Raw genomic sequence first — 144,179 nt, forward strand, 5'->3', positions numbered from 1 at the left:
TTGTTATTTCAATAAACAGATAAGAGCAATTAATTTGTGATTTATTGTATATCTGCATAGACTTTTTCTGTTTTGTTTGGATAGGGAGAAATCAATGGCCCGAGACAAGTTACTTGTGTGTGTTAACATATGTGTACTGACACTGACAAAACACTTTTATAATTGTGATTGTGACAGGTCCAGCGATTTGGATCATGCGCAGCAGCTACATTCGTCGTGGGGAAGAGAGGGCCAGAGAGACCATGGGGGCCAATCTTGGCCTAGCGGCCAAGGTTCACTGGTTTGGCTGGGGTGGACTTCGATGGCACGGACTCCTTCCTTTCTTCAACCGGTCCCTTAGAGGAAGAGCAGCCCCAGATGTCCTGCTGATTCACTGCGGCAGGAACGACTTGGGATGCAGGAAGAGCATCGATCTCGTCGCAGCGATGAAGCAGGATCTGTAACATTTCCATCTGCGTTTCCCTCAGATCAGTGGTTCTCAACCGGTGGGGCCCGCCCCCCTGGGGGGGCGCGGACACTCTCCTGGGGGGGCGCGAGTAGGCTACAGGATGGGAGGAAAAAAAAATCACGTAATGTAATGTAACTACACGTCGCTCGGTCGTGGCTGGGTAGCGTTGCATTTCCTCCCCGACTCATTTCCTGGTTCTCCTTCTCCATAAACAACATGAACTCAAGGAGATAATTAACTTTTCCTGCTCCAGATTTCCCACCGTGGTCAGAAAGAACAGAGGAGACACTTTATGACTCTAGAGTCGGTACTCGCTCTAAAGCTAAACGCCGTCACTCTCTCACTTCTCCCTCTACCACACATTCCCCACACACACACACATGCCGGCTCACGCACACACCAGTGCACAAGTATAAACATCAGGCCACTTACGTAGGCTACGGAGAAAGCTCTGTGTGGAGCCTCCGCACAACTGTAAAACAAGTCATCCTCCTGGCGACTTTTTTTGTCAAAAGTGACTAGCGACAAATCTAGCGACTTTTACTGGTGTTATTGGAGACTTTTGTGGTGTTTGGAGACTCGAAAACACGTATCACTCTGCAGTTATGTGCTCAAGCAGCGGGTGCTGCCGTGAGCCCCTCCCCTGTCCAAAAGCCCTCACAGCCGGTCAGTCTCTCAGTAGCCTCGCGCAGCAGTCCCAGCCTGCAGAGAGGAGACACACACCACTCCGTCCAGGCTGCACACACGCACACATCGTTACATCATAGCCTCAACTTATTAAAAACACAACTAATCCACATCCAAATTATTTCAAAACCAAACAAAATGGAGAGATTTCTAGTGAGGACCAACAAGGCAACCGACGCACCACCAGCTGCAAAAAAGCTTTGAAGGTACACTGAAGCATACCTGGCTCAGGTCTCACATTAACATCGCCTACCTGCAAGCTTCTGTAAAAAATGCAGATAATATGCCTACTGTTACGCCTAGTAATAATAACAGTAATAAAGCATGAATTCATATCAGAGGTCTGGTGCCAATTCCCAATTATAGCAATAGCCTAGTAATGATAATAGGCCTACTACTACTCATAATAATAATAATAATAATAATAATAATAATGCCTGCAAGCTCACATTAGAAGTCTGGTGCTACTGCCAATTATAACAATACCTACCGCTACTGATGACAATAATAACAATAATAATAATAATAATAATAATAATAATAATAATAATAGTGTGGGCCTAAAAATAATATGGGGATATTTTCAGTATTTTCAGTTTAACCTTAAAACTTCATGTAATTTGTTGCTAGCATTTGAGTAACAGCGAACAAAAATATGTTACTGACAGGTTTTTCTCAAGCAAGCTGAACATATGTAAAGTTGCCCCGTTGATGCGGGCTCTAAGCAAAGCAAGTGTGAGCGATACACAGAAAGTGCTGTAAACATTATTAGAACAGGAAGATGTACACTAAAAACACCATACTATTGGTGATGGAAAAGTATTAATTTGTTCATCCTCCTTCTCACAAGAGCCCCTGTTACTTTCTCAGTTTCTCGCCTTGCCAAATGATGAAGGCGTATCTTGCAGTACATGGAGGCTGCCATCTTTACCAAGGTGTGAACATGATTGTCCTCAACACTGGTCTCAAACATGTGGTTGTGCAACTCTGAAAAAAGATTCTTGTCAGCACAATCACTTAGAACCTGAATTACAATGGCAGCTATCACTCCTTTTCCTTGAGGAAGCTTTCCTCCACTGGTCTTCAGAAGTCTTTGAAAGCACCTTTCTGAGGCTTTACACACCTCCACAATGCTTGTTGATGGATTCTGTAAGCCTCCCCTGTTCTTCAAGGCAATGAAAGCATGCATGCTGGAATCAGAACTCAGTGCAAGAGAACAGGGCATGCACAAGATTTTCTCCTTCATCTTTTTCACCACAAATCCAGCAATGTAATGGATAGCGGCATCCTTGAACTCGGATATTGATTCGACACAAGGTAAGATGCTGTAGTCATGGTCAGAATCCAGAGGGAGTGCTGGTGTGACATCAAATCAACGAGAAGTTGGACCAACTGTCACTGCCAACATGTTGGTGCCATCTCTAATGAGACAGTTCCCTGTTCCATTTTTCACTTGATGTCTCACTAGGAGGCGTTTGTACGCAGCTTTGAACTGTCGGGCAGTTGGATTGTTGTTGTAGCCTCCGCGTGCCCTAACTGCTGAAAAGAACAGCTCAAGATGATCTTGACTGAGTTTGTAAGTGAGGAGATACTTACAAGGTGCATCCTGTGCTTCAACCAGCTCTTTAAAGATGTTGGAAATGCTTCTGGAGCTGGCAACAAATCCAATGGGACCCGTTTTCCTAGGCCCTGCATAAAGATGTCTCCCAGAGCTATCTCTGAGCTGCAGAAGGACATTTTCAGCTCTCTCCAACAGACTCAGCATGTGAAGTTTATTACAACTTCTCAAAGGAGCTTTGGAACCCTTTGCCACAGGGTTCCTGCTATTGAGAACATCAAAAGCTAAATCGATTGTTCTCATAAATTCGACGGTTTCCTCCGAACCATGAAACTGAGGCAAGTGAAGCTCCTTGTTGCAGAATTCAAGGGCATCTGCAACGCTGCTGCTGAAAACTTGAGCAGCAAGATTTACCTTCATCTTCTGATTTCTCCACTGAATATGTGCCATCTTCAGCTTATTACCCAGCCGCAAGCCCTCAGTCTCCTGAAGTTTGTTGAGGTCTTCTAGGTATTGCCACCTAATCTTTTTGCCACTGTCTGTCTGGAAAACACGTCCATCAGCAAAAGCGTTCCTCAAGAGTTTCATCATGTGACACACGTCAAAAACAACATGCACGGCCTGCATTGGATTTGCAGGGTGAGGAAAAGATGGCCTCATGTTTCCAACTGTAATATTGGCTCCAAGAGCCTGCATCATGGTGAAGTGACAAGACGGTCCATCACATGTCAGGGAAACAACACACACTCCAATGTCATGCAGCTTGTGAAGACACTGTGTGACAATATTTGCTCTCTCTTGTCCGCTTATCCCGTCAAGGAGAAAGTAAGCCACAGGGATTTTCCAAGATCCATTAACAGCTACAACCATAAGGACCAATGCATCCTTGGCTACTGGCAAAGAGTCATAAACTTTGTCACATCCTACATCAACATACCCATGGAATTTCCCTTCAGCATATTCAACATGCTTTCTGATGGCCATCTCATCCATCATAAGAGCACAAACAGTCTCCTTACCATCTTTCCTTCCTTCCTCCACATGGGATTAGAGGGCAGCGAATGATGCCTCTGTAAAGCCTGGGTCTGCAGGAATGCTGCTGTACCATGAACGGATTGTTTGAGGATGAGGCAGAACACAATCAATCTGTCACAAACAAACTGATAAGCTTTTGCAGAGTAGAAATGGACAGTCATGGCAAAAGATCTCAAATCATCAGAGATTCTAGCAGATTTACTCTTGCCCTTTGCCCTGGTGAGAATTTCTTTTGCAACTCCGCTAAAGGAAGCCTCCAGCATATCACCACAGCTGGTGGAAACAAGCAGCTTCTCTTTCAGATCAGTGAGAACTGAGGAAAGAGACTTCACTTTCTGTTTCAGTCTTCTGACTCTCTGACCTTGAAGCTTAATTTTTTTCTTACAAGAATGCAAGTGACTTTGAACAAATGACACCTTCCTCTTTAGAGGACTGGGGGAGTTGCTCAGTGTGTATGCACCATGATCTGTAGAATGGCTATGGCTGCAGCTGGCTACACTCATCTGGACTGTCTGTGGTTCACTGCGAGTGCAACTGACGTAATCATGGTCATGACTGATGTTCCTGCGTTTATGAGCTTGTGTGTCAGAGTCAGTCTTACTAACTGTTGTGTTCTTACTGACTCTGGTGTGCCTCACCTTGGCCTTCACATGGAAATGTGGGTAGAAGATGGTTGGCACTGCATCTGGTTTAAGGGTAACTCGTGCCTGACAAGAAATGAAACAGTCCTGTTTGAAGTGAAGGGAGAAGAGGCGAGAATACTTGTTTGGTGTCCAGCTCTTTCTCTTGACATTGTATATCCACTGCTGCAACCTTCCTTTGTCTTTGAAGGGGAAGCTGAAAAGAAAAAAAAGCATATCACAAGAAAATGAATCCTCAAAGTCAATACAAACTATATCAATGGTTCTCAACCTCAGACTACCAACTGCCTAGTGTGAACAGCAACAGTTTGTATGTGTTGAATGTGTAGTGGTGTGTGCAGTAAGCTTTGCACCCTGTTGGTTCTTGAACGCACCTCAACTAGATCAAATTAGCTCCACCCAGGCCAAACCCCCTCATTAGCTGAGCTTATATAAAGAACCTGTATCATCATGGCTGCCTCTTGGCTTTGTCTCTGGCTGTTGGTTGCTACATGGGACCATCTCTGTGACTTTTAGGTATGTAATTGTGTTAAGTCTGTTTTATGCTTTCAATGTGTTTTTAAATACTTAGTTGTATATTTTGCAGCAGTCTGCTACCTGCCTGACTGTTGGGCCTGGAAGGGATTCCAAGCTCCCCTGCCTGGAGTGGTGTGATGAACTCTCCCTTAGCCTACTGAGTACATATGAGTGAAGGTATGAGTAACTTAAAGCATAGGAGTCTGGTATGATTACTACCTGAGCTAAATGTTCACACACTGCTTTTAAACTTGTCATTAATGTAATCTTCTGTCTGAATTGTAGGTTGTCAGCTGCTGTTTTGCCTTAGTTTAGTTGTTTCTTGTATTTCAATCATTTTAGTACATCTTTGTTAGTACCCCAGGACACTCCCTGTTTTTGTTTGTATTTTAGGTTATCAACTGGTTTATTGTTTTCTTGATTTTGTTAAATTGTTATTTTGCTTTCCAGTGGAGCTAGTAGCCAGCGTGTGGTGGAGGCTAGGCACGTTAGTGTGGTTCCCTTCACAGATTGTAGTGATAACAGCACGGTGACACGATTTGTGGTGACACGATTTGTGGTGACACGATTTGCAGTGACTCGATTGCAGTGGGCACATGCGGTGGGTAAGTTGGTGCACCCCTGGAACACACCCTTAGTAGACTGTCTCTCCACAGCTGGCCTCTGCCCACTTCCCCCCCCCTTTCCTTTGATAATTTAATCCATAACTGGGAGTGTATCGGTTTTAAAAGAATTAACGTGATTGCTAAATATATATTGTAATAAAACCTTTTCTACATTTTCTATGGCAATTTGAGTCAAACATCTCATTTCTAACATCCTCTTTACAGGTACTTCCAGTCATAAATTATCCATTAATAAATGAATATTTCTTTTGTAACCACGTCTCTGTCTTACTTCAGTTAGTGAACCTGTGTAGCCTTTTGTACAACTGGGGAGCTTGTTGAAATGGAAATAAACATTTCTTGGGGTGGAAGTCCCCAGGTGGCGTTGTCTGTTGTTTTGGTGTTGTTGGTGCACGTCACACATTCTCTAAATGGAATATTAAACAATATAAGTATAGGTATAAACAATATAAGTATATGTACACAGTATGTATTAAACAGTCCTTCCAGAAAAGAGTTTTTTTTGTGATTGTTGCGGGCAAAAATCCTTGATTATGCGGCACGTTTTCTTAAAAAATGCGATGGAATATGCGGGATATTTATGCAATTTTATGCAATGAAATTGCGGGAACTTGCAAAAACTGCAGTTTCATCATTGCTTCATCGTGGGGTTTGCAGGTTTTCAATGATGTTCACGTTGCGTAATTATGTCACTTCATAACGTTCCCATGGCAACAGGGGAAAATGGCTATGGCTAACTGTGATCAATGCAACCATTCTTGCTTTCACTGAAAACTGCAAATAAAACTGCCCACTGCTGTGCTGGCATCAGGGCTGCTATGAACCACGATTCTTCAAAAATATTGCAGCTCTAGAGATGGTGCTCTTTATTCTATCTAGGACACACAGTCTGTACCATAATCTCCTGTGATGCTAACCAGAGGATACATATGCCTTTGTTGTTCTTGCAGGTTTTAAAATTGACAGCTCTTGGATACAAGCCAATCCTTTTTCTTGGTCATCAAGACCACAAGAGCCAGCTAAGTGGTGACATTATACATTTTCTTGAGCCAACAAGACTAGACAAGACAAGAGAGGTCAAGACATCATAGGAAAGATGAGCAAGCTCTATGAACATCTACTGAGAAGTAAGTTGTCCTTTGCTTAAGATAAAAAATGGTGCTATGACAAGATACAGTATACTTTTTCTCCCAAAGACAGTGACATTCAACCATATACTATTATCAACATACATTAAATGTATTAAAGGTTCCATTCAAGCCAATGCATACAATTGATTCAATTCCAGCCAATACAGAGTGGAGGATATGGAATGGATCAACCAGTATTTTCTGTGCTACTCTAGGTTTAGATTTCTCATATATCGAGATATGTTCTGTGCTGAGAGGTTACCATACCATGTCTATATCTCATATCATACCTGATTAGGCTCTCCATGACTGCCTTTGTAAGACAGTTTTATGAGTTTCTTTTCAAACTCAGACATGTTGAGCCTTCTGATAAGATGCAACAGTGAAGAAAGTGATTTGAAAGAGGTGCATTGCATTTACTGTGCAATGAAAAAATGGTATAAACACTAAAGCTAACATAATGTTGATTGTGGTGTATTATCTAGCTCAAACTGACAGCAGAAACACATTGCACACTGTAGCCGCTAAGCGCTGGGAAGTGGAGCTATTTTCAATTTGGCACCCATTATTATCCAATGTTATCCAATCTGTCCGGCCACACCAGCTGCGATCAGGCATAGTGCGGCCGCACCAGCCTGCATGTTGCAGCGTTCGTTTTGGCTTCTCTATTTCTTCCACAATCTGCGAGTGAATGTGTCAAATCAGGCAGGTATTCATATACAGGAAGGCAACAGTGCAGCTGGATACATTACAAAAATAAAACTAATTCCAAAGCAATCAGGCATACGGAGAGAGAGACAGATGGGACTGACAGACAGGAACACACACACACACACACTCATGGAGAGAGAGAGAGACGAGAAGAGAAGGATCGCTTTGTGACCGACACGTAGAAATGCGCGCGTCTGGTATGAACAGCCAGGCTCGCAATCAGGCACGAATCTACACTTCATGGCTATTCACAGCAATTTCGAGTGCAGTGTGTTTCTGCTGTTAGTCTAAATTCATTCATGTTGGGGAAAAACTAAATGAGAATAATATGTAATATATTAATTGGTAACCCTTGAACAACCTAAATAAGTTAAGATATGCTGCTACGTAAGCTGCTAAAAATACTTTCAGTATTTAATATGTATATTGTGTTTACTAATATTCTACCCAGTTTAATTAATTAACATTTAACATTTGCAGAATTATTTACTCCTAAAGACGTCAAGGGCTCCGCAACTGCACCCATCCCAGTTGTGCCAGAGGAGTCAGCAGAACCAGACCCAGTTGTGCCAGAGGAGGAGTCAGCAGGACCAGACGTAGATGTAGAATATGTTCTACATACCATGTCACCTTCTCAGCTTCCTCCTCTCTCCCTTGCCTCCTTTCAGCCTCCAGCTCTCTCTTCTGCCTTCATTCAGCCTCCAGCTCTCTCTTCTGCCTCCTTTCAGCCTCCAGCTCTCTCTTCTGCCTCCTTTCAGCCTCCTCTCTCTTCTGCCTCCTTTCAGCCTCCTCTCTCTTCTGCCTCAGCCTCTCACTCGCCCTTCTACCTGAGGTCAACCTCTCACACTCCCTTCTGCCTCATCTCAGCCTCTCACTCGCCATTCTACCTCATCCCAGCCTCCCACTCGCCCTTTTCCCTTACCTCAGCCTTCTCCCCACACCTCTGTCAATATCCATCTCCCTTTTTGCAGCCAGGAGCAGGTGCCACAAGACCCCAACAAGCTATTAAACTTAAAATGAAAGGTTAGATTTTAGCTATAGTAAATACATTAATATAAAACTGTTAATGTGCAAAAATATGAGGTGACCTGAGTCTGACTTGTTATCAGGGGTTAAAGTGTGATTTGGCAAGTGGGGTAACCTTAACATCAAGTTCAGTTTGGAAAAAAAAACAGTTTTATTGATTAGTAACTTAAAACATAATTTTATATGCCAATGTATGCCTACTACACTTTTGCTATCTGGGTAGGAGCACTGACCTAAAACTAATCAAGTCTAATAGAACCCTCATATATTGCTTTATTTTATTTGTCATTTTTCAGAATGCAGAAAACACCGTCTATAAAAAATATTCTTGTACGAACGCATCGTTGACAGAAGACTTGTTAATGCAAGTACTTTTCCCATTGTTACTTCTGCTCTTTATGCCTTTGTGCAGTCAATAGCAACATCAGGAGGCATTTTGTCTCTACCTCCACCCATCTGCATATAAAGGAAGCCACAATATCACAAATACAGCCGCTAACGTTATTTGGAGCAAGAGTCTGCGCAGATCAGAGTTGAGCTGTAGTACCAAGGTCTCGCCAATATACCTGACCAACTCAATCACTAGCAAACCTCAGCTGTTATAAGGCGAAATCCCCTTTCTATAGTATTCAAAATGGCAGACACCATCTTTGTGAGAAATGCACTGCACAAATAAAACTGACATTTCAATTCACCCTTATTAAAAACCTATCTGATGTACCATGAATTGGGAGTTATTAAAGTGTATATGATATACTGGAGCTCAACAGTGAGGGTCTGGAAGTAAATATCTCATGTGTATTCTGCATTGGGATTTTGATTGTGAGTCTTCTGATAAAATCAATAGCTCATTTAAACAACGTGCACAGGAAATGAAAGAGTACGTGTGCTTTGGTTTTGATCATGGTCACTAGAAATTCCCTGCATTGACCAAGTAAGTAGATGTAGGTATGGGAATCCTAGGCCTTATCTTGAAAGCAAGCTGGCACACAGTATGTAAATGCATCACATGCAGAGCATGGTCAGTACACAGCAGGTTGGTGGGAATGAGCATCTGTAGGCACAGGGCCTCTGGATCAGGTGGTACGACTGTAGTAATTCCATATGCAACCCAGTCTCACGGCAGTTCGTGAAATACGTACGTAATTAATCTATTGATTTTGTGTACACAGACACGTTTATCTCATTTTTTTATGATATCAGCACGTTTTTCAAACTAATGTATTTCAATTAAGAGAAGCTGTATACAGCTTTGCTATTGGTATTTTTAGTCCAACAACTGCTGTTTTAATCAACATTTATTCACCAGATCTTATCATGGTTTATATGTATTTCTTTTAATGTTATTACATTATTATTACCCACCACCCTCTGCAGTCTCGAGGAAAACAAAGAACAAAAAAAACAAATAAACAAAAACAGAAATCACACCTTGCCTAGTCGCTCTCCTCTAAGTCTTGTGATGCTGAGGTCATTAGGGACTGATACTTGTGCTGCTGCGTTTTTCCATAGGTCTATAGTCGATGATTTGGCTTTGTTAATCCTTGCTGTAGAGAGCTCAAGCATAACTATGTCCAGAAAATAACCACTGTTTTATACAAAGCGAGTGGGGGGTGAGCCAGTGCTGAGCTATCATTTTCTTGGTCGCAGTTGATCCGGCTAGCCAAATTTTCTTCTGTCTCCCAAGTAGGTGTAATTTAGAGTCATCATTAGGTAACAAAACAATCGGGTCAGTAGGAATTCGACATCCTATCACATCCAATATTATTGATGTTGTTTTATTCCAAAACCTGTTCACACTCCCAGACCATGTGCAGGAAAGTTCCAGTTTGTTCAGGTTGGCAGAATGCGCAATAGGGAGTAGGAAAGACTATAGAGACATATCTCTTCTGAGGAGTCCAATATGTCCTATGGCATATGTTGAAGTGGATCTGCTGATGATTTGGGCTCTTGGAACAGTGGGAAATGTCCCAAACTGTCTCCCAATTAATTACGTTCCCCTCTGGGCTCAGCTCTCACTCCCATTTCTTTATTATTGGGAGTTCTCCTACGGATACTTGCATCAGTTTAGCATAAATCCTGGACACCTAGTCCTCTCACAGGAGAATCAACAAGCCATTTAATGATTGGGTGCATCTCAAGACTGTTCCCCCATGGTACTCCATAACATTCTATGGCTGATCTTAAGCGAAGATAAAGGAAGAACAACCTAGGGACCTCAAAGCTAGCTCTCAGGTCTTCAAAACTTAATATACCTTCATCATTGAATAGCTGGTCTAGCGTATAAATACCTCTGTCACTCCACTGGTTATAAACAAAAGGTTTGTTACCAGACATTAAGTGTATGTTGCGCCAAACTGGGGTGTTCAAATACCACTTATTGGTGTAATGTAGTTGCTCCTCCACCTGTTTAAAGTTGGTCAATGTGTTGGTGATAATAGGGCCATAGGCTAGCATACACTTTTTTGGACACACACCTGTAAAGGCAAGGTCTTGCAGTCTTAGATTTCCAGTGAGGTTTTGCCCCATTTCTCTCCATGGGACTGTAGATAAGGGATCCAGCCACACTCTGAGGGCCCGTAGCTGAAAGGCTCTGTCGTACACTTTAAGGTTGGGGAGGGCTAAGCCTCCCATGTTTGTGGTATGTTGCAGGGTAGAGTATTTTAGCCTAGGTTGTTTATTATTCCAAACATACTGCCGAATTACAGTATCAAGTTTCTTCCAGAAATGTATTGGTGGGAGTAAGGGGATCATTGTACTTAAGAAATTCACACGAGGAACTATGTTCATTTTAACAACAGCAATCCTGGACCGTAGCGATGCCGGCAGGGCAGACCAATTGGCCAGATCCCTTTGTGTCAGGGGATGCGGGGGATGGGAAGACAACTACACACAGGTGAATCACATTAGGGCGGAGACAGGAAACAGCGGGAAACAAACAAAGGCAGGAAGACAAGTGAAGTGAATAAAGACAAAACAGTAAATGTCAAAATAAAACAGGAAGTCCAAGAAACAAACAGAAAACACAATAAGAGTGGAACTGGACGTGACAGCACCCCCCCCCCCCGCGGTCAGCTAAGCGTGGGGTTCAGGACTGCGAACCGCAAGTGAATGTGGAAACCCTCAGGCAGCCGAACAGGACGGCGAAGGCGAAAACCCTCGGGCGGTCGAACAGGACCACGAGGATTCTCAGGCGGCCAAACAGGACGTCAAGTACTCTTAGGAGGACGTCTGCAACGGCGAAACCCTTCTGGCGGCCATCGACAAAGATGAAACCCCTCTGAAGGCTGGCGGCGAAGGCAGAATCCTTCTGGAGGCCGGTGGCGAAGGCGAAATCCACAGCACAGACTCTGTGCCACTGGACAGCACAGGCTCTGGTCCGTCTGGGCTGAAGAGAGGTTGAAGCGGGGAATGGCATCGGAACCCATCTCGACCACGTCCTCTCTTGTGGTCTCCCCGGTTCACAGGAAATATAGCCAGACGGGTCCGCTGAGGTTCTGGAAGCCTGCACGTTGCGGACTCGGGGCTGCTGCACACCACGGGCTTGGGACCACTGGAAAACGAGGACTCAGGACTGGAGAGAGGTTGACGCTGGACATGGCATCAGGAGCTATGTTGACCCTTACTCCGTCTATGGCCTCCACGAGTTCCAGGGACTATAGCCAGGCGAGTCCCTTCAAAAGACTGCTTGTTGTAGCGGGTGCCCGCAGAACAGGTAGCAGTGGAGCCAACAGACAGGAGTTCAGGGGAACTGTTAGTAGCTGTACTGGACCCTTCTCTTCCAGCTAGAAGGCTGGCTGCTTTGGCCTCCTCAGTCTTTCTAGCACACATAACAGCATATTGGAATAAAGTCACAAATATCTCTGGCTCACCTCCAGGTTGAGAAATGACACGACTCAGAACTGCAGGCAAAGGGGCAGGCTGGGCGACGAAAAAAGAACCTGTAGCCAAAATGCTAGATCTATACTGGAGTTGGCTGAGTCCATCTTGGCCAGATTGTACTGTCAGGGTACAATAAGCGGACTCAAATGCACGACTCAGGACTCAAGATAACAGGTAAGTGCAATTTATTGTTCAAGGAACAATAAGGCAGAGGTACAAAAAGCGGCAGGCAAAAATCGTCGTCAGGATACAGGCACACGGTCAAGGAAACACTGGGAAAAACAAACACTAGGAAACGCTGGAGAGTGAGACACACGAGGAGTAACAACAATCTGGCAGGGAACAAGTGAAACAAGGGGGGTATATATATACACGGGGATGGGAAGACAACTACACACAGGTGAATCACATTAGGGTGGAGACAGGGAACAGAGAGGGGCCACTCGGGACAGGGAACAGAGAGGGGCCACTTGGGACGGGGAACAGAGAGGGGCCACTCGGGACGGAGAACAGAGAGGCCTCGGCAACAGGGAACCATGGGCACTTGGGAACAGGGAAAGCGGGGGACACTAGAAGGCGCGGGGACACTAGAAAGCTCGGAGATACTGGGAAGTGCTGTAACACTGGGCAGCTCGGGGACGCTGGGCAGCACGGGCTCTAGGGGATTGACAGGCTTGGAATATGGAAGGCCGAACTCTCTGGCAGTGGCCTGCCAGCGAACCTCCATGAGGTATTTGGTATTTGTATTCAAACCTCACCACTGCTGGGTCCATGCTGGTCAGATTGTTCTGTCACACTGGCAGGGAATAATAGGACCCAAACGCAGAGAGAAGGCACACAGGCAGGCAGAAGGCTTGAGCTCGAGGATTTATTCAACAAAAAACGGCAGCACAGAGACTGGAAAACTACAGGGGAAAAAAAAGAACATAGGACCCTTTTTTTGAAAAAGGGTCCTATGTTCCCCAGTCTCATACAAAGAGGACATAGGACCCAGGGAACATAGGACCCGGGGAACATAGACACGCTCCCAATTCAGGTCTCCTTTTTAGCAAATCATTTAGCTCTGCTCGATTTGTGACTAAAAGAGTATGGTAGATTTAGAAAAGCACGTCTTTAGAGACTGCTCTAATGATTTACAACGTTCTTCCAACCCCACAATCCTTGACTCTCTCTTCAAATTTACCGCAAAGGAAGATGTGAAATCTCTAATAAATCCTTTAGTGGCTTGCCAGATGTACGCCGGGTCCGAAGCTGAGTCAGTATTGAGTGATATAAACTCTGCCAGTTTGGCTCTAAACTCTGTATCAAAATCTGTGTTTTGGAGAAGGGAATTATTAAATTGCCACCTTCTAGATCTTTCTCCTAACATATCACAATGGAATGTGGTTATCAGCGCATTGTGATCAGACAGGATTGCTGGTTCTATTGCTATCGTGTGGAACATTGCCTTAAGTTCACTGGAGCACAAAAAATAATCAATGCGGGAGTGGGTGAGGTGACGTGTGGGAAAAAAAGGTGTAATCCTTGCTAGTAGGATTGTGTTACGTGGCCGCATCAAACGCAGCTCGTACAAAAACTCCAGCTCAAAACTGCCCCTCCTGTCTAAAGTCACAGGTTAACTGAAACAGGTCTAATGCTTTCCTATGTTAAACATGAACAATGATGTTACAACAAAATAAAAACCTTAAAACTAAGTCCCAACCATTTATTAAGTTCTGAAATGTATGTATGAAAAACAAATCAGCCATGTAGGAGTAGTAGACTCCCAAGCTCATATACATTATAGTTTCGACCAGCGTAGTAACGCTCTGAAATAGGCTGTGTGGGAAACAAACCATGCAAGAGTAGTAAATATAGATTATAAGATAAGTGTTTATCATGTTCATTCAGTCTAATCAAATATTTCTCCCCAGCTTTACTCCCAAACTCACCCACCATGTTCCAACCAGCTACCACTTTCTGGAGTATGCTATTTAAAGTGAGCAGTTCATGTCCATCATGTTTTCAGCCTCATCAAACAACACAGTCTCACCCCTAATCGTCACATACTCCCGTTTGGTCATTTCCCCAAGACGTACATAAGCCGACGTTTAGGGTACCCCCTCTTCATCGCTTGACACCGTAGAGGAGCATGATTTTAATGCAAGTCCCTCATCTTTGGATTTTGACGGAATGGGGTTAGCCATCCAGCGGTTTGCCTGCGCTGGAAAGTATGATTTCAGGAATTGATTTTGTGCTACAAATGTGTATTTTACAGTAGCGTGCGGTGCATAGCCTGTTAATGATTGGTGCGGTGACCATACATTTTCGTGGGGCAGAAACCCTTGTCTGAATCGCCACGACTTTTTTTTTTAAATATATAATTTTGGGCTGCATTAAAATGACATAATTACAGGAGTTACAGACTGCATATTTTGCTGTAGGCTTAAAACATGCCTTAATTTAGGTGGGATATTTTTATAATTGTTGATGGTATTTCCATTTACAATGGCTAATAGTGAGCCTACTATTTTGGCTTTTATTTTTTTTAACTTTTTTTTTTTTTTACGTTCTCATCCATTTCAACCAGCGACGCATAGCAACTGTTGCTATGGGGAAACAACACCAGGACTCTGTCCTAGAATTCTGTATTCTGTTTGGTCCAATTTTCTTACTTATCTTATATGTTTTGTGTAGTTGGGTTAACGTTAGAGCAAGGATAAAAAATATTAAGACTGTAATTTTTCATTATGATTGATATTTTAGCGCAATTTTATGCAACTGTGTGCGACAATCCCAGAAAACCATTTCCCAGTGCGATTCCATGGTAAGTACAACGGTCAAATGTACAAGAGAAATGAATAAGCATTTACATGTCCAAAATGATGAAGTTATGGCCAACAAAAACATGTTGTCGTATTTGTTGATAACCACACTGTAAGAGCTGTATTAGAAAGATAATGACATAATACAACTGTTTGTAGAATCAAAATGAAATGCAAAGTAGCTAGCCGGAGCCTCTGCTAGCTAGCAGAGGCTAATAAAAAAGGCGCTAGATTAGCTAGCTAACTTGGAGCTCCTGGTTTATTGATATTGATTTGGACATGTACTTTTGGCATTGGCAGATATTTGTGACAAGTTACATATATGTATAACATGTTTGCACCTCATTTCTGCGCCAGCTCAACATTAACTTTTTGAAGTGGTTGCCAACTGGGCAACCAGGCATGTGGCTTTTGGTTGCCACATTAGCAGCTAAGCTAAATGGTTGCCATCCTATGTATCCTATGTATGTATGAATATATATATATATATATATATATATATATATATATATATATATATATATATGGGGTGCCGAATGTAAAAGTTCGGTTACAATTTTTTAGCTGATGAATTTTCAACATTTAGCTCACTTTCCTCACATTTAGCGCATTTTCCTCACATTTGAGACAGAAATTATATATATATATTTAAATGTTAAATCTAAATATTATATCTAAATCTAAATGTTAAATCTAAATCTAAATCTTAAATATATATCTAAATGTTAAATGTTAAATCTAAATGTTATATCTAAATCTAAATGTTAAATGTTAAATCTAAATATTATATCTAAATCTAAATCTTAAATATATATCTAAATGTGTCGCCAAGTGTAAAGCTAAATATTTAGAAAATATTCAAATCCCCAAGGAAACCACGCCCACTGCAGTGGGCTGCACCGCAAGTTTCAGTCAACACCAGTAGCTAAATACTGACTACAGTGGAGCTGTTCGACTAATGTTACTGGATTAAAACACTTTTCGGTGAGTATTTTGTATTATTGACTTATATCACAGAAATGTCTTAATATTTGTGTGTACTATAATGCCGTTGTTTTGTTTGACTCATATCTCCTTGTGTGTTTAACGTTAGTTTGACTCATCCTTCACAAGCAATCTAGCTAGCTCACACACTGCAGCCGACATGTCATCTGAACAGGTCTCGCAGCACTGTAACTAGCTAAGTTAGCTAGGTTTCGCAATGCGAGACTGAACAGCAGTAGACCTGTCACACTATAGCCACATGTAGCTAAGTAGTTTTTAATACTTTGGTTACATTACCGTATTTTATTAACCTGAATTATGTTGCTATATTAGCTTGCGAAGGAGCTATCCGTTGCTAACGCTAATTTATCTTAAAAAGCAGAAACGTTAGCTAACTACTGCCAAGATATGATTTCACTAGAGACCAGAGAGGTGTTGTAAGACTCATCAAGTGTTGTCATGTGTTGACACTGTCTTACAATGAAACCATATCTTGGCAGTAATATTAGTTAGCTACTCCTTTTTGACATAAATTAGCTAGCTAACGTTAGCGTTAGCAACAGATAGCTACTTTGCAAGCCAATAAAATATAGCCTTGGCAAACAGAATTAAGGTTAATAAAACACGATAACTATGTAACCAGTATTACAAACTTCTTACAAGTGGCTGGATGGTGACATTTTAGTTTTGTTCAGATGAATATGTTGGATGCATAGCTGGACTTTATCCATGCTGGGCTAATGTTAGATTGCTTGGGAAGGATTACGTTGGTCACACACGGAGATATCAATTCAAACAACGGTATTGTGATTAACACAACTATTAAGGCATGTCTGTAATATCGGTCGGTCAATAATATAAAATACTGTAGATCAGTGCTTTCCAACCCTTCTGGTCTGAGTTTCCCCCCACAGCCCTGTCATATAAACTCACATTCCCCGCCCTATCAATTCCCAATGTGTTCACACTATTTATCATATTAAAGTGAATATTCTTACATTTTCATGCAATTGAACTGTAAACATTTAGGTTGGTTTGGTCAGAAATTCTACTAACTAGAGTCTAGTTAGTAGAATTTCTGACCAAACCAACATAAAAGGTGTACTTGAAGTGTGGTTAACGTTTCAAAAGTCATCCATTACTTTTAACTTTTAACACACTTTTAGCTATTTTTTTCTACCATTGATTACTTCGCTATATGTTTTAACATATGTGTTGAGCTGTTTTAGCTGATATATTGTTTTAAATCAATCATAATTCAATTATTATTTTGATTACTTAAGCTGCTCCACAATCTTTCCAAGTACCCACTGGCTACAGCAGAGATACCCCTTGCTGGGGCATCATGGCAGGTGTTGTGTCAAAGACTGTTTCCCTGTAGATGTGTTTCCTGCTACTTGCGATCTAATTGGAGACAAACAGCCAATCAGAATTGACCTTTTGTGCAGCGCAATTTGAAGCCACTGCAGTGGGCGTGGTTTCCTTGGGGATTTGAAAATTTTCTAAATATTTAGCTTTACACTTGGCGACACATTTAGATATAACATTTAGATTTAACATTTAACATTTAGATATATATTTAAGATTGGGGAGCTTCATGTAGACAGCTAATGTTAATGCAGCTGTTAGAATCCGCATCAACTCCATATATTAACATCTGTATTCTTATTAACGGGACATTTGCAAGAAAAAGGTTGCTTATAAACCACTAAAAACGTTGTGATACTACTAGTTGTAGTAACAGTAGCACCATGTGGTTTGGTTATCAATGCTGTTAGCATCGTGGCTAACACTATGTTACTCAAGAAGCCTGGTTCAACCTGGCCTCCCTGTTTTATTTTTTATTTTCGATGAATTGACCATTCAATGTCGAGCTCTGTCAAACCTGGCCTCAATCTGATTTGCCGAAATGTTTTACATTTTCTCTTAGGGATGCTAGGAAAAGCTGTCTTCCTTTGAGCGTTCGGTAGCATTTTACTAACCATTAGACAGGACTGCACCACGCACGCAGTGACAGAGGGGCGCTGTTTAGCTCCACTAGCTATAGAAGAACATTTTATTGGAATATTTTGGTAAGGGAAATGGCAAAATCAGTAAAACACACAACTGTGGTAATCATGAATTTAGTTTTTAATTTGAAATTATGTTTTATATTTTTATGGGTAGGCCAGGCCCCCTAGAGAAACCTTAGAGCAGGTCCAGGATACTACAATTGACTTAATATTAACTTTTATATATTTTCTGTCTCTCTGACGCATGTATGCAAACAAACACCTGGAATATACATGCTTGAATATGAACACAATTGTGAAAACTTTTATTGAGTACTTTCTGTGGGTACCATGTTTGTTGACGGACAGAAGACATAGCAGCCATGCTGTGTGCTATGCCTGCCTGTATGTTGGAAGTTGGCACATCTTGTCAGGATGAGATTTTAGACAGTTGCAATCGCTTTAAAAACCACACCATACATCCCTATTAAATTGCTTTTCCTGCACACATCACACATGACGCTCAAGTGATGACTGTACATCACATGCAAGTTGCTCTGATAAACAGTTTGCCAAAAAGCTCCCCATACACAATATGAAAAGATCAGTTCATTTTATGCAGGCGTGCTTCTGTTGTGAAAAAAAATCTTGAAAATGCATCAGTGTATGTACATAAATAGGCAATATTCCAGACTACACTTATCTTAAAATACTTGTGTAACCGATGGCAGGGGACTAGGGATAGGGTTGAACTAGGAATCAAGTAGTACCTAGTATATACACCAAGTAAACTGCCCTCTGTTTCTGATTTAAACTCAAGATTCTTGTGCCGGCGGCAAGTCATCGTTCAAAGTCAGTGTGGAGTGGACGCCATCTCCATTACTGTCACAACATCTGATTAATTATTTTCAAACAAAATCGAGCACTGACAGTTGCAATTTAAGAAATCCTCATGAATGAATATTTCTGTGTATTAATTTTACAATATGTCTTTAAACACATGGTTAACACTTGTTGAAAGCATTAAAAACAATTTTTTTTGCCAGATTGGGTCTTTAAATAGTAGATGGACTGCCATACATGTAGTAATGTAGTAACATAATGTATTGGAAATGTGTTAATTACTTTGTTTCATTTCAGGTCCAAAAACTTTCTGCCTTGGGCTAAATGCCCATATTGTTCTTCAGTCAGAGGCACAAGGGCACAGGCAAGTTGGTGGCAAACGTGGTCACGCATCTGCCACCTACACAAACCAACACACGTTTATTAACCAGCATGAAGAAGGCCTACAACTTCATTATCAAACTAAGATAAGTTTTATGTAGAGTTCATTAGAGTGTTTGTCGTTGATTTTTCTGACGATGTGTACAGAATTGATATTTTTGTTAACTTCACAACAGATGTGCCCCAGCCCCAGCCCCAGCCCCAACAAGACCAGCACCTCCCCCAAGACCAGCCCTATCCCCAAGACCAGCACCTCCCCCAAGACCAGCCCTATCCACGAGACCACCCCCTCCCCCAAGACTAGCCCTATCCCCAAGACCAGCCCCTCCTCCAAGACCAGCCCTATGCCCAAGACCAGCCCCTCCCCCAAGACCAGCCCTATGCCCAAGACCAGCCCCTCCCCCAAGACCACCTCTATCCCCAAGACCAGCCCTATCCCCAAGACCAGCACCTCCCCCAAGACCAGCCCAATCCCAAAGACCAGCACCTTCCCCAAAACCAGCCCATCCCCCAAGACCAGCATCTTCTCCTAGACCAGCCCATCCCGCAAGACCAGCCCACCCCCCCAGACCAGCAACCTATTACTCTAAAACCTATTCCCGATTCCCCCAGACTCACCTCATGCTCAGCTGCATATGGAGCCTCTGCCACCCAGGAAAAGACAAAGTAAGTAATCTTGCCTTGCACCCCATCTGTAAATTTGGCCCATGTTTTTTTGTAATCAGTGCACAATATAAAACAAGTTACACCAGAATATTCTGAATATATCATTCTTAACCGTTTCCCCTTGCATCCAGCGAAAGGCAGAGAAGCCCCACCCTCCACCCTTGCCAAAAAGAAGAAAACAAAAAGTAAGTAGACATTCTTTGCACCCCATGTGTATATCACCAGCCATGTGCTGGGTGTAAGGGTGTTTTCACATGTAGCATGTAGTATTATAATCCTTTTGTCATTTTAGGTGTGACATTGTACGATCTGTACAGGGACAGCAGATGTAAAATAGCCTTTTGGCTAATTCTGGCACATTTTACATTTTCATATGTATTATTAGTGTGCATTGTCCCTGTTAAATAAACCTGAAATAAATAAGTAAATAAATAAGCCCCCTTTAATTAAACCAAACTCAGGGTGTATTCACACTTGGTCTCTTTCAGTCCTCAAAGTGAACTAAGGACAGTGACTCAGCATTTTTTGGGCATATGTGAACACCCCAAGCGAACTCAGACCCATTTGAAGTGAACCAAACTTTTTTTGTTGCCTTTGTCATTTAAGGTTGCAAATGCAGTCAACAGACAATGTATGAGAAAATATTGGAGAGACGGATGAATGGGGTAAGATGTAGAACTATATATTTCATTAGGCTGTCTGATAATCTCTTGACTCATGCCTGGCTCATCTTTCAATCCACATGTGACAAAAAAGTAACACTGAGCAGTAGTTATCAACCTTTTTCAAGTATCAACCCTCTCACAAGCAGTGTTGGGCAAGTTACTTCCAAAATGTAATACATTATAGATTACTAGTTGCTGTCATTTGAGAGTAATTAGTTATATTACAACATTACAGTCTCTGAATTGTAATGCTTTACACTACTTTTGCATTTCTTTTGAGTTCTTTCACCAAAATAACAGCAGAAGTTTGACTTGGCAGGTAGCTGAATTTCACCACTGGATCAATAAAGTCTCCTCTTTTTCCATTTGAATATATCATAGATTATTCATAATATTTTGTATAATTAATATGAATATGCAAAGTAACTTAAGCTATAAAAGTAGAGAAGTAAAACGTACAATAGGCAAGTAGGAGAAAATAAAAATATCAATTAAAAGCACCTTACAGTTGTATTGAAGTACGGCATAGTTACTTTCAACGGCTGATAAAATGCAATGATATTTACGTATAGCAAGCCTAAACTTTAATTCCCAACATGTTTCTATCTGTCAGCAACGTACCGTCACCTGTTGGGACACAGATGTTGTGTACCGTCTCTGCTTCTGGCTCTGACCACGGGAACAGTGATGGAACAGCTCGCTTCAACGCAGCGTAATAACTCCTGAAAATAATGTCCATCTCGCAAATGTATCTGTCTCTGCCGTCATCTCAACCACCGAATACAGCAACAGGAAATACTCGCAGGCTTTTATTTGCATGTGAAGAAATGTTTGGCGGTGTTGGTGAATTCTTAAAAAAACAAAACAACAATAAACGTTGAAAAGAAGCGTTGAAATGCGTTGCAACTCGCGTTACTGAGATTGTAACGGGTATAATATTACCGAGATGTAACTAGTAATGCGTTACATTACTGTGATACAGCAAAATGTAATACATTACGGTAATTGCGTTACTTTTGTAACGCATTACTCCCAACACTGCTCACAAGTGCTACATACTGTAAATCATAAACAAAAACAACAATGCAAATGGAATGCCACAACAGATTCTTATTTTGTATTGAGCTTACAAAAAATGCATTAGTACTCTTGTCAACTAAATGATGTTTCAAGTAAGAACACCAATGTAGAGAGCTAAGTACAAACATCATTATTTGAATGGTAAAATCAATACAGTAACTTCACTAAACTGATTAAGTGTGTGTGTGTGTGTGTGTGTGTGTGTGTGTGTGTGTGTGTGTGTGTGTGTGTGTGTGTGTGTGTGTGTTTCTGCAGGGGAAGGCAGCAGAGGTCAAAGTGCACTGGCTGCCTTGCTCTTCCTGGTAAGTGATGGCTTATTCTGTATATGTATCCATTCATTCATTCATTCATTTGTTTATTGATTGATTCATTCATTCATTCATTAATAGTATTGCCATACATATTTATATTGTTATTTAATCCATAGCTACACACACAGTCTTAGCGTTTTAAAGCTTGGTCCCTTTCAGCCTTCAAAGTTTGAGCAGTGACTGAGAATTTTTTGGGGCATAAGGAACACTCTAAGCATACTCAGACCCCTTTTAAAGTGAACTGAACTGAGACCATGTGAGAACATGTGCACAAGTAGTCATCTGGCTCAAGTTTGTTCAAATGACATTTGAAGCTAATACATTCTAACCTGTTTGCCCTATACATTTGCTAATTTTATTTTGTTTATTTGGGTTATTTTATATGGTGTTTGCCAAACAGCAGTTATTTTGTTCAAAGTGAAAACTACTGTTCCCATAATGAAACAAATGTAGTCCTCTTAAAATGGCCTGTGAAGTGGACTGAAGCAAAAACAACTCGTTTCTTTGTGTTCACATTATGAGTTCACTTAAAGAGGACTCAGATCACTTTCTAGTCCACTTCAGCTCTGATGGGATCTTAAGCCCAATTCACATGACCCCTCTGTGCCCGACCTAGAGGCCTCTAACCACATAATTTCTGCACCCCTCCCGTTGTGGTCAATATTTGCATAGCGACACGGTTAAGCCGATGCAGAACTTCGAAAGGTTGACTGTGGGGATGTGTCGAAGCGACTGAGTGGCCAGATCTCTGCTGCATTATGTCTTCACTTGGAACAAAATGACTGCTGTTTGACAAATGCCATATAAAATAAACCAAAAAAAAATATCCAAAAGAAAAAGGGCAAACCTTTATCAACTTCAGATGACATATCTTCAAACTTGAGCTTGAAGACTAGTTGTGAGCTGTAGGCTGTACTGTATATGCTGACTTGTGGACTATTTACAGTGGCAGAGTCTGGGAGGACAGCAAATTTGCCTGATGACCTTTTTTTGTTTGTTTTGTTTATTTGTTCTACTATTTGTTTTGTATATTTGTTCAGAATTAAATTCACTATTGTTACATTTTATGATTTGTCTGCCAATCATTGACTACACTGTGTCATGACTTTGTGCTGTATTTGATGGGAAAAGTGAGATAGCGGAAAGTTGCATGTAGTGACAGAACAAGTACCAAAGTGTCATCATACTAACTGATCATGAAAATTTTAGTCAGTATTTGTGGTAATTTTGGAGCACAGTAAATGGGCTCCTATCCCTGGTGACAGATGCCTCCCGCATCAGGATGTATTACTGAAAGACTGCATCCTTTTTGACCTCTGACCGCTTAATAGCACTCCACAGTTTGTTTTTGTTCATGGTTGTCTGTTCAGAACACTTATGAGAGTTCTTAAGACATTTTCAAACATTCCCAATGAAGAGAAGAGGCACATTTATCAATTTTCAACAATGGTACATGGGTAATGATTTTTCAGGTCAGGAAAGAACTATATGACAAAAAATATGGAAGTGAATTAAATCACACAGCATTTGATGTGCTACTCAGAAAGGCCATTTTTTCATATACTTTGCCTCATACAAAGACAGATTGGTGTCAAATTTCATTTAACATAATTTTTTTCATCCTCTGTGTCAACATACAGTATGTGCATGACATAATATGATCAGACTTCAGAGATCAAAACTGGAGACATGACCCTAAGAAATTGGTAAAGCCAGGAACATTTCCTGCTTGGCTATCAATATAATTAGTCTAATGTTTTCTTGTGATAAAACCATGGATAGAGGTAGTTTTCCTATGTTTTCCCTGACAATAGAGAATGTGCCAGGACACTGAGGACATCGATCTGGTCACCCTGGAATGACTTAACAGGTGGCGGTTTACTAAGGCTTATGACAGTGGAGGGAAATCTAAGGCCTGGTTGTGCAAGGTGGGCCACATGTGGCCTGTTGTGCTGTTTAATCCTGCCAATGTCTTCATGATCAAAGGCCTCAGGTCTGATTTGTCAGGAAAGTGTTGCATTATTCATGAAATTACATGTCATTTAGCTGACGCTTTTATCCAAAGCGACTTACAATTGCTATATTTGTCAGAGGTTGCACGGCTCTGGAACAACTATGAGTTAAGTGCCTTGCTCAGGACACATTGGTTGATGTATCTCAGTGGGAATCAAACTCACATCTCCTACACCAAAGGTATATGTCCTATCTACTGCGTAAATGATGAAAACAATCCATCAGCTCTGCTCATAGGAGCTGATGGGCCTATAGAGGCACCTTGGTGTTCATATGGACAACACCTTTGGCTGGAAGGCCTGTGTTGAAAGTGTGTGTTATTATTTAGAGCAGACACTCAGGGTGAATCAGAGGGTTTATGTTATACAAGGCTGCATTACAGAGCATTTTAATATGGCATTAAACATGGTCAGCATGGCAATATCAAACAATCTCATTACAGCTTGCTTGTCAGGGGACTGTCATGAAGGTTGTGTAGATCAGTGTTTCTCAAATGGGGGTACATGTACCCCTAGGGGTACTTTGGAGTACTGCAGGGGGTATGTGAATTTTTTTCAAAAATGATAATTCAAAAATATGTCATGCATAATTCCTAAAATAATTATACTATAATAATGAATTAATTAAGTGATGGATTCTAAATATTGGAAATGTAGCATTTAAATGTTTTTGTTTAAAAAATGTTGAATCTATCACTGCCAGTGCTGTATTGTACCTCTTCATATAGACTTTTTTTTTCTACCAAAAATGTTTTGCGCTGGTCAGGGGGTACTTGGCTTAAAAAAGCAATTCAAAGGCGGAATAATATTGAAAAAAGTTTGAGAAACACTGGTGTAGAGGAATAGAAACCAGTCTCTCCAGGGAGGCACATAGAATATGATCTGATCTATCTTTATTCTCCATGCCAAGTATGAGCTCCTTTCCTCTGGCAGAATAAATAGGTTACCCCAATGTAAAGTAAATATTTCTAAATGATAGCCCTAATTTGGACTTACCTCAATTAAAACTTTAAATAATGTTGCTTGAGGCTGGTTGTGCAATAGCTTCACGATATAATACAAATGGTTGTGAGAGGATACAAAGAAGATAAGATAAATAGAACAACAGACACTTAAATTAAATTAAAAAGAAAAAGATTATACAAGCCAACAGGGGTAAATGTTGGGACGACAGTTCAGAATGTGTAGAGGAGCTAAGTAGCCTGTAAGACAGTCAAATGGATAGTGGATACTAGACAATAGACAAAGTGATGTGATGGTTGGGGCAGGGAGAGAATCATGCCGAAAGTCCATTTCTCCCCTACCCTTTTGTGTGACATTTAGTTGCTGGTTTGACCTGGGGACAAATGACCTCCTCAATGTTGAGCATGACAGAAGACTGCTACTGCAAATTATCCTTGGTTTGATAAATGATTTGTGTAGTGGGTGGCGGTCATTGCAAACATCCTGTTCAGTGTCCTTTCCTCTGCAGTTGATGTGATGCACTCCAGCTCTGTGCCAAACACAGCTTTTCTTACCAGCCTGTCCCAGTGGCCCTCTTATTAATGCTGCCTCCCCAGCACACAACAGCATAAAAAAGGACTCTAGCCATGACAATACTGTTTAATCTTGCTCAGAGTCACTACTGGTATGGTATTACTCAGAATCATTGTCAAAGTTAATTTCTGTTTCAGTCAGAACTGTGGCGCAGTGGTGAAAAAAAACAGTAAAATCTCCCTTTATTGCATTTTCACTAGGTATTGCGGTTTTGGACCTGGACCTGGTCTAATGAGGTCTATGTGTGAAAAAAACAGTAAAATCTCCCTTTATTGCATTTTCACAAATAGAATAAAGCTTTCACAAATCTCAAACTGTGTTTTTAACACTCCTTAGACTCTTTGGGATGATGTAGTCCAGATTTGACAAGTCTATGTATTGCGGTTTTGGATCTAGTCATGGTCTAATGTGGTCTATGTGTGAAAAAAACAGTAGAATCTCCCTTTATTGCATTTTCACAAATAGAATAAAGCTTTCACAAATCTCAAACTGTGTTTTTAAGACTCCTTAGACTCTCTGGGATGATGTAGTTCAGATTTGACAAGTCTAAGTATTGTGGTTTTGGATCTAGTCCTGGTCTAATGTGTTCTATGTGTGAAAAAAACAGTAAAATCTCCCTTTATTGCATTTTCACAAATAGAATAAAGCTTTCACAAATCTGAAACTCTGTTTTTAACACTCCTTAGACTCTCTGGGATATTGTAGTCCAGATGTGACAAGTCTAGGTATTGCGGTTTTGGACCTGGACCTGGTCTAATGAGGTCTATGTGTGAAAAAAACAGTAAAATCTCCCTTTATTGCATTTTCACAAATAGAATAAAGCTTTCACAAATCTCAAACTGTGTTTTTAACACTCCTTAGACTCTCTGGGATGATGTAGTCCAGATTTGACAAGTCTATGTATTGCAGTTTTGGATCTAGTCCTGGTCTAATGTGGTCTATGTGTGAAAAAAACAGTAAAATCTCCCTTTATTGCATTTTCACAAATAGAATAAAGCTTTCACAAATCTGAAACTCTGTTTTTAACACTCCTTAGACTCTCTGGGATAATGTAGTCCAGATTTGACAGGTCTAGGTATTGCGGTTTTGGACCTGGACCTGGTCTAATGAGGTCTATGTGTGAAAAAAACAGTAAAATCTCCCTTTATTGCATTTTCACAAATAGAATAAAGCTTTCACAAATCTGAAACTCTGTTTTTAACACTCCTTAGACTCTCTGGGATAATGTAGTCCAGATTTGACAAGTCTATGTATTGCGGTTTTGGATCTAGTCCTGGTCTAATGAGGTCTATGTGTGAAAAAAACAGTAAAATCTCCCTTTATTGCATTTTCACAAATAGAATAAAGCTTTCACAAATCTCAAACTGTGTTTTTAACACTCCTTAGACTCTCTGGGATAATGTAGTCCAGATTTGACAGGTCTAGGTATTGCGGTTTTGGACCTGGACCTGGTCTAATGAGGTCTACGTGTGAAAAAAAACAGTAAAATCTCCCTTTATTGCATTTTCACAAATAGAATAAAGCTTTCACAAATCTCAAACTGTGTTTTAGACATAATTAATAATTTACCTTAATGACTAACATTCATTCAATAGGTTCAAAAAACGGGGGATCAGTCTCTTAGCAATGTAAATCGGACAGTTTTATTTTCCCCTTAAATTTCACCTTAACTGCCAAATCGGAAGCTGCGAATCGGAAGCCAACTTCAGCGTCGTAGCGACAAAGAGGGGGTACCCTAAACGTCGGCTTATGCACGTCTTGGGGAAATGACCAAACGGCAGTATGTGACGATTAGGGGTGAGACTGTGTTGCATCAAACATTCCTTTAAAGTCAGGTTGTTAAACTTACATGCAGTGTCCTCGAATCAAACTTGCACATTGTTCCAGATACGCTAATCCACAGTCGTGTGATCCGCCCGCTCAGGCTCACCACCGGACAAGAGGTCCCCACCAGAGTCGGCCGATTTTGCCGGGGCTTCAGCCCCGAATGTTTTGAGTGTAGCCCCGAATGTATTTTGAAAAGTTGACTGACAAATACGAAACCAGACAATAGCATGTAAACGTGCCTGATCGCCTGGCCATTCATACCTGACGCTTATTTCTCTGTGCCTGTCACAAAGCGATCCCTCCCCTCTCTGCTGCTCTCTTTCTCTCTATCTCTCTCTTTCTCTCTCTCTGATAGAAAGAGACAGGATGAGTGGGGAAAACTGTGGTAATTGTAGTCTATATGTGGCTGTGTGTGTGTGTGTGTGTGTGTGTGTGTGTGTGTGTGTGTGTGTGTGTGTGTGTGCGTGCGTGCGTGCATGCGTGCGTGCATGTGTGTCTCTGTCCATCTGTCAGTCTCTCCGTGTGCCTGATCGTGTGTCTCGCTGTGAGAAGTCAAGACTATGAACCTACAGTGAGACCTCGCCCGCTCAGCACGGGTAGGAGAGACTAGGCCAGAAGACCGCCGCTACGGTAGGCTACCGACTCGAAGATCCAGATAAGCAAAGCCCATGACGTGTTGTCGCCATAGCGACTACAAGCAACGGTGATTAGACTGTGTTGAAAGTGCAACATTTTTTAAGCTGAAGCCAAGAAGCGCTCTACCCTTAGTCTACATTCAAGTTAAAGTGGTGTGAGAAGTGGTTCAACTTGGAAATTGCAACTATTGACCCTTTGCACGTGACGTCACGCTCCACTCGCGTGAATTATGAATGCCATGACGGACGGCGGAAGAGCTATGCTGTAGATGGACGGCAAGCTAAACTCGTACGTTTTCGTTCGTGTTCTCACAATCACAATCTGCAGAGTAATCCTCACCAACACAAGCATGTGTATGTATTGCCTTTCTGTTTTAAATGAGTGATACATAAAATTATCCTCAACCAGCTAGCTAGCTGCCGTGCTAACCAGCTGTCCTGCTAACAGGTCCAACCCGATGATGACCCACATAACTAGCTAACATCGGTTATTCACTGACCTAGCTACATATCCAAAAAAGAAAGCAGTTACCTTAATCATTTAACTTAACACACATACAAAAAATATTGGTTAAATTAAAGATGACATTGCACGGAAACTAGCTTCAAAAATGAGTTAAATGCGGGTCTGCGGAGCTCCTACTCCAGCTAGCTGACGAGCTAGCTGCAGCTAGCTTTGGACTGCTCACTAGCTGCTGCCCATCGTGTCGTAATATCCACCCGTCAAATCTAAACATAGGCTGACAGCGAATATAATCACAAATAAGAAGATGGCTAGATGTTACAATTATGTGTGGTTACTACTGATCATAGACACTCGGTGATTTACTGCATAGATTAACGTGTGATAGATAATTAATGACTGCACTTCCCAGAGCTGGGATGTGTTCAGGCATCCATTAGCTAGGAAGTTGCATTGGCACACCCAGTGAACAATGGTATGTGGGTAGCCACGACCGACCATGTCCTCTAAAAACATGGGCTACGTGTTATATAAATCTTTACTTAAGTAAAGAATAGATGTTAACAAAATAAACGCTAGATTGATGTCTTATCTTTGCCATTATGAGGTACTTCCCCCCACCGTTAGCGTAGCATCGCGTACCTGTAACCCAGCCAGCTACAAAGAACTGGTAAGCATCCAGACTTTTAAAAGCTTTGAGATCAGAACCAGTATATGGGGATACCCCATTTACCACATAGTGGTACAGATCATGTGGACTGAAGTCGGGTAGACTCAGATTTAACGAGGTCCGTGAAAACAGAGGGAGGAAGAAGTAAGGGTCGGTATCCAATCCTGCTATCTCCAACTTCTCCAAATACTGCTCTTTGTGAGCACCTACCAGATGCCCTACCTCGACCGATAACGGCACAACAACTTGTTGTTCAATAGAAGAAGCCATATAAAGCCATAAATACAGTTTATTTAGTGTTATGTATTTCAAACTGATTGAAACTATGAAACTTTCCGCTCGTCCACTACTGTTTAGCCTGTGCTTCTGCCGTCCGTCATGGCGCCGTCACGTGGTCGTGTGACGTGTTTGCAAAGGGTCAATAAGGACTCAGCTCTAATGTGCTGGTGTTTCTGGTTGTTACATGCTACAAGGTGTAAAGGGGAATCTAACTCCATAAGGGAATGAAAAGGACAACATAAGGTTAAGTACTCCTCCACGACTCCTCCAAATCACAGAGAACATAGATGGGATGAGTTATATTTTGAATGTGCACAAAGTTTTGAACATGAGCAGAAATCTTGCTCAAACACATCTGAAATATTACAGTCCAGGGCTTTATTAATTCATTAAAATTGTGACGGCCACTCCCAATCTGCCTACCTGTCATGTTCTGCTCCTTTGTTTGCAGGTACTGGGAGTGGGCGGGTAGGTGGAGCTGGGAGGGTCGTCTGTACCTGGCCATCTGGGCGTGGCTTACAGAATGCATAAAAGACTGCCCTCCTGGGAGTCTCACTCTCTCTCAGCTGGTCCTACTGCATCCATCCACCATTTTGTTCTTTGTTTGGTTTGTTGCACCTTACAACACACATCACACCATTCACTCATCCACACATGGCAAACACGACTGATGTCTTCTACATTTACGCACCCCACTATTGCATTTATGTTGAGTTAATTTGTGTTATTAGTCTATTTAGTTAAATAAACTACTTTTTGACTAATTTATCTGTGTGTGACCTCCCTTTTGTTGACGGCCATGAGCCAGACGGTAACAAAATTAATTAATGTATAATTGTCATGTGCACATTTAAGGAGGTTACTTCCCCAACAAAAGACGGAAAAGAGGAGGGAAGAGTAAATTATAGGCTACATGTGTGCTGACTCAGATATAATTAGAAAAGTCGATCCAAAGGAGAATAAATAGTTGAAAGCAATACAGAATGCCTGAGAGGTGACAGTGAGCCCTCACCCATGGATATTATCTCCAAGGTAATCCAAAAAAATTGTTGATGTCCCGACTGTGCCCCCTGCTCCGGTGGATGGAGTGTGGGCAGGCATCTCCCAGTCCCAGCAATCAGTGTCGGTTCCTGTGGCTGGGGATTATTTGCAGATGCTCAGAAAGGCATGGAGCACCCCTATTGGGGCCCCTCAATCCAATGCAGGCTGCCAGAGATTGGCTAAAGTACAATATGCTCCCGACACTGGTATGGGGGATATGCCTCCCGTTGAACGGGAAATGGTGGCTTTGACGTCTCTGGGTCCGGAGCGTGTGACGGCTACTCCACACTGTCCGGTTAAAGAGTGTGATAAGACTGACCGTCTGGTGTGTCGGACCTACAATGCAGCCACACGAGGGCTCGTTCTGGTAACGCGCTTACCATTTTGTTGGTGGCCCTTAGGAAGACTGCCAATCCCGATGACAGGGCAACAAGGGATTCTGCCCTTGTTACCTATTCTCAGCTAACGAGAGACATTGGGTCTACTATGTTGTCGGCCATGATGTCACGGCAGCAGGTTTGGTTAGCGCAAACGTCTCTGTCGGAGAATATCCGGAAAGAGCTTGTGAATATGCCGATTGTTCCGGGTCACCCTTAGGGGTATGGGGGTAGCCACCGGAACTCATCCCCAGCTATGCCTGGACAGTTGGGTGAGAAAAGTTTCAGACCCGTGGGTACTGGCTACGGTATCAAGCGGGTACAGACTTCAGTTTCAGCGCCGTCCCCCTCCTTTCTTGCGGGTCCGCACGACCATCATCAGGGACCTGGTCCAGGCTCAGTTTTTAACAGACGAGATTTTGATCGTTCTGCAGAAGAATGCGATCATGAAAGTCGATCCCAGCGAACAGCTCGCTGGCTTTTATTCCACGTATTTCCTCGTTCCAAAGAAGGATGGTGGGTTGCACCCCATCTTGGACCAAAGGCGGTTAAACACCTTCATGAAGGTTCTGCCTTTCAAAATGCTGAACATAAATCAGGTCTTGGACTCCGTAGAAAGAGGAGAGTGGTTCACCTCCATAGATCTGAAGGAAGCGTACTTTCACATGCCCATCTGCCCAGACAAGCATACCAGTTCAAGGTCCTGCCATGGTTTCACATCTGAACATGACTGCTTGCTCCATTGACCACAACTAGCTTCGGGTCCGCTTCGTCCCACATTCTCTGTCGGCGTCTTGCCGGGCCAGCCCCGCTCTTCCTTGTTGTTGTAGTTCAGGTTTTAAAAGGTGTATTTACAAAAGTAGTGTTGTGGCACTACTTTGTCTTTTCTGTCAGAAACTGTCACGATTGTGGGTTTCTGTTGTAGTTTTTTCCTGTTTTATTGTGTTTATTTGTTGTTTCCTTGTTGTTTCACATCTCATGTTTTTTGTCATCTCAAAGCAACTTAAGCCAATTAAGACATATGTCTTGATTGACAGGCAAAAACTTTGTGATGAAAAGTGATAAGCAGGGTAAAATAATATATATTATCAATTTAATTTTTATTTTTTCATTTATACATCTCAGCTCATGAAATCTTTAACAATAGAGGAGCAGCACATTTCCACCCCAGCTGATGCCCCCACCCCCTGGAATATAGGGCTAGTCAGCCCTGGCTCTGTCTATGAGACAGCTGGTGACTGTTCTCTGATTTCCAGCCCTAACCACGTGCATGTCAAACTCTTAAAATGGGATGGGCCGTGATTTATTTGAGCCTTCACAGCAAAGCACGCTGTCTGGTGTGCGCGGGTATACATTCATGACGGAAGACTGGAACATTTTAATGAATTTAACAGGCTACTGATTTTCATTTGGACTAACCAGACAGTACCAGAGACGACTACAAGATTCAGAAGATACAGACAAGAACAGGTAGGCTAACCTGTCAGATAAACCTTGACCTACAGATGTATAATAATAATAATAATAATAATAATAATAATAATAATAATAACAATAATAATAATAATACCGGTATTATTATAATAATAATAATAATAATAATAATAATAATAATGTACTTTCTCTCCTTGGGGAATTTATTCTTTTGATTCTGTTGTTATTTTTCATAATTAACAAACACAATCATGAATCATTAATGTAGGCTATGTATATGAAAGATGAACACATTATTATCAACTTTAGCTTCTGATTACTGAAACCAATTTTAACTGTGGGCATATCACTTGTATCATTTAATTTCATAAAACTCTGCCTAACAGTAGCAGCTGAAGTAGGCTTTTACTGTATGAAAAATCAAACGATTAACAACTATACCAGACAAAATCTTTGGTAGAATAGGTTTTACATGCAAGACATTTAATGGAACATTTTATAAGGTGGTAATGCTACTTCTACTGAAGAGAAAGATTTGAATACTTCCACTATTTTGTTTAATCAGTGTTGCACTAACGATTATTTATCTGTTGATTATTTTTCAGATTAATTGATTTGTTAAATCTTAAATCTTTGAAATAACAGAAAGTAGCAAAATGACCATCACGTTTTCCAGAGCCCAATGGGACTTCTTTAGATGTCTTGTTTTCTCTAAACAAAATGCAGACATTCAGCTTACTGTGATAGAAAAAAACTGAAAAAAATCTGCAGTGGGGAACAGCAAGTTGGACACGTGCGTGCACTCAGTAATTACCACGCTCTTTTGCTTGCGATTTACTTTTTTTTATCCAAAACAAAAGATTAAATGTTTTAACCTGTGGCTCACTAAAGTCTTGCCTATCTACACAGTCTGGCCTGTGGCCCAACAAGCAGTCATTTTCATCTGTGCAGGTCTCGGGACTACAATGAATATTCAGTCTGCTATCAACAAAGAGGTCTTCATCCCTTGTGATGAGCGGATGTTGGTTGCAGTGGAGGTGCGGAGGAGGAAAAGGAAGAGGTTGTCCTTCCTGCCTACTGGAGCCAAAGGAGACTACACCACATTCATCTGTGTTTCAGGTTAAATCTGACTTTAAGACTTTATTTATTTAGTGAAAATTAGCTAAGCATTCATAGTCTGTAAATTATGTCTGTGATTTACAGACATATAGCACTTAAATGGAAGGAGGTCCTCATATTAACAGAGGCTCTGAATTCCCAGTTATTCATTTAATCTTGTAAGAGACCGTTCGGTATTTATGGAATGGACCACCGGAGGAAAATAGGGGAGGGTCATGTCTTTTTATTCTTTGTTGAGGGGAGGGTCACCCAACATTTTTTTAGTCTAGGAGGGGGTGTCACACAACTTTTGTATTCATGAAACAGCAAAATTTCAAAGTGGCTCGTTTGGTGCATATTTTTCCATGTAGCTCTCAGTCTCGGCCCCCGCTACCAGATGGGTCTGACCCATGAGTTTGCTGGGGGGCAGAGGGAGCATTGCTCCCCTGGTGGCTGAAACAGGTAATTGCATTGTTTAAAAAATGATTGGAATAATTATGTTTGGAATGACCAGACATTTTATAAATATTTTAAATAACACAAAACAACTAAATGGTGGTAGGTAATACATCTGATTTCATATACTGCTTTAGTAAAAAAAAAATATTACCTGGCTGACGATGGGAGCAGCAGGACGCAAAAAAAGAAAATTACTGTTGCACTATGTCTGGACATCTTGCCGTGCCAACATTGCAATAAAGGTTTCCTAAATGCCATGTATATACATTTGATGTCAGCTTACTAATTGATTGCGGGTTTTGTGTAGATTTGGACTTTTATACGTTTATTCCACTTTGTTTAAATGGCGAAGTTCACCTCGTTCACCTGTTTGGAGCTGGCTGGTGAATGTGACACGTGTAGGCCTTGCTGGATACACCGTATCATTTACCTTTTTGTGGATCTACTGATCGCTGTGGATTACTTTTTTTTCGTGTCATTGGATTACGGCAAAATACGGATCTTTTTTCTCAACGTGTCTTAACGTTTTATGATGTGACTGCGCTTCGTTTCTGCGTTTGGAGAGGCATCTCAACAGACTGTAGGTCGAACACTGATTGTTCACTGTTACATTTTAGTTGACCACCATCTGTCTATTGCGTTCCAAGACAGCCGTGCCGCGATTGGATTTCATAAGGACGAATTGTTAAATTGTTACAATGTAATTTAAAATCTGCTTTAAAAGTAAACATATGTTTTGGATAATGTTTTGGATAATGTTCAGCTTCGGCACCTTTACCTATATAGCTAAAATATACAATGACTGAGGAAGCCTAGTGACGAGTCCATAGCAACCAGTTTGTGTGTTGAATTAATTACCCAGTGTGCTTTGCTGAATGGTCTCAATGTGTTATTGTTTTATTTCAGGTGAATACTAGTTTACTAGAGCAGTAACTTAGTATTTGAAGTAATGCAGTAATGCAGGAAGTGTGCATTTAGTTTCCATGCTTATTGTGTTTCCACAACAATGTTACTGAGTAAATCTACTGAAATGGCCACCACACCATAACAGAGGAGTGTGATGTATAAGATGAGAATGCAGAGGTTAAATCACATATGGCTGTAAAAAATAAAGGGCATCTGCACATCTTTGCCAAGTGCTAACCAGTACAGAAGACATCCATAAATTGATGAAGAGGGTCATGCCTCTTTTCACAATCATTTTGGAGGGTCATAGAATTTTTTTTACTGGCGAATGTAGGGTCAAGTCTAATTTTACTAAAGATCCCAAAACTCTTCCGGTGGCACTTTATATAAATAATGAACAGTCCCTAAGAAAGAGTTTTTTTTGTCAGCTGACCAGCTGGAGGTTCTTTTAATGCCTGATTCAGTGCAGTGACTGCATGTCATTCATTAGAGAGCTGCTTAACATTTAAAGTGTGGACAACAGCTTACAGTAGATGTGCCTTCCATACTGACAGCAGCTAAGCACACTACTGGCTCTGCTTCTAACACTAAATCACATTTTTTTTAAATGGCAATGTCATACTTCTCAGCACAAATCTCTTCACACAAATCTTGTGATTAAGTCAAGTAAGTTTCATTAGTGTGAATCGTCTAGCATCATTGATTATCTCTGGGCATTTTTCATATAGAGCAGGTTACACCATACTCTTCATTATTATTATTCTAGTTCTTATAATATTCACTCAATGAGCAACCCTACCTGCCCTACAAGAAAAAGTTTGATTAATAAACATGAACGCTAGTTTACAGCGTTGTATTATGTTTTGCACGGCCGCTAGCATCCTGCATTGCTCCTGACTAGCTTACCCGTCTCATCGTCTTCATTTGGCGTTCAAGAGTGCTGGTTTTAATGAAAACGTTGCTCAGTCTTCAGTGGCCATGTCACTTTCTAGAGCTTCTCGCTGTTTCAGCGCTGCCTTTCCGCTTTCTGTTATCCATTTTAATAGCTTCTTTTTGCTCGCGTGTCGCATCATAGACTGTATTAACAACTGTATTAACAGTCTATGGGTACGTATCACTGACCATGGGCGTAAATCTCATCTAACAGTAGGGGGGGGACAATAAACATAAACTTTCTGAAGAGCAATTTTTGAAGGGGACACAAGTAATACAGCCACAATTATACTTGTAGAGGACATGTGTACACAGAGAAAAGCCTTAATACTATCATTAGTGTAGCATGAAGACTGTACCATTATCCTTCTTTTCAGTGTTTCTCTTGATTCAATGAAAAAGCTGACTAAATTGACCAAAAATATTCTTCTTTAAAACCATTTATTTATTTTTAAGTTGTTTACAATCAAGCCACAAAAAATCCTTAAAACATAATGACTTAGTTTGAAAAAGTGTCCCCATATAAAAGAAATACAATGCTTTTGTACACTTGTTAAAATAGCTGATCATAATGTAAACTAGTGAGCCACTGGTAAAGCTCATCTGCAAACCCTGACAGCCACACACCTCCAAAAATACTGACTAAGCTCAACACACTTACCTGAGACTCTATACCTGACTGTCCCTGGTTTCCGTGTTCCTCAGTTCTTTCTTTCCTTTGCCTGTGACATAGTGACGTTATTATTTCCATAAGCACCCTTTCTTATAAAGATGTTACCAAATTGACTTGATATGAGGACTTATTGTACTTACTTGGCGTTTTGATGTACTGAAAAAGGATCTTATGTCTGTTTTTCTTTTCTCTGTCATTTTATCTGGGCAACAACAACACAAATCTTTAACGTCAGATGTCTAAGTTAGGTTCATACCACGCGGTCATATTATAATTATAAAATGATCTTGCGTCCTCCACATAAATATTAGGTTTCGTCTGGGACAGATGATATATATTTAACTGCAGCAAACCCACTGATCAGCCACTTAACATCATATTGAGCAAAACACAACTGTAGATCTTCAATATTAACCCTAATATCAGTTCACACACATAACGTTAGGCTATGGCAGTCATCATCATGACAATCATGACATTTTCTGAATCGTGCACCCCTACTGGTAATAGTGATGCTGTAGTTTGTAGTCTGGTGATGACGCAGCACATGGATAATGACCCCTCCCTTTCCTAACGCCAACACTCCCGTTTTTCCCAGGTTTCTCTCGTTTTTTAGCCCTATCTCCCGGACACCTCCCGTTTTGTTATTTCTCCCGGGAAACTCACGTAATTTGCATGGCCCCAACTCCTTTATAAATAATCGGACCAATATGCTTGCCTAATGTTGACCAGTTGCCAGATCTTGTATGAAACGCATCCTATTCACTCAATCCACACACCATATACAATTTTCAACCCGTTTGTCACTTCAACCTGGCAACCTATAACCCAGTTGATCAGTTGATCTCTGTGCAAGCTTCGCAGAAAGTTCAGACCCGAAAGCAAGCCGATAAAAATGGCAGGTGAAGGCGGTGTTCCCGCAAAGAAATCGGAATATAGCTGTAAATTTCAACAGTGTTGGGCACAGCAATTTGCATGCATCTTACCTAGTCACATAGACAACCTCCACGCTTTTTGTAAGGTGTGTCGCATTGATTTTAATGTAGCGCACGGCGGGAAAAATGACATTACCCAGCACATTAAAACACAGCGGCACCATTACGCAGAAGAGGCACATAAGGGCACACAGACGATTTCATCCTTCTTCACGAAAGGACAGACAGAGGCTGAAAAAGTGATGCAAGCTGAACTCAAGATGGCAGTTGGATAGCACAGAAAAATGTTCCTTTTGCGTTTTTTGATGACTTCACTGTGAGTGTAGCAGGCATGTTCCCTGATATTAATAAATGAAGTTATGTTTGCATTTTGCAATGTAAAATGGACCCGGCGACTGTGGATTAGCGTATCTGGAACACTGTGCAAGTTTAACTCAAGGACACTGCATGTAAGTTTGGCAACCTAGCTTTAAAGGAATGTTTAATTAGGCTGAAAACATGATGGACACGGACTGCTCACTGTACATAGCCTACTGCAGAAACTAATGGTATGTGAGTTTGGGAGTCAGGCTGTGGAGAAATATTTGACTGGACTGAAAGAACATGATAAACTCTTATTTTATAATCTATATTTACTACTCTTACATGGTTTGTTTCCCATACAGCCTATTTCAGAGCTTAATAGCTGGTTGAAACATAATATATGAGCTTGGGAGCCGAGTTATAAGGAGCATTTGGTTAGACTGCATCTTATAATGTTTAATACTCCTACATGGCTGGTTTGTTTTTCACACAGTTTATTTCAGAACTTAATAGATGGATGGGACTTAGTTTTAAGTTTTTTTTGTAACATTGTTCATGTTTAATATAGGAAAGTATTAGACCTGTTTCAGTTAACCTGTGACTTTAGACAGGAGGGGCAGCTTTGAGATGGAGTTTTTGTGCGATCTGCGTTTGATGCGGCCACATATCTTTCAGAGAGGGAAGGGGGTCTGCGGTCTCGGAGGGCTAGGGGATTTGTTTTATTTTTTATGTTTTCACCACACTTTGCTTAGCTCTAACACCTCACCCTTTGCTACAAATGTATCAGTGAATTCCGGTAGGGTACTCGAGACATGTATAAGTGTAAATTTTGAAGATGGCTGAACTTTCAGTTCTTTCAGTTAACATCAGGGGGCTGGACCGATCAAACAAGCAAAATTCCTGGACTATTTAAGAAGGAAGAACATATAGGCTACATATGATGAAAGCTTTTTCCCGCACTTAACCAATGATTTGCTTTCTCTCAATGACTATTCACTAATTATAGAGGGAGACATGAATGCGGTACTAGATCTAAATCAGGATAGATCAGGGGTCAACCACATGAAAGCCCAAAAACACATATCGGACATGTTTAGTCAGTTGTGGAATCCCACCATCTTACAGATATATGGAGGATGCACAATCTAGCTAGCAAGGATTACACCTTCTTTTCCACATTCCACTGTGATATGTTAGGAGAAAGATCTAGAAGGTGGTAATTTAATAATTCCCTTCTCCAAAACACAGATTTTGATACAGAGTTTAGAGTCAAGCTGGCGGAGTTTATATAAATCAATACTGACTCAGTTTCGGACCCAGCCTACATTTGGCAAGCCACTAAAGGATTTATTAGAGATTTCATATCTTCCTTTGCGGTCAATTTGAAGAAAAAGAGAGAGGCAAGAATTGCGGAGTTGGAAAAACGTTGTAAATCGTTAGAGCAGTCTCTAAAGACGTGTTTTTCTAAATCTACACATACTCTTTTATTCACAAATTGAGCAGAGCTAAATGATTTGCTAAGAAGGAGAGCTGAATTCATAATGCACAGAGTGAGGCAAAATTAATATTTTAATGGTTGCAAACCAAGCAAATTGCTGGCTCTGAAATTAAAACAAAATGAGTCCAGAGCTGCTATCAACAGCATTCGCACGGACCGAGGTATCTCAACGAATCCTAAAGATATCAGCGCCACTTTCCAATCCTTTTATTCAAAGTTGTATGAATCCTGCAATCCAGATCCGACACAGTGCCAAAAGTTCCTGAAAGAGCTAAACCTGCCTCTTCTTGACCCAGAGGAGGCAGAAGAGGAACTTAAATCAGCGTTAAAAGCAGCTAAGAAAGGGAATTCCATCAGAACTTTTACTACAGTACTTTGACATACTAGGACCTATCATTTTACAAACTTTAATCTCGGCCATAGAGAGGGGCACCTTTCATCAACAAACCAACACTGCACTAATTCCCGTCATTCACAAAAAGGGCAAAGATCCTACAGAGACATTGACATGGTAAGTACTTTATATGCGAATCCCACGGCCATAGTCGAAACCAATGGCCTGCATTCACAGCCATTCCCCATCGCACGAGGCTCGAGACAGGGATGCCAGCTCTCTCCCATGCTATTTGCGATCTCTCTTGAACCGTTAGCCCAAGCCATAAGGCAACATAAAATATGTAATGTCCAGATTAAATCCAATGACAACTCAATATCGTTATTTGCAGATGATATTTTGCTATACATCTCTGACCTTGAGGACTCTGTTCCAAAAATTCGTAAGATCTTTAACGAATTTGGCTCAATCTCAATCCCTTTATAAATCCATTTTGGTCTACCCGACTTTTCTCCCTGATCATAAAATATTTGTTTGAGCCTCAAGAAGTTTGCAGCAGCCTTATTGTATGTTATCTCATTATATAGTGTTCTAAGAAGTAGTAACTGTTTAGAGATTTCATTTTCATTTTGTCCATCCTGCAAGCTTTTGTTTTCAAGCACTTTGATTTTGGATTCCAGATCTCTAATTATTTCCTGTGCTTCTTTTGTTTTCCTGCTTGTGCAGCTTATAATTTGACCTCTAATAAATGACTTAAAGGCTTCCCATCTAATTGTAGCGTTGTCTGGTATTAAGTCCAGGCCAAGCTCCCTGGCAAGTCTGGCGTCCATCAAAGCACCAGAATCCACCAACCCCACCTGGGAATGAAGAGCAGAGGGAGAAGATAGGGTTATTCAGGCACGGGGTGAGAGGGACAAGAGTCAGCATAGGTTTGGCTCACCAATACCATAAGGTGACCAGATTTGTGACATTTTCAGCTCAGAAGCGTAAATACCTCCAAAATAGGTAATGTTTTTATCTTTGTAAACTTAAAACAGGGACACTGCCCCAGGGGCGTCACTAGACCTAGAGCTGCACTGGGGCACAATGGCACAGCACATGGGCATGCTCCCCAGTAAGAAAATTTTGTCTATTTTAACGTTTAAATGCACCAATCTGGTGCACTTTGAAAACAAATTCAGTCAAACAGCAGGGGGGTTCTATTTGTGGAGTAGTTTTGGAGACATGCCTCTTTGTAATTATGATGATAACATAAATTAAAAAAAAAAAAAATTATGGCAAAAGATTATGCATATGCCTATTTTTGAAAAGTAAGTGATGTAGTACAACCAGCAGAACACTAATTATGTGTGAGGTAAGTTTAGAGACACAACTCTATTTAATTATTAAAATATTAAATGTTTTTGGCAAAAAATATGAATATGCTTAATTTTTTAAAGTAGGTGCTGTAGTACAACTAGCAGGAGACAAGTTATAATTGAGGTAAGTTTGGAGACACTACCTTATTTAATCATTAAATTAATAAATATTTTTGTTGTATCTCTTTCGGTGTTGTAGTTTGTAGACGGTCCCTAAGCACTCATCTTACTCCCGTCTCACCGCCGGCTGCTCGTACAGACCAATGTTATTTCTCCAGGTTGGAGGACGGCTCGTTTTGATGAAAATTAGTTTGTAGCTTGTTGTTTACCTCACTGCGGTAGGAAAGATGTGTCTTTTGTGATTTAATAACATTTCGCTGTAGAGTAATTGATCCCGGAAGTTCAAATCTGTGAATATCTTTCTAACTTTACCAAAGTTGAGCTCTGAGCAGCGCAGTTTTGAGCCTGCGCGTGTAGGGTGTTGTCAATGTTTTATTTCTTTCATTACAATTTCGGATCTATCAGTCACAGTGAAAACCGGGGACATTTCCTGGGACAGCTCCAGCCGGGAACAGGTCACCGAAACGGGGACGTCTGGTCACCCTACAATACCCTCCTGTTCATTGGTTCATTTTACAGGTCAATTTATTTATATAGCACATTTTAAACAACTAAGGTGGACCAAAGTGCTTAACAAGGTAAAATACAACAATAACACAATAATTGAAATACAGAGTATATCACAAAGAATAATATAATAAAAGAAATAGAAATAAATAACAAATAAAATAAACAAATAATAAAAGAATAAAGGGTAATATTATCTTTCCTTTACTCGAAAGAACGACCAAAGAAACAGTGATTTGAAGTGTTTGAGAGTCCGGTTCTAATATGAAGTGGTAAGCTGTTACACAAGTTAGGGGCGGCTAGAGCAAAGGCTCGATCACCTCTGGTTATGAGCCTGGTTTTTGGCACATCCAAAAAGATTGGCTGATCTCAACACTCTGGCTGGAGTGTGAGCATGAAGGAGCTTGGGCAGGTAGCCTTACCTGCCCAAGCTCCTTGTGATGCGGTGTCTTGTGATGCTCACAGACAACGCTGTCAGCTGGAAGTCTCTCAATAGAATCATGGACAAGTTTATTTCCTGAAATATGGCTCGTTTTCCATTTGAACACATTGTCATCAATATTAACAAGGTTTAAAATGACCCATTTTTTTTGACCCATTTTGCGCACCACCCGGAGAAAAAAGTGAGAGAAAGAAAAAGGAGAGGTCGCAGTTCGGACGACGACTACCCGGTTGAGATTGTGTGTGTGTGTGTGTGTGTGTGTGTGTGTGTGTGTGTGTGTGTGTGTGTGTGTGTGTGTGTGGGTAGCAGAGCTACCAAGACTTAAGTTGTCTCCGTCCGTGTTTTAAACAGACACACCTGGGGCGAAGTTGGAAACCAGAATCAGCTTTAAATACAGTCCTAATCTAGTCCTCACTAACACGGGCCCAATTATAGTAACTACATGAAAACTTCACTGTTGTTGCATGAAATGTCGTTTGTGTTTAGCCTACATCATCAGTTTCTATCATGTGAAATAAGAGGATAAGCCAGCCTGGTGACCAAGCTGCAGACAGATGCTCCTCAACAGTGTGCTCCCCAGCAGTCAGCTCCCCCTGCTGTTCATAAGGTGCCTCTGCACCCCTTTCGTTTCAGACCCTCCCACCAACCTTTGGGCCACGCCTCCTCATTTAGATTGACATGTGTCAAGTCCAAATGAAAAGCCAATGTTAAATGTAAATTCAAAAGCCAAATATTAAATCCAAATGAAAATCCAATGTTAAATTGAAATCGAAAAGCCAAATATTAAATCCAAATTAAAAGCCAATGTTAAATTTAAATTCCAAAGCCAAATATTAAATCCAAATGGAAAAGCCAAATGGAAAAATAAAAAAAAAATAATAATATTTTTATTTTGATCTCGCTTAGTTTTCTCTTTGGACTTTCAATTTCTCTTTGGACTTTCAATTTGAATTATGAATAAATATTTCCTCCATAGTAAAATCACTATACATTATTTATCCTAACTTATCGAACTTAGAAGCTAATTACAGATAATTTTGTCTTGTCTATACTGCTAAATACCGTACAGTACACAAATAAAAATACAAAGCAGCAAGTCAGGAATCATCAGTTTCCTTCCTAACTCACGTATAACCAGTGAAGGCTGGTATAAACGGTGCTAAACCTCCCTACCTTATACAATAAAGATGAGAAAATTATTGTTTTTAGAACAGGTTGTTTTAAATTTAGGTGGAACCTAGAGCAGCAACAGCATCAAATAGTCACAAGGAAAACACAGGATTTATCTAAATGGAGTTATTTTTTAATATTGTCGTAATGGTACAGACAATAGACAACATTATGGTGAAGTCGTCTAAAAAGATGGGACACTGCTTGGGGGGTCTATTAACTATTATATATAACAAGCACATGGAGTTGGTTAAACTTAAGATTTCTTAGTATGGCATTTCCAGTGTTTTCTGTGCCGCTATTATGTAAAGTGGTTGTTCCATTTTAAAAGGCTTTCAATAGGGATATCATATTTTGTATTTTGTATGATCTATTTACCTAGTGACGAACACACGGCCACATCAGCTCCTCATTACAAAGGTGAAGCGGTTTGGTGGCTCCTCTACCTTTACCAGAAGGTCCCAGTGGACAGTGGACCAGCTCCGACAGGTCAACGGCATCAACCCCAACAAGGTCAGAAGCATTTGGACATTTAGTTCTCACCAGTAGTGGTCTATAATCACATCTCTACCTAGAAAAGTGCACTCAGTAGAGTGCAGATCTACGGCAGCTGTCTCGCTCTCCCCTCCAAAACAAAAAAAGAGTTGAATCTCACTCAATTTTCCCTCCCGGTAGAGCTCTGCGCGGGACTGTTTTTTCATAATCTAGCACATGCCAAACACGCCTGGCAGAGCACAACAGAGTTCATCAGTACTCACTCAGGCTTATATCCCTGATTGCTTTCAGTGATATCATTGACAGTACAGGTGGTGAGTTGTACTGCAGCATGACAAAACAAAAACTCAAATAAGAAATAGGAATAAGAAGAAATTAATAAGAAATTCAGATGATGTTCTGTAAGAAGTTGATGAGGGAAACGTTGCTAAAAATCAGGAAGACTTGAACACCTGCTCTTTGGTGGATTGTGTGTTTGCCGTAATTACTGGAGATGCTTGGACAGATTCAGAAACATGGTGCATTTGGTCGGTAATTAGAGCCGCATTTTTTTCCTTACGGAAATTATACGGAATTCTGCTGATACAGTCTGTATCAGCAGAATTCCGTATAATTTCCGTATAATAGCAGGACTGTGGCCACCTGTACAGTCCTGCTATGAGATGGTTCTCATAGCAGGACTGTGCAGGTGGCCAGGCAGTTCAACTTCAGCAGCAACTTAATTTGTTGACTTCATCCTTCACAGTTTATTTTTTTGACCACCCTCTCCCTACGGCTCCACATAGCCTCAGCAATTGCCTTTTGGTATGCAATTGAAGCACTTGCTAGTTACTAGCACTTGCTGCTCCTATTAAGAGGATTGAGAAAAATACATCCATAGTAGAAGTTAGCAATCAATGATGGTATAATTAGTCAATAAAATAGTTTTTTCAAAAATTGTGAAGCACCACAACCACAAGAGGTCCTTGAGCATACAGTCATGTGCACAAGAAATATTTGGCTGATGGGTTCAGTAGTATGCTAGATTAGCTGTGGATTGACAGATACACAAACACGTTCGGTTGTACATACTGTACATCCGAACGCATGATCTCCTTTTATGCCTATGCCTGATAGTAATAAGAAGTTATATATGTGTCCATTTGTTTGCCGACTTTGTTCTACTGCCTGTATCCTGCTCTTCTAGGACAGCCCAGAGTTCAACCTGGTGTTTGACAATGCTGTGGACCTATGGTTGGCCAGCTCATCAGCAGAGAAGTGTATCTTTGTTCAAATCCTGTACCACGCCTGCCAGATCTACTGGGAGGGGAAAGCAGGGAGTCTTGGAAAAGTGAGCCACCAGCGGAGAGTGAGTCAGGGTGATCACCATGAGGTCGCAGCTGGTCCCGGTGATTGCTCACCAGGCTCTACTTCCAGAGCGCTGCAGGCCCGACAGAAGAGCTACATTCCTGCCAGACAGACAGAGTTCATCAACTGCCAATCCAAACTCACAGGAGGTAAGGTCACATCATCATTGAGGTTTATATTATTATATAATTTAGTTTATACGTGAATGACGCCAGTTGTAATGTGTTTTCTTGTTCTTTTAGACGCCTGCACCATGAATCTGATCATCTACCGCTGCAAAGCCTTCTTGAATCGCATGCAGAATATTATGGTTGCAAAGCAAAGGCGATCACAAGTTCAAGGTAAGGCAGTGATTAAATGGGTGCTTAAAGGTGCATTAAATGATTCTGCACAAATATTGTTGATATTTGAACTCAACTGAAACTCAAAGAGAACTAGGTGACCATAATGAGATATTTAATGAATTGTAGTGTTATCCAATAGGATTAACATCACTTACTATACCTTTTTTATATTAATGAACGTCCATTACATTCAAACCATTGCCAAATGGAAAGCTAATTAAGACTATCAGCTCCACACAACTCTCTCTGTATTTCTCAGTATGGCGAGAAATTATCTATGAGTGAAGATAATTACCTCTTCTGAAGAGTCCATCATGTTTTTTTAATCTTCCGTGTCCTCCTTGGCTACTAGCAACTGCGTGGAAGAGGGGTGGGCGATCACGGAAGGCTTGTGTCATGTGGACACGCTGACAGTTTTGTTGTCATTACTTAGAATTCCTCATGGGGGAGACAGAAACTACGCACTGTGGCTTTAAGTCATGCATTTATGTGTCATATAAGTTTATTATATATGGTCAGTACTACTAAGCCTAGAAAAACTGTTGTGTAATTAATAAAAAATATAATCTTCTGTGGCTAATCTTCTGTGGCTGTGAAGAAGCCGTTTCAAATCTGAGAAAATAACTCTAACGCTATGTCATAGTGATCTATCTACTCGTACAGAGAAATCTGCTGGCATGGCGGTGGCTAATAGAGCAGTCGCTAGCATAGCAACTGATGTTAGCGCGATCCCTAATGTGGAGGACTTAATCGCTCAGGTCTTGGAAAAGCAACAACGTATGCTTGAATCAGTGATCTACAATGCAGTGAAGAGAGTGTTAGCGGAAATGAATTCCTCGCCACAGCACATCAGGGCAGATCCTGAGATGCAGGAAATTACAGTACGTGATCCGGAGCAACCTGACTGCGTCATATTCACGATCCAGCAGCTTCGGGAGCTTGAAGGGACACAACGAGCTATATGCTGAAGGCAACTCAGACTCGCTTGTCTGCCCGGCCGCCCTGGGAGCGACCCACGGAGGGAGAGAGTTCACCTTTTTCACGTTTTCTGTCCGGAGTTGGATATGGAGGACGCCGCGACCATACACACGAGTCGCTCCGCCTGTTGCAGACAACGGAGCCGGAGGATGGCGGTGGGACTTCGCGTTCGGTGCCGGGCCGAGGCTGGCGAACCCAGCAGCTGTGAACTAACTAGCTTTGAAGGAACATTTAACCAGACTGTGAGAAATGATGAATGCTGGCTTATCAGTTTATAGTCTATGTTTTGTGGACACTTAACCAGACTGAAAGTACATGACAAATACTGGCTGGTCAGTTTACAGTCTATGTTTGTTAACACTTAGTGACTGAAAGAACATGAGGGCTGCTGTCCGTTCAGCTTATAGTCTGTTTGTTACTTCAACTAGATTGGTGTGTTTGTCACATAGCTTATTTCAGAAATTGATTTTCGCATAGCCTATTTCAGAACTTAATAGCTGGTTGAGTTCTAAGGTTTTTGTAACATTGTTCATGTTTAACATAAGAGTTCACTAGACCTGTTTCAATTAACCTGTGACCTAAGACAGGAGGTGCAGTTTTGAGCTGGAGCTGTAAATTTTGAAGATGGCTGAGCTTTCAATCCTTTCAGTTAACATCAGGGGGCTAAACGGGCCAATCAAACGAGCTAAATTCCTGGACTATTTAAGAAGGAAAAACATAGACGTGGCGCTTATACAAGAGTCACATTTATGTAAAAGAGATGTAAATCATCTACAAAATAAATACTTCACGGTTGCTGCCTGATCTAGTGACGACACCAAAACCAAGGGCTCCATTGTGTTACTGTCGCGGATAAGGAGTAGGAAAATAGCCTTTGTTTCAGTATATGCACCGTCTACATATGATGAAAGTTTTTTTCCGCGCCTAACCAATGAATTGCTCTCTCTCAGTGAATATTCACTAATTATAGGGGGAGGCATGACTGCGGTACTAGATCTAAATCAGGATAGATCAGGGGTCAACCACATGAAAGCCCAAAAACACATATCGGACATGTTTAAATCAGTTGTGGAATCCCACCATCTTACAGATAAATGGAGGATGCACAATCCTACTAGCAAGGATTACACCTTCTTTTCCACACATTTCACATCCTCCTTCACGGTCAACTTGAAGAGGAAAAGAGAGGCAAGGATTGCGGAGTTGGAAGAACGCTGTAAATCGTTAGAGCAGTCTCTTAAGACTTGTTTTTCTAAATCTATACATACTTTTCTAGTCACAAGTCGAACAGAGCTGAATGATCTGCTAAGGAGAGCTGAGTTCATAATGCACAGAGTGAGGCAATATTACTATTTTAATGGCTGTAAACCAAGCAAATTGCTTGCTCTGAAATTAAAACAAAGCAAATCCAGAGCTACTATCAACAGCATCCGCACAGACCGAGGTATATCAAGAAATCCTAAGAATATCAGCACCACTTTTCAATCCTTCTACTCAAAGTTGTATGAGTCCTCCTGCAACCCAGATCTGACACAGTGCCAGAAGTTCCTAAAAGAACTAAACCTGCCTCTTCTTGACCCAGAGGAGGCAGAAGAACTGGGTCAACCTTTCTTAAGTGCAATGATCCCTTTACCCCCACCGATACATTTCTGGAAGAAACTTGATACCCTAATTTGGCAGTATATTTGGAATAATAAACAACCTAGGCTAAAATACTTTAGCCTGCAACGTACCACAAACACGGAGGCTTGGCCCTCCCCAACCTTGTGTATCACAGAGCCTTTCAGCTACGGGCCCTCAGAGTGTGGATGGACCCCTCATCTACAGTCCCATGGAGAGAAATAGAGCAAAACCTCACCAGAAGTCTAAGACTACAAGACCTTGCCTTTGCAGGTGTGTGTCCAAAAAAGTGTATGCTAGCTTATGGCCCTATTATCACCAACACATTGACCAACTTTAAACAGGTGGAGCAGCAACTACGCTACACCAATAAGTGGCATTTGAACACCCCAATTTGGCACAATACACACTTAATGTCTGGTAACAAACCCTTTGCTTGTAAGCAGTGGAGCGACAGAGGTATTTATACTTTAGACCAGCTATTCAATGAGAAAGGTATGTTGAGTTTTGAAGTCCTGAGAGCTAGTTTTGAGGTCCCAAGGACATCCTTCTTATTCCTTCGCTTAAGATTGGCCCTAAAATGTTATGGAGTGCCATGGGGAAACAATCTTGATGCGCACCCAGTCATTAAATGATTTGTTGATTTTCCTGTGAGAGGATTAGTGTTCAAGATCTATGCGAAACTGATGCAAGTATCCATTGGAGAACTCCCGATAGCAAGGAAATGGGAGCGAGAGCTGAGCCCTGAGGGGAACACAATTAATTAATTAGAAATTAATTATATAATAAGAAAATAATTAATAGAAAGTTTGGGACATTTTTCACTGTTCCAAGAACCCAAATCACCAGTATATTCACTTCAACATATGTCATAGGACATATTGGACTCCTCAGAAGAGATATGTCTCTAAAGTCATTCCCACTCCCTATTGCACGTTCTGTCAACCTGAACAAATTGGAACTTTCCTGCACATGGTTTGGGAGTGTGAACAGGTGCAAGAGTCTGCAATAAAACAACTCAATAATATCTGATGTGATAGGATGTCGTATTCCTACTGACCCGATTGTTTTGTTACTTAATGACGACTCTAAATTACACCTGCTTGGGAGACAGAAGGAAAGTAGCTTTTTATAAAACAGTGGTTGGTGTATTTTCTGGACAGAGTTATGCTCAAGCTCTCTACAGCAAGGATTAACAAAGCCAAATCATCGACTATCGACCTATGGAAAAACACAGCAGCACAAATATAAGACCTAATGACCTCAGCGCCATAAGAAATAGAGGAGAGTGACTAGGCAAGGTGTGATTTCCGTTTGTTTATTTGTTTTTTTTTTTTTTCTCGAGACCGCAGAGGGTGGGGGGTGGGAGAGGGTTTTTGCTCTTCTTCAATTTGTGTTCATCTGTTCTGTATTTTCAGTGATAAAAAAAAGAAATTGATCTTAAAAGAAAAAAAAAATGTATCTGGTTGATGGTGTGGTCCTTGCTAGCGAAACAAATAAATTAAAAACCAATACAATAATTGTACCAGTCTTTCCGCTGGTAACGTTCTGTTGTGGGGGCTGCCACGGCGAAAAACATCAAAGAACAGTAGTTACTGGATGTAACTCTATGAGTTAGAGGAAATGAGATGGCACCTGGAAGCAGGCGAGAGATCTTACCCATATTATTATAGTTCATAAAAATGCAGTGCAGTGACGATACAGACATTTTATACATGAGACCTATGAAACACTGAGGACCTGCCTATGCGCATTCAACCCGCTATGGTCCTGTTCACATGAGTCAGCCGGCACTCTGGGAGTTTAGAATCCAGTTTGCAGTGTTCATACACTTAACTGATACTAGAAAATGTTACAGTAACAATCGTTTTCATGATCAAAGAAACCTTTAGTATCATACACGTCACTCCATGGCACACTTCCTCTCTTGTCTATGAGCTCGCTCTCTCTTTATCAGTCTGTTACTGTTGTTGAAAACAGTTGAAGGAGCATTCTCAGAGATAGGCCTGTTTTTATTTAGTAGTCTAGTTATTATATATTTAATATTATTTTTCATTTACATGTGTTGCAGCTGTATATTTTCAAACAGGGAAGAAAACCCCTCTCCTTATTTTGATCACAGTCTGTTTTAATGAAAGTGCTTGTGATATCTCACTTTGGCTTTGACTTACAACTGAACAGTACATACACTGAGCCCACTTTGCACCGAAAAATACCAAGATATGATTTTTGGTCCATATCGCCTAGGCCTTAGCTGCCCCAACAACACTTCAGTCTCATCTTGAAAAGACCTGTGTTTTTGCCGGACTGTCTGACAACCGCCACATTGTGTGTGAATGCAGCTTTACTCAGCTCTGATGTGTTCTGTCAGACGCATAAAGAGAAAAAACGCTGCTGTAATGCATCTCCCATCCATTAAAAAATCTGCAAAGAAGATGTTTGGTGGTGTAAACAACAAACACTTTTCTTCAGTAAACTGCTTCCTTTTCTCAGGGACATTTAGAATGTTTCCAGTGTATTCTAAGTTTCAAAATAACTGACTTTCTGTCAGGTTTCTTCATTACCATCACCGTATATCACCATGACTCCTCAGGTCCTATCATCCAGGGCTTGTGTCTCTCTGGGTCATTTTCCCTTCTGTCTTTTTGTCTATTGTCCTCACTGTGCTACACCTCTCAGTTGCAGCAGAATGGAGTCTGTGTGATGTGGCAGTCAGATAAGAGCGGACTTTGTTTATTTCGGGGAGGTTGATACAATAGCCGGTCTTTAGAAAGCCTGTGGCTCTGAGACTGACAGGGAGCACGGTGCACCATTGAACCCGCTGACAGCGGCAGTGTAATGGGTGAGAGACGTGCCAAGCTGCAGCAAGGCACCAAAAACAGCCTCTGAGATTTACGGGAGTAAAGGAGGCGAGGGCAATACACTACCAAGATGGTTTTCTTTCAGGGTTTGGCTCTTTGCACCCAGGGGCTGGGTCAGCTAATTTGACAACTGTATACAGCTAACCAAGCTACAGTTAGTGGTAACAACAAGTAATGTTATCCTAAAGCTATCTTTTTAAAACTCATTAAATCACCTCGGTACTGCATTCACTGTCGTCGAACTGGCCATATAACTTTTATGACATCTTAATGACAAGCCCAAATGGTTCCATTTTTTTTACAAAACAGTGGTTGGTGTATTTTCTGGACATAGTTATGCTCGAGCTCTCTACAGCAAGGATTAACAAAGCCAAATCATCGACTATCGACCTATGGAAAAACACAGCAGCACAAATATCAGACCTAATGACCTCAGCGCCACAAGAAATAGAGGAGAGTGACTAGGCAAGGTGTGATTTCCGTTTGTTTATGTGTTTTTGTTTTTTTTCCTCGAGACCGCAGAGGGTGGGGGGTGGAAGAGGGTTTGTTCTTGTTCAATTTGTGTTCATCTGTTCTGTAAAAATTGATCTTAAAAAAAAAAAAAAAAAAAAAAAAATGTATCTGGTTGATGGTGTGGTCCTTGCTAATGAAACAAATAAATTAAAAACCAATACCATAATTGTACCAGTCTTTCTGCTGGTAACGTTCTGTTGTGGCGGCTGCCACGGCGAAAAACATCAAAGAACAGTAGTTACTGGATGTAACTCTATGAGTAAGAGGAAATAAGATGGCCTGGACACAGGCGAGAGATGACAAGCCCAAATGGTTCCATTTTTCTTTTATTCTGTATTTTTTATTGGCAACCAGAAATTCTCCAAAGCACAGCTGAAAATACTTTGTTACATGCCTGTTTTTCCACTTATCTACCACATCGGGGGAAGATAATACAAAACAAAGTGTTATACATAAGTTCAAATCATGTCCATCAGTTCATTAATAACATGAACATTTTATCAAGAAGAACCTTACTTATAATTTAAAATGAATTAAGACCACATCAGTCAAATAAAACATAAACCTTCAAGTACATATATATCAATATTCACCCCTTGGTTATTCTCAGCAGACATCAATTTCTGCTCCCAAACCTAAATCTCAAAACACAACTGGGAGGAATTGTAGTATTGTGCATGCATGTCTCATGTAAAGTCCTGTCTTAGGGACCTTATAAAGTCTACCCACCTTGACCATATTCTGGCGAACTTACCCTGATGTATTCTTAGGGAATATGTTAATTGTACCATTGTATAGATTTGATGAAGAATGTCTATCCAGTCCTCAATTACTGGGGCTTGGGGCTTTAACTTTTACAATTTTTTGTTTTTTTATATGCAGCCAGCAGGATTATTATAAGAGTTCTATCTTTGGGGTGTATCTGTTGGGGGATATTACACAGGTAGAGAACGTCAAATCTAAAAGAGATAGTAGTTCTGAATATCTCCTCTAAATTTTGATGGATATTCTTCCAATAAGTCATCAAAACAGGGCGTGCCCAGAATATGTGATAGTGACCTGCACTGCTAGTCTGGCATTGTCTCCAACAGTCCAAGTTACCAGTCCTGTGTCGCTTATGCAAAGGGGTGATAAAGAAATTCACTTTAACTGGTATTTTTGAGTAATATCTCTAGCGGATTCATGATTGAAAGCCAGAACTTGTGTCTTCAACACATTACGTTTATAACCAGACAATGAACCATAATCCTCCAGACAGGTAAAATGCAGATGCTTTGCCTCCAACTTCCCAATATTTTTGTTTATGTAAGTTTCTTTTGTATTTCCTGCATATTTCATTAACCCTTGTGTTGACAACACAAGGGTTAATCTCTTTCTTGATTGTTTTGATTTGTTGCGCAATATTCAAATCCATATTATTTTTATGTTCTTTTTGAAACTGCTTTAATTCTAACTAGTTTCCTTAATTGTTCCTGTTTTAGTTTTTCAAATGGGCTGTGCGTGCAATAATGTTGCCCCTCATAACTGCCTTGAATGCATCCCATAGCATGGGAGGGGCCACCCCCCCTGTATCATTTAGCTCCACATACATTTGAATTTCCTTTTCTAATGCTTCCTTGATTTGAGCCTCTATGTTTGTCTCGATTTTTGATTCAGATTGACAGTAAGATAAATAGGGCTGTGATCTGAGATATCAATATTTCCTATATCAGATAATTCTATGTAAATCTGTACTATACATTCGGAAGTAGTCTATCTGTGTATAAACAGAGTGGGGATGAGAAAAGTGAGTATAGTCATGGTCAGTGGATAGAGCTCCCTCCAGAAATCAATAATTCCCACTTCCTGCATCATAGTCTTTATTTTTTTACTTGTCCTAGATTGTCTAGTGGTCATGACGAACTCGATTGAGTTTGTCATGTCACTACCACATATTAGAATTCCTTCTGAGGCCATAATGTCTAAACATTTTTTTCAAAAAACCCCATTCACTGTTTGGGGTTGCATATACAGTATATTAAGTAGAGTAATCATGGTACCTTCCATGTTCCCTTTTATTAAAACGTACCTCCCTTCACCATCCTTTTCTTCCAGAATATGTTCATATGTGAGGGCATTACTTAGTAAAATTGCAACCCTGACCTTGCTAGTTTTATATGCTCAGTTTCACTCGGGTGGGTTTCCTCAATCCTCAAGCAATATGTGTTTTTTCATTCTTCAACTTAGACAGTATCTTGCCCCTTTTTATCAGATTATGCACCCCGTTCACTTTGAATGAAGTGATTTTTTTACCTTGCATATTACCTGGATTTCATATGGATGTTATGTTATGTAATAACATAACATCCATATCACAACTATATCACATCAGATATAGTTTGTATGACCTTTTCCCAGGCAGTGGCAAAATGTGCCTTTTTCAAGACCACATTTAATACATAAATCAGGATTATTATTGCCAAACCGATCTAACAGAGAGGGAGTTATGTACAGCAGGGAAAATAAGTATTGAACGCGTCAACATTTTTCTCAGTAAAGATATTTATGATGGGGCTATCGGCATGAAATTTTCCACACATACAAAGAAATCTTGAAGGTTCCGGGGGCATCCCCTATAAACTCTGATCTTCAGTTCTTTCCAGAGGTTTTCAATTGGATTAAAGTCGGATAATTGACTGGGCCATTCTAACAGCTTGATTTTCTTTCTCTGAAACCAACTGAGAGTTTCCTTGGCTGTATGTTTGGGATCATTGTCTTGCTGAAATGTCCACCCTCGTTTCATCTTCAGCATCCTGGTGGATGGCAGCAGATTCTTATCAAGAATGTCACGGTACATTTCTCCATTCATCCTTCCTTCAATTATATGATGTCTGCCAGTGCCAGATGCTGAAAAACAGCCCCACATCATGTTGCTCCCACCTCCAAACTTCACTGTTGGTATTGTGTTTTTAGGGTGATGTGCAGTGCCATTTCTCCTCCAAACAGCTCTTTGCTTTTACCCATCATGAAATGCTTCTTGAGTGACCCTTGGTAATGAGAAACCTTTTTATAGGCCATCAATTAGGACTAATCCAGCTGATATTAATTTGCACTAATAGGGGGCAGGATTGCTTCCTAAATACTGACAGATTTCAGCTGGTTTATTGGCTTCCCATGCTTTTTTACACCCCTTTTTCTTCATGTGTTCAATATTTATTCCCATTATCATTCCACTTTATTACACCTAACTTTTGTCATGGACATAAATGTTTTGATATCTTTGTATGTGTGGATTACTTGGGTTGTTACTGACTGGTGAAAATTTCATGCCGATAGCCCCATCAGAAATATCTTTACTGAGAAAAATGTTGTCAATACTTATTTTCCCAGCTGTAGTACGCATGATCCATTTAAATTGTAATAGTTTATAAACTTAGCACAAAAAGTAAGGGAATTTGTGTTTGGTAGATTATTTCTCTGAGGTAACAATGCTTTTTGGCAATAAATCATATACTGTTGGAAAGCCTGTTTAGTTCCCTTTCAAATGGTGCCCCATTTGTAAGGAACAAGGGTTGTGCCCATGAAAAATTTGCCAAATCTTCTCTGCCAATGCCAAACAGCTTATTCTGCCATTGACTCGTTTGGTGTTTGGTGGATTGGATGATTCCGCCTACGGCAGTTGGATCATAGGGTCAAAGTGTGGAGAAGACGTGGAGAACCCTATGCTGATTGCTGCACCGATAGAGTAACACTTTTGGTGGAGGCAGTGTGATGGTGTGGGGCAGCATCTCCCTCACTGGAAAAACGAGGCTTGTCATCATTGGAGGCAATCTCAATGAAGAGAGATATAGAGATGAGATTCTGCAACCAGTGGCAATCCCATATCTCCACAGTCTGGGACCGAACTCTATCCTCCAAGATGACAATGCTCGCCCCCACAGGGCAGGATTTATCATAGACTACCTCTAGAATGTGGGAGTGGAGAGGATGGAATGGCCTGCCAGCAGTCCTGACCTCAACCCCATTGAACACTTGTGGGATCAGCTTGGGCATGCTGTTCGTGCCAGAGTGACCAACATAACCACTTGCGACAAATGCTGGTTGAAGAATGGGATGCCATCCCACAGCAGTGTGTGACCAGGCTGGTGACCAGCATGAGGAGGAGGTGCCAGGCTGTTGTGGCTGTGTATGGTTCTTCCACACGCTACTGAGGCTCCTGTTTGTGAAATGAATAAATTGTTAAATTGCCAATATGTCTTGTTTCTTCAAACTTCAATCATCCAATCCACCAAACACCAAACAAGTCAATGGCAGAATAAGCTGTTTGGCACTGGCAGAGAAGATTTGGCAAATTTTTCATGGGCGCAACCCACTGTTGGGTATTGGTAGGGTACAGATTTAATTATTGGCAAATTATCAAAGATGTTTATCAATATTAATAAAGTTATGAATATGCGTATTAATAACTTCACCAAATTGACAAACAATCAAAACGGGGCACCACCCTGGAAGTCAGGGACTAATAATCAAACTGTGAAATGGTCTCATTAGGTGGTGTTCCCTTTAAAATACAGAGCTTGGTTAATCTATCTGGTATTCTTTAAAGGAACAAAAGAAAGGGTGAATGCAAGCAACGACCTGTTTAACCAGCTGGTTATTACAATAAGTACACAAATAATCACAGACAACTGCTATTTAAAATATAGTAGAATTTATTAACTTCAAAATTATCAATGGCCAATCAATAATCCTTTGATCAATTAAAACCAATATACCTTTTTTAAACTACATCAAAACAAAGCAAAAACAAACCAGCATGTGCTGTGATCTGGGTGTGTGTGTGTGTGTGTGTTTGTGTGTGTGTGTGTGTGTGTGTGTGTGTGTGTGTGTGTGTGTGTGTGTGTGTGTGTGTGTGTGTGTGTGAGAGAGAGAGAGTGCAAGGAGACGCAACCCGGGGGTTGCTCGGTCACGCCCAGATTAGCCGTTAGCTCACTGAAGCTAGGCTATGTGTTAGCTGCACAAAACCTATTTAGCCTCAAGAGGGCGGTAGTGGGCTGCATTGCAACGCCACGTGACAAAGCTAGTCAGTTAGCTCTCAAACTAACGTGTTGCTGACAAAGAGGGACACACTAGATACTTCGCTATGTGCTAGCTGTGTAGCTATTCAACGTACGTGCCTCGCTGTTGGCCAGCTGTTCACTTGGGCGTGTGTGTGTGTGTGTGTGTGTGTGTATGTGTGTGTGTGTGTGTGTGTGTGAGAAAGAGGAAAGAAAGCCCCTTAGTGAAAGAAAGACACTTTGAAAAACCTGATTATCTCACTCAGTACAATAACTAAAACTCCGTGAAAGGGGAGTTAGCAGGTATTAATTACAGTCTAACAAGCTAGCTGCAATATTCAACACAACATATCAACATTGCACTGTGATCAGAGTGCATTCACAGAAAATAGATTGGACTCGACGGTTTGATCAAATTAATAAACAGACTTGCACCAGTAGTACATTATTAATCGCAAATCACATTAAGGGCAAACAAGTGGCAGCATTAGCCTTTACACATTAATAAAACACACTATTCCTCTGCCCAGAAAACCTTCTTACTGTGTGTTCAGTCCGTTCGTGTCTGTCCATAGCTTTCCACGTTAAAACAGAACGGCCCGTGTCGCTCGTCAGCGGCAACGGAGAAACTTTCTGGTCCCCAGGGCAGTGGGGAACAAGCCAGAGCCAACTTTGAAGAAACATCGTGTCCAATTTTCTTCTAGAGAACGTCGTTGTTCTCTCTGCAGCGTTGAAACACGACGTGTGTTTCCAGGATCCCCTTAATTAAATCCACTTTGTTCAGAAATGGAAGTTTTTAGCACTTGTGTGCTTCCTTCAGCAGCGTGAGCCACCAGCGGAAGACGTTAGTTTCTGTGTGTCAGAGGGTTTTATAGTTTAAGGCCCCATGCTGCATTTGAGGAACCTCTGAACCAATGGGAAGAATCAAAGTTCCAGGAAGGTGCGAACCTTATCTGCAGGACCCTACCTGAAGCCATTTTGCACTCTTCTCCTCCTGGTAGTTTGGTGAAGAGAGAATGAGGCCAATTGTTACCACAGAGAAATAATCTACCAAACACAAATTTCCTTACTTTTTGTGCTAAGTTTATATGGTGTTAATAGTTTGGGTTTGTGCATCTTGGCAAACTCTCTTTCATTCATCCAAGTCTATAAACCAAGCTGATTTTCTTTTCTCTGAAGATTCTTTAGATTAATTTACAATAATCTTGTATAATAAGGAGCTCTGGCCGCGTCTTTGAAGATTATTCAGTATAGCCTTTTCGAGGCTAGACAGAGAAATGTTATAGGGGGGTTGTTAAAGTGCTGTTAAAATATAACTCCTGATTTGTAGGTATTTGAAGAAATGTTTGATGAGATATAAATTCTTGTTAAATCATCAAAGCTATAAAGTAGATCATTCTCATTATACATATTCATAACTTTGCTTATCCCTCTTCCCAGCTAGAATTGTTTTGTTCCACAACGTTCTGAGAATGTTATCATGCATTGTTCTCGTAATGTTTTTAGCGGAAAGTTTTTCTTTTGGTTACCAGAATGTTTTTTTTAAAGGTACAAAAATATTCTATAAAAACATTCAAAAAATGTTTGGTGATATCCTTCTTAAAATGGTTATGCCCTAACCAGAGATGGGAGATTTTTTTGTGGCGACTTTTTACTTTTACTCCTTACATTTTAACATGAATATCTGTACTTTCTACTCCTTACATTTTACAAAATTGGCTCGTTACTTTAGTTTTGTACAAGAGGTCGTCATGTCGGAGAATAGCACAGACACGCGCCTCACCGCGAGCGGGCGCGCGCGACACACGGAGCAAAAAGAAAAAGAGACTAGCTGTCCGGAGGATAATCAGTTGAGATCGTGTGTGTGCGTCCTTAAGAACTGTAAGTCGTATAACTTATGTTGTCAGTTCATTTAAGCCTGTTGTTGTATTGGTCTATAGTTCTTGCAAATTTAAAGTAAGTTAGCTAGTGATTTTGTTGTTTGTGTTCTTCACCTGTTACCTAGGTTGCGTTGCTTGATCTTAATAAAGCATCAAAAGAGAGAAGTTGTCTCCGTCCGTGTTTTAACAGACACACCTGGGGCGAAGTTGGAAACCAGAATCAGCTTTAAACACAGTCCAAATTTAGTCCTTACTAACAAGTTTCAAATAATTTCACTGGAGTTACCGTTATTTTCGCGTCATCAATACCACATTCAATCTAATTGGATGGGAATATACTGTACGTTGCACTTGACACACCACTACAAGACACCTCGACAGATTCGGCGGCATTCTGCATTCATTCGCGGCAAATCATTGCGGCTTGATGGTGGTAACGTTAGCACATATAGTATGGATGGCGACATGATTGAAAATGAAGAAATCGGCAGACAAGCAGCAAGAAATCCTTGGCCTTATCTAAGAGAGATGTTTGAGATAGTAGACATCAAGAATGACTCCTGGCCAATGTGCTGCGCAACTCTTAAGTATGGGGAATTTCTTAATTAATGTCTGTTTAGTAATTCATATTTTATCCTTTATTTTCCAGAAGCCATATTTGAGCACACACACATACATGTAGATTCCTTTAAATGTTAAGGGGAAGATTAAAAAAAGAGAAACTGGATCTGTGAATTCTCACAGAATCACAACTGAATTCATAAATAGCTACTCAGTCAGAATCTTATTAACCTGGAGTCCCAGTCTCACAATAATCATATATGTGATGTTTTAGGCATATTGGCAGACATCCATTTAAAATGTAGGCAATGGCATATAAAGAGCCTTTTTTCCATGTCCACTGAAGTTTCTCAGCTTGCACTCTAGTAACATTTGTGTGCTCCAGGTAGCTTTGCATAAAAAATGGTTGTCATTCGCAAAGCTACTTTTACTTTTATACTTTAAGTAAATTTCCAAGCCTGTACTTTGTTACTTTTACTTGAGTAAATAAGTTAAATCAGTACTTCTACTTTTACCAGAGTATTTTTTAATACAAGTATCTGTACTTCTACTTGAGTACGGGAAGTGAGTACTTTTGCCATCTCTGGCCCTAACATTCTTTAAAGCTCTGTCCCAATTCAGGGCCACAGCCTTCGAAGTCTACCTCGGCCACAGCCTTCGAAAGCCCACGAAGGCCAAACCGAGCAGTCTCCGAAATAAGATGGTCTAGTCTAGGGAGGTTATGCCTTACCCTTGCGTCACGAAGTGCCGCTCCTGCTGTCTAGCAACCTTGACACCTGCAGCTGTGTTTTGATTGATTGATTGATTGATTGATTTGATTTGACCATTTTGATTGTTTGTCAATTTTGTAAAGTTAATACCCATATTCATAACTTTATTAATATTGATAAAACATATTTGATAATTTGCCAATAATTGAATCTGTACCATACCAATTCCCAACAAATGGTGCCCCGTGTGAGCGTTGAATACCAGCTTTATTGCAATATTTATGCATAATAATCTATATTTTTTAATTTTAAATTTTTTGAAAATTATTTTTTCTGCAACCTGCCAAAAACACTTGATCTTGAAATCCCTGACTAACACCCTGACTTTTGACAGTAACAACTATTACTCACCTGAGGTGTGCGACCTCTGTGACATCCTGACAGGATTAGGTTGTTGGTAATTAGCAGTCAACACTTAAATCTAAAGAACCACAGGTTAAAAGCCTTTCACCTGCTCCTTGCATTAACTTTTTCACAGTTAGTTTTCCTTTGTCACCACAAAGGAATTTAGCCCTGGTAGCAATCTGTTTACTAAAGAGGTAAAATTTGTTGCTTTGATTACCAGAGGCTGGAAGTGAAAGCTTCCAATGAGCCAACCGACACAGTAGAATGTGGTCGCTTGTCTCATCCTAGACTCCGTAGAGGATAGAAATAACCTTGATGGTTATGAAGCTAGTACCTGCGATGAGATGCTCCAGGAACTATTAGCTTACATTGCACATCCGTCTTGGATGCTAAAAGCTTCCATTCAACGCGTGCTTGGTCAATTAGTGCTCATCTATCAGAGCAGAGCCCATCGGCAACACGCTGTCCTCCAAGCACAGCTTGCACAGCTGCAGAACAACTATGAAGCTGAGCAGCGCAAAACATCGTGGAAAATTATCAAAGATGTTTTATCAATATTAATAAAGTTATGAATATGTGCATTCGTAACTCAAGACAAACAATCAAATTATCAATGGCCAATCAATAATTCTTAAATCAGGAAAACCCATATACCTTTTTACAAACTACAACCAAAACAAATCAAGCATATGGTGAAACGTCTCTGTGTCTCTGGGCCTGTGAGAGTGTGTGTGTGTGTCACCCACAAAGAGGAGTCAGCAGGGTAGCAATTACAGTTTTAACCAAGCTACAGTTTCAAACACATCATCAATGAGTATCGTGATCAAAATACATTCACAGTAAAACAGATTGCACTCGGCGGTTCAATCAGATTAATAAATCAAGGCGCACCAGTAGCGCTTATTAACCCAAATCACTTAATGTCATAACACGATTGCAGCATTAGCAGTTATTACATTAATAAAAACACATACATTTCTCTGCCCAGAAAAGCTCAAGCCTCCTTACTGTGTGCAGTCCGTTAAGTTTGTCCAGCGGATTTTCCATGTAGAACAGAAACGGGTTAACCACTTGGCCAGGGGTTAACGAAACAACTCCACCCGGGCAGGTTGTGTGGAACGGTTCAGAGTCGACTCGGGAGGGAAAAGCGGTCCGTGTTGTCTGATTTCCTTCTAGAGAAAAGCGTGGTTCTTTCTTCTGCAGATTTGAAACACTGGTCGCATGTTTCCATAGGGTCCAAGAGGTTCGCCAGAACACCGAAATAAATCCACTTTTCTTGGGAAATGGAGCTATTTCAAAGCAAACGTTCACTTGTGTGTCAACCTGTAGCGACCGAAGTCACAGGGCTAACGGTATAGATCCATTTGACCGACACGACTGAAGCGTGGTGTCGCGACGTCATACATCCATGGTTGATGCTCCAGGCAAAACTTGATCGATTAAACATTAGTGATCCATATAATGCTCCCGGAGTTATTTTTACGACCTTAACAAGTGAAACGGAAAGCTTTCCCGACCTTCAATATCCAGATATTTACAACTATCTAATCAACTTTCCTTCGTCCTACTCTGGATAGTTTTTGAAAGCCTACAAAAGCCTGGAGGGATATAAATGCACGCAATCAGCTGGATTCGTGATGAATATTCAGTTTTGGAGTCTACCGGCTAAAAATTGCTTTGTCGTCACTGGAAGGGTAAGTTAAATTGTAACGTTAATGCAGTCAGTGTTATAACTTGTATAGCTAGCTAGCGTTAGCTAGTCTGTAACGTTCGCCAACGGTTAGCTACTAACGTTGGCTGACGTACATTAGCTATATCAGTGCACTTTTCATCACAAAAATGCCATTACATCTTTATTACAAGTAATTCATTCCCAGAGACTGAATGATCCTCAGTTGAAGCCATGGGTGGTTGTCAGGAATTATGGGGTTGTGTTAGGAGCCCACTGTAATTGCACAGCTGGACTGGGTGAGTGCTGCTCCCATGTCAGCTGTGTTGTTCAGGGTATGGCAGCATAACCAGGAAAGAGAAGAACATATAGCTGTAACATACCACCAACTTTCCCACCGCTCACCCATACAGAGCAGGCCCAACTTTACAACAACCTCTCCAAAAGCTGTACATAAGAGGGACAGATCATAAAGCCAGCAGTCCTCTCTGTTGTAACAGACTATGCAGCATCATATGTGCCAAAAGCTGTCCTGCTAGATCTATCAGAACCCCTCACAAATCTTTATGACAAGCAGACAAGGGAGGAAAATCTAGTAGAGTTACAAGACCGAGCAGAAGCATTGTTTGAACACATAACTGTGACAAAAGAACAGGTACATAATTTTATAAGAGTTACATTGTAATAAATGAAGCTTAGAGATCATAGTCAAATATAAACGGAAACATGTACTGTATGTGTATGTTGTCAGACTAAAATGATACATTTGCACACTTAATAATGTAATTATGAAACCATTTCAATCATATTTTCAGAGTGATATCGTAGAGGAGACTCGAGCACAGTCTAAGTCCAAAACCTGGTTTGATCAGAGAAGTGGTAGAATAACAGCATCTACCTTCAGAGCAGCCACAAAGACAGATGTCAAAAAGCCCTCAGTGTCCCTGATAAGACATATATGCTATCCAAAGTCTCATAACTTCACCACTGAGGCTACCAGGTATTTGAGTGTAGAAGATAAGAAGATAAGTTTAGCAGTTGTCTCATGTATGAGTTCACTAATCCTTAAATTTAAACCATGAATTCCACTTTGCCTAATAACATTTATCATTTAATAGCATTTGGTCTCTGATATTGTTAATATTAATGCATACTAGGCATTAGAGTTCTAATCTAAACTATCTTAACTGTTTGTATTTATTTTCCAGATGGGGATGTAAGCATGAGAACATGGCAAGAAGATACTATGAAACGCAGCATTGCTTCTCACACTCAGATGTCCTGGTGGAAACTGCTGGATTCAGGATTTCACCCTCACATCCATTTATCAGAACCTCACCTGATGGATATGTTTCCTGCAGCTGCTGTGGTTCAGATGTAATAGAGATAAAGTGCTCATTTTGTGCCAAAGACCTCTCTGTAAATGAGGCATGTGTCACTGGTGTTCAATAAACTGGTGAAATTCTTTGTTTTTTGCAGACTTTTGCCTTGAAAAAGATGATCAAGGAAGCATCAAGCTGAAGAGGGACCATGCATTTTATTATCAAGTACAAATGCAGTTGTTTGTTACTGAAAAACCTTATTGTGATTGTATACTTTAGACTGAAAGGGAAACTATACCTTCACCTTTTGTGGAACGTGTGACACCAGATGTGCCATTTTTTGAGAAAGAGTTGGCATGTGCTAGAGAATTTTTTAAGAAACGTATAATTCCAGAGCTAATTGCCAAGTATTTTTCTGCTCCAAAACCAGCAGCAATATTTCAAAATCGAGGTCAACAGTGGTGCTACTGCCGTGAGCCAGAAGTAGGGAACATGTTGGTCTGTGTGTCAGGTTTTTGTTCAGTCAAAAGTTTCACCAAACTTGCCTTCGCATTAAAAGAATTCCTAAACAGTGGATATGTCCTAGCTGCAGAAAAGTGATCAATTCACAAAAAAAAAAGAATTAGTCGTGAGAGAATTAGAAAAGGAGTTGGCCCACAATCTTTATTTAGATAAAATAGACAAGACAAGTGGGACAAGACTAAACATTGTACATTTGGTGACATGACAGGGAACTGTAACAGCAGAAGAAAAATCAAGGGGTGATATGATAAAAAAAAAAAAAATGCTATTAAATAAATATAACTACTGTAATACTTATTTGTTGTCATTATTGCCTAATAGTAATAAGCGCCCTAGAACAATGAATCCTCCTTGGTTTAGGCATTTTACATTCCTTCTAGTTTTGTCTTTCACAAACACTGCACCAACAGTCGACAGTATTACGCTATACGCATACACAGCAAGTTACACATCAGCATTTCATCAAAAGAAAATGGTCACAAGACATTTTAATAAAGTAGGGTTGTTGAACTTAATTTTACATCTGTCTAAATGACATTAATTTTGGGATTACTGAAAGGGTACAACAGATTCAGAGACATTTGTAAGAGCACAACATATTTCAACTATTTTGCCTAGGTATGTTACATCATTATCTCTATCAATGTCAGTAAAACCTATTGAGATAGTGCTTTGCAAACCAGTGTATTTTTTGACGGAGAACTCCAATGACTCGTTCAATGTGTATCCAAAGAGATGCTAAGCTTCTGGTGCTCTCCAAGTCAACAGGATCTAACTGTTTCTCACCACGAGTGAATGCTGGAATCTTTAACTCAGCTTGGTGAATATGGACGGACTCTCTGATATAGAAACATCTGTCTGCCAAAACTAGATCCCCTGGGAGCAAATGGGTTAAAAAATTACTTTGCTCTGTGATGAACTTATCACTTGTGCGGCCTCCCCATCCATTGGAAATGAAAGAAATTGAGCCTTGCGGGCAGATGGCAATTAAATATTTCATTGTATGGTGAGACTTGTATGTTGAGTAACACTGAGCACTGGCTAGTAAGTTACTTGGTTTCTCCATAAATATTTCGAAACAATCAATAATGCAAAAGTCTTTTCAAAGTTAATGTTCCTAAATGCATATGGAAGAGATTTTCTTAATGATTCCCTTTCAGGCCATAGAATTAGACTTGGCACCAATCTGCAATACATTATGTCAATACAGTGTTTGAAAAGCTTTGAAACAGTGGTCGAATCAACGCCAAAATAATAAGCCAAAAATCAAAAGAAAAATTCATTCTCATCTTAATTAAAGCCAGCATGTATGGCTGAAATAGTGTTAGGGTGGACTTAGATTCAGTCCCTCCAGGATTACGCAGCCTTTTTGAGATTGTTGTGGCCCAAAATGCCTGATTTTGCGGGAGCTTTTGTAAAAGATTGCGAAAAAAAGTTGCGATGTCTTTTGTATATTTGTTGCAATGAAGTTGCGGGAGACAGTGAAAGTTGCAAAAAAAGTTGTAATTTTTTTTGTATAGTTCTTTAAAAAATAAAAAGGAAACTTGTTTCGGGGAGAATAAAACTACTCTGGGCTGAGTTTTCCTAGTAACCTCAGGATGCTACAAATGTTGGTATAATATGAAAATGGCTGGTGGATTTAAGACAAAAATTATAATTTATTGAATTAATCAAATTTGAACATATGTGTCAGTGGCTTGTTGATCTTTACATTGTTAGTTAATTTCCTAACCTGGCCTGGGACACACATTCATACGGTTCGATAAAGTACTTATTGGACTAGCATAAAGAGTATAATTGCACTTACAATAACGAGCGTAGCTGTCCTCAATTTAGGTCATCCTGTACGTCTCATCTCCGGTTTTTCCTGCATCCATCGTATGTGATTGTGTGTGTGCGCGTCTGAGCGCGACTGAGCAGCCCCGCCGCTGCAGAGAGCCGACAGGATGAAACAGCAGCCGCTGACTTTAGAGTGAATAAACGTTACAGCATATATTGATGTTAAAATATATACAGGTTGGCAGGGCGGTCTGAAATGTTTTGCACGGTCTTTCGCTGTACGTTTTGTTGGTAAATGTAAGATGTTCGAGTCTCGTCTTCATATTGGAAACAAGCTCTCTCTCCCTCCCGCTTGGTCAGAGTCACATTGTACTGACGTAAAGTCTGGCACGTGGGACTGCTAGGATTGGTTGAAGTCGCGGGAAACTCCGGTTATTGGTCAAATTTGCGGAAAAGTTGCGGTGATTGGTCAAAATTGCGAGTCACACCTAAGTCACGGTGATTGGTTGAATTCGCGTGAATTGGCACGATCGCAACATCGCGAAATCCTGGAGGGACTGTAGATTTGAGATAGGGAGCTACAAAATGAAACATTGTCATTACTAGTGAATATGTTTGTAAACCAGTGAGGATATTAACCCTTTTATCATTGTTTTGTAGACTCATCTCATTCAGTGCCGTTCTATTCATTTTCTCTTTTAACAACATATTTTCAGTTCTCAGAGCATGGCATTCCAACTCAAGAGATTGAATGCGTTTCTTACAATTTTCACTCTCGTGTGGTGCTGGATCGTCATTTTCATCGGGAAAAGGCAGAATATTTTCATTTTCAAGTTCTTTGTTGATGTTAGATTCCTTCACCTGGTCTGCAGCAGGATGCTTGCGGTTGTCTTGAGGACAGTCTGTTAGATCCATTACTGCTGCAGCTGATGGCTTTGGTGCTTTCTCTATTCTTTGAAGTTTGCTCTTCTGTCTTCTGTTGAATACATCTAACCTCATTGTTCTTTTTCTCTTCTCCGGGGATGGAACATGATTGAATATTGAAGGAACATAGTCAGGTGACAGAGGGTTGTCACTCTTTTTAACTAAACCAAATACATAGAAACAACATGAACAAATTGTAAATGTCCCGCAACACTTTAATGAGTATGTGGCTTCTTTTAGGTTAGCTAGCTAACGTTAGCCTTTGTAATCCACACAAAATCCTAACTAACGTAATAACTAACGGTTGTGGCTAGAAAGGAATACAGCTACGGCAAGTATGCAAAATTACCCTAAATCTCGCAAAATAATATTAATATTAATATTTTGAACCAGGAAATTCGTGATAGTTCCTCTGGTGCATTTCAATCTAAACCATGATCTTTTTCCTAAACTTAAGTCGTTTGGTGCCTAACTTAAACTTAACTTTCGTCGCCTTAGCTGTATCCCTACTAGCCTCAACCATTATAAACCACTTTAGCCTGTTTGCTAGCTAACATTACATAAATAAGATATTTCTGTTACGTTACCTGATATGAAGTATCAGGTAACAGCATAACCGAAATCCATTGTTTGTGGGCTCCCATCGCTCGGTTTGGTTCTGTCTGCTTCTAGCACGTTTTATGGTAGCTAACCATTTACTTCTTCTGTCGGGATCTTTAGGAATCCTATAAAATGCTCTGCCTTTATCTTTTTCCCGACGGTTCTGGCATCCTGGCGCACAGCAGCTATCCACCATGTTGAATCAAGGCATTAATTGAAAAAAGGCAGCAAATTACAATAGGAGCAACTAACTAGTCGTAGTAACTAACTAGTAACTGACTCTGGCTCAGCTCCTACTCTGGCACTCCACTCGGCTCTCCACTTGCCTGCCAAAATGGCGGTGTTTTGATATTGACTGGTGCATGCTGGGATTGCATGACGTCAACTTCCGGAGCTCTAGTGGCAACACAAAGTCAAGGTGCTATACTTCAACGAACTCCTCCTAGAGATTTCATCAGATCGACTTCAAATTCGGTCTGTGTCATCTAAAGACCTTAACAATGAAAAGTTATTAAAAGCAAAAGTTTTCGTCCAACGGTGTGGGCGTGGCGTGGCGGCCATTTTGAGCATTTATTGATGAACGAAGAAGTTGTTGTAACATTAGTTATTATTGTCCAATTTGGCCGAAATGTCTCACGATTGACAATGGTCCCAGGCCTGAGGACATTTATAGGCCAAAATTGACTTTCGGTCATAGCGCCCCCCATTGGCAACAGGAAATCAGTCTTATATGACAAACATCATCCGATTTACATGAAACTTATAATGTGTGGTCTACATGTGATACTGAGCCACCCACTATACTTTAACCACGCCCACTTACTCAAGCCACACCCCCTTTCATAACATTTGAACCGTTTAAGGTAGAGTCTTGTGTGAGGTGTCATTGAACTCAGCAGAGTTTCTTTTTGATTGGTGATGGTTTGACCCGCCCCCTATGCTGTAGCCACGCCCCTTTCTTTATAACTTATGACCTGTTTGATGTAGACCCTTGTGCGAGGTATCATTGAACTCAGCAGAGACTTCCTTTTTTATCGGTAAAGGTTTGCCCCAACCCCTATGCTTTGGCCACGCCCCCTTTCATAGCTAATTAACTGTATGACGTAGAGTCTTGTGTGAGGTATCATTGAACTCAGCAGGGAGTTCCCTTTTCATTGATGACGATTTGCAGTATCTGAGTGCCGCGCAAATGCACGGTCGCAAGGAGTGGCGTCCGCCAGTACATTGTCTTAGATGTACATGTACTTAGACCACATCCCCCTCTTACATCTTTTGAACCATTTAAGGTAGAGTCTTGTGTGAGGTATCATTGAACTCAGCAGAGAGTTCCCTTTTCATTGGTGATGATTTGCAGTGTCTGACTGCCGCGCAAATGCACGGCCGCAAGGATCAGCGTCCGCCAGTAACCCCGACGTGCGCAGAGGAGCGAGGGCCCGTCCAACGCTGCTTGCAGCTTTAATTTTAGTGGGAATGCTGTTCAGCAGCATTCCAACTATTTAGTGGGAATGCTGTTCAGCAGCATTCCAACTATTGTTGTTCCTTTCGGCCATTTTGTTTATTAGTAGGAATGCTGTTCAACAGCATTCCAACTATTGTTATTCTGTTCTTTATTAGTGGGAATGCTGTTCAGCAGCATTCCAACTATTGTTGTTCCTGTCGGCCATTTTGTTTATATATTATTATTATTCCGTACGTTTTTTGGCTCTCTGTATCTTCTGCATACGTTCAGCTATTAAAACCATTCAACTTTTAAAATGTTCAGCTCTTTCAGCTAATGATGGGACTTCTTCAACTTTTTTTCTACTATTCATACTTTTTAAAATATTCAGCTTTTTATGACTTTTTTTTAACATTGAAGTCAATGAGAGCATGCTTCAAATCCTTCAAATCTTCTTCCGCTCCCAAAATTTTCAGCTCCTTCATACTTTCACCTACAGACGCCAAACAAACTTTAAAATGTTCACAAAATATTCAGTTATCCGGCTCTATCTTTTCAGTTTGATATCTTTTACAGTTTTTGTAAAAAAGCTGTTTAAGTTTAGTGATCATTTCAGGATTTTTCTGCGTTTCCAGTGAGTGTGTATTGCGTCTGGCAGAGTGGATGATGTCATCGTTAGAGTGTAGCAGCTTAGGAAAAAAATCTTTGTCCCCTCTCTATAAATTGCTCTCACGCCCACAATATCTACTTGTCGTACACAATTTATACATCAAAACATAGGTATTTTTGTCTAGTTTCAGCCAATGTGCAGTTTTGCGATACGCCTTATACTTTTGGCTCCGTGAGCTTCCAAATGACAAGAGTTCCACATTTCCCTCCATTCACGGCCATTTTAAACGTCCTCCACATTTCCCAGCGAAACGCAGAGCGAACCACTTTTTTAAAATCGCTGATATGCCCACATTTTTAAGTTTATCAACATAAATTTTATATCAATACGTTCACAAAGGTCTTGTGGTGATCACGATTACATCATTTCACCGATAGCCCTTATCGTTTTAGCAGTCTGAGGCTTTATTTGAGAGCTTGCTCTGTGTCTTTGAATAGCTCCAGTGTGGCCAGCTGACAGTTTCAGCAGGTGACACGGTCGTTAACCTGATTAAAGATCAAAGAGATCTCATCACAGACTTCAAAGGGTGTTTTCACTGGTCATACGTTACCATGACAACCCTTTCACAGACAGTTGAATTGAATACTACAGGCAGTAATATGAACATTAGTCTACATCTTTAGCGTTCCACTTCTGTCTGACTGTCTCTGTCTCTCTTTGTCTGTCTCTGTCTCTCTTTCTCTGTTTCTCCCTGTCTCTGTCCTTGTCTGTTTCTGTTTCTCCCTGTCTCTGTCTCTCTGTCTCTTTGTCTGTCTGTTTGTTCTCTCTGTCTGTCTGTCTGTCTGTCTCTGTCTGTCTCTGTCTCTCTCTCTGTCGCTCTGTCTCTGTCTCCGGTCCTCCTGTCTCTGTCTCTCTCTGTCTGTCTGTCTGTTGTTTCTCTCTGTCTTTCTGTCTCTCTCTCTCTCTCTCTCTCTCTCTTTTTACAGTGTATGTAACCGATTAAAATAAAAAAAATATTTTATGAAGTAATCAAACAGAGCTTTAATACAATACCCTCTTTTCAGATTTGCACTTTTCTTCAAGGGGCCAGTGACTACCTGATTGAGGATCAGAAAGTTCCATATGCGGTTAAACAAAATGAGTGGGTTGGATATGACAACAAAGAAAGTTTTGCGACTAAGGTAGTTGTATGTTTCTATATAAAAAGTTTGCTAATTACTTTGCCAGTTACGTTAAAGTACATACATTGTTGTTGTCGTTATTTATTCAGGTCCGTTACCTAAAGGACAACGGATTTGGAGGAGCTTTCGTTTGGGCTCTGGATATGGATGACTTTAAAGGACAGTTTTGTAACCAGGGAAACTACCCTCTCATCAGCTATCTCCGCTCTCTTGTAGCCCCAGGTGAGTAGAATCATATATTACTTGCTAAAATACTTCTTTCAGAAACCACACAGCATTCATTTATTGACATTTGTTAACTTTGACTGTACAGACTACTCATAATTTCCTATTACTTCTGCAGATCTTCCTCCTCTTCCCACTACAGGAACCAACACAAATCAAACTCATCCAGGACCAACAACCATTACTCCATCCAACAACCAAGACAACTTCTGTGCTACAAAGACTGATGGGATTTATGCCAAACCTGATGCCCCAGGTTCCTTTTACAATTGTGCCAATGGCATCACCTCGATCCAAAACTGCCCAGCTAATTTGGTCTTCCAAGATAGCTGCAAATGCTGTAACTATCCCTAAAAGCTTGCACCTCATCAAAAGTGAAAATTATTAAAGCAAATATAATTCTTGTTATTTACAAGTTAAAGGGTTTTTTGTTGTTAATTTCACAATGGTAACGTAGTGCTTGTGAGACTATATATTTTCTAAAGTGTAATTGATTATCTTATATTTTCCCGTGATTTGTTTTCTCTCTCCTAAAACAGGTAATTAAACCTTAAGCATTAAACACACAATGGTAAACCTTATTGATTGGCAGCTTTTTTCCATTACACTGTAACTTAAAACATAACATATAATATTGTAGTAACCTAATGGTCTATAATATGTAACAAAAAAAAAAAAAAAAAGAATAAATACAAGATTGACATTATGATCAGAAGCCTGAACTGTCACGTTTTTTGAGACTGATCTCACCCATTAAACCAACACTGTTCCCAGCTCCCGCTCCTATAGGTCATGTTTTCAGGTTTCCTTCACGTTCATCTTACTTTCCTCACTTCCTGTTTTATTTTGTTGCTCATCGTGTGATTGTGTCGCAGGTCAACTTCCGGTTATTGTCTGCCTTCCCACCTTTTGTGATCACCTTCCCAGCCCTAATGTCCTGCACCCGTGTCTAATTGTCTCCCCTTCTCCAAGGTCAGGGCCCTAAAGTATAATCCGTTTTTCGTTTTAAACCAAAAACAAAAAAACGGGTCGATGTTTCGTTTTTGGTTTCAAACCAAAAGCGGAAAAACAAAACTACCCTGACCCTCCGTTTTCCCGTTTTTCCAATGTCCATACAAATTAAAAATTAACTGGAAAACTGCTCGTTTTTCAATTGTTGTTTTTTTGTTATTCATGTTTCCGTTTTAACCCAACAGCGAGAATACGGGCTCATTTTTATAATGTGCATAATCATTGAAAATCCGATGGAACACAGGTCTCGTTTATAATGTTATTTTGGTCTTACGTGTTAAAGATCAAAGTTGACTAAAACCAATGCGCTTTGGACCGGAAGAAACATTAACGTGTCAAAACAAAAGTATGAGAATTGTAATAACTGCCAGAAGAACAATGTACTTTAGCTTTTGCCTGTAGCTTGTCAGATTAAGCTACAGTTAATTATTTAGGGTTATATAAAGTATTTAATTGAGCAACATTCATTAATAGCCACAAAGGGAGTAAGAATGGATATTGTTTTAAAATAGAAATAGGATTATAATAATTTTAAAATCACATTTTAAATAAAATCTGCATTCCCATAGCATTATGTGTGGCATTATTGACTACTTTTACTCTAATCTACACCAGCCAGTAAAAACAAACAAAAAATATAAGGGCTTTTTTTAATTGCTCTGCAGAATATTGTATGTGACATGGTTGACCACATTAGCTGCCAATGAACATGTCAATGTGATGAAGAACATAAATTAACAAATTAAAGTGTACTGGAGACTCTCTCATTCTGGTCTGGTCTCCTCAGGCCCTGCAGACTGGACCAGAGGTCATGGTGAGCATGGTAGACCTCCTCACTGCTGGGCCTGTGCCTGGATCACCCAGCTCGTTAAATGTTCACTGCTCATACTAAGCCCTTGAAACAGTAGTTTGCCAATACTGGATAATACAATATAATACATGATAGGTATTGTGTGGTTGAATTACAATAAGGAATGGTCAATGGTAAGCACTGTGGCCTCACAGCAAGAAGATACTGGGTGGGAACCCTGGTGGCCCGGGGCCTTTCTGCATGGAGTTTGCATGTTCTTCCCGTGTCTGCATGGGGTTTTCTCCAGGTGCTCTGGTTTCACTCTCCACTAAAAAAAAAAAACATGTTCACCTCCCTTTCACTTAATTGTAAGTCGCTTTGGATAAAAGCACCAGCTAAATGACATGTCATTTAATGTAATGTAATGGAATGAACAAGTGAACTAAAGCACATAAGGCTTAGAACATAACACCGTAACAACATAAAACTCAAAGAACTAAACAACAAAAACTATGTGCTGCTGTGTGCTTGTGTGCATGTGTGGGCTGTAAATAAAATAACTGGTACCAGTCCCGACTTATGCAAGTTGCTTGATTATTTTTATTTTATTATTATTATTTTATTTTTTTTTTTTCAATCGCTTACCATACCTAGAGATTGGCATGGTTTTATTGTCGGTTATCCTAATAGCTGGTTTGATTTGCATTGAGAGATGATTTTATGGAAAGTACCCCATGCCAATCTCTAGGTATGGTGATGGGTATGTGATGATGTGGGGCTATTTTAATTTCAAAGGCCAGAAATCTGCCTGCCTCTATGGGAATTTAACATAGGGGTGTACTCACTTTTGTTGCCAGTGGTTTAGACATTAATGGCTGTGTGTTGAGTTATTTTGAGGGGACAGCACATTTACACTGTCATACAAGCTGTACACTTAATACTTTACATTGTAGCAAAGTGTAATTTCTTCAGTGTTGTCCCATTAAAATATATAATAAAATATTTACTAAAATGTGAGGGGTGTACTCACTTTTGTGAGATACTGTATATTAGCTACATACTTTGCTTGATCAATCAATTTCAAGTTTTTGAGTGGTCTGACTCACATTATTAATGACTACACGGTTCTCAGTTCTGTGATGAAGAACCTCCTTAACAAATGTTGAACAGAAATTTGAACATGGTGGAATTATGCTATTTCAGTGAATACATTTTGAAATCAATGCATGGCATTAGGTGATTTAGATTTTTTGTACCAATTTCCTTCAGTTCCATCACCTAGTTAATTGCCACACCCTTTAAGTCATAAACCAGTTCAGACCCATAGACAAGTCAAACAGCAGCTTTAAGGTACATTAATACATATTTTCTCTCTCTCACTGATACACAGACACACACAGCGTGTGGCCTATGAACCTCAGCTTACTTAGTACTGCAAATATTAGCATTGGGATGTGCACCAAATAGCAGACACACTGTTAACACTGCCTACCTGCAATACTGCCCATCAAATCTGGTCTTTAACCCAAAATGCAGTTGCTGTGAATATCCCGCAAACACCAATCCAACACCTATTGATAACTTTGGTGATCGAAAGAAAGGGAACTTCCCCTACCCTGGTGACAAACATTCTTTTTAAAAGTGTACATGTGACAGAGGCACCAAGAAAAATGCCTATCAAATTTGGTCTTCAAAAAAGAATGCATATGCAGTTAAAAACAAAAATGTTCGCAAATTCCAGCAAACTTCTAAAACTACTTTTAACCACTTGTTTATTTACCAGTAACTTAAAAAAAGGTACAATTATGAAATACAGTCTACTAAGATAATATTGTAGCTAAACTTGTGCTGAATAGAAAAAAAGTCATTGTACTTAGATTGTTGAGCTTAGATTTGTTTTAATTAACAACAATATCAGAGCATGCCAAAATCATCGGTGTCTGAAAACCCCTTCAGCTCACCGCTTACATCTAGGTGTGGTTCCCGTGGCCTTAAATACAAAACCAAAGATGTTTATCATACACTGCAAAGTCTGCCACATCAAGAAGAATGTTGCTTGAGAGTACAAACTGTCATCTTTACATGCTTTCGTTTATAAGACAGATACAACAGTGTGTGTGTGTGTGTGTGTGTGTGTGTGTGTGTGTGTGTGTGTGTGTGTGTGTGTGTGTGTGTGTGTGTGTGTGTGTGTGTGTGTGTGTGTGTTGCTCTGACTTCCTTGACGCCCATTTAATTGAGACTAATTAATTTAATTGACAAGGCAGGGAACAACAAATTACATTGTAACTTGAAAAGGGAATGCCATAAATTCCACCCCAGCAAAGATATGTCCTAAATCACACCCATTAAGCAGAATAAATTACGATTCCAGATAATGGCATATTTGTCCCCCATGCTGCACCTTTGATCTGCTTTTCACCTGCTAAACATTCAACGGCCTTTGAGGTGTACCAATACTCAAGGCTGGCAAGGGGGAAAAAAATGAGAGAGCGATACAAGGAAGCAAAAAATGAAAAAAATAGGCACAACGCAGTAGGGTCAGGTAAACACTAATTAGATTGCAACAATAAGTTCTGCATATAAATTTGGTTAGACAGTTAAAACCTACTGCAACTGTTGATACTTTTATCCATGGTGTAGCAACACATACTCAATGTATTCACTTAATACTATTTTCTTACTCGTCAATGTGCTTCCTTGGCTCCTGAGCAATTCACCCGCCATGACAAAAGGCATTATGTGTATTTTTTGGTACATGTAACAATGCAGCAATTACCCCTTCCTAGTTAATTGCCACATGCTGTCAGCTTAGTGTAATTAAACACACATTACATATGATTTTGTTTAAATAAAAATTGTTGATTGAAGGAATTCTATTAGCAATTCGCCAAGAACTACAAGAACTTGGAGTAATTATCCGCACCCTGTTTAACATCAACCTCAGCTGTCCACACATCCATCAGACATCCATCAGACACAATACACTTCTTTCACCAATATATTTGTAAGTATCCCTTTTACTCTGATTTTGACAAACTATATTTTATGTGATTTCTTTTTATGTTGATTATTGTTGCTCTGTATATTGCTATAGCCTACCTGCTCAATCTCTAACTGCCTATACTAAACACATTTTAGGGAGGGGGAGTGAACTAGCAGGCACTGTGCAGAATTTTTCTCTTTTTATTTTGTTGTAGCTTTCTAATTAGGGCCCGAGCGCCGACAGAGGCGAAGGCCCTATTGAAACTGAAGGAATTATTAGGGCCCGAGCACGAAAGTGCAAGGCCCCAACGGGCACTGAAAGTGCGAAGGAACCTATTGTTTTTGATCAGATTATTTTTCCGATTTTTTAGGGGGTTAGAATGCACAAAAACTCACAAAAAATTTGCACACATGTCACAACTGGTGAAAATTGCAAAGATTAAAAAAAAATACTCATATGCACCACTAGGTGGTGCTATTGCAGAAAAAAACGCGTTTGGCCCTATAACTCCCAAACCGTACATTGCACATTCAAAAACCCTATATCTTCACGTTCCCTGGATCGAGCTGAATCTCCTGATATAGGCCACGCCCATTTCCGCCTAGACTTTTATGAGTGAAAAATCACGATTTATCGAAAACATACTTTGCCGAACTCCTCCTAGATCGTGTGACCGATCTGCATGAAACTTGGCAGGTAGCATCTGCAGATGGACCTGACAAAAAGTTATCTAAAGAATGTTTATAGGATAAAAATTGCACATATTATGTGCAAACAAATTTGTGTAGCTAAGTATGAAAACACCAACTTTGCCATATCTCGACCAAAATAATTGCTATCAACGCAAAACTTAAGATTCTTGTTTGCCATGACCCTCTGGAGGTGCCCCACACATTTTACAAAAATTGGCCACTAGGGGGTGCTACAAGTACATAAAGTTTATAGCTCATGAACGGCTTATCTGATTTTTACAAAATTTGATGGGTACCATCTAGGGCCACTCATGAGGCCACCCCTACAGTAAGGTACTGATTGGTCAAAGTGGGCGTGGACTATGGGACCCTAATTGGTTTTAGCCCTTGGGCACATTTTTGATGGCCTCAATATAGACGAAAACTCACAAAAATTAGCGCCCACATAAAACACCTGGGAGCTTTGCAAGATTGTACAGCAATTTGGCCCATACCTGTAAGCGGGCTCCATAGCACCCCCTAATGCGTGGAAAGCCTTAACTTGGACACAGTTGCTCCAATCTTCACCAGATTTAATACACATATTGCTCTAATCATTGCGGACATATTTCCCATTTACCTTCATTAGCTCTGCCCAACCGGAAGGCGGCCATTTTTAATTAGGCATTTTTCATGTGTTTTACATTCTTTCGAACTCGTCCTAGGTCGTGATTTCAATCTTCTTGAATCTTTGCAGGTAGTATCTGTTGACCCTCATGACGAAAAGTTATCCAAAGAATTTTAATAGTGGAATAAATGCGCAAGTTATAGCAACTTCCTGTCTAAACAGGAAGTTGCGTTCCGATTTACATTAAACTTAGAATGTGTGGTCTACATGTGATATTGAGCTGCCCCCTATACTCTAGCCACACCCATGTACACAGACCACGCCCCCTTTCATAACTTGTGAAACGTTTCAGGTAAACTGAGAGGTATCATTGAATTCAGCAGAGAGTTCCCTTTTCATCGGTGACGATTTGCAGTGTCTGAGTGCCGTGCAAATGCACGGCTGCAAAGAGAGGCGTCCGCCAGTACCCCGACCTGCAACGGGCCCGTTCATCGCTGCTTGCAGCTTTAATTATTCTTTTTCCCGGCAAATTAATTGCCTTTTTGAGGGGCTTAACATATTCAGAAACTCACCAAAACTGGTGGTCGCATCAAGTCTGGTGAGAATTTATGTGTTTTATGGGTTTCGGGAATAGGCGCACAAAAATGGCTCATTAGCGCCCCCTACAAGGTTAAAAAAAATTGAGCCCCTGCAGTACGTTTAACGTAGACTCACGAAACTTGATATACATACGTAGCATGTCAAGACGTACAAGAAACGTCATTGGAGCCATACCCTAAACCCAACAGGAAATCCGCCATTCTTAATTGAAAGTTCAAAATTAGTGCAATTTTGGCCATTTCCACATGTTGTACTTTAACGAACTCCTCCTAGAGATTTCATCCGATCAACTTCAAATTTGGTCTGTGCTATCCTAAGACCTTCAAGATGAAAAGTTATTAAAAGAAAAACTTTTCGTCGTAGGGCATGGCCATGGCGGGGCGGCCATTTTGTGCTTTTCGCCATCAAAAAAGGAAGTGGGTGTAACTTGAGTGTACATTGTCCAATTGGCTCAAAACTTTTCAGGATTCATAAGACTCTAACCCTAGCCCCCTAGTGGCAACAGGAAGTAGGCTCCTCCTAGAGATTTCATCCGATGGACTTCAAATTTGGTCTGTACCATCTAAACACCTTACAGATGAAAAGGTATTAAAAGAAAAACTTTTTGTCAAACAGTGTGGGCGTGGCGTGGCGGCCATATTGAGCATTTAGCGATGAACGAGAAAGTGGCTGTAACTACAGTGTACATTGTCATATCTGCTTGAAATTTCCCACAATCAACAAGAATCCAGGCCTGAGGACATATACAGGCCAATATTGACTCTTGGTCATAGCGCCCCCCGCTGGCAACAGGAAATCAGCCTTATATGACAAACATCATTTGATTTACATGAAACTTATGTGTGGTCTACATGTGATACTGAGCCGCCCCCTATACTTTAACCACGCCCACTTAATCAGATCACGCCCCCTTTTATAACATTTTAACCGTTTAAGGTAGAGTCTTGTGTGAGGTATCATTGAACTCAGCAGATAGTTCCTGCTTCATTGTTGATGGTTTGGCCCGCCCCCTATGCTTAAGCCATGCCCCTTTTCATAACTGGTGACCCGTTTAAGGTAGAGTCTTATGTGAGGTATCAATGAACTCAGCAGAGACTTCCTTTTTTATTGGTAAAGATTTGCCCCGACCCCTATGCTTTGGCCATGCCCCCTTTCACAGCTAATGAACTGAGGCGCGAGGGCCCGTCCAACGCTGCTTGCAGCTTTAATGTTATTATTATTATTATTGTTTGTGGTCCCGATAATGTACATGTGATCATTTTCAGTCATAAAATTTGCATGATGCAGGCAATTAATTAATCAAACTTGATTGATTATAATCATACAGTAACCAACCTGTTCAGTCAAATCACTCCTGATCTGAGCGCCATGTCCTTTCCGCTCCCTATACTTTTGATATTGTTTCAATTCATGTTTTATCTAAATTCTGTCTCATTTATTTCAGTTTTAATTACATTTCTGTATTTAAAGTTTTGATTGTGTTCTTTAATGATTACAGGTGCTGTTTAATCACTGATTGAATCTTTACACCATCCTGATAAAGGTAAGTGAAAATATCATTGGTGTGGTAAAATAGTATAATTTCTCAAGCAGGAGCTTGGGTTTGACTAAGTGATGGTACAGTTGCGTTTTCGTGCCAATATTATGACTTTACTTTAAAATTGATTTGGGTAAAGCAGATACTTAAACTATGCTGAGTAATAACTATCCTGCTATGCAACATTTCTTTTACAAAACAAATAATCTGCCAAAAGCTTGTGGTACAAAGAACTTAAGTGTTTATCTTGGACAACATGTATTGTTTAAGTTGGGTGCAGACTACATCAATTACTCCTGCCTATGTCTTAAATGCAAAAACACATCAGCTGTGTATGTAACATGTATGAAAATAAGCGTTCCAATACTAAGTAAACCCACAAACTGTGCTAAGTGCTAAGTGGCACTGATAGACACACCACAGAATATGAAACTGACCTACTTTCTAAGACCATTTTGAACAGGAAAAATGTGCAGTTTTCCAACGTGAAATACAATTTATGTGGCAACAGTTTTGATAATAATATTAATAATATTAGCTTAGGGTGAGCATTTGTTTTTGAGTCATGTTTATATTTTTCAGCTGCATGTTAATACAATTCATTTTATTTCTGCTTATCTACATAGTGGCAACATGTGCAAACTCACTCTAACTGCAGGTAAGGCACACTGGACAAGTTATTGTAATGCATATTTTCTCACTTACCTCCAGTGGTATCTAGCCATGCAGATAGTTTTTGTTTTATCATTTTTTTATCTCTTTGAGATTACAGTGGCTTTTGGTTTGTGGTGTTTATGAAAATGTGCATTTAATTCAGCTCTTTACAGAAAATAGTGTCACCATAATCAATAGCACTAGCAGATAAATAAAGGTGGACAATTATGTAACCAGGGCAACTCGTTTATCAGCCACCTGCAAAATCTTCTGGTTCTTGGTTACCAAAATTCAAATTTTATATCCTATCCTGTCATGCGGTGGTTGTTGTTAGTGTGTATTTCATTTATTGTCATTCATATTAATGTAATCACCTGTTATTGACTTTATTAAATCTTATAATGCAGATTGCAAATATATGCTCTTTCTGTTTAGAAATCTCAGCAGGGATATTAAATTATGATCAAACAGAGTTAAAGAACAATTAAAACAATATGACTCTCTGATGGAATATGATGGAATACCCCAACCCTGCTGACCTAAATTATTTTTACAATTGTGGTAATGGAATAGCCTACCTCCAATACTGCCCATCAAATCTGGTCTTTGACCTAACATGCAGCTGCTGTAACTATCCCCCTGTGACCACAACCACCAATCTGACGCCAATTGATAACTTCTGTAATGGAAAGGACAATGGACAATACACTAACCCTGCTGACCCATATTCTTTTTACAGTTGTTGGGATGGAAGAACCTACCTCCAAAACTGCCCATCAAATCTGGTCTTTAACCAAGAATGCAGCTGCTGTGACTATCCCCCCAAAAAAACAATCTGACACCAATTGATTACTTCTGTGATGGAAAGAAAGGGAACTTCCCCTACCCTGGTGACAAACATTATTTTTAAAAGTGTACACGTGACAGAGGCACCACAAAAAATGCCTATCAAATTTGGTCTTCAAAAAAGAATGCATGTGCAGTTAAAATTGTGGACAGGAATAATTAATAAGGTGGCAACACATATTCATATTAACACAAAGGATACATTGTCACAGCTGTTCTATATTTTATTTGGATTTTTCAGTTTTGAGTTATATGTTGAAAATAGTTATGTAACGGTACACACAATTCACAGTATCTCACTATAGTGTATGGGTGTGTTCTTATTTGTTTATATTTAACCATTGCATTGGATTTGTCTTACATTATGACACAGATGTTGCATATTTCATACATGTATATGCTGTGTCTAAATGTAAATATATACTACAAAAATGAATAAGTTGATAAAAATGAAATGATGAATCAATAAAATACTATAAGTTTCCCAAACATGTTGGCACATTATTTTGGTTTTGTTGTTCTATTTTGGTTATCTTTGTATGACTGGTGTGGAAAAAAAACATTTCTTGACATCAGAGCCACCTACTGCATTGTAAGATGAACTACTCTGCAATGTAAAAAATGTTCACCTGTCGTGAGACTTTGTGGACTGTTGAGTAAGGGTTTTATGTCCATTTATTTTTGTACTTGCATGGGTAGAGCACATAAGTTGCTAGTTTAACGAGTGCGCAAAAGACTATAAAATATTATTTACTGATATTTAACAGTTCGGTTTTTACAAAATCACAGTGGGGAGGGGCTGTAACATCCACTGAAAATGATCTCAACAAATTGCTCTGTCCCCCACAATTTTCGCATTACATACATAATTATAGGTCAAAATGTAGGAAACTTGTACTAACCTGCTCTGTGTCACATATATTTGAAACCACAAACAGAAAAATGACATCAATGCGTTTGGCAGAGACTTTTCCCTCTGGTAATATCAATATTTGCAGATTGGACTCACAGTATTTGAATTAAAGAAGGAATTTGAGATGTATAATCTCAACTCAAATACTGCATATAGTGTCCCAGTCTGTTTTTGTCTCGTACAGTTGAACAATGTTTTCATATAGTTTGACACAACTCATTGTCCATTCAGCTTGACTAACCCGGCTAACCGGGCTATGCAGACTAGCATTCTACAGCTGATAACAGCTGTTGCACTGCTGAAAACTTTCTAGGTGAAATTTAAGCTCCAAAATTTCTAGACATAAATTCATGTGTTTGGGTCACAGGGTGTACCGAACCAATGTTGCATACTGAACCAAAAGTCCTGTATAGAGCGGTTTGGGATGAATACATGTACAGTTACACCACCTAGTGGAAAAATGCTTAGTAATGTAATGCTTGCTTTTTATGCCTCATTAATCTATTCTTAGCTGAATACATTTGAAAAAACAAATGTCAGCACTAATATTTTGCCTCAAGTATATCTAACTGTTGGTGTATTTCATTATATTGTATGGGTGTGTTCTTATTTGCATATTTAACCATTGCATGATTGGGTGTGTTAATATGACACAGATGTTGCATATTGCATACATTTATATGATGAGAGTCTAAATGCAAACAAATAATCCAACATAAAGTTAATAATGAAATAATAAATCAATAAAATACCACAAGTTTCTCAGATGTTTGGTTTCTCTACGTGTGGTTGTTCTGTATTGGTTGTTTTTTGTCTATCAGGTGTGGAAACAAACTACCAAAAAGTGATTCAAATGAAGGTACACATTCAACCACACAGGCGCAAAACTTCATTGTCAAACATTACTTGACATCAGAGCCACCTACTGCATTGTAAAATGAACTACTCTTCAATGTTTAAAAAAATCTGTGGATTATGCTGAGTTATGTCATTATCATCATCATCATTCATTTTTCGTACTTGCATTGGCAGGACACATTAGGAGCGAGTTTAACAAGAATGTGAGAGACTATAAGGTACTTGTTTTTATATGAGCAGTGAATGAAATGACTCCCTGTAATGTGAAGAAGCTGTCAATACTGTCATTGTTAGATAATTAACACCCCAGTCAGCAGCACTATGTTTTCAGGTAACTGTGAAGGAATTTTCCTTCTGCAGGCTAATGGTTACAGGACACAGTATTCCCCGGATCAAGTTTGTGTCACTTTCTAAATCTAGAAGCAAGAAAGACATAGCCTGTCTCTTTTAGAGCAAAAGTTTAACTTGCTGTCTGTTTGTCTGACTGTTCACTGCAGCTAATAAAAGCTGTGCTGACTACGTATCTCCCTGAAGAATAAGATCATAGGAGATTTGTGCTGTTCTTTGTCCTGAATAGACTGTCTCCCCATAGAATGTACTGCATGTGATCTTAAGGACATACAATATGACCTAAATTTACCTAGGTTATCTTAGTTTCTAAGGCCATGGGTTAAATACTCCCTGCCTGGAAGTAACCTTCAGATATGAGTGACATTACACTGGCAATACACTTTGGTTGACATGCACTGCTTATCTCTATTCTCCTCGATTAAGCTTTGATAAATATGTCTGCATAAGACATAGAGGTCTCCTGAAACTTCTTAAACCACAAGATAACCTGCTCATAGATTCCGGGCCCTAATCAAGAAACTATAATTAGCTAAGTTAACTGGCAAAGTACTTAACCCGCTTCTGTGGTAGTTTACGCTACAGTAGGTGTCTCCAGGACATTATTTTGCCAGGAAGACACACACATACAAAAACTGAAAAGCTAAGAAATGCAACAACAAAAAAAGCTTGACAAGACAATGTGAGGTGAAAACCATACCATCACCATTCAATTCAACCAGTATATGGGAAACTAATCATCAGCTGAGTCATAAGTATTTATCAGTTTGTTGGCCTGAGAGGTTAAAAGAGGTTAGGCCTGGCCTTTGAAAGTCTAAATCCCTGCCTGGAGGTGAGAAGCTCAAACTCTACATACAGAGGATATAGAGAATGCTGCAAAATTGAACTTTCTCATCAGAGATCAGGCAGTTTCACACCCGTTATCTTACTGGCCACTGTGATCATATATTGCAATCTGTTTTTGTCACCTGTTGACAGATGACCAAACCAAGTAATAATAGAGAAGGTAATGAAGGATTCTTCCGTCGAGCTTTAAAAGAGCATCATAAGCTTACTATACACACCAAACCAGTTAAGCTTCCAGATGAAGTGCAGTTGTGCTGCCTTATTTTTTTTAATTGCCACTGAACGTCAGTTTAATACAAATTACAGTACCCAGTTATATGTAACACAAAACCTGTTCAATAATCTAACATTTTAAGTTGGGGTAGGCAGTTTTGTGTCATTGGGCAAAAATTCCATAATATCCTTTCAGCATATTGTAATTCTGGTGAACCAAGAGAAAACTAGACTTCTGCAACTCCGATTGGCTCTGTTTTCAGGCTTGAGAAAATCTAGGTCCTGGTGAAGAAGGCTGCTACACCAGTGAAGAAGGATTCTGGGCTTCTTTCGAGATAAAACTGCAAGCTGTGAATACAATTAATTTATATCAATAGCCTATAGGCTATCAGCTTTTACTGTTTTTGGTGTAAAAAGTTTCTGTTTCTGTTAGTACATTAAATCTATATGTGACATTTAATAATACTAATAACTTATATTTATATATCGCCTTTCACAAAACCCAAGGACACTTTACAGAATTACTGGGGAATCAGAGCTAAGGGAGACTGTAGGCTGTGGTGAACAGGTGGTGTTTGAGGAGTTTTTCAAACATGTCCAGGGATGTAGCATTTCGGATATCTGCATGGAGAGCGTTCCAGAGGGACGGGGCTGCAACACTGAAGGCTCTGTCTCAGAAGGTATGGAGTCTGGTGTGGGGATTGGAGAGCAGGCCAGCGTCTGAGGACCGGAGGTTTCAGGGTGGGGTGTATGGATGGAGGTCGGAGAGGTACTGTGTGGCCAGGGCATGAATAGATTTGTAGGTGAGAAGGAAGATTTTATATTTGATGCGGGACTTGATTGGGAGCCAGTGAAGTTGGATGAGGGTTGGGTTGATGTGCTACCAGGTCACCTGTGGGTGAAGACCCTTGCGGCAAAGTTTTGGACATACTGGAGCCTGTCCAGGCTTTTGCTGGGCACAGCAAACAGGACTTCATTGCAGAAGTCCAATTGGGGGGTTATGACAGCATGAATGAGGGTTTTTGCCACAGAGTCAGAGAGCCAGATGTACTAACGCAACCCGTTCTCATTCCGAACTCGTAAAATAAGGACGTTTGGACAGTGGCTGTCAGCGTCTGATGCAACGAAAAAGGCGTCTTTCAGCGTGTTTGTGTAACGCACCGGGGAGAGCAGCAGTTAGATAGGATTTAGCGAGTAGTATGTAAGGGCGAATTTCCGCATAAGGAGGTTGGTTGGGGTGGTGGATGGGTCAAACACAGGACTTTCACCCAGGAGCGTGGGGTTCGCGTCCCGCTTGTCACGCTTGCTATAGTCGCTTTTTTCTTTCCTCCCGCGTGTCACAGAACCGTACGCCCACCCACGACCCTTTCCTAAACCCTACCGTCCCGTAGTTCCTGCGTGTCACAGAAACGTAAGCCCACCCACGACCTTTCCTTAACATAACTGCGTCAAAAGGGACAGCAATAGTCCCGACCAAGAGCGTTTACTTAAAGCGCTAAAGGGACGGCAATAGTCCCGACCAAGAGCGTTTACTTAAAGCGCTAAAGGAGACTTTTAGCGTCAATAAGAACGACAAAGGCACCTGACCAAGCGTCCATATTTTACGAGATGAGTGTGAGAACGTGCTAACGCATTGGGCCCACTTCAGGCGTTATTTGTTTCGCAACGTGCGTGTAAAAGCATGGCATGGTATGTACAAACAGGCCGCACTGAGGTAAAAGCGCAGACTGCAGTCGCGGGAACTGAAAATGGCAAATTTCACTTTTCCGTGTCATGCATATGCATTCACGGGAGGGTCAAGGGGAAAGAGGGAGTTTTCCATAAAGAGATGGGAGGGGAAGCGTAAAGTGCGCCTAATTATGTATTCCGCGGTATGTACAAAAACCTCCTGTGACAGCGCGCCTCTATTTTGCGGTGAAAATTGTCCGCCTCTTAAACGCAGGTGAACCAGCCGCAAGCAGGTTGCCTCGCATATGCCTCCAGGTGAAATGGCAGCAGTAATCCGAGCAAGACGAAGACATAAGTCAAGGAGACGAGCTGAAAGGATTTTTGCCACAAGGATCACACTTTTTCAGTTGAGTGAACACAAAATCATTAGGCGTTACAGATTAAGCAGCCATGCAATATTACAGTTATGTAACATTCACAAATGTATGATCACATTTTTGTTTTGTTAAGTTTGATAAGTAATTATAATGTGCAGCAGCATTTCACCTTTCTGGGTACATGTGATATCCCAACTGTTGTCAGTAGAGGGAAGTGTGAGACCTTGCATGCTGCATCGACTGTGGACATCTGGGAAGCTGCCCGTTATCGCTCATTCTGATGAGAGCAGCTACATTGAACGGCAGCATGTTTTCATTGTCTCTCTTATCCTTTTGTTTAGGATACTTTAACTGTCAACACTGACCCGTGCCAGGGAGGCGTTACAGTTATGCTACTGGAAGAAATCAAAGATGACACTGAATCTCCGACTCAGCGTTCACATTCCATTCCAGCAGTTGTTAAACTTATCGCTACATTACAAATATTGGCATCAGAATCATTTCAAACAGTCATAGCATCAGCAGTGGGAATATCGCCGTCTATATTATATATATATATATATATATATATATATATATATATATATATATATATATATATATATATATATATATTATATTGCCATTTTGACTGACTGGCAGGCTGAAATATAATATATACAAATACCAGAATAGTTCCAGTGCAGTGTACGAAATGAATAATTATTTGATTTGATAGGTTGTAGGGACAAGTTTGGGAGGGGAGAAGGAGGTGTTGTATTTTGTGTGGTGTGTAAAATGTTAAAAATAAATAACCAAATGTTCTAAGTAAATAAGATGAATAGGTTTGGAATGATTTTTACAACTGAAATTATTTTTTGTTATTACAGGGGGAAAGTACTGAAAAAAGGTACCATTGCATACTGGAACCGTATTTGAGGTACCGGTATCGGTACCGAAAAAAATGTGAACGGTACCCAACCCTAGTATTTACAATTGTCCTGTTGCTGTCTGTAAATCGAAGGTGTACTTAAACCAGTTAGGTGTAAATATTCTTGTTTTTTTCTTCCGTCATTTAAACTGACATACCCTACTTAATTATATAGTTGTTGCATATCTATGTAATTGTTGGTGTATCTAACTCTATTTGTGTTCTTTTTGTTTTCTAACCATTCCATGATTGGATTTGTCATACAAAATAACACAGATAATATACACTGTATTCTACATGTAAATCATTACAAATAAATATTACTAAATCAATAAGTTAATAATAATAAATCAATAAAATACCACCCATTTCCCGGACAAATTTTGGCACATATTATTTAGTTGGTTTAGCTCTATGTTTGGTTGTTCTATGTTGGTTGTTCTTTTTCATCAGGTGTTTCTGAGATAAAATACACAATATGCTGTGGAAACAAGCTGCCTAACTGGCACTCATTGGCTCTCATTGAAAAGAGAAAGAGCAAAACTTGTTTGTCAAACATTTCTTGACATCAGAGCCCCCTTCTTCATTAAACTACTCTGCAGTTTAAAAAGCCTTTGAGTTTTTCATCTGCACTCAAGAACTGCTCACTGCTCACAGTAAAAGCACTGTTACCATCAATGCATTGTTACTAGCCATGATATGGCCACACTCATTGCAATAAATGCAAATCATAATGTTGGCCCTTTTATCATATATGAGGGGTAATTGGACAAACTATTATTTGCAAAAGGCATACTGTATATTCAGGCCTTTTTGTATGTGGTAGTCTCTTGCTCAGGCTCAGAGTCAGATGAGGCCTTATCCACTGAAGATGTTTGGTCAGAATTAGGCATCTTACTGGGGACAGAGTTTAGAGTTTCCTTAGCCGATGATGTTGGATCTTGGCTGGGTCTTTCAAGGCCGGGGACAGGTGTACCAGTGCGACCAATAAAAATGTTTAGTCGCACTTGACAGAATAATGGTCGCACTCTGGAGCCCTGGTGTAAGACTCTGGACTATGCTCAGTGAAAGTACATGTCCATGATTTGTTTATCATATTACTCCAGCCAACAAAGTACGGTTTTCAACAATGAATAATATGAAATATGAAAAAACTTGTAATACTGCCATTCTTAGAGAATAAACACCCAAGTCAGCAGAACTATGTTTACAGCTCCCTATTCAGTTTGCTGTCCCAATAATAACAGGTTCATACAAAACAGATAATAAAATTCATGATTGTGGCAGCCCTATATATGCAATTCTCTTGGCTTGCATTTTCACATATTACATTCTATACTCATAGAACACACTGTTTCATTGTATATGAAGTAACACACTGTAATCACATTCTGGTAGTTTAGCAATCATTCAGTGGCATATTAGCCTGTTAGCCAAAATATTTAGTTAGCCATCAAAACACACTACTCCACTTTGTGAGCCCCTGTAAACAAACACAATTTGTAAGAGGAATCACAGGAGTGGACATCTTTTATCAGCCTGCCAAATCAGTTAAAGCAGCACAGAAACAGAATACACAGGTAATATAAAACAGCTGCAACTGCATTCCATTACAACCAATACTTGTCAATACAGTACTCTTTACCAGTGTTTGTCAAAACAGAGTATTAACAACAAACTGGTAGGTAGGTGTTTCTAACACACTTGGGTGTGTGTTCTATTTGCTTGGTTGCTTACAACATTGTTTCTATGTCAATAATTGCCTTCTTTGTTAAAGCTAACCTTTTGTGTGGGTGTGTTCTTGTTGGTGAATTTTTAAATAACTGTAATTAGATGTGCCTTACATGACAATGATGTTGTTGTTCATTTCAACTAATTATATCCGTGTTCTGTGCATGTATTGTTACTTTGTCTTTAACAACTACCATCATTTGACACACCTTACGTCATCATGATGTTGTTTCAAACATTTGAAATTTGGTGATTACAGAAAGTCTTGGCTCAGAACTACAGTTGAAAACTAGTCTTTTGATTGATCATGCAAAAGAAAAACTTTTGTTATTGATAGTATGTTGAAATGTCGTAACTTCTTTGTTTTCCTCTGTATAGTTCAATAAGGTTGACATAAATGTAGACTTGCTGGATTAACAGCTCAAAATATATCATAGCAGTGGGGTGTCCTAGTGGTCTGAGATTTAAGATGCTGACCATGAAACCGCAAAATCCCTGATTTAAGTCTGAAAGTAAACCATTGCTGCATATTATTTCTGCTTTCTACACTAATTTTCAGAAACACATACTTTAAAAAGTACCACAGAATTATTGGAGTGCTATTGTATTATATTCGGTAAGAATTTCTATTTTTCGGGTCACTTAATTTAGATTTTGAGTTTCACGAAGGTAATTGCATGCAACTGACAGCTTGCAATGTGAAATATTGTTTATTTATTATGTTAAAAAAGATGAATCTTTGTTTGCCACTGTCCTTTTTTCATTCTTTAATAAATACTTAGCTTAATCTATCAAAATCAACAGTTTTTAGTGGTCTGACTCCATCTCCGGTGCAAGTTAATACTGATGAATACAGGGTTCTTAATCCCCCTATAAGAGTGAAAGAACATTCTTTTTATTATTACATGTCATTTAGCTGACGCTTTTATCCAAAGCGACTTACAATTAAGTGCTTTCAAATGTGAAGGTTCAAACTCCAGACAACAAGTAGTAAGTGCAAATACAGTAGCTTTAAATAGGCAAAGCTACAAAGAGACATATGTGCAGGTTCGAAAGTGCAAGTTCAAGATTATTTTTTTTTTTTTTTTTTTTTTTTTTATCCGAGGTGTAGTCGGAAGAGATGCGTTTTTAGTCTTCGGCGGAAGGTGTGTAGGCTTTCGGCCATCCTGATATCGATGGGGAGCTCGTTCCACAATTTGGGAGCCAGGACAGTGAACAGTCGGGATTTCGTTGAGTGATTAGTTCTCCCTCGCTGTGAGGGAGCAGCCAGCAGTTTGGCTGATGCAGAACGAAGTGAGCGGGTTGGGGTATATGGTTTGACCATGTTCTGGATGTAAGCGGGTGCTGATCCGTTCGTGGCCCTGTACGTAAGTACTAGTGTCTTGAAGCGGATGCGGGCCGCAATTGGTAGCCAGTGAAGAGAGCGGAGGAGAGGTGTAGTGTGAGAGAACTTGGGGAGGTTGAAGACAAGTCGAGCCGCTGCATTCTGAATGAGCTGCAGGGGTTGGATGGCACATGCAGGCAGGCCAATCAGGAGGGAGTTGCAGTAGTCTAGACGTGAGATGACTAGAGCCTGAACCAGAACCTGAGCCGCCTTCTGCGTTAGAAAGGGACGAATCCTTCTGATGTTATGCAGCATGTATCTACACGATCGGGTAGTTGCAGCAATGTTAGCAGTGAAGGAGAGTTGGTCGTCAAGTGTTACACCCAGGTTTCTAGCAGTCTGGGTGGGGACTAATATAGAGTTGTCAATTGTTATAGTCAGGTCTTGGGTAGGAGAGCCCTTCCCTGGAAGGAAAAGGAGCTCAGTCTTGTCGAGGTTGAGTTTCAGATGGTGTGTGGACATCCAAGAGGCGATGTCAGTCAGACAGGCCGAGATACGTGCTGCTACCTGAGTTTCAGACTCAGGAAAGGAGAGAATTAGTTGGGTGTCATCTGCGTAGCTGTGATAAGAAAAGCCGTGCGACTGAATGACAGACCCGAGAGAGTTGGTGTACAGAGAGAAGAGGAGGGGACCCAGGACTGATCCCTGAGGAACCCCAGTTTTAAGTGGGCAAGGTTCTGAGCTAGACCCTCTCCAGGTTACCCGGTACGTTCGGTCTGCCAGGTAAGATGTGAGTAATGAGAGCGCAGAGCCTGAGACACCCAGATTTCTGAGTGTCGAAATGAGGATCTGGTGGTTCACTGTGTCAAAGGCAGCAGAAAGATCCAGAAGGATGTTTGTTCTGTCTTAACAGACAGAACAAACATGGTGGTATCATGCTATTTCAGCCAATACAATTTATAGTCAAATGGGCATGGCACAAGCTGACGTTGTTCTTTTGTACCAGTTTCCATCAGTGTGTCTTAGGACATTGCAGCAATGCAGTAATTACTCCACCCTAATTAATTGCCACACCTGTCAGCTTTCTACCCAGTTTAAAACAGCGCAGATATACATCCACCAGTCATTCATCAGTCACAGTAGACAGTGTATGCTTCTTTCACCATTATCTTTGTAAGTATCCCTTTTACTCTGATTTTAACAAACCAAAGTTAAATGATTTTTTAGTTGTTGTTGTTGTTGTTGTTGTTGTTGTTGTTATGTACAGTATATTGCTATAACTGCTCAATCTCTCTCACTAACCCACAAGCTAAACACGTTATGTGGGTGAGTGAACCAGCAGGCACTTTACAGACTTTTTATTTTGTTTTATCTCATTTTAATATTATTGTGTTGTACCAATTTTGTACATGTGATCATTTAAGTCTTAATTAATCAAACTATAAGCATACAGTAACCAACCTGTTCAGTCAGATCAGACTTGATCTGATCAGATTTTCTATGGGGTTAAAAACACATGATAAAAAAAGTGATCTGATATTCAAGCAAGAGCTTTAGTCACAATGCAGAGCTGTAAACAAGACTGAAGACCGATTTACAATGCAGCAATTGTTTATACTGTACCCGATAAAGCAAAGTGAAAATATTTTTTGAATATTTCTACAGCAGGAGCTTGGGTTTGACTATGGGATAGTACTGTAGGTGTGTTTTCCTGCCAGTATTCTCACTCTACTTGCAAATCAGCATTGCTAAAAAGGATAATTAAACTATGCTGAGTAATAACTGTCCTGCAATGCGATATTTTTTTCACAACACAAATCATCTTGACTTGTATGAGGATGGATCACAACTTCAGTGTTTATCTAGATTAACTCTTTAAAAACATCCCTTAAATGTTTTGGTTATCCATACTGTACCTGGCTTTTTGGCTGAGAAATGGTTAAATAATGGACAAAAAAAGACTCCTGAATCCAGTGCAAAATTCAATATTGACTTTGTATGCGCCATGAAACTTAATACTTATGTCAAGGTGTCAAGATTTACATCATATGACAGTGGCAAGTGTCTTAAAACTGCTAAAATACTCAGGGCACCATTCAGTAGCCACTTACTGATACTGTTTGCCTTTGCCAATCGGTGAGAGGTAGGCAACGTAATCAGTGTCTGTAAATGACAAATTTACCATCATAGGATTACCAAACATTTGTTTTTAAACAATGCTCTGTCCCCGATTTACCCAGCTGTTAATGTTGTAAATTATCTGTACATACAAGTTATATTATTAAGGAATGTGACTTATTTCAGAGGTGAATTCAAAGCCTCACTTATGATGAAAAACATCTTAAAATGACATGATACAAAACACATAATCATGACCCACGTTAAAAAGATTGACTGTCTAACATGAGGTTTAAGCTGCAGTTTGAAAGTTTTAAATTTCCAGTAATACACTTTGTATGGCAACAAAGTGATAAATTAAAAACCCAATGCAATATCTATTATAGTAAGTGAGAAAGGCTGAATAGAAAATTAAAGGAAAAAAAATTATACTTAGCCTGTTACAGTAGTCTAATTTTAATCTGTATGACATTCAGAGTGACGTCTAACTTTGACTGCTAGTAAAACTCATAAGTTTGTATTTTGACTCTTAAAATGCAAACCTTATATTGATAGAAATAACTTGACATTGACAGAACAAATAGTTTGGGTACTGACATGGAATAAATGAAAGATGTGAAAATTGTGTGTGCATAATAAACATGTTTTCTATTTCTTCTGCTTATCCACATAGTGACAACATGTGCAAACTCACTCTAACTGCAGGTAAGGCACACTGGTCAAGTTATTGTTTCCTTAAAGCAGGGGTCTTCAACGTTTTGTAGGCTAAGGACCCCTTAGCTGAAAGAGAGATGGAGTAGGGACCCACTAAAAATATTTACAATTAAGTTGCATGTTAAACTTGGCCGGATGGATGAAAATGACTGGATATTAATATATTATTTATTTGTATATATTTACATCATGTGGAAGACGCAGTGAATCCTTAAGCTTAACGGTATAGCTACCATAGTGGCTACCTTACGTAGCTTATCTTCAATGTGTAAATTAATAATTTTTTTAGTAAATTAATCATTTATATTTTTTTTACAATTTGGCGGCCCCTCTGCACTAACTCTGAGGACCCCCTGTTGAATATCTCAGGGTCAGTTCACCCAAATCACAAAAACACATGTTCTCACCTCCATAGCATGCAGATAGTTTTTATTTTGTTTACCCATGTTTTGTCTTTAAGATGGGGAGTGGGAGTGAATAGAATTGGGTTTGTGGTGCTTATGGCTAAAAAAAATTGCATTTAGAAAATGTACTATAAAGTCTTCAGAAACACAGTCCCAATTACACTGTGTTGATTATCCAGTTGAATTTTTAAAATATAAAACAAAATTCCATTATGGCTGCAGACATCTAAGAGAGTAATATGTCTTTTACCTGGACAAATAAAACCAAACCTATCTGTAATGCTATAAACCAGTAGAAGACAGTGAGAAAACATGTGGGTTTTTTAAATTTGTAATTTAGGTGAACTGACCTTTAAGCTTCGTTTTTAACCAAATACTAACCAGTCTGTCACTTTCAAGGTCTCTGTTTGATCATCGCCAGCTTGGGTAAGTTTATAACATGCATTAATTATAATCAGCAGTCTTACTAGTAGTCCCAAACTCAACAATTGTTGGTAGACAAAGGATGATATAATTTATTGATTCAGAGACTTTTAAAACCATCATGATTTCCTTCCATGTCTTAGCGTCATCCTCCAGGCTGGTGTGTTACTATAACAGCTTGGCTGAAGACAGAGCAGCCTACGGGAAGGTCACAATTTCAGATATCGATCCAAACCAGTGTACCCATCTGATCTACGCCTTTTCTGACATCAACAACAATGAGCTGGTCAACAGCACTGCAAGTAGCATAGACTATCAGTCCTTTAATAGACTCAAAACCAGGTCAGTGCTTTAGCCTATACATATGGTGGAAATGTGTTGAATGACTAAATAAATGAATGAATGAATGTTGAAATGTGTATTTTTTTTTTTTAATAATCATTAATAAAATGTTATACTCCCACAGAAATCCACTACTCAAAACCCTGTTGGCAGTGGGTGGCTTGACCTTCAACACACAAAAGTAAGTTATTTACAAGAACATTAAAGCTTTTTTGTGTCAATGCAAAGACACATGTTGGTATTTTCCTGACCATGAAACTTGCTTTGCCAATTGAGGCTGTATTTGTGTGCTTTGCACAGCATGCATGGTGCATGGTTTTATATAATGAGGTAGCACAAGGTGAGATGCTGGTATTTGATTACATAAATAACTTCATGTTATGATTAATCAGCACACACAAACACAATATGTAATGACATTTTTTAGTAACTACATAGTAATGCAAATACACACAATTAAAAAATAGTTCAACAAGCAGAATTTGTGATACCCATTACATTATTTATGTGAAGCCAAAAGCAGGTTGCTGGAAAATAATCACACAAATATGTCCACATAAAAGTGGTCAGTATTTTTGTTATCTGCCAAAACACAAAATGGATTTGTGTCTGCATTAAAATATTGAACTTTATTTATTAATAATAAATACCAAAAAATCATAATAAAAATAACAAATACATGTATTCATTATTTTCATTTAATTTTGTTTATGTGACAACATAACCCTAAAAGAGAAATGCAATTAAATAAAATGAAATAAATGTGTTATGTTGCAAACCATTGCGTATTTGCATTCAATCTGATACAAAATGAATGAAACCAATTAAGGTCCATAGAAAAACTTTTTAAGATGAGTTTTTATTTTACCCTTATTAATACTTACTACTTAAAATGAGGTTATTAACTGTACATTATAGTTATGTGGATCATTGTGTGGCTCATTTTCATCATCTTTCATAATTACAAGTGACAAACATGGTAACCCGACCATTTGCCTATGGCTGTATATTTGTCTTTGCAACACATGACCTTGTGTTGCTTTGTGTTTATGTCAAATTAGAGCCCTTAAATGCAGTTTGTGATTGTCTTGTTGAGAGTACCGTTTTGTTCAAATGTGTACCAGATTCAGTACAATGGTGGCAGAACAACAAAACAGAACAACATTCATCCAGTCTGCGATCACACTACTGAGAGGAAATGGGTTCGATGGGCTAAACCTTGACTGGAGGTACCCCGGAGGAGCTGGAAGCCAACCACAGGACAAGCAGGGATTCACACTGCTGTGCACAGTAAGATTTTTAATTTTTCTTCTGGTACAGAGACTCAGAAATATGCCATACTGTACATAGCATGTATGAAAATATTAGATTTTATACTTGACTGAGACTGAACCATGCTTCTGTGTTGTACAGGAACTCAAAGAGGCCTTTGTGGCTGAGGGAACAGCATCTAACCGTGACAGATTAATCATCACTGCTAGTGTCTCTGCGGAGAGAGCAACCATCGATGCCAGTTATGAAGTTGCACAGATTGCCACGTAAATCAAATTTAATGTAATTCCTGACATTATACACATTAGATGTTGTCATGTGTTGGTGAACCTGCTCTCCTCTGCATTTTATTAGGCAGCTGGATTTCATCAATGTGCTGACATTTGACTTTCATGGCCCCTGGGAAAATGTCACAGGACATCACAGCCCCTTATACCAGGGATCCAAAGACACTGGAAATGAATCCTACTTTAACACTGTAAGTACAGGGATTTATATTTTAACACCATTCTATTTAGAGATTCCCTCTTATCCTAATTGTTTTATTTTGCTCCACATTTTAGGACTTTGCCATGCGCTACTGGCGGGACCAGGGAGCACCTACACAAAAGCTAAACTTGGGGTTAGCGGCATACGGGCGAGCTTTTGACCTCTCCACTAATTCCAGTGACGTTGGAGCACCAGCCAATGGTCCTGGTGAAGAAGGCTGCTACACTGGCGAAGAAGGATTCTGGTCCACTTATGAGGTAAAACTGCGAGCTGTGCAATTAATTTATAACAATTGCCTCATATGCTAACTGCTTTAACTGTATTTGGTGTGACAACTCTTTGTTCAAATGAATACATTATATGTGACATCTGGCCCTTCTTTTCAGACTTGTCTTTATATTGAAGAGGTTCCAACCCATCTGATTCCTGATCAGAAAGTTCCATATGCCACCACAGAAAATCAGTGGGTTGGATTTGACAACAAAGACAGCCTTGATACTAAGGTAATCATCTGTTTAATTCAAACAATTGCTTAATAACTTTGCAAATGACTGGTTGACCACAAATCTGGTTAAAAAGATATTTTGTGAACATTAAATCAGCAGTTTAAGTGTTTTGTTCATCCTTTCAGGTCAGTTACCTAAAAACTAACAACTTTGGAGGAGCTTTTGTCTGGTCTCTGGACTTGGATGACACTAGTGGGCAATTCTGTAAAATTGGCAACAATCCCTTCATCAGCCACCTGCATACTCTCCTGGTTCCAGGTAACCAAAATGCAAAATGTTTCTATTCTGTCATACAGTGGAGTTTTTTTGTGCATTTGATTTATTGCTATCAGCATTAATGTAATCACCTTTGATTTACATAATGTAAGGGATAATGTATAGTGAGCCGGCCATTATAGTGAGTTAGAACGCTGAAAGGATGATAACCTGCCGCAAAGTGGAAGGGTCTTGAATAAGCTTGAAAGGGTTCAATTTGCAATAATGACTGACTCGATCTACATTATCATGCTTATAACACTGCTTATTACACGGCTATTCATACAGAGGTTACCTGCTGATAATGCCTGCATCCTGGTTGGGACGGTTAATTTTATCATTGATGAGCATGGCTCTCTGGCAAAAGCCAGGAACTTAACATGGAGCTAACTATTACTCTGTTTGCACTGTTGCCATTACAGCTCTTAGCGATACCGGTTTCCTCTCTTTCCCTTTGTGATTTGTTGATCAATGGTATGAGCTCTGTATGAGCACACATATTGATTTAAAAATGATTTTATTGATTTAAAAATGGTCCTCAAGAGTCAATGATCAGAACTCCATCCATGGCAATGGTCTGTTATACATACCAATGGTCTGTTACACAGAAATAACAGAACATATAAGGCCGTAATTGACCAATCAGAATCAAATAAACAATGCTGTGTAATAATATATTTTATTATTTATTACAATTATGTATGTTCTTTCTTTTAAGACATCTCAGCAGTTGTGCTCAGTGGTATAAAAATATGATGTGATGAATAACAGGGTTAAAGAGCAATTAACACATTGTCTGACTCTCATTCTTTTAGGTTTCCCTGGCCCTACTACCACAACTCCCCCTATCACAACCACAACTCCTCCTACCACAACTACAACTTCCCCTACCACACCTACCACACCTCCCCCTACCACAACTACCACAACTCCCCCTACCACAACTCCACCTACTACAGCTACAACTCCCCCTACCAAAACTACCACAACTACAACTCCACCTACTACAACAACTCTGCCTACCACAACTACAACTCCCCCTACCACAACCATAATGAATCCCCCTACCACAACTTCCCCTACAACAATTACAACTCCACCTACTACAACTCCCCCTACCACAACCATAATGAATCCCCCTACCACAATTACAACTCCACCTACTACAACTACAACTCCCCCTACTACACCTACCACAACTCCCCCTACCACAACTACAACTCCACCTACTACAACTACACCTACAACTCCCCTTACCACACCAACCATAACTCCTACCACAACTCCCCCTACCACAACTACAACTCCACCAACTACAACTCCGCCTACCACAACCACAACTCTCCCTACCACAACTACAACTCCACCTACTACAACTACAACTCCCCCTACCACAACTACAACTCCACCTACTACAACAACTCTTCCTACCACAACTACAACTCCCCCTACCACCATAATGAATCCCCCTACCACAACTCCCCCTACCACAATTACAACTCCACCTACTACAACTCCCCCTACCACAACTACAACTTCACCTACTACAACTAAAACTCCCCCTACCACAATTACAACTCCACCTACTACAACTCCCCCTACCACAACTACAACTTCACCTACTACAACTACAACTCCCCCTACCACAACTACAACTCCACCTACTACAACTACAACTCCCCTTACCACACCTACCACAACTCCCCCTACCACAACTACAACTCCACCTACCACAACTCCCTCTACCACAACTACAACTTCACCTACTACAACTACAACTCCCCTTACCACACCGACCACAACTCCCCCTACCACAACTACAACTCCACCTACTACAACAACTCTGCCTACCACAACTACAACTCCCCCTACCACAACAATAATGAATCCCCCTACCACAACTCCCCCTACCACAATTACAACTCCACCTACTACAACTACAACTCCCCCTACTACACCTACCACAACTCCCCCTACCACAACTACAACGCCCCCTACCACAACCATAATGAATACCCCTACCACAATTACAACTCCACCTACTACAACTACAACTCCCCCTACCACAACTACAACTCCACCTACTATAACTACACCTACAACTCCCCTTACCACACCAACCATAACTCCTACCACAACTACCACAACTCCCCCTACCACAACTACAACTCCACCAACTACAACTCTCCCTACCACAACTCCCCCTACCACAACTACAACTTCACCTACTACAACTCCCCCTACCACAACCACAACTCCCCCTACTACAACTACACCTACAACTCCCCTTACCACACCAACCATAACTCCTACCACAACTACCACAACTCCCCCAACCACAACTCCACCAACTACAACTCCGCCTACCACAACTACAACTCCCCCTACCACAACTACCACAACTCCCCCTACCACAACTACAACTCCACCTACTACAACTCTTCCTACCACAACTACAACTCCCCCTACCACAACCATAATAAATCCCCCTACCACAACTCCCCCAACCACAACTACAACTCCACCAACTACAACTCCGCCTACCACAACTACAACTCCCCCTACCACAACTACCACAACTCCCCCTACCACAACTACAACTCCACCTACTACAACAACTCTTCCTACCACAACTACAACTCCCCCTACCACAACCATAATGAATCCCCCTACCACAACTCCCCCTACCACAATTACAACTCCACCTACTACAACTACAACTTCACCTACTACAACTACAACTCCCCCTACCACAACCACAACTCCACCTACTACAACTACAACTCCCCATACCACACCTACCACAACTCCCCCTACCACAACTACAACTCCACCTACCACAACTCCCCCTACCACAACTTCACCTACTACAACTCCGCCTACCACAACCACAACTCCCCCTACCACAACTCCCCTTACCACACCGACCACAACTCCCCCTACCACAACTACCACAACTCCCCCTACCACAACTACAACTCCACCTACTACAACAACTCTGCCTACCACAACTACAACTCCCCCTACCACAACCATAATGAATCCCCCTACCACAACTCCCCCTACCACAATTACAACTCCACCTACTACAACTACAACTCCCCCTACTACACCTACCACAACTCTCCCTACCACAACTACAACTCCCCCTACCAGAACCATAATGAATACCCCTACCACAATTACAACTCCACCTACTACAACTACAACTCCCCTTACCACACCAGCCGTAACTCCTACCACAACTCCCCCTACCACAACTACAACTCCACCTACTATAACTACACCTACAACTCCCCTTACCACACCAACCATAACTCCTACCACAACTACCACAACTCCCCCTACCACAACTACAACTCCACCAACTACAACTCTCCCTACCACAACTCCCCCTACCACAACTACAACTTCACCTACTACAACTCCCCCTACCACAACCACAACTCCCCCTACTACAACTACACCTACAACTCCCCTTACCACACCAACCATAACTCCTACCACAACTACCACAACTCCCCCAACCACAACTCCACCAACTACAACTCCGCCTACCACAACTACAACTCCCCCTACCACAACTACCACAACTCCCCCTACCACAACTACAACTCCACCTACTACAACTCTTCCTACCACAACTACAACTCCCCCTACCACAACCATAATAAATCCCCCTACCACAACTCCCCCAACCACAACTACAACTCCACCAACTACAACTCCGCCTACCACAACTACAACTCCCCCTACCACAACTACCACAACTCCCCCTACCACAACTACAACTCCACCTACTACAACAACTCTTCCTACCACAACTACAACTCCCCCTACCACAACCATAATGAATCCCCCTACCACAACTCCCCCTACCACAATTACAACTCCACCTACTACAACTACAACTTCACCTACTACAACTACAACTCCCCCTACCACAACCACAACTCCACCTACTACAACTACAACTCCCCATACCACACCTACCACAACTCCCCCTACCACAACTACAACTCCACCTACCACAACTCCCCCCACCACAACTTCACCTACTACAACTCCGCCTACCACAACCACAACTCCCCCTACCACAACTCCCCTTACCACACCGACCACAACTCCCCCTACCACAACTACCACAACTCCCCCTACCACAACTACAACTCCACCTACTACAACAACTCTGCCTACCACAACTACAACTCCCCCTACCACAACCATAATGAATCCCCCTACCACAACTCCCCCTACCACAATTACAACTCCACCTACTACAACTACAACTCCCCCTACTACACCTACCACAACTCTCCCTACCACAACTACAACTCCCCCTACCAGAACCATAATGAATACCCCTACCACAATTACAACTCCACCTACTACAACTACAACTCCCCTTACCACACCAGCCGTAACTCCTACCACAACTCCCCCTACCACAACTACAACTCCACCAACTACAACTCTCCCTACCACAACTCCCCCTACCACAACTTCACCTACTACAACTACAACTCCCCCTACCACAACTACAACTCCACCTACTACAACTCCCCTTACCACACCTACCACAACTCCCCCTACCACAACTACCACAACTCCCCCTACCACAACTACAACTCCACCTACCACAACCCCCCCTACCACAACTAAAACTTCACCTACTACAACTCCGCCTACCACAACCACAACTCCCCCTACCACAACTACAACTCCACCTACTACAACTCCCCTTACCACACCGACCACAACTCCCCCTACCACAACTACAACTCCACCTACTACAACAACTCTGCCTACCACAACTACAACTCCCCCTACCACAACCATAATGAATCCCCCTACCACAACTCCCCCTACCACAATTACAACTCCACCTACTACAACTACAACTCCCCCTACTACACCTACCACAACTACAACTCCACCTACTATAACTACACCTACAACTCCCCTTACCACACCAACCATAACTCCTACCACAACTCCCCCTACCACAACTACAACTCCACCAACTACAACTCTCCCTACCACAACCACAACTCCCCCTACCACAACTACAACTTCACCTACTACAACTCCCCCTACCACAACTACAACTCCACCTACTACAACTACAACTCCCCCTACCACAACTACAACTCCACCTACCACAACTCCCCCTACCACAACTACCACAACTCCACCTACTACAACCACAACTACCACAACTCCCCCTACCACAACTACAACTCCCCCTACCACAACCACAACTCCCCCTACCACAACCCCCCCTACCACAACCACAACTCCCCCTACCACAACTACTACAACTCCACCTACTACAACTCCCCCAACCACAACTCCACCTACCACAACTACAACTCCACCTACTACAACTACCCCTACCACACCTATCACAACTCCCGCTACCACACCTACCACAACTCCTACCACAACTACCACAACTCCTACTACCACAACTCCCACTACCACAACAACTCCACCTACTACAACTACAATTCCCCCTACCACAATAGCTCCCCCTACCACACCTACCACAACTCCCCCTACCACAACTCCACCTACTACAACTACAACTCCCCCTACCACAACCACAATAGCTCCCCCTACCACACCTACCACAACTCCCCCTACCACAACTCCACCTACTACTCCAGGTTCTGGAAACCCTTGCATAGGAAAGTTTAATGGGTACTACACCAACCCTGCAAACCCAAAAAGTTTTTACCAGTGTGATAATGGCAGAGCCTTCATTATAAGCTGCCCAGCAGGTTTGGTCTTTGACCCAAACTGCAACTGCTGTAACTATCAAAGTAAATAAAGAGTTGCACATGTATAATTTCACAATTCATGATAATATTTATTCTTATTAACAAATGGTGGGCCACATAGAAGTCACATAGTCTATATACTTTCATCAATTTGTAACTTTGTGTACAAAGGGTTAGTGGCAATTGTTCTACAATTTAATAAAACATCCAATTTTAAAGAAAGTTGTGGGCTGATCATTTATTTTACTTGTGAAGAGCGTTGTGTGGAACAATCTTTGTTATTTTTCTGAAGATTTGGTTGAAAGAAACACACTTTTCTGATAAAAGATTTTTTTTTTTTTTTTAAATGGGTCAAATTTGACCCGAGGACAACACAAGGGTTAATGAAGAAATAAACTTAGCACAAAAAGTAAGGAAATTTGTGTTTGGTAGATTATTTCTTTGTGGTAACAATGCTTTTTGGCAATAAATCTTTTACTGTTGGAAAGCCTATTTAGTTCCAAACGACACCAAACGAGTCAATTGTAAGCTGTTTGGCATTGGCAGAGAAGATTTGGGAAATTTTTCATGGGCATGATTCATGGGCATACTCAGTGCTGCTGCTCATTCCACAAATGCATGTTCCTTTCAAATGGGGCACCATTTGAAAGGGAACTAAACAGGCTTTCCAACAGTATAAGATGTATTGCCAAAAGTATTGTTACCACAGAGAAATAATCTACCAAACACAAATTTCCTTACTTTTTGTGCTAAATTTAGATTATAAATCCTATTTATTATCACCTTTCGTAATGGTACTGGGACTGCATCGTCCTGGGGCCTCATTTATAAAACCATTTATGCAAGAAAAAGTTGCGTGAAGCAGGGTGAAATTTGCCGTCGCAACATTCCTCGCAAAAGTCGGGATTTATAAAGAATTTCCATGCGTAAAAATGTGCCCAGTTTTCCGCAACCTTTTGACCACACGTGTGATCGTGCATAATGCTCCCAAGGTTTTGTAGACTGCGTTTTAGTGAACTCTGATGGTATCCCCGTTTTCCGAACCCAACCCAGTTTTTGTTTTCCTGAACCCAACAATCCCATTCTTTCCAAGCCGACCCAGAGCCGGTCGCGGCGCCTGGCAAGGGGCTGCCAGCAACGGGGAGAGGCAGGGGATCCTCCCACACCGTGCAGCAGACGCTAAAGGAGACTTTTAGCGTCAATAAGAACGACAAAGGCACCTGACCAAACGTCCGTATTTTTACGAGATGGGAGTGAGAATCTGTTGATGTGAGCACACTCTAAATTTTAATAATAAAGACATATTATGCTATTTATTATTTCTTCTAACTCAAACTCATTGGCTTTGGCTCATTTTCTGTGAAGAACATAAAAAATAACTTATTTTCAATGACTGCACACAGTACAACCCCCTACACATAACTATTACATATGAGGTGTTCGGATCTACTGGACCCGAGTGTAATAGGTGCTATGAAACTTAACTGTGTCCTCCTCCTAACTGGGCCTGCTGTGTGTTTCTGTGTGTGTGTGTGTGTGTGTGTGTGTGTGTGTGTGTGTGTGCGTCTCTGTGTGTGTCTGTGCATCTGTATGTGGGCGTGTCTGATTGTAGGTGTCTGTGTGTGGGAATGTTGTCTTTCTGCACCTGCTATTCCCACACAAAGTTAGAAAATTGTTACATTTCAAGCACTTTCACCTGTTCTGATTAAGTTCTAAGAAATAAGCACCAATAATGATCAAAAATCTTGTTTCTATTTTTTACCTTTTTAATAATTGAATTTCCTTGTTTTCTCACAAAAAACGAAAATGATCATATGATCTTAATGTGATCTCACGGGTAAATGGCAAATATGAACCATAAATGATGTATATATCATTGGTAACTGAGCTAAATCTGTTAAGTATTAAGGCTGTGTAACAAAAATATGAACACAACACAAGGGTAAGGGTTAAGGCTACCAAACAGGGTTTTGTTTCGCAACATAGCACATCAATCTCACAATCACTGAATCATGTTTTTTCCCCATTTTTCCGTTTCATGATTGGTCATCAAGGGCTTCTTTACAAGGCTGCTATATTCATTGATTGATTAACATGGACCTTATTAGGACAAATATGGGACGACCTTGGGAGGAGTGTGAGGCTCATGCACAACCGCATAAGGTAACACAAGTCCGTATTTATTATGAGAAGAGTGCATACCGGTGTGCGCCGCAAGGTGTTATAAATCAGAATTTAGTTTTTGCGTACGAAAATTCTGACTTTTTGGCGGACAAAATCTTTCAGCACAGTTTTATAAATGAGGCCCCAGGTGGGATTTGTATTGTCATTGTTTTATTCCACTTTTCAATGACCACTTTTTTCCAGTGTGACGTCATCCAGGGGATTGGGGCGGCATCAGCAGTGATGGACTGCTGTGGCAAAGAGGGAGGTGAGCTGGAAGGAAAAGCTCTTGATTTACTAGTCAATCTATCTTCAGACCCTCAACTAGCTGAGTTTTGGGTATGGACCACAACTACAAAAACTCTACCTACCACAACTACAACTCCTCCTACCACAACTACCACACATCCAGGTTCTGGAAACCCTTAATTAGGAAAGGTCAATGGGAGCTACACAAACCCTGCAGACCCAAAAAGTTTTTACCAATGTGATGGTGACAGAGCCTTCGTCATAAGCTGCCCAGCAGGTTTGGTCTTTGACCAAAACTGCATCTGCTGTAACTTTCCAAGTAAATAAAGAGTTGCACATGTATAATTTCACCATCCATGGTAATATTTATTCTTATTAACAAATGGTGGGCCACATAGAAGTCACATATAGTAAGTTATACTGTATATACTTTCATCAATTTGTAACGTTGTGTACACAAAGGGTTAGTGGCAATGTCCTCCCATTCATGTACTGTCCTATTTTCTTAGGGGGGAGCTGAGCTGGAAGGAACAGCTCTTGATTTACTTGTCGATCTATGTTCAGACCCTCAACTAGCTGAGCTTTGGATAGTGACCAAAAGAATGAGATTGTGTTGGCAAACAGCCAATTATTATTGCATTATCAAATTAGCCGGCCTCTCAAGCACTTAAAGGGGTGGTTCAGAATTTTGGACATAAGACCTTATTTCCAAGTTAGCCAGTGTGTTATTTATCAGTGGAGACCGTTTTCAACACTTTTCATCCAGTTCTTCCAGTTGCAGAGTTTGCTGGGCTGCTAGGCTAGCGCAAGTCAACAGTATCTGCTAGCCTGCCACTAAAAACAGTCTTACCCACTCCACAGGACACCCGAGGCAAATAAATTATAACGGCAGACTATTGATTGTCTGTGTTGACAGAATAATGTTAGGAATAAAACTACCCTTGCATCGCATTACAATAGTTATACTTTGTTCCCTGTAGTTGGTAGCATAGGCTACAGCAGCAGCGGAGTGATATTACCTAGGCTACTGAGAAAGCCAGTTTCCATGACAATCACACAAGTTTATTTACCTGCCGCTGCAATTTGCATGTAAACTGTCCGAGCTTACATTACTTTTCTGTCAGCAATTACCTAAAGTTAGCGGTTAGCCCGGCCAGGTATCTACCAAGAGTGTAGCTATACCGTTAGCTAACGTTGTCACTCTCCACAATGCATTGAACTGTAACGTTATCTCCACTAACGTTGTCAGTCTCAATCTATCAGTAGCAGCTAGGCTAACGTTAGGAAAGGGGCTAGCTATATTAGCTAGAGTAGCCTACCAAAAGTTATTACCTGTTCATCAGTAGCTGTTGGTGCATCTGGAAAGACGGATGGAACCGCATTCGTTGTCAGTGACTTGTGGTCCTTTAGATTGCGGGGTTTTTCAAAGTCGTCTGGTCTAAAATGATCACTACACATTTGCCACTTGAGTAGAGTCTCCGCCTTGATGTCAAAGCCAGCAGCAAAGCAGCAAAAAGCCACAGTTGGTTCCTTTCTGGATCTCCCAAAGGAAATTTGTGGAAACTTTGTGGTGCCCATCTGTTTGGTTTATTTTTTACAATTTCTAAATGCACACTGAATCACCATGTTGCCTAGTCCTTAGTTTCCAATCCAATGCTTCAATACCAATGTACTAAGCTACTACTAGCTAGGTGTCCCAACTGGAGTGCACTTCTGTTTACTTTTCGGCGCAGTACTACTAACCGGAGCAAAGTAAAATTCCGCCGCTACTGAGAAACTAGTCCATCAAAATGTAATGTGATCATTGAGATGCAAGGGTAGTTTTATTTCTAACATTATTCTATCAACACAGACATTTACATTGATATTCTGGCGTTATAATTAATTTGCCTTGTGTGTACTGTGGAGTGGATAAGACTGTTTTTAGTGGCAGGCTAGCAGATACTGTTGACTTGAGCTAGCCTAGCACCAGCGGACTCTGCAACTGGAAGGACTGGATGAAAAGTGTTGAAAACAGTCTCCACTGATAAATAACACACTGGCTAACTTGGAAATTAGGTCCTATTTCCAAAATTCTGAACCACCCCTTTAAAAGGTTTCTGAGCTGCTCAGACAAGACCCAAATCTTACCTCCCAGGTCATTCAAAATGGTTGCTTTCTAGCACCCTGGCCACACTGCCTACCTCTACCAGTGCGGGACAGCTACCTCGCTTCTTTGATAATGAGCATCAATAATACCGTCCCTCCAGGATTTCGCTGCCTTTTTTTGAGATTGTTGCAGCCCAAAATTCCTTATTTTGCGGGAGCTTTTGTAAAAATTTGCGATAAAAGTTGCGATGTCCTTTTTTTTTTTTCTTTTTTTTTTTTGGTATAATTCTTTACAAATAAAAAAAGAAACTTGTTTCGGAGAGAATAAAACTACTCTGGGCTAAGATTTCCTAGTAACCTTACCAAAAAGGCTCAGGATGCTGCAAATGTTGGTATAATATGAAAATGGCTGGTGGATTTAGGACAAAAATAATAAGTTATTGAATGAAACAAATTTGAACATATCTGTCAGTGGCTTGTTGATCTTTACATTGTTAGTTAATTCCCTATCCTAGCCTGGGCTGGGACACACATTCATACGGTTCGATAAAGTAGCGTTACTTATTGGACTTTAACTTATCATTGCACTTAAAACAACGAGCGTAGCTGTCCTCAGTTTAGGTCATTGTGTACGTCTCATCTCCGGTTTTTCCTGAATCCACCGTGTGTGTTTGTGTGTGTGTACGCACGTCAGTCGCGGGGAGAACTGAGCAGCAGCCCCGCCCTCCGCCCGCTGCAGACAGCTGACAGGATTGAAACAGCAGCAGCTTTCAGCGACTTAAGAGTGAAACATTGTTACAGCGTACATTGATGTTAAAATTATGGCTGTCAATCGATTAAAAAAAATAATCTAATTAATTACATACTCTGTAATTAATTAATTGAAATTAATCGCATACATAATTAACGGTGCCTGAACCTGAAAGAAAAGAAAAAAAAAGGGTACTAAACGACAGTTGGTGACATTAAAGAACGGCTTGTTTATTGCTAAGGCCATATGGTCAATATATATATTATTAAATATCATATATTTAATAATAATGTATAACAATAACAATAACTTATTTCACTAGTAAATTGCTGTTGAACGACAAAAACAACCACCAGGTGGGAAAAGGACATTTACAATAACTTCAAATGCACCACGAGGCTGTAGTTTACCAGTTTCATTGAACGCACCGTCTGTGTTGTTTTTCCGACGGCTAAAACACAGTCAAACTTTACACCATTTAGCATTAGCTGTCAGCATTTTAACCGTGTTTAATCCAGCTACTAGCTAGCGGTAGGCTAATGTTAGCTGCTGTCGAGTATAGTGTTAACTAGCGTCACGTGCAGCGGTGTTTGCCGTCTGTTTCAGAGCATCAGAGAGAAGGCACCAGATTTCAGTAGCCAGGGTTGGCAGGAAGAAGATTTTTACAAGTAAATGTTCCAATTAATGATCCAGGCAGCACATTCTCGTCTCCCTCCTTCATTTTACAGTCCAATGGTGGCTAGAACGGCTGGAATGGATTAATCTGCGTTATTTTTTTTAACGCGTTATTTTGACAGCCCTAGTTAAAATGTATACAGGTTGGCAGGACGGTCTGTAATGTCTTTCGCTGTACGTTTTGTTGGTCTTGCTGTTCGTCTCGTCTTCATATCAGAAACAAGGAAATTCATTTGGCGACGTACGTGTGTTATCTCAACCTGTTCTCACTCCCACTTGGTCAGTGGCTCTCAGCGTCACATACTGACGCAGAGTCTGGCAAGTGGGACTGTTGTGATTGGTTGAAGTCACGGGAAATTCCAGTTATTGGTCAAATTTGCGGTAAAGTTGCGGTGATTGGTCAAAAATGCGAGTCACACCGAATTCACGGTAATTGGTTGAATTTGCGTGAATTGTTGCGATCGCAACATCCATTTATTTCATTACAAATGTCGTTTTTCATTTTAGACAGAAAAGGTTAAGATTCTGTCCACAGAAAGGCTAGAGGGGTTTTAATTTGACACAAAATGGAAATGTTAGGAGTTTAAAAATATATATTATTTTTATGTCTGTGAGATATACACAGATCTAGACATTGAAACTAGTAAAAGGTATAATTTTGCTGGTATGTCAATATAACTTTTTTCAGTCTATTTTTGCACCGCACCATAAAAAAAGGCAACACCCCAAATCACTAGATGAGCCGCAGCTGACACGCAGCCAAGCCTGATCTGCGCTTCTCACGCAGGCTCTGTGGCTGCTCTAACCTGTTTACATGGGCAGTGAAAGATATTTCTATTATTGTAGACATGATTATAGAATATTAGCAGTTAAAGTTATATTTGTGCACGTTGCAAAAGAGGCTGTGTGCAGTCATTTAGGAAGTGGTTCAATAGAATGTCACTGACACATAGAAGGTTAAGCTTGCTAGAGGTCACACCCCTGTGAGGTTAGGATAAAAGTTTGAGGGAGAGAAGAGAGTGTGATGCCATATAGGATGTTAAAGTTTATCATGATGATTGTGTGTTTCTGTGTGAGAGGTTTGTTCTAACAGTAATGGCAGGAAATAGGAATGTATGTAGGAATGTGTGTGTTTAGGCGCTAGGTCAGGTCACGAAGAAGGTGGGAAAGGAGGACGACATGACATGATGAAGTTGATGAGATGAATGATGAGTTCCTGTTTTACTCGTATCTGGAGTGAAACCGGACTTCTGCTGGACTGGTGTGCATGAAGCAACCCCCACATCCTGCTGACGACAGAAGAAGGACTACACCCAGAGAGGATAAACTGAAATGGAACTTTGTAACATTTGCTCATTACTTGGGAGACATGGAGGGGGTCTCGGTGTTGGGCCCACATGTGGAGCGTGTATATTTGTATATTTAGGGCCCGAGCGCCGAAGGCCCTATTGGAACTGAAGGAATTATTAGGGCCCGAGCGCCGACAGTGGCGAAGGCCCTATTGAAACTGAAGGAATTATTATAACAGCAAATGAATTGCCTTTTTGAGGGGCTTACCATACTCAAAAACTCACCAAAATTGGCAGTCGCATCAAGTCTGGTGAAAATTTACGTATTGTACGGGTTTCGGGAATAGGCGCACAAAAATGGCTCGATAGCCTCCCTACAAAACTTAAAAAATTGAGCCCCTGCAGTACATTTAACGTAGACTAACGAAACTTGGTACACATATAACATGTCACGACGTCATTCGAGCCATACCCTAAACCCAACAGGAAGTCCACCATTTTGAATTGAAAGTTTGAAATTAGTGTGATTTTGGCCATTTCCACATGTCATACTTTAACGAACTCCTCCTAGAGATTTCATTCAAGCAACTTCAAATTTGATCTGTACCATCTTAAGACACTAAAGATGAAAAGTTATTAAAAGAAAAACCTTTCGGGCATAGGGCATGGCCGTGGCAGTGCGGCCATTTTGTGCGTTTCGCCATCGAAACAGGAAGTAGGTGTAACTTGAGTGTACATTGCCCAATTAGTTCAAAACGTTTCATGATTCATAAGACTAACTCTGAGCCCATTTACCGGACAAAATTGACTCAAAGTCATAGCGCCCCCTAGTGGCAACAGGAAGTACGCCTAAAAGTCAAGGTGCTATACTTTAACGAACTCCTCCTAGAGATTTCATCCGATGGACTTCAAATTTGGTCTGTACCATCTTAAGACCTTAAAGATGAAAAGTTATTAAAAGAAAAACTTTTCGTCAGACGGTGTGGGCGTGGCGGCCATTTTGAGTGTTTAGCGATGAACAAAGAAGTTGTTGTAACTTGTGTGTACGTTGTCTTATCTGCCCAAAATTTCTCACGATTGACAAGGGTCCAGGCCTGAGGACATCTACAGGCCAAAATTGACTTTTGGTCATAGCGCCCCCCACTGGCAACAAGAAATGCGCCTTATATGACAAACATCATCTGATTTACATGAAACTTATAATGTGTGGTCTACATGTGATACTGAGCCGCCCCCTATACTTTAACCACGGCCACGTACTCAGGCCACGCCCCCTTTCATAACATTTAAGGTAGAGTTTTGTGTGAGGTGTCATTGAACTCAGCAGAGAGTTCCTTCTTCATTGGTGATGGATTGACCGCCCCCTATGCTTAAGCCACGCCCCCTTTTATAACAGTTCAACCGTTTAAGATAGACCCTTGTGTGAGGTATCGTTGAACTCAGCAGATAGTTTGATTGTCATTGGTCATGGTTTTGCCCGCCCCCTATGTTTAAGCCACTCCCCCTTTCATAACTGGTGAACCGTTTAAGGTCGAGTCTTACCCTTCACAGCTAATTAACTGTATGAGTCTTGTGTGAGGTATCATTGAACTCACCATAGAGTTCCCTTTTCATTGATGACGATTTGCCCAGCCCCCCTATGACCAAGCCATGCCCCCTTTCATAGCTGGTGAGCCGTTGAAGGTAGAGTCTTATGTGAGATATCAATGAACTCAGCAGACACTTCCTTATTCATTGGAGTTGGTTTGGCCCGCCCCCCGATGATTAAGCCACGCCCCCTTCCATAAATGGTGACCCGTTTAAGGTAGAGTCTTGGGTGAGGCGTCATTGAACTCAACAGAGAGTTCCTTCTTCATTGGTGATGGTTTGACCCGCCCCTCATGATTAAGCCACGCCCATTTTTACAGCTAATGAACTGTATGACGTAAGTCTTGTGTGAGGTATCGTTGAACTCGGCAGGGAGTTCCCTTTTCATTGGTGATGATTTGCAGTGTCTGAGTGCTGCGCAAATGCACGGTCGCAAGGAGCGGCGTCCGGCAGTAACCCCTACACGCGCAGAGGCGCGAGGGCCCGTCCATCGCTGCTTGCAGCTTTAATTAATGTTGTTATTTTCATTAAAATAGTTTTTACTACTTTCTACTTCCTGTTAATTCTTCTTACATTCTACAAATAGGACATCTAGTATACATACATTGAGCAAAGTTATCACATAACAATTCACACTAACCCTCTTTTGACCGTGCTCAAATTGTTTGCATAAATTGTTGCGAGTCCCTATTTCTGAAATACAGTGAACAAATCAGGAATAAGGACTTGCCTTAAACATTGATCTTAACTTGAAATTTGCTTGAGTGGCATAATTAGGCAGTGGTGGAATGTAACACATTAAGTAAGTACAAATAAATAAGTACAAATACTTTGTTACTGTACTTAAGTACATTTTTCACCTATCTGTACTTCAATCAATCAATAGTGCATACTTTTGACTTTTACTTCGTTACATTTTGCAGCAATTATGATACTTTCTACTCCACTACATTTCTACAACGTTTCGTTACATTTTCGTTACATTTTCTGATCAGTTTTTCCCCCTGCCAAAACGTCTTCCTGACCGTCACGTACGGCACGAGCCAGCCTGAAGTGGGAGTGGGTGAGCAGGTCAGGGATGGCAAGTGACAGTGATCCCCGTAGCTCTCCGCTGGGTAGTGGAGCTGCCGAACCCGCTGGCGGCGTCCTGACTGCTGCTGCTACGGGCAGAGATGAGAGCTCAGCTGCTCTGATGCTTTATAGCCTGGTTGTCATTTCATGAATGTTCGTCTCGAAATGCGACTCCATAAAGAGAGGGTGGTTCGTTACATGGAGGACAGACCATAGTCTGTTTTTTTGTTTATTTTTCAGATATATATAGCCTATATAATATAGACATTAAGAGAATAAATCGTTACGAAAGTACTTTTACTTTTAATACTTAAAGTACATTTAAAATCAGGTACTTTTTACTCTCTACTTAAGTAGGGTTGTCATTGTATGGTACTTCTACTTTTAATAAAGTAAATATGTCTCTGGTTATTTGTACTTTTACTTAAGTACTGAGATTCAGAACTGTAATTAGGAGAACTTGAGCAAACATGCATATAGCTCTATTGCATTCCTCTCAAAACAGGTTAAACTACTGTAATGACCTTTTGCTCAATTATCCAAACAAACAATAGAAAGGCTCCAGTGGTTTTAAAACCATAACAACCATAGTCCTTAGTCATACATGCAACACTCTGTATACCAGCACTTAAATCATTCCCCTGTCTCCATGTGCAAGATGGAATCTATTTTGAAATTCTACTTACTGTATACAGTATGTCTATCAAGCACTTAATTGTTTCTGACCTGCTCAGATCTCTGAGGTCACTAAAAATGGTGATTTTCTAACTCAACCTAGAAAAACAATCAGTTATGGTGAGGTGCTTTTAGTTACTTTGGTTCTGCTATCTGAATGAAACTGCCTAGTGACCTGAAAAGTGTCATGTCTGTGTTTGTGGTTTGTGTGTTGGCTAGTTGAGAGGTTTGAGGTGTATTAGGCATTTTAAGGGACTGTTCGTTATTTATTTAAGGGGCCACCGGAGGAGTTTTGGGACCTTTAGGCTAAAAAGACTTGACCCTCCCCTTGCCAGTTATAATTTTTCTATGACCCCCAAAAATGATTTGAAAAAGTGGCATGACTCTCCCCTTATGTGCTAGTTTGCACGTCTTGGAACGCAATAGACAGACGGTGGCGTAATGCCCCAACACTTAAATTCAACTAAAATGTAACAGTGAACAATCAGTGTTGGACCTACAGTCTGTTGAGATGCCTCTCCAAACGCAGAAACGAAGTGCAGTCACACCATAAAATGTTAAGACACGTTGAGAAAAAAGATCCATATTTTACCGTAATCCAATGACACGGAAAAAAAGTAATCCACAGCGATCAGTAGATCCACAAACAGAGTCACGGTGTATCCAGCAAGGCCTATACAAGCGTCACATTCACCAGCAAGCTCCAAACAGGTGAACGAGGCCTCTCCACTTCACCGTTTAAACAAAGTGGAATAAACGTTTAAAAATCCAAATCTACACAAAACCCGCAATCAATTAGTAAGCTGACATCACATTTATATACATGGCAGTTATTAAACCTTTATTGCAACGTTGGCACGGCAAGATGTCCAGACTAGTGCAACAGTAACTTTCATTTTTTGCGTCCTGCTGCTCCCATCATCAGCCAGGTAATATTTTTTTTTACTAAAGCAGTATATGGAATCTGATGTATTACCTACCACCATTTAGTTATTTTGTGTTATTTAAGATATTTATAAAATATCTGGCAATGCCAGATATAATTATTCCACTCATTTTTTAAACAATGCAATTACCCGTTTCAGCCAGTGCTCCCTCTGCCCACCAGCAAACTCATGGGTCAGACCCATCTGGTAGCGAAGGAGGGCAGAGACTAAGAGCTACATGAAAAAATATGCACCAAACAAGCCACTTTGAAATGTTGCTTTTTTCATGAATACAAAAGTTGGGTGACCCCCCCCTAGACTAAAAAATGTTGGATGACCCTCCCCTCAACAAAGAATAAAAAGACATGACCCTCCCCTATTTTCCTCCGGTGGTCCATTCAATAAATACCGAACGGTCCCTAAGCTCTTTAAATTCAACCAGAAACGTATGACTATTCCTATTTTGGAAGTTGCAGTTTGTAAACATGGACAATGGAATAACTTGTACTAATCTGTGTGGTCCCTGTACTTTACATAAAATGAAAGTCTAACAATTACTTTCTCTAACCGATAAATCTTTTGCATTTAAGCATAATATAATATATTATGCTATAACCCGAGCAATATTTGCACTAACTTTTATATAAGGGTAGATGAAGTGATATCACAAATAATATAGCATTACATTTCACCATGTATTCCAATTTACCAATTATGCCCTACGAGTGTTTCAGGAGTTTGAACCTCTTCAGGCTATTTCCCTTCTCCATACACCTTTGAAGTTGTGCCAGAAATCCCTCATCTGATAGAGACAAATGTACTGAGGGGCTAATGTTAATGAATTGCTGAGCTAAACTTTACGTCAAGGAGCAGAAAATTAAGTGCAAACGTCACAGAATAATGACAGTAGGGAATATTCATGCTTTAATAGAATAGTTCCTTACGAATATGGAGTTCATTTGCACCAATCATAAAGGCTGCGGCTACACAGAAAGTAGTTATTAGCCAGATAAATGCATTGCTGGTTAAATTGGTACTAGGGAATTGGTGATGGGAAAAGTAAAAAAAATAAATAAATAGCAGCCTTATGGGTTTTATATCTTTCTAAATCCATTGTTGTGTACATGTAAGTCTACATTTCTGATGCACAAGTGTAGCATGATGATTGGTTGCTCTGTGCTAAGTGAAATACAACCTGCTCCCCTTTGGCTAATAATAATCTGACCGCATTTACTGCGTTCTATAAGGGCAGGGACATTGTCCTCTTGACACACTCTCACTCTTTATCATCTCTGGGTTGCCTCTCTTCCGGTACACCTTCGGCCATACTCTCTATACAGTCCCTCCAGGATTTCGCAGCCTTTTTTTGAGATTGTTGCAGCCCAAAATGCCTGATTTTGCGCGAGCTTTTGAAAAAAAATTGCAATAAAAGTTGTGATGTCTTTTGTATTTTTGTTGCAATGAAGTTGCAAGAGACAGTGAAAATTGCAAAAAAAAGTTACGATTTCTTTTTTTGGTATACTTCTTTAAGAATAAAAAGGAAACTTGTTACGGGGAGAATAAAACTACTCTGAGCTGAGTTTTCCTAGTAACCTTACCAAAAAGGCTCAGGATAATGCAAATGCTGGTATAATATGAAAGTCAAAAAATAATAATTTATTGTATGCATCAAATTTGAACATATCTGTCAGTGGCTTGTTGATCTTTACATTGTTAGTTAATTTCCTATCCTGGGCTGCACACATTCATACGGTTTGATAAAGTACTTACAGGCAGTGTTGGGAGTAACGCAATTACAGTAATGTATTCCTTTTTGCTGTAACGCATTACTAATTACATTTTGGTAATATTATACCCGTGCCAATATGGCACCGGTGCTCGGTATCTACCGGACCAAATAGCAACGCGGATATAGTGCCTCATTACGGTGCCACTTAAATGTCTGCATTGCGCTCTGATGCTCCAAAACAGACGTTAGAGGCAACAGAAACATCGCTGCATGTCACGCTAGTAAACACTAATAACACGTTACATAGCAGGTAACGTTAGCCTACATTAGCTACTGTAGTAACTGGATTAAACACGGCTAAAATGCTGACAGCTAAACGGTGTGGTGTGACTGTATTTCACTGTAGAGGATTCCAACAGCGGGACGTACAACAGTCTGCCGCTAAAGCTATGAGCTAAAAGACACAAACTAGCACTGGTCACTGCTGTTGTCTGAAAAACAACACAGACGGGACAAAATGTTGCGTTACTGGTAAACCTTGTGACCGACTTATGACCGACTGCTATCTGTTGTGGAATTTTCCTCACGTTACTCTGTCCTCTGTGACATCTAAACTAAGCTGCGCGGTGCAGGGAACAACTCTGATTGCTCATGGAGGCACGTGATCAGAGAGTGGTTTACGGAGCTTTGAAAAAAAAATAATAATAATTGATTGATTTGATACGGAGTGCTCTATGAACGTGGAACGGGACGCATTTTAAATATCGCTTGATCACGTGAATTTGATCGGGGGAAGCCCAAATCGTGATTATGATTCAAATTTGATTAATTGTGCAGCCCTAATTCGATGGTTGAGATGACTGCAGAGACAGATACATTTGCAGAGACAGATACATTTGCGAGATGGAGATTATTTTCAGGAGTTATTACGCTGCGTTGAAGGGAGCTGTCCCGTCTCTGTTCCCGTGGTCAGAGCATAGACTGTTAACAGTCAATGGGTCAGAGCCAGAACCAGAGATGGTACGGACAACATCTGTTTCCCAACAGGTGACGGTACATCAGTGCGGACAGCAGTGTGTCCAGTGAGTCTGGACTTAATGTTTAGGCTTGCGACATGTAATATCATTGCATTTTATCAGCTGTGGAGAGTAAGTAGTAGAAGTGGAATGGCTTCGAATGACGACCAAAAACGCTTGTCTTTTACTGTGACCATTTACTGTTCAATATGTTGCAGTTTTACAAACAAGAAAGTGAGCAACTTAAGCTTGACGGACATGTTTTGCATCTAGCGTTTCACGTTCATCTCAGTAAGCTAGCAAGAGCACACAACAGACAACTTCGGGGGTAGGCTACTTCAAAATAAAAGCACTTCCTGTGACGGTTCGCAGTAAAACTAAATTACTAGAAAATTTAAACAAATAAGGTTGTGTACCTTTTCACATATCAGCTGTAAATCAAGTACTGTAAATAATGTAAATAGTGAGTTTTAATTACACTATAATTGACCATTTCCTTTAGACTGTTTTAAACTAAACATGACTTTCTTATTCAAGTGCTTTAAACAAACATTTTACAACAATGCAGTACTTCAATACAACTGTAAGGTACTTTTAATTGAGTATTTTCATTTTCTCCTACTTGCCTATTGTACATTTTACTTATCTATTTTCATAGCTTTAGTTACTTTGCATATTCATATGAATTATACAAAATATTATGAATAATCTATGATGTATTAAAGTGGATAAAGAGGAGACTTTAATGATCTGGTGGTGAAATTCACAAGCTGTTATTTTGGTGAAAGTAACTCAAAAGTAATGCAAAAGTAGTGTAACGCATTACAATTATTTTATATTACAGTAATATTGTAATATAACTAATTACTCTCAAATGTATTACATTTTGAAAGTAACTTGCCCAACACTGCTTATAGGACTTTAACTTATCATTGCACTTACAATAACGAGCGTAGCTGTCCTCAATTTAGGTCATTGTGTACGTCTCATCTCCGGTTCTTCCTGCATCCACCACGTGTGTTAATGTGTGTGCTTTCACGCGTCAGTCGTGGGGGGAACTGAGCAGCGGCCCCGCACGCTGCAGAGAGCTGACAGGATTGAAACAGCAGCAGCTTTCAGCAACTTAGGAGTAAAAAATCATTACAGCATACATCAATGTTAAAATGTATACAGGTTGGCAGGTCTTTCACTGTACGTTTTGTTGGTAAATGTGACATGTTCGAGTCACACGTCTCGTCTTCATATCAGAAACAAGGAAATGAATTCGGCGACGTACGTGTGTAACGTCAACTCGTTCTCACCATGGATGTATTAAGAGGTTCTTCTCACTCCCGCTTGGTCAGTGGCTCTCAGAGAGTCGCTTCCTCAGAGTCACATACTGACGCAAAGTCTGGCATGTGGGACTGTTGTGATTGGTTGAAGTCACAGGAAACTCCAGTTATTGGTCAAATTTGTAGTAAAGTTGCGCTGATTGGTCAAAATTGCGAGTCGCACCTAATTCACGGTGATTGGTTGAATTTGCGCGAATTGTTGCAATCGCGACATCCTGGAGGGACTGCCTATAGTGTCTCTTTTAATGGGTCTCCCTCATGCACTGTGAGCTGTCTGAGCATTACTGCTGGCTCCTATCGTAGCTGCACGTGTGGAAAAGGCTTCCTTGCTGAGTCTGAGTAGACTGCTTTACTGGTGCTGCGTTGGCTACACTGGCTCCTGAATAGGAACGATGTTGCTTTGCCTACACCTGCTTTGCATCTACGTGCCTTGCCTCCACTGTTTTGTGTAGAGCTACGTGTTTTGCCTCTACCGGCTTTACCTTTACTGGCTCTGCTGCTACCCGTTTGTCCTTGCAAATGCTGTCTATGTGTGCTTGGCCTGCATGTGTTTTGCCCGCACCTGCTCGGCCTACAGGCTATGCTAGGCAGCTACTTTGCTACGCATTTGCGTTGCATGATTATTTTTCTCTCTGTGTTGGCGTGGATGTCAGCTCTGTCTTTTAGTCATTGCAGTCTTAAGGGCTGCCCACACCAAGAACGATAACTAGTACCACAGTACAGCAGTTGCAACGTACGATTACAGGAATGTTGAATGTGGTAATAATGGAGTAATATCCTACATATTTGTAAATTTGGGTACATTTTATGAACCGAAAAAGTCTGACAGGTGGTCCCCTTGGTGCCGACACCACTGCCTTGTCCAGGAAACGGCGGGCGCACAGCACTCCAGAGAGCCGGGGATGAGACTGGGTGGGCGGTGTCAGATCTGCGCCGAGCACCGAAACAAAAACATCGACAGTATGATAATCACATCTAAAACACAAGATTCACTCGCAGTGCTTTCTGTGACGTGAGAATTACTTTCAAAGTCCTGATGTTTAAAAATACATAAATACACAGAGCCCTACCGAGGGGAAAAGTCACATCACTAACCACCATAGACAGTAAACTTAATGGTTAAAGCGACGGCGTTAGACTTCAACGGAGACCAGTGAAGTCTATTAGAAGCACTTTTCCGGTGATGGCTGAGCATTACTGCGCAGCCTCAAACTGAGCTTAACGACGTAGATGTGACGTGAGAACCTGTCTGAAAGTTGGAAGTCTTCTGGTAGCTGTGCCAAGAGAAATCTCAATCATTCCGAATTTTGCAGAGACGGAGAGCGTAGGTATATGTAAAGAGGTAACATAGGCACAGGCTAATTATTGCTAACTAAAATGCTAGTTAACATTAGTAATTAAACTTAAACAGCTAATGTAAGTCGAAACTGCCTGCAAGCTTCTCCTGACTATACGGTAATTTGTCGACTGTGCGACAGAAAGTTGCGTGGTTATGACATAATTGTTAACCTATTTTTACAAAAACGTCTGCTACGGGGCAATAACGTGAGATACAAGGTAATGGAGCCTTTTGTACATTGTCGTGTTTCTTTAGAAATAAACAATGGACAAATAAAAGTCTTTAAACGCTTCAGATGTAAAGTTATTTGCTGTCAAAGTGATGTCAAAATGAATGGCAGTCAATGGAATGCTAACGGCAGCTGATGGCTTATTAGCATCAAAATGGCTCCATAGGAGGTACTCTTTGCGGAGGCTGGCTTACCCCCTTGCTAACCACCTGTGTGAAACAAATCTCTCCCCGTGTCTCTCTCCACCGGGCCATGTTGTAAATTCAGATTGATTTTGAGTGGCTCTCAGTGTTTCTATCATTCATCAAATCGCTCTGAAAGTGATCCCAACGATATCGTTCTCCACTGTCATTAGTTGTGGTGTGGACTCCGCCATCCACTTGAATTAGAACAATTTTTAAAACTATATATCTATATTTATCGTTATAGTTATCGTTCTTGGTGTGGACGGCCCTTTAGTCTTGCATTGCCAGACCTTCCTCCACTGCGCTGCGGAGGAGGGTCTGGCTAGTCCACACAGCATTCCGTGACGGGAGAAAAACATGCTCTGGTTTATTGGCATTTCTTTAAACCAATCACAATCGTCTCGGGCAGCGCTAAGCCCCAGACACAATGACAGTGCCTCTGCAAAATAGCCTCGGAAAAGAACTTATTTTAGTGGGAACGTGTATGTTCAAAAGCTGTTTTAGTCGTGCAACAGAAAACTCAGATTGGACAGATAGTCTAGCTAGCTGTCTCAATTTACCCTGCAGAGATCTGAGGAGCAGTTAACCATAGTCCTCATAAATTGACCAGAGTTTAGAATGCCAACACAAAGAAAGCGGAAGGTGTGAGACATCTGGCCTAAAAACAGGGACATCCAGCGGAATTTTCAGCAGGACCTGAACAATCCCGGAAGTAAAAACGTCGTTGATATAGACTATTGCAGTCTTAACTGTATGTGTGTAGACAGGCGTTTTTGATCAATGTGAATTAATAAAAATAATGATTGTTTATTTGTTGCCAATTTATTTTGTACATATCTTGTATTGATTGATTGTTTTGTTTTCATTAAATTTGCCCCAGAATTTGTTCCCCTTTCCTGTCCTTTTTACTTGCCAAAGGTGCCAAAGGTGGTGGTGTTGGTGTCCCTGGTGTTGGTGTCTTCTTCTTGTGTGCTGTGTTCCTCACCCACTGTTGATTTCCCACCACTGTGTGTTTGTGTGTGTGAGTGTGTCTATGTGTGATTGAGGTGACACTTCCTTAAAACCCCACATCCCATTGTGGACTCCTCTCCACTACTGGTAAGCCTTAAGGCCGTTACAGACCAACCAGACAGCCGACCGTTGGCAGAAAAGGCAAAAAAGAAGATCAGTCTCCCCGAGTTGGTCAAAGAAATGCCTCGGAACACACCAAAGCAACGAGACGTAATACGTCTCCATAACAGCAGGCGGCGCTAATCTGTATTGTCGCCCAAAAAAATGAAAACCGGCAGCTGATTCGACGAACGCGTCACGTGGGTCTGGCTGCTGCTTCCGGATTTTGGATTTTTCAACCGGCCATTAATGGTGACTCATTCAGAATACGATCTCATATTGTACTAAAAAAGTTTGTGTTTTTGAAAACATTTTAAGCGAGAAATAGGCCATGCAGTTGCTGAATCTGTCTTCATTTCAGATCGACAAAGGTCAGATTTTCGTCAGATTTTGAGAGGCTTAGACACGCTCATCCCGCTTGCCATTTCCGGGTGAGTCCCGACTGCCCTGTCTCCGACTTAGCATGTCAGGTCGGCAAAAATGAAGGCCGACAGCTCCTTCAACGGACGACGGCACGGAACACACCAAACAGACTCAAGTCACTGACTCAAAAAGTTATCAACAAAAAGTGATTTGCCGGATGGTTAAGGAATGCTGTTTGCATCCAGTACTTGCACGATAGCCAAGATGTCATTCAGCAAACCATAATCTGCATCATAAAATGCTTTGTCAAAGTTTGGTGATCAATTACAATGCATTCCTTATTTCTTTGCATGCAGCAAACTGACCAGTACATTTATTCTCAGGCTTTAGTGACCTGACATTCCACGACATTCATGACACTTGGGAAAGGCACATCAAAATATTATTTTTAAGCCAGGTAAGAAGACCTTATGTATGAACAGAAGCATGGTGTGAGCCAACTTCATTAACTTCTCTTGGTTACAGCTTTGGGTTGGGAGTTCCCTCTAATGAGTTTTTAATCCACTTTCTTCATCTTAATGCTCAGTGGGACACAAGTGAGGTCAGAATCATAGCCACTTGTCGTAAGGAGAGTGAACACTCCTGCTCAGTCTGACAGTCATAACAGCCTGTCTAACCTCAGCAAGCATCTCCTGCCTTCATCGTTAACTATATTGGCCACATACTGCTATAGTTTAGAGACGAAAACAGCACATGGGGTGATATGAACAATATGAAAAATCTATTAAACGGATTGTGCTGCCAAAAAAAATCTAAACCTGAGACTGGACCAAGCTATGATTCTCATCTTGACGTCTTTTAATAAAATTACTGACACCAATTAGTTTATTAACCTGTAATTTTTTCAAATTTTGTTATATAAATGTTTAGAAAACCCACATTTCCCAAGAAGATAAAGTTTATATCTATTTATCTAGAAACAGAAGTCATGATACTGAAATTATTATATTTAAGATCTGATACTACTATTACTACTATATACTACTACTAGATACTACTATATACAGTGAGGAAAATAAGTATTTGAACACCCTGCTATTTTGCAAGTTCTCCCACTTAGAAATCATGGAGGGGTCTGAAATTGTCATCGTAGGTGCATGTCCACTGTGAGAGACATAATCTAAAAAAAAAAAAAAACCAGAAATCACAATATATGATTTTTTAACTATTTATTTGTATGATACAGCTGCAAATAAGTATTTGAACACCTGTCTATCAGCTAGAATTCTGACCCTCAAAGACCTGTTAGTCTGCCTTTAAAATGTCCACCTCCACTCCATTTATTATCCTAAATTAGATGCCCCTGTTTGAGGTCGTTAGCTGCATAAAGACACCTGTCCACCCCATACAATCAGTAAGAATCCAACTACTAACATGGCCAAGACCAAAGAGCTGTCCAAAGACACTAGAGACAAAATTGTACACCTCCACAAGGCTGGAAAGGGCTACGGGGAAATTGCCAAGCAGCTTGGTGAAAAAAGGTCCACTGTTGGAGCAATCATTAGAAAATGGAAGAAGCTAAACATGACTGTCAATCTCCCTCGGACTGGGGCTCCATGCAAGATCTCACCTCGTGGGGTCTCAATGATCCTAAGAAAGGTGAGAAATCAGCCCAGAACTACACGGGAGGAGCTGGTCAATGACCTGAAAAGAGCTGGGACCACCGTTTCCAAGGTTACTGTTGGTAATACACTAAGACGTCATGGTTTGAAATCATGCATGGCACGGAAGGTTCCTCTGCTTAAACCAGCACATGTCAAGGCCCGTCTTAAGTTTGCCAATGACCATTTGGATGATCCAGAGGAGTCATGGGAGAAAGTCATGTGGTCAGATGAGACCAAAATAGAACTTTTTGGTCATAATTCCACTAACCGTGTTTGGAGGAAGAAGAATGATGAGTACCATCCCAAGAACACCATCCCTACTGTGAAGCATGGGGGTGGTAGCATCATGCTTTGGGGGTGTTTTTCTGCACATGGGACAGGGCGACTGCACTGTATTAAGGAGAGGATGACCGGGGCCATGTATTGCGAGATTTTGGGGAACAACCTCCTTCCCTCAGTTAGAGCATTGAAGATGGGTCGAGGCTGGGTCTTCCAACATGACAATGACCCGAAGCACACAGCCAGGATAACCAAGGAGTGGCTCTGTAAGAAGCATATCAAGGTTCTGGCGTGGCCTAGCCAGTCTCCAGACCTAAACCCAATAGAGAATCTTTGGAGGGAGCTCAAACTCCGTGTTTCTCAGCAACAGCCCAGAAACCTGACTGATCTAGAGAAGATCTGTGTGGAGGAGTGGGCCAAAATCCCTCCTGCAGTGTGTGCAAACCTGGTGAAAAACTACAGGAAACGTTTGACCTCTGTAATTGCAAACAAAGGCTACTGTACCAAATATTAACATTGATTTTCTCAGGTGTTCAAATACTTATTTGCAGCTGTATCATACAAATAAATAGTTAAAAAAAATCATACATTGTGATTTCTGGATATTAGATTATGTCTCTCACAGTGGACATGCACCTACGATGACAATTTCAGACCCCTCCATGATTTCTAAGTGGGAGAACTTGCAAAATAGCAGGGTGTTCAAATACTTATTTTCCTCACTATATATATATATATATATATATATATATATATATATATATATATATATATATATATATATATATATATATATATATATATATATATATACACATACACACACACACACACATATATATATACATACATACACACACACACACACACACAGGCTATTGTTAAACTCTTGTTATGTTACGTGTAGTTTAGGTTAGGTAGCACAAGTCTGAGAGTAAACTAGTAACATTTTGTTTTGTTTTTTAATATAAAATACATTTGGGAAAAATTGTGATTTTGTATTATGTCCAGGATTAAATAAAATATATCACATGACAACAAGCATATCATTAAAAGTTGTGTTGTATTTTTAAACAATGCCTGTCCAAAAATTGTGTGCAAATTCAAATCACAATTAATTTTAAATAATCAGTTAGTGATAGTACAGATTTCTTTAAAAACTACTGTACTTGATTCAACAAACATAACAAAAAATATCACCTTTCAGCATTTTCACAGAAAATGCATAATTTTATATTGTCTGAGGAAAAATATTTATGCAGCAATTTTCATTAAGTTACATGAACCATCATCATTTTAAGAACTACAGTATTATTAGCAGCCCAACAAAAATCTGTTCCAAATACATCCAAAAATCATCACAGCCGTCTTCCGCAAAATCTTAATCACAAATGCAAAGGAGCTTCACATAGTTATGCCGTGATCATTTCATCGCAACAAAGTCAAAACCGTATGTCATCAATCAAGATTAAACAGCATCCGTTGTTTACTGTAAAGCTACAATTACAGGGCAATTGAAAATGCCACCATCTGGCTCTAAAAAGCAGAATCACATTTTGTTTAAAATTTAGTGACTATACAGTAAGTCAAGGTCCTGTTGGTTGCTGTTGAAATTATTCTAACAATAATTCTAACAATAACACAGGCTTTTGAATTGCATTTGTTAGACCTGTTACCCATATTGTATATTCCTTAGAGTTCATGGACAGAGCTGTGGGGCTCAGGGAGCTTCTGAATGTCACAGTTTTGAATCAGACTGAAGTAAAATTCTATAAGTTCCTCGTAGTTCTTTTTGGAAATCCGTTCATTGATGCCATGGAATCTAAGAAAAAAAAGAAAATGGTATGGTATCTAAAAAGAAGAAATTAAGTGTATTCATTTGATTTCCTCATGCTTTTCTTGCAGGATAAAATCCTTTTTTATTACCAAAGCTGAAGGATAAACTGGGCTAAAGGTCGGTTCATAAAACACTTATTTGTTCAAGAGTAACTTTAAAGAGATAGTTCTGTTTGTTTTGTAAGTGGATAGGGCTGTTCCCTTTAAGTCGGTATGAGTAGGTCACACTGTTACATCACAAGTTTGTAACATTAACGTGTGACTCAGTTCAAGCAGTTCTTTACACTTACTGCAGAAAGCTTTGTTAAGACTATTTTTATTCAGTGTTAGACAAACTATATCCTTACCTCTGAGCATCACCTGGTTTAAACCAGACAGGGGCAAAGCGATAAATATCATTTGTCAGGTCTTTGAAGTGCCGACTGTCTGTGTTCCCAATACAGATACCTGCATATTCAAAAAATATATTAAAACACTTGTGAAATACTTTGACCTTAAATCACCACATTACACAATTAAATATATCTGGATTCTACCTGGAGCAACTGTAACTGTTGGAAATATGTCCAGCACAGTTTTCTTAATGATCTGGAAGCCAAAGGACTTTTCATCCGCAGAGCTCACAGGCAGAGGGTCAAACCCATTAACAAGCTCTATCTTCACTCGTTGGTCCCCCACTGTAGACTGGATTAGGTCCAGGACCTAGACGAGACAGCTAATTCAACTCAAAATATGCATACATAGACATCAGGAATTCTCAAAAGTAGACTCAAACTTCTGACTCTACCTCTTGTAATGACTGTGCTGAGTGGATTCGTAGATTTACATAAGCTTCAGCGAGGGCAGGGATGATATTCACCTACATGGTGGGAAATAATTTAGGTTAATACTAACGAAAACTGTATTGCTTGTAATCTAATTTCCTGTGAATTATCCCCTCTTTCATAATGAATGACATGTACCTTAACTCCTGCATTAAACATGGTGACTGCTGTGGTTGTCCTTACAAAAGCATTAGTGTCTGGTTTTCTTTCAAGTACCCTGTAACATAAAACCTGCTGATTTATTCCAATGGATATAATCAGGAGAGAACATTCTGAAAGAAATTAAGGATGTCATTACCTGCCCAGTAGTGGAGCGAACAGCCACAAGTTTGACATTATAAACTTCATTGGGAGCCCGAACTGAAGACAAAGAAGGAGTAACCACAGGGAGGGATCTAATATGCTATTAGATGTGATGAGTAGTGAACTAGTAGTTGGTTCCTTTTACCTTATGTGCCAGATGCTCAAATGTTCCACGTTCAGGCCCATGACCAAATAATCTTGGCATAGGGTTCTCCTCTAGTCTGAGGAAATAGCATGACACGGTTAAAGTCTTAAGATTTTGTGTTTTTGTTGGAGGAGAGATAAACATGTAGAATATAGTAAAACATATGGTACAGCATTGACACAAAGACCAAAAAACTGAAAATTCATCATCTCAATTTGAAGAAAATGTAACTCTCACCTTTTGACTGCTGCAGCCAAGATCCCAATGCTGGACTCACTGGGAGGCATCGAGGAGTGACCAGGGAGCATAGACACACTAAGCTTCACAGTGGCTGAACCCTTTTCACTTATCCCAATTCTACAAAACACATGGAATTTACCACGGACATTAATTAATCGGCAATATATTTTAGGGCCCTTTTTTGACAGTTTGCAGATTATCTGTATCAGCGTTTTATTTGCCTGATGACTGATCAAGTAAATTAATTCAGAAGCACGCTACTTTGGCTCCGCTACAGCTCTGTCTGTCCCTCTGCTTCGGTTTTACTCACCACCGAGTCTGACTTAATGTGCCGCCCACAACATTATCTGACTATCTTTTACTGTGATTTATATTGAATGTTTCGAATTTATTAATTGCTTAAAGCATTTAAACAAAGTTTTGTGTTGGTGTTTGTAACATTCCAAAAATCTTAATTTTGACTTAAACATTTTCATTTTCACTGTAAATGCATATCGGTTCCAAATAATGTTTTTCGGTTTCATTAACTACTAATAATTGGTATCGGTATCTAGGCCTTGAAAAACCAGTATTGGTCAATCCCTAATATATTTTATACAATTTAATGGAGACATACAATTGTATGCTATGCTTATGAGTTCTGTTGTGGTGTCAAGCCAAATTGTTCACTTTTTACAATGGAAAAGCTGCCAACTACATATCACGTTTACACTAGAGCATGACAGGTTCTCACAGTGCAGCAGGTCCTTCCAGACCACTGATGACTCCATCAAGTACAGCCAGGCCCTCGTCCAGGACAAACGACAGCTGCACACTTCTCTGCTTCAGTACACGCACTATGTTCATTGCCCCCTTGTAACCACTGACCTTTAAAAATTAATATTGAAGGACACATACATTCAGATATTAATATAAATCTTAGTTAGGTTCACAATTTCAAAAAGTAAGAGTTTGATGAATATTTAAATACTTCTTCATCATGACCAAGACCAATGTAAAATCCTCTGCGTGGAGCATAGCCTTTTATCAGCAAGTACTCCAATGCCTGAAGTATTCCCTGGAAGAAATTAAGCATATTGGTTTAGTCTGGCTGGCACATTAGAGGTTAATAAGTATATACTGTAATCCAACTCTGTTTAATAGCAATATCACACACATAAGCCGCTTTCCGACCAAGTAGTTACAGGAACGTAGTTATAGGAAAAGTCCACTTCTAAGCAGATCTACTAACTACTCTCCCCCAAAACCATTTTTTCCATTTGCATTCGCACTGGCCAAGTGGCCATAGGGACTGGTAGGTAAGGAAGTGACGCAAGCATGGCAACAGTCTTTATAGCGTTAAAATCAGAAAACAAATACACCAAAAAAAAGTATGAACTAAATACTAAATCTAATGTATATAGCATATTTGTCATAATTTAAACAAGTCTCCCGAAGAGAAACGGTTATGTCTCTCTCCCCCGCCTCTGCCTGCTGCGCTGTGGACGTGTGTGTGTGACTGTGTGACTGTGTGTGTGTGTGTGTGTGTGTGTGTGTGTGTGTGTGTGTGAGATGGCCTGCCAGCAAGGTGGAGTTTAACGCCGAAAAGACAGTTAACCACAGGTTCCCGTTAATCTTATGATGGACACGTGTTGTGATATTTAAACAAACAAACCGCCAACGGCGAAATAAAAGCCTCTTATTTACGCGACCGGTCTGAGAGACCTCCAGCTTACAGCGGGGTCTCTGAGCATGGCTGGCTGAGCGACGAGCTAGCGGCCCTGGCAGGCGCCTGCCGGTTGTCGCCTCACTTCATGGAGCTTCTCAACTCCGAAAACTTTGAAGCAAATTGTCAATTCGGCATCAATTTGCGCAAGACTGCCCATTTGCGAAATCTAAACAGTTCATTTCTCGCCTAAAACGTTGTCAGAAGTGAATTTAGTGATGAATAAGATGGCGAGGTTCCTATGATGAAAAGGGAACAGCGAAAAGACCCTGCCCTGAAGTAGAAGCTGAAAGAGTTACAGGAACTGCGGCCAGAGGAACTTAAAAATCCCAAATTGGTCCAGTCGGAACACGAGAAAAAAAGAATTTTATTTTCTAGGAACTGCAAAAATCCCTCCGGTCGGAAAGCGGCTATTATCACTTGTTCTCTCACCATTAAAGGGCTCTTGTCGTCTATGGTCCCTCTACCATAGATAAAGCCATCTATCTCCTTGGCAGAAAATGGTGGGGCCTCCCAGCCATCCGATTCTGAGGCAGGTACTACATCAATGTGGGCCAGCAGCAGGTATGGCACCAGGTCAGGCTGTGATCCTTGCACCGAAAACAGGTGGCTGTAGTTTGCCACCAATTCATGACGAACCAAGCTTGAAGAGAAAACAGTTGGGAAGGCTGACAAAGGAAGAAGAGTACAAGCTTAAAACGGGGAACTCCTTTTATTTAATCATTAAGGTCAGTTTAATACTCAGCCGATGAAACAAGTTGCATAATTTGTTCTGTCACTCTAGAGTGTGCAAAAATAACCCTGAGGATGCTATGTGTGGCATGAAGGTTGAAACATGGGTCGGAAAAAAAGATGCTTTTGTTTGCATTATGGCAAATGAAGGATTCAAAGTCTTTGGAGCTTAACCCATACCAGGGACTGAAGGCAGTGACATTTCTGCCTCTGTAACTTAGCTAATGTTGACCATTGTTTTTTATTTTGAAAAAAATGATAGTAACAAAAATAAATTGCTAGAGTACCTGTTTAATTCCTCTTAAACGCCCCTTTTAACATGTCTGACTTTGTTATGCAATATATACAGCTAAAATAATTAGTTGACTAGCTAATGAATTAGCTAGTCAATCAAACAAAAAAAATTGAAAAGTAATGGGCAGGTATTTTGACAACTGATAAAATATATTGTATTAAAATATATGATGTGCTGGCATTCGATTTTCCTTGTCTTATATGACAGTAAACTGAATAACATAGAAACCTGTATTAAAATGTCACATAAAAGAGTAGCTAACTGTTAGCTAAGCTATCAATTACATTGACGTTAGTAAGGTTAATAATAACAACAACAACAACAACTTTTATTTATATAGCGCGCTAGCTAGCTAACGTTACAATTAATATGCAGAAGGTTAACGTCACACTTTTAATTTTAAAATGTAGAAAACCTTTCCTTAAAGAATATAATGGCGTTAATTTGGCTCTGATGTGTGTACTAAACAAATCAGTTATGAGGGTGAAACAACTGAAAGAGGATACTGAAAATGCACACTAACTGTTAAATTACATCTAAAATCTAACGTTGTGTATGTAATGTTAGCTAACGTTAGCTCTAGTTTTTAGCTAAGTTGGACTAGCTAGACAGCTCACGTTAATTGTTTAAACGGTTAGTTAGCTAGAACTGCCCGTGAAGTAACGTCGTGTGAGTCTGCAGCCATTGTAAACTACACGATGAACACATTAGTGATTAACGGTACTAGTAAAGACAATTTAGTGTCTCACATATTTTACTTACCTTTTCGGAGGAGCCTGTCAAATTCACGTAGTGCGGTGGTGTTGCTCTCCTTCTCTGAGAATGACACCGTGGGGATCCGGATAGCCTCTGGACAATAAACAGAGATAACGTTAGTAGAGTCTGTCACTGGTGGATTCCCCACATGTCTTTTAGCTAACTACTTCCCACACAGGGAAACGGTAATGTGACGCATACTTTACCGAATAGCAAGCAAAAAATACCTTTAAAATTTGCAAGAAGCTCCTCTCTCTGGTGGTGGTCTATTACAAGTGAAATGTTGTTCGTCTTTTCCCAACGTGCGAGTTGAAGTCCGACATTTACGTCCAGTGAAAGGGTCCTGATGGATGCTATGGTAAATAGCAATAGGACCGCAATGAGAAAACTACTAATAATAATCTTTAAACACTTGAACATCGGACCTGAGTCTGGCATTGTTGTCTGTTGTGACAGGCGGAACTCATTCACTCCACTGTGACGGTGTATGCAGACTGAATGAGTTAGTGTTTGTTGAATGAGAGCCACCTGCTGGCGGCTATAAAACTTGCACTGCACATGACTCTTCCTAATAACATGTATTTAATACAATGACGTTGTTTTTTTTTTTTGTTTTTTTTTTTGTTTTTTTTTTAAAATTTAGCTAATATCAGTTGCCCACAAAAAAAAACTATGAAGCAAAACATCCTTTATTGAAAATTCAAATTGTTTAAAAAAATACATAGGCTACGTACAGCAACACAGATTCATTGAAAAGGCACCATGACATTATACAATGTGGGTTAGGAAATATATAAGATATATAGCATTATTTTTAATACATTTGAGAAAATCTAAAGTCTCAACTTAATTTCCATGTTTAGCAAACTACACAGATTAGAAAAACATATACAACTGTAAAACTAGACTTTGAGGTTTGCTCCCATACAGACACACAGTCAATTATAAGATGAAGATATCCCAGAACAAGGGCATTATGGTTTGCATCACCAAAAAAAAAAAAAAAAAAAAAAAAAAATCAACCCTCACATCTGTAAGTCAATGTAGAGGATTAAAAAACCCAGAGTTACTCCTGTCCAGAGAGTGCTGGTACGTCCTGTGTCTCAGCCTGAAGCAAAAGCCCCTCCTCACTGTCTGACCCTTGGTAAAGACTGTCCAGTAAGGCAAAAGATGGACCGAATGAGTTGTCCTCAACACAGACATAAATGAGGTACAGAAGGCATGTCACAATAAGGAAGACCAAAATCTGTATCTGAATGGGCACAAGGCGGCGCTCCACCTCTCGTTTTTCCAGGGTCGTGGGACTGACAGGAGTGTCTGGGTATGCATACTGGACAGGTCTCCCTGCTGCGCCCTTGATAGGTCTCCGACGAGTAGCGCTGAAATATGACAGAGTATATGTGCTGATAACCCAATTACAAAACTCCTACCATGTGTTGGTATGTGCTACTATGCAAGTTGTCCATGTGTCAATCACCATTCCTGTACATTTCTTGTACTTCAGATAAATCCTATTTACATCCAACAACTTAGAAAGATGTGAAGAGTTTCTAATTGGCACACTGTAATAGTGTTGCTGTGGCACTTACTAGATCCCTGTGGTCGTGGCATCAGTGTTTGGAAACATGTCCTTAAAAGTATCCTTAACAGGCTCCTGAGTAAGCTAGAAAAGAAAGCAGAAATTACTCTCAAAGTGGACCAGAGAAAAAGATAAATATTTCCCAGACAGCAGAGTCCCACAGAGACAGAGGCCCAGCAAGTCAGGTAGAAAGGAAAGAAAAGGGTGACTGTTAATGTGATCACCAGAATAAAAAGCAACTGTTAAATTTAGTGTGTATAATTTTCTAGCTTGGGTTACACATTGTAACACTGACATATGAAAGGAGTTACACAAACAAAGTATGTTATGGTAGACAAGTGATATGGAATAAAAAACGAAAAATGTATGACGTATGTGCCTTCATTTTCCATTTATAAGGGGATGCCTTGGGAGTGTAGTACAGGGACTGGTTCTTCATGGTGTCCACAATTGGCATGTCCAGCTAAGGAAAGGAGACGTAACAGATTATAATTTCTGCTGTCTTAATTTCCTCCAGCGAACCTCTCCAACAACTTTAACCACCACCAACATTCAGGCTTAAAGTGTGACTGAACAATGTAAGCACTACTGACCCTGTTGGACCGCGACCAATGTTTCTGTACATTGCTCACATTCAACTCTCTCTCAGTGTCTGAGCTAGTAGAGAGTGGCCTCCGACTCTCCATCTGTTGTTTAGAGTGAAAATGTACATGACTGAGTGAGCACTGCAGCGACGATTACTCACAACCAAAAACATAAAACAAAATGACGGGGTCACTTTTTTAGGTGTGGAACGTGGGTTTAAAAACATCTAAGATTAACTTTCCTCCTCAACCATGTGAGTGATGCTGAAGGCCTGAGAGGAAATTGATGATTCACCATCGGGCATAACTGATTGTGATCCAGATGGAAACTGCAAGGATTAGTATTATCATGTTAACAACAACAACAACAACACAAACATGTATTATTCATCACACAATCTACACACCAGTGAGATACCATGCCCATCACTGTAAAACAACAGGAAAATACCCCACTGGTTGCTTGAGAAGGACACACAATATAGTTACAGTCCAAGCAAGGAATGCAGAGAATTTTAAATCCACAGGAGAAATGAAATAAAACCAGCCTACCCCTGATCCTAATCCCGAGTGCTGATCTACAGAGGATGCTCTACTAATTCCTACGGGAATCTGTGAGCAGGGAGGCCGACGCTGCTCTGATGATTCTATCGCATTCCCTGAATTCCACTTGGAACTAGGTTCACTGTTTCTAGAAGCACGAGCATGCTACAAAAGGCCAACCCAATGAAAAAAATGAAGAAAAAAAAAAAACACATCAGTGTCTCCTGAGCATTCAGTTTGACAGAATTCTGTTCAAAATATATGAATATCTGTAGTATTTACCAGCCTTGATGAGAGTAAAAAGCACTGCGGGTAAACAAAACCACCATTCTGAAAACACAACTCTACCTGTGAAAAGTTAAAAAAAAAAAAAAAAAAACCAACATTTAAAATGCAACTGCTTATTCCAAAGAGTGAACACTTCAAGTTAGGTTAGAACACAAGTTTACAGTTGCAATCCGTGCGTTGAACCACTAAGTGGCACTGTAGGGAAGTATTATTTCAACACAGCTGAGGATAAGAAAAAATACAAAAAGATCTATTAACCAGCAAAAGTATACAGTAAGTACGAGCTCCTACATTTCAGACAATTCAAGTGGTACTATTCATTAACATAGCAACCCTAAATCATTTAACCAATCAAGAACTTCCTACAGTTTTCTCACCTGGCTACTCCCTTGTTTTGCCTGGTCTGACTGTTTAACTGCCTCTTCTTTTTCTCCTTCGGAACCTTTGCAAGTCACAGAAAATAATACAAAGCATATGATTATCTGATACCAACCATAAAAACAACAACAAAATTCAACATTTCTGGTGTTTTAAGCCCTCAACATCTCCTTCCAGGCAGCGCTGCCTGGAAGGCACTAGGATTAGGCAATGGTTATGGTTATGGTTATGGTTAGGGTTAGGGTTTGGTGCTTTGAAGTCAACGGTCGCAGTGCTGCCTGGAAGGAGACGTTGGGGGTTTAAAACACCATCGAGCTTCTGGTCATACCCAACTCTTTGTCTTCCTCTTCCCCATTTTCTTCCTCTTCTTCTTCACTGTCAGAGTATAATTCATCTTTCTCTACTCCATTCAGACAGCCATGTCCATTAGACTGAAGCAGTTTCCTTAGCTTCTTCTCATACAAAGCTCTGGTGGACGCTAGCACAGACAAACAATACTATTAGTTTTTTAAGAAAGGGACAGACCTAAAAAATAAAGTGAATGTAAACATTAGGTGTTAACACGTTGATTAAAACACAAATGTGCATTTTGATGGCAGGAATCCTATTTCTACAATGAAAACCAATTTCAAGACAGCGTTAAGTGCAACCTCACCGACTATGGGCCCAGCTTTAACCCCGAGTTCGAGCAGTGCGGCCTTGAGGTCATCATCAGTCAAACCACTCGGGTCGGGCATCTCTGTATCCTCCTCCTTGTCCTTACAAAACACAATTTGCAGAATTTACTGAATGTTGTTGAAGACATGACAACGGCTGCAGCTTGAATGCCAGCAGTTTCCAGTTGTGTGATATAGTGCATTAAAAAAATGCAGCTCACAAATCTTATCAAAATCCATCTAATTATGGTAGTGTATGAATCTTTTTTTTTAAGTTTAATTATATTTACCTATTCTGAATAACTACACAAGATATAAAAAAAAAAAAAAAAAAAAAAAATGTGGAATATTATTAATTATGGTAGAGTCCAATCTTCCAGAGGGCCTGTATTATCAGTTATACTGGCTTGTTGTCAAAAATCAACTGACAGAAAACTACGATAGGTTTATTGTTCAACTGTAAAACACTCTTACTTATAGCTCCTCATAACAACATTTGAAAATCCACAACTACCAGTCAGGCTGGCTGCATTACTATTATTGTCCTTATTGATCAATCTGCCAATTGTTTTAATTTAAATCTGTTAACAGTTTGGTCTATGAAATGCTGCTAAAAAATGACTTAAAACAATTGAATATCAAACTAGTTGCCAATTAATTTTCTTGACTAATTAAAACTAATTTAATTGACTCATTATTTCAGCTCTGAATATTAGCATTGGGTCTCGAGTGAAAGTCTTGCAGCACTTTCTAAATGTGAAACTCTACCCAGACTTTACAGTACTGTTGATTTTAAAGTAGAGGCTATTCCTTAATAGACTAAACACAGTCCAACCAAACAGTCTTTCTACCCCATGACACAGCACAGAAACAACTTCCAGACTTCAAGTGCTGGTGCTCATCTTGGCACACATAAATGAGCGTGACAGGTGTGGCAAGCACATGCGCACGGATGTAATGGCAGAAGCCTATTACTGAAACGTCTCATGTAAATCTATACCAACCATACAGCTGGTGGATTAGTGGTCAAGGACATCAAATTCTATAGCAAGCATTGAGGACTGTTTGGTAGGAGTGACCCAGATCCGAACGTGCGTCACTTTGTAACACACGTTACAGGGCTCGCCTAGCTGCTAGTGTGGCACGCCCTCATACTCTGCTTCTGATTAGCTAGTAGACCTTACCTAGGTACTGCGCATGTGCGACTCCCAACAAAGATTGAACAGAAGTGTGATGCCTCACTCTATTGCTAAAACAGAGAGCTCAACACACAGGGTGAAAAGAGGAGCTGCAGCAATGTGCAGTACAACAAAAATATAGTGTTTTTTTAAAGTTAAACCATTTAAACCTATTCTGGTACAACCTCTAAATACAATTATGAACCTGAAAATGAGCATAATATGGGTGCTTTAAGATAATAGAATGCCTAAAAATATGTACATCATTTGGGGAAAACATGATAGTTGTCGAGGAAAAAACATCATCCTGTAGTGCCTTCATCCTATTTGGTATCTTATTGTTCTCCAACATGTCTTCATCATTTTAAAACCAGAACACAACAAATGTTGACTAATTATTCACTCCTGCCAGGCAAAAACTGTCTAATGATACATTTTAAGTTAGGCATAACATAAGTAGGATAGGAGTTTGGCGTAAACAACATTACTAATCTTGAATCTTATTTTTTTCTTACAGCCTACTAGGCTGGAGTAGAGTTCACAGCATGAATGGCAGTATTTCCCCAGTAATTAAACTTCCGCGCCAATGATTTTCCAGTCCAGTCAGAGAGACTGAGGGGAAATGACACACAGTTGAAGTTATCTAAAGTTATAAGATCCTAATAAGATTCGGGGCTTTTAGGAAAACATTCAGGGCTGCAGCCCCAGTAGCCACCCCCTTGCTCCGCCCCTGCATAACAGAGAGTCGTTGCACGTTGTGACTGCAAAAGTCAATTATAAGAATATTCGGGTGCAAAACACCAAAAGTTTGATCAACTCACTGCCACATCTTGTAGGCCTACTTGATCCTCCTCGTCGCTAGAAAAATCCGCCGCGTTTTTGTGATCTATGTGTTGCAAGTGCAACCCCACATAAACCTCCTTTTTGCTCATGGCAGGTGGCAGCGCGACATTGTGGGCTACCAAATCTGACTTCAGTCTAGATTTAGAGAGGTGAGAAGGGTTCTCCACAAACCGCGGCATGTCAGAAGGACGAATCGACGCGGAAAAAAAAAGTTCAAATTCGTTATACTTAACACGTTTTTTAAGTCAGATGAACCCGACAGAGCTGCTCGGAGAAACCCTCTGCGGTGGTCTGAGAATCACACTGACTCAACTGAGAACAGCTGCAACAAACGACTTGATTGACAGCAAACTTAGTTTTGCATTGCATTACTGACAAGCACTGTGTGCAGCTAACTAGCTTTTAAGTCATATAAAGTTACTTGCATTCAAATTGAACGTAATATTATTAAATTAAACTTATGTTGAAACGGAAAGTTAACATTAACAAGCTCTCAAACTGTATGTGTTTATTGTAGCCTAGTGTTTTTGACCTCGGTCTCCCAATGAATGTGGAAGTCGAGCTGCCAACATCCAGTCCAATCAAACTGGATAAAATGATATAGCTTAGGCCTTTTAAGTAATGTTAGACGTTAACACAAAACATAGTAGGAAAATCACAGGTGTTACAGGTGTTATGTAACTTTAACAATATCTCCAGGTCATTACAGTGTGTGTATGGGCAGTGTATGGATTGGACAGTGAGCCAGCAATCCTAGTTCATTAAAATGAATTTTATTATTTACACCTTGGCTTTGTCAAAATTAATTCAGTGATAAAGCCTATTGGGAACCCCAAATTTTGAACGGTAGTTGAAACTGTTTAATTTTCAATTTACATTTCTACAGCTAGTGTACCTTTGTCCTCCAAGTTTAACCTGGGCTTTTGTCTCTGTTGGTGTCGTCTCTCTGGTGCATGCTGCTGCTGCTGCTGCATTCTTACTTGAGTGATGCATCCACCTAGTGCAAGTTGAAGTGGTGAGTTCCTTTCCTAACATCTGTTAACAGATAGTAAACAAAACACTTGTTCAGGTCATTTTCTGGAAAGCAGGGAGTGCCAAATATGCCATTGAGGGCTTTTTTTCCCCAATGATATAAGCAGGCATCTGTTTCAACAATTTGATTATCTGAAAAACCTGTTATCATTGGTCAAGCTACAACTCACTAAACTTGCTCCTTGGAACAGGCCTCTGGTGCTTTCAGGGATCTTATCAGTATGAAATGAGTGAAATCCCATGGTAAGTTAGAATAAAAAAACCTGGGTCATGGTATACCTACGTCCGGGGTTTTTCTCAAAAAACATGAATATTGAACCCATGTGTAGAGTAAAACTCAACAACCCGTACCCCCTAACATCTGGTACTGAAGTAAAGCGCTGTTTCCCTGCAGTTATCCTGCTGCATGAAACAGGTCCCAGGTAGTAGGTACTACAAATAATAACAATTGTAATGGGGGAGTTTTTTTTAGAGCAAATGGTCCCTTCCTGTTTTGCTTTAGGTGAAAAAAACTAAAACACAAGAAAATGTAAAACTAACTGAAACAGCATAAGATGTCCCCACAGGATCGTATTCCTTGAATACCCCTTTATGCCAGTCAAAATATGAATAAACAAAGCAAAATGGATCCCATGAGTAGATGTGATGTGATGACAATAGATGTGTTGTTTTTGTTTATTTCAAATCGTACAAATCAGCTAAAAGATATGACTTTGCTATCTTGCTGCTTTGTGCATGCAAATATGAAAGGACAAGGCAGCAGGTGTTTACATGGCATTGCAGTGAAATTAGAGTTGAAGTTGAACAGACTTGATCACCTGCTGTGCTGTTAAAAAAACATGAACTGTACCATTTTTAGATTGGATCAACACATTGTGATATGAGAACTACTATATGCTTGCATCTCATAACCCTTAAATTGCCTCCTCGAGTCCTCCACTTGCCTCCCTTCCTCGCCAAGTATATCAAATTAGGTATTAAAATAAATAAACAAATCTCTCTGCTCTGAGACACTGGGGGCGTGTCCGCTGAAGGCACTGAGCTGAAGAACGAGCCGCTGCATATCAACAAACTCTACAGCTGTGTTACACCTCTTCCTAACATACAGCGAGCGAGCGTACTGTGGCAGATGGAACACGAAAGTTGGTCCACATATACTATGAGCAATTGCGCACCGCAAGTGGGGATGAGATGGTTTTCATTTTGATATTTTGCCAACACTGTTTTTTTCCAGTAAGCTACGGTCACAAAGAGGGTCACAGTAGCCTAATTAAAGGAGTGAAGGTACAAATAACGTAACATTCTAACGTAAGTAGTAGCCTAGCATTGTTTTTTAATAAAGTAGGGGAGGGGTTATGTTAAGGATGACTCCAGTGCATCATCGAACCATGATTTTCAGGCTGCCCAAATAATCCTGAACAAGGAAATGGTGAAAAACACAGTTCAGTACTACACAGTTTACAGTCTTTTCACATGTTTTAATATAATATATAATGTGTTTAAAAAGATATCACTGATTTTGCTTTACCCAGACTTTAAGACTTGATTTAAGAAGTCTGATATAGATACTTCCAAGTTCAAAGTCAGGAGATATTCCACAGTTATTGCTGTCAGAACCCTGAATGCTCTTGGAATCCTTTTGAAAAATCTACTTTACAGAGAGGAGGTAGGAACCATAAGAGGCTACATTGGAAGGGTTTTATGCCAGAGCTGTGATGGCTAAGCTGGCTAAGGTGCACACCCTGTACCCAGGATGATACAGTTTAATTTTTATAGTCTTGTTGTATATGATCCCAATCTGGCCTCCCATCAAAATGGACAATAATAATATTAAAATCCAAAAACCTAAACAGCGAGCTCTAGCACAAAATCAAGCCAAAAACATACAAGGTGGTAAAGATAAGGAATTCATAAATGTCGTTTTTTGTTTTTTTTAAAGCAAAGTTTAGCGCAGTTTAGCACTGCTACAGCTCAGCACATAATCTTTACTTGAATTTGGATCCCAATTCACTTTCAGTTAATGAGATTAATGATTAATTCCAATACTTTTATTTTTCTGGTCACTGGACAAATGAACAAAATATACAAGATGAATGAAAAGATGACTTACTTAGTGAATATTTCTATTACAGATATTACAGCTGTTGCATAATATGCTAGTCTTCACATGCTGCTATCATGTCATGGCTGTAAAATAATAATTTTAAAACAAACAAAAAAGTATTACCACTGAAATCAGTCTAAATCAGCATATATATATAAATATATATATATATATATATATATATATATATATATATATATATATATATATATATATATATATATATATATATATATATGTGCTGTTATTGGTAGGTTCATGTGGGTAAAGCTCAATTAGACAGTAATGATGTCATACTTCATAAACTGGTAGCACTAGACAGGTGACATTTCCTGGGGGAATGGTTTGAAAACATTGTGATGTCCTCACAAGGAACCATAAGTGATCAGCAGGATAGTAAAATAATCCTCAACTTCCACTTTTAAATAACAGGTGGCTTAGCATATCCCACTATGTCATTAACTTAAATATCTCTGAATTCACAGACCTGTGACTTCCACAGTTAACTTCCCAGTAGTAAGTAATGAGAGCTCTAAGCTGTTTATGGAAGTTGTAGAACAGCTAAGAGCAGCAAAAAATAAACAGTTTTATTTCCTTGACCATCTGCTAAGTCACAACTTTTATGAAAACCAGGCAGTCGTTTCCCAAAAAACAACTCCAGGAAAATATCTAGCTCCAGTTTAAAATATCTGCATTTGCCCCACAACTCCAAAAGTTGAATGCAAGGAAAGATGTACATGCTGTTGGCTACAGTTTTGTTGATATCATAACATAAGATTTTAGATGCAACAAATAGCTGCGCTAAACAAAATTCTAGCAAAGACATCTTGAAAAATTATGTCAAAAAAGTCTTCAAACACAGTTCCTCGGTTGACTGTCCACTGGGTATCCGATGGCTTTAAACCCTACATGAAATGTTAGAACAAACTCACATAGGAATAGAAAGCCATAGGACACAGTTGTGGTTTAATGTTGCAAGGCAATAATACAAAATCAGTGACTGCTGCAGTTGAGAAAGGCTGAAAGCTTGAAAACAAAAAGAGGAAAAAACGGGCAGGCTGCAGAAAGCATTCAGGATTTCAAACTCATATCGGCATGAATAATTGACCAAAGAAACTGTAAGTATTCATCTGAGGCCCAGGGGAGTAAAATGAAACTGTCTTGTTAGTCTTTAGACAGAAGGAATTGTTTGTTTTTTGTACAGCACAAACTCAAATAAATTGACCCCTACCCGATGCTTGAATCTTACAGCAATACCATACAAGCTTTGATTAAAAATGCTGTTTTAAATCAATGTCTGCAGGTTAAAGGTGCAATGTTAGGATGTAAGGATTCTGTTTCTAAATCAGAACAGATTAAGTAAAGTATTTGTATATTCTGGAGCAACCTTCTGCCTGACTTTCACAAGCACAAAGGAGATCATTACCTCAGCGTTTTGATTCAACCACTGGGCACAGAAAGCCTAGCTATTTTTATTAATGACCAAAAACATTTTGGCAGTTATAAAGTTCACATTTCCATGCAGTAGCTCTCTCGTACCTCTTTAATCAAAGCCATCATACTGATGAGTTAAGCATTATTGTTGCACAGAAAAACTACTCATATGCTTGATTGATTTCATTATAAGTTAATACATACTCCCACAACTCTTTAACCTTAAAGAAGTCAAATAAAAATGATAACTTTTTCATACATTGGACTAAAACACCAGACTGTTAACCAATATTTTAAGCACTAAACTGTGCTTTGGACCATTTTCAACCCCTCAATGAGTAGAGACTCAGCACCCGAGCTATGCAAGCAGAATCTGCTCAACCAAATGTCTGCTCAGAAAACAGTAGCCTTTATAAAAAACATGAAAAAAATCTTGTGGACAGAGAGGAAACGGGCTACTAGAGGACAGAGGAGGCATTTGTTGACATTGTATCAAGTGCAAGCCTGAGATATTTGAGGCACAGAGGGGCCAGGTATTTGTCAGTCAGTGTTTCTTGTGCTTTTGCTGTCTCCAACTCAAACAACAAAAGCCCCATTGAGCCTCCTTTTTTTTCTCTTTGAACAAGCACACAAAGCTTCCTGTACTAGACTACAACTGTCCAGTACTGAGAACCACTTTTAGTCATCTTTTAATGCACCTTCAAGTTGTTCTATCAGTGCAAGGGAGTAAAAACACTTTGTTAGATAGCTTCACATCATTTTTCATAGCTTTGCTACACTTAACTTAGCTTATTTTTTAATAAATCATGTACTTGCATGATGTCCTAAGTTAGGACTCCTAACTGTATTCTAAAGAGATAGAAACACAAAAAAGTAAAGCGTGATTGTGACGTTGTCAGCCTAGCCAAACATCGAGCCGGTAACACACTTAGATGAACATCTCATTAGCCTCACATTGGCTGGGTATTCACATGACCTTTGACAGAGAACATTACCTACTGATTGAGGGAAAGTGTATACTCAATCAGCCTTTCCCAGGTTCGAAATAGACCCACTGCCACTGAGCTCCTGGGAGCCTGTTCTCATGCATGTCTCAGCATAAATTAGTAAAGCCCCTGTGTCAGACTCTGTCCAGACAAGAAGGTGAATCTTAGCCACAGGGAGGATTAGCTTTGATCCCTAAGCATCGTACATGGTCCCTCTCTCAGCTGCGAGCCAATTCAGGGAATTGTCAGTATCCAAATATTTGTATTGGCTTTAGATTATTTTTAATATACATTATTTTAGTACATTCCTCTGTTCATTGAATAGAGGAGTAAGAGCAGTGTGCATTTTCTCCAAGCAATTGTAGATCCAAAGCTATATAACAATACAGCAAATGACTAATATCCCACAATATGACATTTAGACACTGATCTTGAAGATAAAGAGAAAGGGATGGCACCTGATTTCTTATCTATGCAGTACTCCCTTTTCATATTTAAAAAAACAAACACACCTAAGCACCTTCCACTGGCAGACAAGACAAGCTAAACATTGAAGCACTGCATACAACACAGGAAAGCCCCAGAGTATCAGAAAAAAAGCAGGTTCTTATCCTCACTGTCATTCTTGATGAAAACAAACAAGCTATTTTGCCCGGCACACTTTATACTTCTGAGAGTAACAGTGACGTGCAGTAAGTGCCGGATGCATTCTTGTGCTATAAATCTGACTCTTACCTCCTTCTCCCTCTCCTGCGTCCCTCGCCGGAACGAGTATGGCATCCCCTCAGCCTAATACTGTATGGAGAGACAATGGGTAGTGGGGGGGGAGGAGTTACTATGTGAGCGCAGGAGCGAGAGTGGGGAGAGAGTAAAGGCAGAATGAAAACTGGGAGAAAGAGTGTGAGAGGGGAATGGGGGCTCAGAAAGGAGATCACTCGCTCACAATACTCTCAAACCGCGAATCTGACGAAACGTTACATGAATGGCAATTCTTGAAACCCCCCCTCTCCCCCATTCCTCCTCAGATGCGATGTCAGAGAAAACAGCAACCAGAAATCCCTCTTCACGTGGGAAATGTAAGGAAAAAACAAGAGACTGTGAGAGAATGGGTCCCAGTTTTAAACAAGTCCCTTTCTTTGGCATTCTCTGAATGAGTTCTTAAGATTCCAAGTTGGCAGAGTGCCCATGGGTCCTGGATGGAAAAGGATAAAAGAGGGGCTGAGGTTGGGGGGGGGCTGTCTATTGTGTTTGTTCCTTTCCTTTCAGTCCTGGCACCCTAGTTGATCTTTGCAGCCAGTTGCTGAATATTCCAGTCACCCATACCTCAGTTGTATACAGAAGCTACATTTTTATATATATATATCATTGTCATCTGGATTGATGCTCATCCTAACGCTGGCATAAACTTTGTTTTGGTCATCCTGCACATACAGTATTGACAGTTTGGGTGTAAGGTTTCAAACAGAAACCCAGGGCCAAAAAATATTACCAAATGAGTGATGGCTTCAAGTCAGCACTGATCTGAAGATCCTGGTGTCTTTACAGTCTCTTAGCCTTTGTTTGGGCCTCTTTTCTCCCTTCTTTGTCCTCCTAACAGTCCATCACTAGTAGAGGGAGAATGCTGTCTTGCCTGGTGAATTTGGGATGAAGACAGCAGGTGCTGTTGCCCCTCTCTGAGCCACATTCATTCACAGCTTTCTCCCCCTCCATCCGTTTCCTCTAGTAATACACCCTCCTCCCCCTGTCTATGTGTGTGTGTGTGTGTGTGTGTGTGTGTGTGTGTGTGGGGGGGGGGGGGGGGGTTAGATAGGGAGAATGAGCTACTGTATAATGAAGCACAAGAAACACACCCAGAGAAAAGACACAGTTCGTTGAACGAGTGATGTGATAATCACATCGTCCTGATCAGAATGGCTGATTAGCTGTGTGACACAGAGGGAAGGTGATCATGTAGAGGGAGTAAAGGATTATTGCAACTGCATCTCTTGCCAGCCCACTGTGCTTCTCAGCGCTGCTTGTACTGCATCAGTGCTGCAAAAAGAAGCCCTGTTTTTTACTCACAGTCTACACTCCTCCTCCTCCTCCTCCTCCTCCTCCTCCTCCTTCCCCACAAACCCTTCCCTACCCTTTCTCTGTCTTCCTTTTGCTTTCCCTCAAATAGACACACAGGCAGGGTTCATTACTATTCACCAGGTTTCACTAAGACACGCATCATTGCTCCGCTCTCTACAACTGTGTCGGGAGAGGCGGGGGGGGAGAGCGAGTACAGGGGAGAAGGAGAAGAAGGGGAAAGCAAGAGACATCTTATGATAGAAAAGAATAAATCACCATTGTGCTTTCTGTGTCCGGATGTGTGTACAAACATATTACCAGACAGCTGCATGCATGAGTCGTTCTCTCTTATGCCTCTGACAGAAAAATCTTCAGGGGTAAAAAAGCTAGTTCTGTTCTCAATACAGAAATCTGTTGCCTTTCATTAAATCCACTGAGGTCGAAACACTCCATCACAGCATTCAAGTTATTATCTGTGCTGATATACTGACAAAGCATCTCATCCATGAAAATGGGCATGATGGTTGATTTCTATTCCTGTGTTGGCTCTGTCTAAGCCTTCTATACTCTAGAATCCTGTCACATCCATTTCAGGAGAACTGTCCTTCACTATGAAACTAATTCTTTGTTATGCTACTTTAGATTTTACTGTTTAGTCAGCTGTCCTCAATATATTACAATGATTCCTAGAATTACAGCTACATCATGAGGGAGGAGAAACTGTGCAGTCGCAACCTCCACATAAAATCATACAATTTGATTGTTTGGATAAGTTAGGCTCTGACAGTATGATATCAAAAGCTGTGTGTTTGTGTTATTCGCCTTGAGCTGAATATTAGAAAAAAGAGTGTTTAGATTTTGCATAATTTTGCATAGTTCATATCATTTAATGTTTGGGGTACAGAAGACTCCACTCTGTAGTGAAGTTTGTTGTGTTTATCATCAGCTTTCTCTTTTCCCAAGGTTTCAAACAACAAATGAATCATGACAGCTGCACTATAGTTCTAGCTTCTCACAATGAATATTTGAATAGTTTCCCTCATCTTCTATGATATTAAACTAAATATCTTTAGTTTATTTACCGTTTCGGACAAAGCAAGCAATATGAGTTTGTTAACTTAGGCTTTTTTGGCCATTTTGTTTCTCACTATTTTCTGACATTTTTTTGTTTAATCGAGAAAATAATCGACAAATCATCACTAGTTGCAGCACTATTATAAACCTTGTGAGGTGGACTTAAGTGGCACCTGATGAGTAATATATTCCAGGCTTTGTTGTAACATTTTAAAGTAAAGCCCACTCTATGCCCTTAAATCCCACTGAGAGGCGTTAATGTCAGCTTTACTGCATCAAAAGAACTTTACTGCATCAAAAGAACCGATTAGAACAGTTTTCAAACCAAAATCTGAAAATTAGTACAATTTGATGTGAAATGCTGAGCCTTTAGAAGGGATGTACTGTGAATTGAAATCAATTGCAAATGTTTCTGTAAAAATTTTAAATGATGTCAGGCGTTCAGAAAGAAAAAGGTCATGGTGCAAAGCAAAGTGTAGATACGGCAACAAATAATTAGTTGGCCACTAATAAACAATTCAGGATAAGACCTATAGTAACCATCAATAACAGCATTGACCATTGGCGTATAATTAGCCAATATAAGAGGGATCAACAGATACAGCATCGCTCCATTCATACAGGGTACAGAGTGGGGATTGGCTGACAGAAGCCATTATCTTTA

General features: G+C 40.3%; 4 protein-coding genes and 2 long non-coding RNA genes across 9 annotated transcripts; 4 read left to right on the forward strand and 2 right to left on the reverse strand.

The window, feature by feature from the left end:
* Window positions 1-32,024: 32,024 nt before the first annotated feature.
* LOC116038254 (exocyst complex component 1-like) lies at window positions 32,025-46,149 on the forward strand. Its single transcript, XM_031282491.2, has 6 exons — window positions 32,025-32,295; window positions 33,211-33,378; window positions 43,378-43,508; window positions 44,677-44,986; window positions 45,080-45,208; window positions 45,845-46,149. The coding sequence occupies exons 2-6, from the start codon at window positions 33,225-33,227 to the stop codon at window positions 46,147-46,149; spliced, it is 1,029 nt and encodes a 342-aa protein (XP_031138351.1). The 5' UTR covers window positions 32,025-32,295; window positions 33,211-33,224.
* A 23,482-nt stretch (window positions 46,150-69,631) lies between these two features.
* LOC118496481 lies at window positions 69,632-72,210 on the forward strand. Of its 2 annotated transcripts, XR_004899067.1 has the most exons (4): window positions 69,632-69,790; window positions 69,880-70,012; window positions 70,134-70,389; window positions 70,891-72,210. It is a non-coding gene; the product is annotated as an uncharacterized LOC118496481 (long non-coding RNA). The 2 variants fall into 2 exon arrangements; XR_004899066.1 differs by having other exon boundaries at window positions 69,633-69,790; window positions 70,134-72,207.
* A 2,496-nt stretch (window positions 72,211-74,706) lies between these two features.
* Window positions 74,707-92,590, forward strand: LOC116043517. Its single transcript, XR_004103491.2, has 4 exons — window positions 74,707-74,820; window positions 78,197-78,241; window positions 78,862-78,893; window positions 92,559-92,590. It is a non-coding gene; the product is annotated as an uncharacterized LOC116043517 (long non-coding RNA).
* A 76-nt stretch (window positions 92,591-92,666) lies between these two features.
* LOC116043508 (chitinase-3-like protein 2) lies at window positions 92,667-102,412 on the forward strand. The gene is made up of 13 exons (XM_036008385.1): window positions 92,667-92,924; window positions 93,049-93,105; window positions 94,049-94,214; window positions 94,338-94,462; window positions 94,551-94,674; window positions 94,760-94,942; window positions 95,072-95,188; window positions 95,317-95,449; window positions 96,262-96,419; window positions 96,780-96,917; window positions 98,603-98,998; window positions 99,794-99,866; window positions 102,222-102,412. The coding sequence occupies exons 1-13, from the start codon at window positions 92,704-92,706 to the stop codon at window positions 102,410-102,412; spliced, it is 2,082 nt and encodes a 693-aa protein (XP_035864278.1). The 5' UTR covers window positions 92,667-92,703.
* Window positions 102,413-122,992: 20,580 nt separating this feature from the next.
* On the reverse strand, window positions 122,993-129,279 carry pm20d1.2 (peptidase M20 domain containing 1, tandem duplicate 2). The gene is made up of 13 exons (XM_031290331.2): window positions 129,012-129,279; window positions 128,791-128,877; window positions 127,434-127,669; window positions 126,267-126,353; window positions 126,030-126,163; window positions 125,294-125,413; window positions 125,057-125,132; window positions 124,907-124,968; window positions 124,747-124,825; window positions 124,572-124,643; window positions 124,321-124,486; window positions 124,132-124,231; window positions 122,993-123,770 (listed from the first exon to the last, which is right to left on the reverse strand). The coding sequence occupies exons 1-13, from the start codon at window positions 129,220-129,222 to the stop codon at window positions 123,641-123,643; spliced, it is 1,560 nt and encodes a 519-aa protein (XP_031146191.1). The 5' UTR covers window positions 129,223-129,279; the 3' UTR covers window positions 122,993-123,640.
* A 170-nt stretch (window positions 129,280-129,449) lies between these two features.
* lemd1 (LEM domain containing 1) lies at window positions 129,450-141,320 on the reverse strand. Of its 3 annotated transcripts, none has more exons than XM_036008403.1 (13): window positions 141,125-141,320; window positions 135,710-135,868; window positions 132,812-132,914; window positions 132,485-132,634; window positions 132,156-132,220; window positions 131,773-131,838; window positions 131,500-131,655; window positions 131,190-131,276; window positions 130,957-131,049; window positions 130,743-130,826; window positions 130,374-130,447; window positions 129,827-130,163; window positions 129,450-129,791 (listed from the first exon to the last, which is right to left on the reverse strand). In XM_036008403.1, the coding sequence occupies exons 1-12, from the start codon at window positions 141,167-141,169 to the stop codon at window positions 129,851-129,853; spliced, it is 1,395 nt and encodes a 464-aa protein (XP_035864296.1). In that variant the 5' UTR covers window positions 141,170-141,320; the 3' UTR covers window positions 129,450-129,791; window positions 129,827-129,850. The 3 variants fall into 3 exon arrangements, with proteins under 3 accessions (XP_035864296.1, XP_035864298.1, XP_035864297.1); XM_036008405.1 differs by having other exon boundaries at window positions 129,452-129,788; window positions 135,729-135,868; window positions 141,125-141,218; XM_036008404.1 differs by lacking the exons at window positions 135,710-135,868; window positions 141,125-141,320 and adding an exon at window positions 134,812-135,212 and having other exon boundaries at window positions 129,452-129,788.
* Window positions 141,321-144,179: the final 2,859 nt, after the last annotated feature.

This window comes from Sander lucioperca, chromosome 12 (genome assembly GCF_008315115.2).
Source record: "Sander lucioperca isolate FBNREF2018 chromosome 12, SLUC_FBN_1.2, whole genome shotgun sequence".
NCBI classification, from domain to species: Eukaryota; Metazoa; Chordata; class Actinopteri; order Perciformes; family Percidae; genus Sander; species Sander lucioperca.

Coding starts and splice junctions, on each gene's coding strand:
- LOC116038254 (XM_031282491.2), top strand. CDS start 33,225: ATGAATATTCAGTCTGCTATCAACAAAGAGGTCTTCATCCCTTGTGAT. Junction 33,379..43,377: donor CACATTCATCTGTGTTTCAG/GTTAAATCTGAC, acceptor CTATTTACCTAG/TGACGAACACACGGCCACAT. Junction 45,209..45,844: donor GATTAAATGGGTGCTTAAAG/GTGCATTAAATG, acceptor CTACTCGTACAG/AGAAATCTGCTGGCATGGCG.
- pm20d1.2 (XM_031290331.2), bottom strand. CDS start 129,222: ATGCCAGACTCAGGTCCGATGTTCAAGTGTTTAAAGATTATTATTAGT. Junction 124,644..124,746: donor TGTTTAATGCAGGAGTTAAG/GTACATGTCATT, acceptor CCCACCATGTAG/GTGAATATCATCCCTGCCCT. Junction 124,232..124,320: donor AACAGTTACAGTTGCTCCAG/GTAGAATCCAGA, acceptor TTGAATATGCAG/GTATCTGTATTGGGAACACA.
- LOC116043508 (XM_036008385.1), top strand. CDS start 92,704: ATGATTTCCTTCCATGTCTTAGCGTCATCCTCCAGGCTGGTGTGTTAC. Junction 95,450..96,261: donor GCATACTCTCCTGGTTCCAG/GTAACCAAAATG, acceptor TCATTCTTTTAG/GTTTCCCTGGCCCTACTACC. Junction 98,999..99,793: donor ACTCCACCAACTACAACTCC/GCCTACCACAAC, acceptor TCCCCCTACCAG/AACCATAATGAATACCCCTA.
- lemd1 (XM_036008403.1), bottom strand. CDS start 141,169: ATGCCATACTCGTTCCGGCGAGGGACGCAGGAGAGGGAGAAGGAG. Junction 132,915..135,709: donor GGTACACTAGCTGTAGAAAT/GTAAATTGAAAA, acceptor GTGTTTTGTAAG/GACAAGGAGGAGGATACAGA. Junction 131,050..131,189: donor TCACTCACATGGTTGAGGAG/GAAAGTTAATCT, acceptor TCTAAACAACAG/ATGGAGAGTCGGAGGCCACT.